At 47.2% G+C, this 127,589-nt stretch overlaps 2 protein-coding genes across 3 annotated transcripts; both read left to right on the top strand.

Moving 5' to 3' along the window:
* The first annotated feature begins 17,337 nt into the window (after nucleotides 1-17,337).
* On the top strand, nucleotides 17,338-83,382 carry LOC144128775 (cytochrome P450 3A4-like). Of its 2 annotated transcripts, XM_077662450.1 has the most exons (14): nucleotides 17,338-17,496; nucleotides 32,847-32,943; nucleotides 33,098-33,150; nucleotides 34,073-34,169; nucleotides 39,427-39,552; nucleotides 41,640-41,877; nucleotides 45,184-45,314; nucleotides 45,913-46,000; nucleotides 52,232-52,301; nucleotides 72,579-72,687; nucleotides 73,073-73,164; nucleotides 79,342-79,482; nucleotides 80,044-80,206; nucleotides 83,259-83,382. In XM_077662450.1, exons 1-14 carry the CDS (start codon nucleotides 17,438-17,440, stop codon nucleotides 83,334-83,336), a joined length of 1,542 nt encoding a protein of 513 aa, XP_077518576.1. In that variant the 5' UTR covers nucleotides 17,338-17,437; the 3' UTR covers nucleotides 83,337-83,382. The 2 variants fall into 2 exon arrangements, with proteins under 2 accessions (XP_077518576.1, XP_077518577.1); XM_077662451.1 differs by lacking the exons at nucleotides 72,579-72,687; nucleotides 73,073-73,164.
* A 15,102-nt stretch (nucleotides 83,383-98,484) lies between these two features.
* On the top strand, nucleotides 98,485-124,866 carry LOC144130476 (cytochrome P450 3A14-like). The gene is made up of 14 exons (XM_077664398.1): nucleotides 98,485-98,543; nucleotides 103,734-103,830; nucleotides 105,813-105,865; nucleotides 106,014-106,110; nucleotides 106,865-106,990; nucleotides 108,461-108,698; nucleotides 111,762-111,892; nucleotides 114,105-114,192; nucleotides 116,531-116,600; nucleotides 117,214-117,322; nucleotides 118,638-118,729; nucleotides 120,824-120,964; nucleotides 122,218-122,380; nucleotides 123,826-124,866. The coding sequence occupies exons 1-14, from the start codon at nucleotides 98,485-98,487 to the stop codon at nucleotides 123,913-123,915; spliced, it is 1,554 nt and encodes a 517-aa protein (XP_077520524.1). The 3' UTR covers nucleotides 123,916-124,866.
* Nucleotides 124,867-127,589: the final 2,723 nt, after the last annotated feature.

The raw sequence follows: 127,589 nt of genomic DNA, 5'->3' as shown, positions 1-127,589 counted from the left end.
AAGATTTTGATAGGTTGCTGGTGGAAGTGATCGTTTGAACGCCGCCATGGCTTCACTGCGATACTAAAGTTTTAATGAAACCGGCTGCGCCTACAATGCAGCTTAAATAAGTCGAAGCTTAAAGAAATCGGTGGACGAGGATTCGTTTAAAACGTTTGCAATAAAAATTTCAAAAACCACTGAAAAATTTCTTAAGCTTGTAATTCATATTTCCAGCTGTATTAATTTCGGCGATTTCGGCGGCGCATCGAAGTATCGATGACACAGTGTCCAGCACCTGTATCGGAAATCAATTTTGGTTAGGTATCTTGTATTGGTATCGGAAATAAATTTTTTGAGGATATTGGGTATCGGTATCCCAGATACTTTTTTCAGGTATCGTGCCCAACCCTGGAACGCAAGAGGATCGTTGTCTTTTGCTAGGTATGACCCAGGGGTTATAGGATTATTCGGATATTTGTGCCACGTGTGCGCCTCGCATTGGGCGGATACATGCTGTCGACACGCGGCTGTCACTGCCGCTGTACCCCTGCCCCACTTATGCCGAGGTAACACACACCGTGGCTTGCAATCCTGCTGTGGAGGCGTTGAAAGAGGGGCGGCAAAGCCAGAAAAAAGTTGCGTCATCGAAGGGAGAGATGGCGCCACTTCTTCAGCCACTGCGAAGGTTTCATGCGAATGTAAGACGGAGCTACCAGAGCACAACATGCCTCTAACAAGTGACATGTCTTCAGTACAACACCCCCCCCCCCCCCTCCTTTTCCGGCGAATGTAAATGCCAATGTAGGTGGGCTGACTTTCGCAATAACCCCCCCCCCCCCCTCCCCTGTAGCGGCGACCCTGTCTAACTAAAATTTCAGTTGTCTGCTGATTGAAAACTCTGCTCCACCATTCTTTGGTTTAATATGCTTTATTTGTCCATTAACTATATGTATCTTCGAATAAAGCGCATTTCTCGGTGGCCTATGCCAGGCTCCTAACGGAAGCTTTATTTCCCCGCTTTAGCGCCCAGGACATGAGTTGAACTACAGAATGAAAAGACTTGTAAGGATAAGGAGCACAGTTGCGTGACTTGAGCAGTATATATTTTTGTAGTAGGACGTCATGGCCCCATCACCTTTTTGCATGTCGAGACTTCAGGGCTCCGTCAAAGTGATGACAAACGCGCGCTAGGTGCATTACCATAGAACCAACCAGCAATGTCAACAATATTAAGGCACTCACTGTTAGTCCGCCCTTGTGCATGTGACAGGCCTGCAGGCCTTTTCGCTGGCGACACGTTCGCATGGTTTCTAACGTTCAAGACTATGGTCTTTGATACCTTAGAGACATAGAACTCAATGGGGAACCAAGAAACTCATAACTTTCATGAGCAATGCTGAACATGTTTTGCTATTGCCATGTGGAACGAAAATTTGCGTCTTGCACCGTGCAGCGTTGACTTATTGTGACGGAAGTGAAAAACTATCGAGGACTTAAAGATTACATACCGATCAGCTTACCGCCCATTGTTTACAAGGCATTTATTAAGATAACCACTCATAGGATTAGAACAATCGTAGACTTCAACTAAAGGATCAGGCTGGACCAGGACCCTAAACAAGCCACCCCAGAGACAGTATAGAGTGCTGTCGCCACTCTGCCGCCGCCGCCACCACTGCCGTCGTCGTTGCGAGATGCCGGAGGCCACCGGACATGTGATGATGGTGTTGGTGGTGCAAGTGTCATCCTCGGCGAGCACACATGGCTCCTGCGCAGCAACTCCTGGGTGAGAAGAGGGCCTGTACCGGTCAGTTGTGGATCTTGATAGCCGTCTCAAGGTAGTAGCAGCAAGACCGCTTCGGTGCCTTGCTGACATGATCGATGCCCAGCCTGTGATGCGCTGTGAGGTAGCGATGACAGTCGTGCAATGCAGGATCCAGCGCTTAAATCATTACTTATGTATATGCGGGATCAGTCCCACAACCTTTGAGCGGCTTGTGGAGAAGTTAAGACATTGGAGCATTTCCTACTCTCTTGCCGGATGTTTGCACATCAGAGGAGGACGCACCTAGAAATTCCTATTACAAAGTTGCGACTCACTTTGTCGGTCCTGCTTCTCCTCTTTTCGGTGCGAGCTCCAGAGGTTTTGCATTGCATAAAGTTTGCGAATACCTCCACAATTACATAACAGCTACTGGCAGATTCCCTTGCTAACTGTATCCAAAATTTCTGCATTTAAAAGGTTTTTAGGAATTTTTATATATTCAATAATTCTCTGATCTTCTCTCCAGTTATTTAGTTTTTCTTTTCTCTTTGGTTATGTTGATATATCACCCAAGGCACCACCATTAGCTTGGCACCAGTTTACCCCCTTTTGGTTCTCCTCACTGAACGCTGGCGTATACCCGTCATGGGTATGTGCCATGTCACTAAGACAACAACAACCACAACAGGCTGGCAGTATAACATGTGAGGCGGAAGACTGCGCCGATGGCCCCTTTCTGCACGTAACCGCGTGTAATAACACCCAGACCACCCCATTGCAGGAATTTATGCGTGCTGACCCACATTCTGAGGTCGTACCAACACGCTGTGCGTGAAAGTTTCATAGAGGAGTCAAAATGGCCCTTCCATCTGGAGTGCCCGATGAATCTGGGGCAACTACGACAAGCGGCAGTGTAAGCAACGAGCGCATGTTTGCACAGAGTGTATTCCGTGCGAACATCCTGCTGGATAGTTCAGAGCACGTTCCGAGAGAGTGTCATAGAGTTTTTAACTTCTAACTAGTAAAGTTGAAAGTTGCGCTTCTCTCCTGTCGTTTCTCCTTTTTCCCGTGAGCGCGCTCCGTTAAAATGTAGAAGGAGAGAGACTTAGTCCCCTACAAATTAACGGAGCACGACGCGGACGAAGCGAACAAGCCGGGAACCAGGGATCAAATGCATTTATTCTACTCCGTACGTGGCCCCACGTAGCCAGCGCGAGCGCATGTCACGAGCCGGAGCGGCACAGCGCTGCTGATGGTGAGTGCCATTACAGTCAGTTTCGCGCACAGCATTTATAAAATATCGTATACCAACCAGCCCATCAGAAAGTCTTACTTGGGCATAATAGTGCCTTTCAGCATAGCGTGCATCGATATCGTATCGCCTGGCGTCCCGCTCACGCGCTGATTGGTCAAGATGCGTCAGGCCCGTTTCATATGCATGCGATTTTCTCCTGCGACGCTGCGAATTCAGTTGGTCTGCGACTGGGGAGGGCAGTCGGTCTAGTCGCAGACGGCTTGCGATCGAGTTCCGTCCGGTTGGTATTCAGTCGCAGCTTCGGTGTGTTCGCTGTGCGACTGACTAATGGGGAGCGCCGAGACGGCGTGCGACGTGTGGTGGCGTGGGAAAGGTTGCCGCGGTGGTAGCAAAACTGTTTATTTTAATCAAAACATGCGAAATATTGCCTTTGCATATGAAAGCAGTGACTGAAAATGACACTGCGGCCTCACCGACTACACCGAATATTTTAAAGCGAAAGCTTTACTGACCGCGAACTTGCAATTTCGCCATGGTGGTACTCCGAGGAGGCACATGACGTCACAACGCGCGCCTGGCCGCGGGTATTTTTTTCTCTCTCTCTTGGTTCCTAGTCACTACTGCGCATGCACCACTAGTAGCACCGAGCCACAGGTGTTCCGCTGCTGCGCAGCGCTGCGCCTTTCCTCAAAATAATAATAATTAATAATTGGTTTTTGGGGAAGGAAATGGCGCAGTATCTGTCTCATATATCGTTGGACACCTGAACCGCGCCGTAAGGGAAGGAATAAGGGAGGGAGTGAAAGAAGAAAGGAAGAAAGAGGTGCCGTAGTGGAGGGCTCCGGAATAATTTCGACCACCCGGGGATCTTTAACGTTCACTGACAATGCACAGCACACGGGCGCCTTAGCGTTTTTCCGCCATAAAAACGCAGCCGCCGTGGTCGGATTCAAAAACGCAGCCGCCGCGGCGGGTTTCCTCAAAATCCAACTTTAAATTTTCAGTTTTCTCTTTCTTCTTTTCCTCCCTACTTTATCCCTTCCTTAAGGGCGCGGTTCTGGTGTCCACTGAGATATGTGAGACGGCTACTGGGCCATTTCCTTTCCTCAAAAACCAAACAAAACAAGTGAGCCGACGGTGTTCATACAGTTATTGGCGTTGACAACTTTGCAAAGGCCGTTCATTTTCACGAAAGGAAAGGCGCACAACCTGCTCCGTGGGTCAGTGGAAACCTCAATCTCGCTTTCATGTAGTACGTGGCGCTGGTGTCCAACTGAAAAAGCCTGCTTTTATTGCGTTCCGCACACTGGATACGCAGCGCGCCCTCCCTGGCACCCAGGGAGGTGGCATGCAGTTAATGGTTGATCGCGAGAGACTGATCCCCAAATGAACGCTGCGGCATATATCTATTGCTGCATTGCCGCATGTCAGTGACAACGCTGTCAGCGCTAATGCATTCAGGCCACATATCTCTCTCTCTCACCACCGCCACATGCATCAAAGCACGAATGAGATGTCCGCATATCCAGGGAGCCAGTTATGCGCCCTTCCTTTGCTCAAAGCCATTGCCGTCTAGAACATTGTCAACGCCAACGCCAACGAACACAGTGAACGCCGACATATTTTGCTTTGTATATCCTGGATTAGATTAGCTAATCCACATTAATTTTTCGCGTCGTCGCGGGTTGGAATCCCACTCAAGGCCAGAGATATGATAAGATTTATTTTTTTATTTTTCGGAGGTTTGTTACCGAGAGGTGGCAGCAGCCAGGTCTTCCGTCACACAAACGTTTTAATGCTCACGCATTAATAATAAATAATACACAATGCGTTATTCAGCATCGGAAAATGGCTGCCGCTCAATCTCGTTTGCACAGTGAAAACCATCTCTTGAGAATTGTGACAGAAGAAAAACTATTAGATAAGCACTTTTTTTATCTTTTGAAGTGGAAGTATCGCTCTTTTCGTTTTCATAGCTATAGCGGTCTCTCATGCGAGTAGCACTGTGAGCATACATTTTTACAAGTTTAATTCCGCGATATTCACCAAACTAGGCTGACACAAAACTGGGCTCAAAGGCATACTAAAGGAACTCCTCAAAGGAAAAACACAATTCGCAAAAATACACTTCTCTTATATTATGTGTTTTTTTTATTTCGCACACTTGCAACAAAGGTAAGATTTGGGTTCGCTGTATACTACAGAAAATCATCTAAGGTATTTTCCTGCAGGAACCGGAGAAGGCTGCTGCTCTTAATGTTGTCGGTGAGCCACTTGGAGAAATCCTCCTCCCTTGTCGCCGTTCGTCCCACTTCCTGTAAAATTCGTGTTCTTGAAGCCGTTCTCCCTGCACAAGTCGGTCCATATCAGGTGGCGAACATCCACCTCAATGGCTCAATTATTAAACGAGCCCTAACTGGTAACCATTCTGATGCTCAAGCAGCGTATTGGTATAGGCCACAGAAGTAAATCCACGAGTGGAGGGTATTGGCAAGCTTACTATATATTTAAAATGAATCGTGCTTCATGACCGAAGTACGAAATGTGTATTCATGGTGACATGTGCGCATTGCACTGCCAGTTTCAAATTTGCATATTTCATCCAGCAGAGCGATATACAGCTTTTTTACTATTAAATATCTCTGTTAAGGTGGTGGTGTAAACTTTATAACATACAGGGGAGTTTAGGACGCACAGGTCCTTGAGCGCCCACAAGGCCCCGCTGCACTCAAACGTTCATGTCCCGGAGGCTCATGACGCTGGCAGGCCGGCCTGTGGCGATGGCTTGCTTGGCCGGGTCCTCGGAGCGCAGTAGGGTCTCCCAAGCCTCCCAAGTGGTAAGGTGCTCCAGGCCCCGCGGGAGAGGATCCACCGGGCAGAGGAAAAGGATATGATCGAGAGTGGCTTTGGGGTGGTGGAAGAGGGTACAGGAGGGGTTTGTGTGGACTTCGTGATAGCGCGAGCATGTATAAGGGGAAGGTAAGGTGCGTGTTTGGAGCCGCCTCCAAAGTGTTTGATGATAATTGTCGAGGGAGGGATGGGGTGGGGGGGTACAGCCGACGCTCGGCTTTGCAGGCCTGCGTCAGTTCACTGAAGCATGCGCTCCCGGGAGAACCCCAGATCGGAGGCCGCCGGTGCCCGGTTGAGAGAACCTCGGGCTAAAGCTTTGGCAGCCTCGTTTTCGAGATTCTCGGAGTGGGCAGGCACCCATATGAGCTCCATGTGGCGGTGCGGGTGTGCGGCGAGGGAGTTCAATATGCGAAATGCAGGGACGTGAACTCTCCCGCGGGCGAAATTTAGTATGACAGTTTTAGAGTCCGAAATATATACCGGGCCTCCGTGCGCGTGATGGCTAGGGCAATAGCGGCCTCTTCAGCCTCCTCCGAAGTGGCAGTGGGGGATATGTGAAGGGTAGCAATCGGTTGTAGGAAGGGGTTCGTGATGGCTACAACCGCGTCCTCGCCTGTGCATGCGGCATCCACCCAAACGGCATCAGGTTCCGTGCCATAGTTTTTGTGGAGCGCCCGTGCGCGAGCTCTGGGGCGGGATTCGTGGTAGGTGGGGCGCATGTTTTTAGGGAGAGGTTTAATAAGTAGTTCGCGGTGAATGTGGTGGGGGACCGGAAGCTGTGTGGGATCTGTGGCTGGTATCCTGGTGCCGAGGGTGTGTAGGATGTGTCGGCCGGTGGTGGCTCTCGCGAGACGTATGTATTGTGCCTGTCGGTGGGACTCGATAAGCTCACCTATCGTGTTGTGTAGGCCTAGATGGAGGAGTTTTTCGGTTGAGGTATTTAGGGGTAGGTGTAGTGCTGTCTTAAATGCTGTTCGGATCATGGCATCCAGGGTGGAGATTTCTGTGGCCTGTAGTTTCAGGTAGGGCAGCGTGAAGAGAAAGCGGCTGAGGACGAAGGCATGAATGAGACGACATAGGTCATGCTCCTTCATGCCCCGGTGGTGTCCAGAAACTCGGCGAATTAGGTGGGATATCGACATCGCCGTCTGCTTGAGTTTCTGGATGGTGAGAGTGTTTTTCCTGTTGCTCTGGATGTGGAGGCCCAATACCCGGAGAGTGTGTAGCTCCGGGATGTACCAGTTTTCCAGTTTCACGGTTATGGGGGCACCCGCCGCGGTGGCTCAGTGGTTAGGGCGCTCGACTACGGATCCGGAGTTCCCGGGTCCGATCCCGACCGCGGCGGCTGCGTCTTTATGGAGGAAAAACGCTAAGGCGCCCGTGTGCTGTGCGATGTCAGTGCACGTTAAAGGTCCCCAGGTGGTCGGAATTATTCCGGAGCCCTCCACTACGGCACCTATTTCTCTCTTTCTTCTTTCACTCCCTCCTTTATCTCTTCTCTTACGGCGCGGTTCAGGTGTCCAACGATATATGAGACAGATACTGCGCCATTTCCTTTCCACCAAAAATAAATTATTATTATTATTATGGGGGCTGTGGGGCAGTTTCGGGTTGTGGGGTGGGGTATGAGGAGCTCCGACTTCTCCGGAGAGCATGAGAGTCCGATACTCCGCGCATGTGTTTGGTTGAGGGTAGCTGCCGACTGCAGAGTATTCTCTATGTCTCCATCACTGCCATGGGTGGTCCACAGAGTGATATCGTCAGCATAGAGTGTATGCCGAAGGTGAGGGATAGTTTGTAGTTTGCGGTCAAGGGGATGAGAGTGACATTGAAGAGAAAAGGGGACAGGAGAGATCCCTGGGGGGTGCCAAACCCACTAAGGGCGTATGGATGGGATGTGTTGGGACCGAAGTGAATTTCGGCCGTGCGGTTAGTAAGGAATGCTTAAATATAGGTGTACATACGTTCACCTATGTTCAAGGGGGAGAGCGCCGCCATGATCACTTTATGGTCTAGGCGATCAAACGCCTTGGAGAGATCCAAGGCGAGGACAGCTTTTGTGTGGCCTGGTATGAGGGGGTCAAATATATCCTGTGTGAGCTGGAGCATGGCGTCCTGGGCCGTCAGGTGGGGACGGAAGCCCACCATGCTGTGCGGATAGAGGTCTTGCTCCGTCATGTGTTGGGTGAGTCGGGCGAGTGCGACCTGCTCCAAAAGCTTGCCCAGACATGATGTTAGTCAGATGGGACGAAGATTTGCGGGTGTAAGGGGTTTGTGGGGCTTGGGTATGAATAAGATTTTGGTGTGACGACAGGATTGCGGAAGGGTGCTTTCCTGCCAGCATGTGTTGAAGTACCCCGTGAGCTGGGCAATCGACTGATCGTCCAAACTGCGGAGCATGCTATATGAGATACGGTCAACTCCTGGAGTGGAGTTAGAGCGGAGAGTCAGGAGGGCCGCTCTGTCGTCTGCTTCCGTAATCTCCGCGTCGAGATTGTCATTCGGGGTGCCGGCATAGGGGGGCAGGGGGTTTGAGGTACCGGGAGGTACGTATGTGTGTTCGTAAGTATGTCGATGAGTGCGTCGGGAGAAAGGTCGGTCCTGTGTATAAGGCGTGTGACGTGGTGTTGTGTGGCTGTTTTGGATTGCGTGGGGTCAATTAAGTGACGGAGGAGTTGCCAACTGCGTTTGGAGGAGAGATTGCCAGCCATACTGACGCAAATCTGTCCTCAGTTAGATCGGCAGAGCTCCTCAGAGTGCTCAGTAATTTGTGTTTGCAGTGCGGCTAGCCGCTTTTTAAGGGTCCGATTGAGCTTTTGCCCTTTCCAGTGCTCTAGGATGCTATGGTGGGCCTCCCACAGGTGGGCCAGGAGAGTGTCGAGGGTGCCGTTTCTTATGAATTCCGATTAAGCGCCTAAGTCGCCTCTTTCTTTTGCATGAATAAAATGAGTTATGAGGAATAAGAAATTTAAAAGGCTGCAAGAGCATATATGTAAATTAATTTTAATAACCACGCTTACGATGTGGGACATCTTGCAGTAAAACACCCAGCACGTTGCTATGGTACAAAATGCAGCAGCGTCGACTAATGTCAAGTTGGCGACCGTAACCTGAAAACCTCGTATTCCGTGCTCGGGTCAATTGAATTGAACTTTATATGCCTTTGGCACGAAGTACATGATGCGAATGAAAATCAGAGATTTCTGAGAACAGCCAAAACGTCGCAAAGCGCTGCACGCTTAATATGTACATTAATTTTCTTGACCACACATACGATGTAGAACATCTTGCAGTACGGTTACAAAACACTAAGACGTTGCTATGGCGTAGAACGGAGCAGCGCTGTCCAATCATCGTGTAGTTGGCGAGTCTAGCATCAAAACCTTGCTGTGTCCGCACGGGGTAGGTTCATTATCAGGCGTTAAAGCCGAGGATAAGGCCAAATCAGTAGGCATGTCAAGGTCACATGACCAGTTTGCGTTGAGCGACTTCCTTCGATTTTTATTTGAAGTTGATGTGACACCAAAATTTATTAGGCGAATCTGGAACGCTTGATTGATGTACCTGCCATATTTTAATCAGCGCTTGATAATTATTTTTTGTTTATTTAGACTAAATAAAGCCAGTAACGATCGTTATCCGCAGCGTTATAGCCGACCAGGCTGCTCGGGCCTCATTGTTCTTTAACTGCATGTTTAACGCAGAAGGTGATAATCACGTCATCTCCTTCATAACTGCAATTGCTTAATTAATTGCATAAGCACATGTCACAAAATTCGGCGCATATTCGAAAAAAAACGGCGCAGCGCGGAATCAATCACGTTTGCGCGCGTCGTAGAGAAAACTATAGAACAGCGAAGGAACCCCGGACAGTGCCTAGCCTTGTTTGTTCTGCTCCCCTTTCCACTTCGCTCGCCGGCGTGGCGCCAAAGGGAACATGGCCGCGAGAGCCGTCGATTGTTCGAGTACGCCTAGTTTCTACTCAATGTCGACGGAGAGGGCGTAACCTTGACCGCACTAAGTGATACCCTCTCCACTTCACTCTCGCGCCGGCGGCGGCGCATCACGATAAGGCCATGGAATATTGCACAGTATGACCAGATTATGTTATCGGGCCTTCACAGCATTTGGAGGAGTAGAATGGCTTTTAGACATTGTGACTTGGATGCACGATCGGTATGTGATTATTTTGTCGAACATATGTATAAATTAGGGGAAGTCCTGAAGCAGCAGGACTATGCGAAGGATGTATTGAGTCTGATGGACCAACTTGTTGTAATGAAAGTCCATTAGACACGGTTGTCTGCCAAGGGGAATGGCAACTGCGATATTTTATTGATCTGTATATTCATGCAATGAAGAAAAAAAAAGACAAGGCCCTGGAATATTCACGAAACCGGTTTCCGCGTTTGACCAAAGTGACCTCGCGCTTGGCGGGAGAAGAAGGAAATTGTAATGTTGATACTGTGTGTATGTGCACGCCTGCCTTGGCGCGAAGAACAGACGCGGAGCGCACCTATAAATAAGAAGCGCTGACCGCTGACTGTCAGTCCGAGCCGCCGTCAAATCTTGAGAGAAGCGCGTCCGCTCGACTCCCGGGACAACAGCACTTGCCAAGCCACGGACCAGCGAGGCAGTGTGCGCCAACCTACAGGAAGGCTCCATTGTGTTCCTCAGGTCGTCGGAGTTGGCTAGTCTCTTGTATTACTGCCCTTTAGGTGCAAAGCTTTTGTTGTATTATAATCTCTCTCGAGTGTTACTAGTTACATTGTGTTGTAGATCACTTGGTATGTGCTCGTACGAGTGATTGTGAAATCTTCTGTATCGTCTCTTTGCTGTATAAAATTTGTTTTGTTTTGTGAACCTTAGTCTCTGACCCATTCTCTGGCTTACGACCGGCGAAAGCTGGGCAACAAACGACCACCCCATTGTCACTTCGTAGATAGTCTCCGGCTGAGGTTGCACGCTGAGTCGAGGGCATTTCCTTTGTGACCGAGACCGCTGCCCCCACACACTCTAGGGGTGTCTGGGAGTGGACGGAAATGTCCGCGAAAAGGGTGACAACACGGCAGTCGCGTGCAATGTGCTAATGGGCGCCCTGTATCTACCGGAAAGATCAAATGCAGGTCGGCTTTTCCCGTTGACAGCTAGTTAAAAACCTTCTGGACTGGTGACTAAAATACAGGACTTTATAACCGTATAAAGGCGAATATATTTGGCGGAGCTGTATGCGATTAAAATATAGCTCTGCCTCTCCCTCTACGACTGCATCATACAGCCTTTGCTAGCTGATAGGTGCTTTGTACGCGAAATGCCTAAGTAAGAACAATGAATAATGTAATAATCAAAGCTGCTGCGCTACAGTTTAGGTGCTCGAACTCGTAGAATCGCTCATTATTATTTCCAAAGCCCTCTCCTTATTTCACATGAATCCAAGAAGTTTAAAAAAGAAATATGTGGAGATCGATGCAGTTATCTCAGCTGGAGTGCCACTTTAACATATTCGCATTGTATCCATGCAGTTTGGATGTTCACTCATTTGAAGAATGCAGTCAGTTTCTCTATACCGAGAAGATGAGATAGGTGGTGGTGTAACTGTGTATATACGTCTGAATAACGTCCACAAAAGTTTATTACAGTTTACTGGCATATGTGATGATTTTGAATTTGTGGCCGTTCTGCGCAAGAATTGTCTTGTTGTTGCTTTTTATCGTCTTCCTCATGGTACACTCAGCGCTTGTATCAAATATATTGATTTATTAGTATGGTTAGCGAACTCTCGCAAAATGGAATGAAGTAATAATTGGCGATTTCAAAGTAGACCTCCTTTCTGCCACACAGCCTAAACTGCAACTCGTAGAAACTATGCTAACAAATGGTTGTGAAAACGTTATCAGAGAGCCCACTTGAGTAACAACAAGCACAGAAACTTTAATCGATTTGTGCTTTACAAACTTCCTACTTGCGTCTGCCTTCTCAGGAGTCCTTAGTTCAGGAATTAGTGACCATCTTGCAATATCTGCGATTTTATACCACTATATGTTTGCTGTCAATCCTAAACTCACACTTAAAGACCAATAAATAATGAAACAATCTCAATATTCAGGCCCAATATTGCAAACTCGAATTGGGCCGAGGTTTACGCAGAAAGAAATCCTTGGAAATCATACGCCACCTTGTTTTAGAACCTTGCAACCTAGCTTCGAAACCGCATTTCCACGAACTGTAATTGTTAAATATAAGAAGGCGCGCAAAGAATGGATAACCTGTGAGCTTTATCAGCTTATAAAGAAAAATAAAGTGTCGTTCAACCCTCTTTAAAAACACGCGATGGATTAGTTCTGCATAATTTTAGCGTTTTAGGAATAAATTAAATTCAGATTTGAAGCAAGCGAAATAGCCTTTCATAGATGAAAATTTGAAGCCGTAGTCAATAACAGCCGCAAGATTTGGAAAATCCTAGCATAAATAATGTACCTCCTCAGTTACAAATTGATAGCCTGCGTTATAATAACTTAACACTGGTCAACTTATTTAATGACCATTTCATAACTGTTGGTACAGCCGAATCCGTACCGTGTCCTCCCTTTCAAGGAGACTATACAACTTATATTAGCAATCGTGTTACTGACTCTTTGTTTCTTACACCTACGTGTGAGGATGAGATCCTTGCATTGCTAGTCTCGCTCGACAATAGATCAGCTGCTGGCTATGATGATATCAAGCCTTTACACATTAAAAAGGTCGCACACGAAACCACGGGTCCTGGAACACATATATAGGTAACAAAATGTTGGTAAGAGTAATATTGGAAAGAGTCCGGTAGTTTTCCTGAGGCGTTGAAAATTGCCCGCGTATCAGTCATACAAAAAGGTGGCCAGTATGATACCCTAAATAATTACCGACCAATATCGGTGCTGCCACTTTTTTTCGAAAATAACAGAGAGTGCACTGCATGCAAGGTTCATCAGCTTTTTTTCAGCTAGACACACAATTGCTGAAGATAATAATATGGATTTCAAAAAGAGAAAGACATTGAGGCAGCCCTTTACATGGGAAACAAATAATGCTACAAAATACTCAACAGCGTCTTCTTACACATGGCATATATCTTGACTTCAGAAAAGCTTTTTATTGCATAGAACACAACATACTGTTGGAAAAACTATCATTATCCGGTATCAGGGGTCTAGCAAATAATCTTAATCGTAGTTACCTTGAATATCGCTCTCAGTATGCGTCTTTAAATGGGTTCACTCTACCAAATGTATCATGAAGTACGGTGTCCCACAGGAATCAAATCTAGGCCCGTTACTATTTTTCGTTTATATAGATGACATTAGAAACATTCCCAAGAAAGCTAAGGCTATATTATATGCGGATGATGCAAATGCCTTATTTTCTGGTAGCAGCCTACAAGAACTGGAAGGTGCTGCTAACGCCTGGTTGCATAAACGAAATCAATGTGTGTTTGAACCAGCTTGAACTTCATGCCAAAAAGAGTAAAGTTCATGCTTCTTCACGCAAGGAATAAGAAACAGATTACAACATAAACCTGTTTTACGGTGGCTTTCCATTGCCAATTTGTAGGCAATCACTCCCTTCTTGGCGTTTCCTTTCAGTATAGCTTGCGCTGGTAACCTCATATACAAAACGTACGAGTAAAAATAGCTAAATCTATTGGTGTGTTGCATTGAGTGCAACTTTTTTTAACTTTGGGGCTAAGAAAAAAAAATTACTTTTCAATGTGTCACTCTCACCTGAGTTGTTGTGTATTAGTATGGGGAACCAGTAACTGCACTGACACTGGCAGGCTTTATAGGTTGCAAAGGAGGGTAGTTGGAACACTTCAGTCTCCGAAGGAATGCATGACTGCCACGGCATTCATGCATAGATATAATATTCCAATATTCAGCAATGTCTACAAGCTTGAACTGGCTGTGCACATATTTCAGAAGGTTAAAACCGAATACAATGCATTCATGGTTAAACATTGGAGCATAAATACGGGTTACTGCTTACGTGCTATTTCCATCATTACTGACATTCCACGGACTAATGACGGCAAACAAAAGACTGATCATCAGATCATGCTCCTATGCAACGAATATCCAAGCATAATTGAAGCAGCAAAAACTGCTTTCACAGCTCAAAACTTCAAATATTAAATGCGGGCTTTCTATTCCTCGCTGCACGTTAACAGTGCACGTGATTAGATTGAAATCAATGCCGTTTTTTTGGCACAATAATTTATCTATTCTGCAGTGTGTGCAAACAAGTTCCTTTCAGAGACTACTCTGAACGAGCCAAAATTATTTGTGTTCTTGTTGCGGTCTGTCTTGGGGCATTTCGAAGTGTCGGGCCGGTGTACACGTCTGCACACACTGCCGGCCCTGCATGCACAGAAGTCAATTCCCTCCGTTGGGCTAAAAACCATCACTGTGGCTATATAATAATAATAGTCATGTTTATTTTCGCCACAGAAATACAGAGGAGCGAAAATAGGTGGCTGGAGAAAAGGCTGCTCTATCGGCAGCTTGACGGCGCTCCAGCCATCTCTACATCAGGAGCAATGGCGAGGCATACAGTGCACATCTGAAACACCATTGTTATTTTTTACTTTTTTTCAAAGGTCTATCTTGCAGTACAACTGCACTTGCAAAACGAAATGGAAAACGAAAATAAGGGATTCATTTTCATACATGTGCACAACACAGAGATGATTAAATAACACTGAAAGGCAAACAGAAGGGGAAAACGGACATGAAAAACAACATCAACATGGTTCACCCGACAAAGAGGTTGGCGATGTGTCTACGCCGGATTGAAATGATATCCACGCTCTGGAAGTCGAAATCATTTAAAATGGATGGTAATGAATGTCTAATTCTTTCGGTGCCGTAGCCCTATCCCTTCGAACGGCGAACGTCGGACGCCACACTGCACTGCCGCAGTGCGCGGAACCGCCGTCCGAACGGCCCGAGGAGTAGTTTGAGGACGTCCGGTAATCTATAAAACAAGCGCCCTAAGGTGCGTTTGAAACTGAGGGGCGCATACGCCTACGATCCTTTCCGGGACCTGCCAGCACGGCAGGACGCGCTATGCTGGTTGTAGCGTAGCGGGAACACACAGGAGCGCCGACGCTATGCAGAGGCGCTGGAGATAAGTCGCGGTGTTGGGAAGAAAGGAAATGGACTGCTGAAGAAGTCGCTGCGATTAGGGCAGCGGTGAAGGTATGCCCAAGGGTAGTCTACCTCGAAAGCGGCTCAGCGAAACTGAAGCTGCGCGGGGACGTTGGGACCCCGCGAGAGCGGGATTCATGGCTGACGTGAACAGGAATGGAGGCAAAGGTGGCACATGTCGTCGTCTGCCTGCCGGCAGGAAGCCGACGGGCCGGCTGGGAGAAATGCCGGCCGCCATGGTTTGCGCCTCACGATAGTTCGATCGGTACCTTGCAACAATTCACTCTCGTAAACATGTTTCCGAATAGAGCACAACTTCCATCGGCTCTCACAAAGTATTACTTGTCTTATAAGAAAATCACTTAATTAGTGCATCCCGAATAGCGAAGTTGCTGCCAGGTTCGCAAGCAATTCGCGTACAGTGGTTGCTATGGAGCGTACTAAACCTAGTCTCTTGCACTCATATACTGCGCTTCACATAAGGACTCGACTCCACCAGTTTCATTATAATCTCCGCACATCAAACACCGCATTTAACATCACCACAGCTCGAAGCACACTCAAAAACTTCGATCAAAATTAAGAATTCATTTCGGTAATGCAGACTTGGCGACAAACCAGACAAAATCAGCTGTTAGAAAACAAAAATAAGTATAAGTGAAAGGGAAAGCACTCGGACAAAAGAGAGCAAAATAATTTAGGGCAGTTTTCGTTCCGTCCTTGTACCCTTTTCCCGAGCATCCAGACGAAATTGAAGTAATACTTCCACTATTAAACAAGCTGGTTGTCTCAGCCATACACTAATCAGCCTCCAGTAGTTCTTGACGACATGGCGAGCGACGTACTGGGGATTACACTCACACTGACTTGTCGATACGTGTCCGCAGATTTTAGTTACAGTTTGTTGCGGTTTACAGTTAAGGCTTATTTTCTTTTCTTTTTTTTTCTCACAATCCTGCCACTTAAAGGGGAACTAAGATCCCAAGGTGGTCGAAATCATTCCGGAGACCTCTACTACGGCACCTCTTTCTTCCGTACTTCCTTCACTCCCTCCTCTATCCCTTACCTTACGGCGAGGTTCGGGTGTCCACCGAGAGATGTGAGAGGGTTGCTGCTTCACTTCCTTTCCTCAAAAACCAATTTTCAATTTTTCACCTAAGGTCAAATGGAAGTTCCCTTGGATCCACTGCATACGAAATCCTAACGACAAAGAGATTATCCTCGCCGAGAACAGAGCTCTTAAAAGCTATAAAAGACTTCAGAAGCCGAAAAACAGGTGTTCCCCATCAGCGGCCCATTTCGCCAATAAACTCTGTGCGTCGACACCGAATTTTTATAGATGATACTAGAGGCTAAGCTACAACGCAATGCACTTGAAAACGGCGGCAACCAGTCCTTCTCAGTGTGTACGCCCCGCCTTTGAACCGAGTGGCGGATAAAATTTTTAAATTCAAATTTTTCAACTTGAAGTGGTCTTTTCGCTGCCGGACAAATGTTAACATCTTGGCGTCATAACTGCAGCGAAGAAACGTTCGCATAGAAAAGAAACACAAAACACACGGACGAACGCTGCTGTTTTTTTCGTTTCTTGTCTATGTGAACGTGTTTTCTTCGCTGCAGTTGCGATACAAAATTGCGACCAACTAGCCGAAAAGGCCGTTTTACACTCGTAATAAATTTTTGCTCAGAGCAATAATGGGATGCAGCTGTCATCAGCATCTTTTTTTTTTTGTAAATGGAAGCAATGTCTGCGCGGTATGAACATCGTGGCCTGCTTTCATGACAAAATGCAGATGTCGTAAAATCTGCGTGTGCGTTAGAAATTAAAGGTGGCGTCAGACAGAGTGCCATAAGCAGATTCACGATTCATTCAGCGTTTTTTTTCCGTATCAGCGCCACACAAGCTTGCTTTAAACACGGTTGCAACTTACGCTCTATATATAGCCTTCCAGAAAGTGAGAAAATCTGGCTGTATATGAGAAGGTGCGATTTATTTTAAGACGGGAGTTGTAAAACACACAAAAATAAAATTCGTGTCAACAGCACTACGCTAATTGTGATGGGTCAACAGCACTCCTCTGACTGGTCTTTAACGGCGGCTAGCCGCTGCTTGCTCTTCTCTAGTCGAATCATCCTGAAATCATTTGCCCGCTACGCGCACAAGGGCGCAAACACGGGAAATATAATACCAGCGGAGAATGTTATTGTTCTTTATCTGCCAGCTGATTTTTTTTTGGTCGGCCACTCGAGTGAGTGCCGCAAGATAACTCGCCGCCGGCATTGAATGGCCAGTCGGCGCATCACGTATCTGCTCTCCTCGCATCGCATACAACCCTCTCTACACGGGCGGCTCGCAAAGAAGTACCGCTCCAGGCGCCCATCTGCGGACACAGCAGCGTCGACATGCTGGCGGCAACGGTGCTACTCGGCTTGGGCGTGTGCCTCGTGACAGCTCTCATCGTGTGAGTAAAGCTAAACGGCTGATCTCGCTGTTGGTTACGAGCAAAGGTATGCCATACTGAGTGTGGTTCTCGAATTCAATGATCAGGGGGATGAGCTCCGACACGGGACAACGTGATATGGCATGGAAACGCAGCCGCCCGTCTTAGCTACCTGCACGCCTTTTTTGCAACAAATATTTCCTCGTCTCGCAATGCATGATTATTGAGTATCAACATTGATCGACGTCGGCAGAGCCCCGTTCATTCACTGCTTCAAGCCTCGCTAGTATAAATTCAACGCGGGGTTGTGGTATCTGCATTTCACGATTTGTAACTGTGTTTTTAGAAGCACAGCTGGACTTGTGAGGGAGACTGTCTTCATAGTGCGTTTTGAGTACCTTCTTCATTTAAAGAGACAGTCATGAGAAGGAAGTCCAAGTGGTTGTAAGACGTATTTTTTGCCGAGATATGTATTGTTTTGAAACAGGAATTCCTTTTCTTGCCCTGGATTCCAACTCAAGACGTTGATGATGACGTTAAAATTCGTCAGTTATGTAATCATGGTCGCTCGCTGGAGGTGAATGGCAACGTTATTTGGCCTACGACATTCGGAAACGCAAAGTACCGGGCGTTTAAGCGGCCTCTAGTGGCGATGATTGCGGTAAATGTTGTGGTATTCTCTGGATTATATTTAGAAAACTTCATTTTTAAAGTAAACATCCTGCTTGTCCTACGATTTATTTGAGAACTTCACACCCGTGCTCATGCCATTTGTCCAATTCTTACAGTTTCAACAGTACGGCTCTTATACGCGTAGAAGGGGTTACGAATCAAGGTGCCCATGATACGAACAATCGTAGTTGTCAGGACCACGTTGCCAAAGCTGCATTCAAAGCAAATGATAGATTAATGTTCTTATCTCGAAATATTTCTTTATATCATCCAGTTACGAAGAATTTACTATATATCTCATACGTGAGACCAATGGTTGAATGCGCGTGAGTGACATGGGGTTCCTATGAGGGAAACTTGGAATACAGCTTAGAGAGCGCGCAGAAACGATCAGCGCGCTTTGTTACGGGAAATTGTCGCAGACATATCAGTAAGCGAAATGAAAAGGATTTTGAGTTTTCCCACGGTAAAATTTTTTCTCAATATTTTTTACAATGCCAGCATTCACAGATGAGAGTGCCCCTTGAATACATGATGTAGCGGAAATAAATATATTTACATAAAAGGATTGCGGATATATACAGCAGGAGAGAGCGAACGAGCCATACAATAAGCGCCAGCGCTCGAACACACTTCGTCCTCCTCGTGGACCTCACACAAGCACCACATTTCATCATCTTCTTTGTCCAAGCCTACGGTAATGACAATATCGTTTATCGTATCAGCTTTTAAACCGGTTAAAAGAAGGCAAATGAGCTTGAGAACTATCCTCTATTGACATTTTTTCCCAAGAAGACTTGTTAATTCGGATGCACTGATGAGGACACTGTGTCTGAAACATCTAACGCTACGTTTCACTATCAACTGCATGACATGCGAAATATGCTTGTGTGTCCAGTTGTGATCGCGCGTATTCGGTGTTTGTTTTGTTTTCTCACCTTTCTTTTGAATGAGGTACCACAGTACTGTGCATTATCCCGAACTAAATGTAAGAATACTGCATCATAAATTACAATTTTAAACGATAATCTGAAATATAGGTGCGTCGCTGCCATGCTTTGGGCGGCTAAGCAGGCTTTAATGCGTACTGCGAGTGGTTTTTTTCCCCTGCGATTCCTTTTTCGCCTTCTTCGAGGGTAAGAGATAATTAATCACTTTATAATTCCCCAAAATTAGCAGTCGAGTTAGTCTTCCCTCCTCCGCACCAGGTATAGTTTTTGAGGCAGTTTAGCTGTCCCAGCCAGGTCAGTTTCGGGGGGGGGGGGGGGGGGGGGGTTAGGAAAATAGGGGGAGCGTAGGGAAGAGGAGATTTGGAAGAGGTAGTGTTGTAAGTTGCCATAGGTGGTTGGTGTTTGGAGGGCAGTAAGACAAGAGGGGTCGGTGCGTGTCCGAAGGAGGAAGTGTCGAACTGTAGAGGGGAGGGTGTTGAGCCAGATCTTTTAGGGCAGACATGTGTATGTGATGTGGAGTATCATGAGGAAAAACAATAGAGTGGGCGGCAAAATACAGAACAAATGTCCGCCAGTCCAGTTGCCACAACTAAACTTTCTGAGGGTTTGCGCACTCGCCTGCCGTCGCGACAGAACTATCTTTGCTGTGGCAATACGGAACTGCTGAACGCTACAGAAGGTTTTAGTCTGAAAACAAGAATTTCCTCTGTTACGACAAAAATTCACTCTGTGCGACAAGAAGTTTTGGTGATATTACATGGTCAGGTCCTCTATCCTAAGAATTACTGATGCAACCACAGAAAATATTCTGTCGTTTTTTTTTTTTTTGGACAAGGGGAAGACATGTCTGGAGGCAGTTACGCGCGCGAGAGCAAGTTGCATGATGGTCGTTGCCTTGACGAGAGGATCCGATCGAGAATTACTAAATGGCTTAAAATGAATATCCTCCACGCAGGCATTTGTCTGAAGGTAAACAAACTTGGAAACCCGAGAATTTCATTGTCACTACAGTAGATGGTTGCAATTTTCTTGCAAATACCTCGCTTTATGTTCCGTGAAAAACGTGTCTCTGCCTATTGTCTTGCCGAAAACTGTAATATAAGTACATAATATGTCATTGCACTATGGCGGCTGCATTTTTGATGTCATGCTTGACAGTCTAAGCGGTACTCTTTCCCTCAGTGGCACCGAGCGCACATCCCTCTACAGAAACGTCAAGAGGCGCGATGCGTTCGGCTTCGGCGTCGGGGAGATCATTTGCTCGGCTGGCGCAAACCGACAGGTTGAGCATGTCAGTTGCGAAACACTGCTTCGATATCAGTGCATTCCATCAAAAGAATTTTGAAGGAGAAAACTAGCTAAGCTAGGAAACGGCTTAGAGCATACAGCGAGAGGCGCCATGTCCCTCCATTTTCTCCTCTAGTCTTTTCTTTCTCGTTCCTCTTGCTGCTTCCATTTTTCGTTCTCTACGTCTCCTTCATTATTCTACGAGTACTGCTACTCTTCGTTTTTTCCCTCATTTTCACTTTTTTTTTGTTCCTGCCCCCCCCCCCCCCCCCCCTCCATTCCAACGACCACCTTTAATTTTCTCCGCTTTCTTCTTCCCATCTTTCTTGATCCCTGTTGTTATTTCTGCTTATTCTCTTCATCGTTTTTTCTTCTACTTCTTCGTTCTTCTGTTCTTCTCTCTCTTGGCATCCTTTGGATCTTTGACTGGCTTGCCTAAGCTTGGTTTCGATCCCCTTGAATGCGAAGCCAAATAAAGCTAAGGGAAGCCAAAGAAGAACATGAACAACTAAAACAGGCTCAAATTACAATTTTTAAAACAACTAGAGGGACGCAGCACGATATACTAAGGCCACACAAAGCCCTTTGTCTCTCTGTCCGTCTCCTTTGGGCTGTTTCAAAAAAGCGTGAACAACCAACTATAGCTAACACTTCTACCCTTGTAAGCTTCAGTTATACGGCGACTCAAGTTGGGCTCGCATAAAAGGCTTTCGCCAGTAAATAATTCCGAAAAAAAGAAGTGTTGCGCTGGCCTTCGCCGGGACTAAAGTCCCTAGATCAGCTTTGCTTTTTTAGGAAACCTCATGAAGGGACTTTAGCCGGAAACAGGAGCTCTCGAAATTTCGAAAAACATAAAAAAATTATGAAAAAAGCAAAGTACTCGGGGAACCCGAGAGAAGGAAAGCACTCGACATGGGAAGGTCGGTATGCAGCAGCTGGAAATCTGAAAGGGAAGAGAAAATATCGGTAAAGGAAACAAACAACAGCTGCGCCACCTATGAGCAGGCCAACCAGCTATCGGTGGCTCCCTACTACTTTTATTTCCCTCCTATAGTTGTGTTTTGAGCAGCGCTGAGAAATTCACCTGAATGCTGTAGATGGAGTGATAGTACTCTAATTCCTCGGTTTTGGACACACTGAGCACCTGATATTGATATATACGCTGTATATGAAGTCTAGAAAGCGGTATAATCAAAGTGCTCTGGCGCAAACCATCCCCGCTTTGGCAGCAAGCGAGTACTCCTCTCTGTTTCTCTGTTAGCGGCGTTTTCTGCGTTCCTGGCGAACTTTTTACACCTTTATAGTGCTCAGACAAGCCTACTCACCTTTATTTAACTTCTACCTGGATACTCGCGCCAGCACATTTAGTCGTAGAATTTATGAGCGTGAACACGGGAACGTGAGTCGGGGATGTTTGTATATTATTGCCGTCCCCTTTGAATCAGAACACTTGCCTTGTACAATAAAAAGGCTGCATCAGTTCCCTGGCTTTTAATTCCCTAAATATTTAGTTCTATTTTGATTCTTTGCAGACGCACTGTACAGCCAGCGAAGCCTATAGCGAGCGCTGCGAGTGACATGCGGTATTCAAGTGGCTAAGACTGTTCAACGAGTGGATACACTCTCATCTAACATGTGCCACTGGCTACACGTGCTGTCAACAACGCACGGCGATGACTGATAACAAATGTGTGCACATTGATAGGCTTGACATACAAACCGAGAGCGATAATTTGATGCTGTTGCCGAGCCGTCAAGACAGCACGTTTTTCTGCCTTACAAGAGTTGGGGCTGCGACTGGAGCGAGGAATAGAAAAAAGAAAAACAGGACTGGCTTTCCAAGACTGTCAACCTTCATCGCCGCTCAGATGTACTGCTCACTGGCATACGGGATTATTTATTCTAGATCTATGAAGCTAAGCAGGACGCCCCGAGTTTGGCAAAAGTCGCGATCTCCCCGAGCTCTGGCAGCGCCCTCAGATGAATGAATGGTATCAAGGCATAAAATTCATCCCACAGCATGCTTTCAGTTTCATTGGGTAATTTAGAGCCACTCTGGGTTTACCACCGCTTCGGCGTCACCTCATGTGCTTCGCGGTCGGTTGATGACGTGATTTTCACGTGGTCACACTATTGGTGCCTTCATTCATTTGGTTAGAGAAAGAGAGAGAGAGAGATATCCTTTAATAAAAAAAGCAGAGAATTTAGCTGGAGTTTAAAAACCACTGGCATGCTACTCTGCGTGGGGAAGAGAATTTGGGAGCGAATTTGGAATTTGGAAGGATAGCGGTACCGGAAAGGTGAAATGAAAAAAAAAGGGGTCAGAACATAAAATGCGGCCATTAAAAGCCTACTGAGGAGCATCGGCGAGAAATGATGTAACACATGAAATGATGGAGTGCGCAGTCTGATAAATAGGCTAACAAAGTTCACTGCGAAAATGCATGAGCCCAACATGCAAGGTGAAATTAGAGCTTGTAAAGATGTCCAATGTCCTTTAAATACGTAAACAAAAAGTTCATTGCATTTCTCTGTTGCCTAGGTCAGGCTAAGGGACCTAAAACACTATCCATTTTTAGAGGCGCTGGGGAGAGATTTTCCATGCACTGCTCATAGTACGTACGCTCGTCGCAGGGCACTCAAGCAGGATATGTTCCACAGATTTGATCGAGGCGCAGTTGTCACAAAGCGGACTGTTCATTTGACCGAAAGTGTATCGCAAGCCATTTGTAAATGCAGCGTTCAGGCGAAATCGGTGATCAAGTGTTTCCAGATGGGGAGGAATTCTGGGTGGGAGTCTTGATCTGAGATGTGGGTCGACTGCGTACAGAAATTAGTGGTGTTGTTTTGGCAAGCTCCAGAGTCGATACATCTCTTCTGAAGCAAATCTTTTAGCCATTTGGGACACATCAGATTTCGTGAAGAAGGTCCGAATGTATCGCCGATGTTGGTGGCCTTTACAGGCCGCTTCATCTGCTTTTTCATTGACCAGAATGCCACAGTGTGCTGGTATCTACTGAAATGTTATGCAGTGGCCTGCGGCAATAGCCAAATAATGTAGATAATCGATGTGACGGAAAACGACCTGATGATTGCTTTTCTTCAGCAGGTCGGACAGGATGTGCAGAGATGCTTTGGAGTCGGTAAAGGTAACTAAATGGTCGGGGGTTTAGCGCAAGATATAGGAAACAGCTTCTTTAATTCCGTGAAGCTCAGCGGTCGCAGACGATGACTTCCGCTACAGATGGTAAGAAAGGATATGGCTTGTTGAGGGCATATGAATGCCACAGGAAGAAGTTTCTTGAGCAGTTGAACTGCCGGTGAGGACATGGGTATACTGCGTGTATTTCTCGGCTAAGTATAGGATAGATTAGCTTGAACTAGCGCTGCCTGTGGCATGCGGTATTCCCGTGGCTAAGATTGTTCAACGAGTGGATACACTCTCAGCTAACATGTACCACTGGCTACACGTGCTGTCAACAACGCACGGCGATGACTGATAAAAAATGTGTGCACAATGACAGGCTTGACATACAAACCGAGAGCGATAATCTGATGCTGTTGCTGAGCCGTCAAGATAGCACGTTTTTCTGCCATACAAGAGTTGGGGCTGCGACTGGAGCGAGGAATAGAAAAAAGAAAAACAGGACTGGCTTTCCAAGGCTGCCAACCTTCATCTTCGCTCACTGGCATACGGGATTATTTATTCTAGATCTGGGGAGCTACGCAGGATTCCCGGGTTTGGCAAAAGCTGCGATTTCCCCGAGCACTGGCAGCGCCCTCAGATGAATGAACCAATGGTATCAAGACATAAAATGCATCCCACAGCATGCTTCCAGTTTCATTGGGCAATTTAGAGCCTCTGGGTTTACCACCACTTTGGCGTCACCTCATGTTCTTTGCGGGTGGTTGATGACGTAATACTCACGTGCTCACAGTATTGGTGTCTGCATTCAATTGATTATATATATATATATATATATATATATATATATATATATATATATATATATATATATATATATATATATATATATATATATATATATATATATATATATATATATATATATATATATATATATATAAATCCAATGGAAAGCAGCAGATTGGACAGCCGTCGCCGTAGCTCAGTTGGTAAGAGCACCGGACGCGATATTCGGAGGTCGTGGGTTCGGATCCCACCGGCTGCATGGCTGTTCTTTCTGCTGCTTTATTAATAATTTTCTTTAAAGGCAATTGATTGGCACTAGAAATTGAAAAAATAGAAAAAAATTCCCTATGTACCTGGGTTTTCGGTGACTGTTGGTGACTGTTGTATCTATATATATATATATATAGATATAGATAGATAGATAGATGGAGATATAGATAGATAGATATAGATAGATAGATATAGAGATAGATAGAGATAGATAGATAGATACCCTTTAACGAAAAACCAGAGAATTAAGCTAGCGTTTAAAAAACCGCTGTCATGCTACTCTGCGTGGGGAAGGGAACCTTGGAGATAAAGACGGAAGGATAGCGGTACCGGAAAGGTGAAATGAATGAAAAAGGGAGGGGAGAACATAAAATGCGGCAATTAAATGCCTACTGAGGTGCACCGAGTGCGAAATAACTATATGAATGAAAAATTGACCATCTAGCATCTTGAAGCAGACATGCGTGCATTAATTTCATCATTCCAATTCCAAATGTCAAAATACGTCCGTTAGCCTGTGATAATCCCTCTTAATATCTTTCGCAGGTTCTCTGAAGCTCTGGCATATGATCGTGAGCTTAGGTCTCATGCATTTGAATAGCTTTTAGACTACGTTAAGAGAAATACGGTTACTGAAGGTTAATTACAGATTGGCTAGAGTAAATTTTGTAATATGGAATTGGCGGTAGTTACGGCTGATGGTTAGCTCACTTCTGAACATTTTTAACACATTTCAGCTGTAATCCTGACCTTTGTTTCAACATTACGCAAAACAACGACAAGTTGGATGACAGGAGATCTGAGCAATATAGCTCAAGTGAAATCGTCTCACACTCTGATCCTAGCTGTTTTCCAGGTGCAGCCTTTTCTTAGGCCGCAAATTTGTTTCACTAAACAACTATACGTGAGCATACACTTTAATCACAAAATAAAATACTTGGAGAGCAAAGGGCGAATCATTTAATGTTTGAATAGAAAGTATAGAAGGGCTGCCGTGGTGAATTAATGGAAGTTGGTAGTGCCATTAGTCGCAAAAATCAAAGGTTGTCTTTGGAGTCCTATCGCCGGCGAGCCGTGTTCTCCGGCGGAGCCCCTGATGAAGCATTTCAAGCGAGGAAGCCTGTTTGGTGAATAGAAAATTTGACCCACACTGGACGCGAGGTGAATTTTAAAGCTCATGCTGATTAAGTAGCGAGGAATAAATGAGTTACACAGGAGGCTAGCAGCCAAAGGTGGGCCACTTAGATCCTTGTGGCGTCATCACAACCTGCCCACCGGATTGTGAGAAAATTGACCACCGTTGTAGTTGCAGGTAGTAGTTAAATTATTGATTGGCCTCAAGGGGTTTCTCGGAAAGAGCAATTTGGGCCGCAAAGTCTCCCACCGGTGGCAGCACCTGCCATCGCCGGGCAGTGGCCCATTGCTTAACCGCTGCACCACAGCTGTAGGAGTGGTATGGGGACTCCCAGGGATTTATGAATGTAAAGCCGAGGATGACCAACTTTGCATATATGCGCATTAACCCATTAAAGCTATCGCGTCATACTCTTAAGGCGGAGCTTAAGTGCCCCCTACAATTTTCTTGTTTTTAAGCGAATACGCTTTTGTCTGTGACATCGCTGCAAAGAAAGGCAGCAGCAGTAACACTCGCGAAACTTTAGAGCGCCATCTGAGCGAACGAATGATTAGGCTACTACTACTCGTTTCTTTCGTTCACCCAACGCTAAATGAACTCAACCTAAAACTGTATTTTTGCGCTGACGTGGCGCACACTGTGAGGATCCAAGTTTCTGCATGCGGTCAGCAGATAGCTGTCACCCTCACTCGGAGTTTAGGGGCTCTCGCCCAGGGCGCAAAAGTCATCGTGCTTTTCTTGAATAATTTGTTTCGTATGTTGTGCTAAACTTGATAGCATTTTGAGAACAATGCAATCTCTGCACTACTGTTGTTTTCGAAGGGGCTGCACGCGAGAAGAGCTATATATACATGTTAACTGCCGAGCGGCTTATAGTATGAGTGAGCTGTTATCGTTATCGGTCTTTGGCAGTGGCTGACAGCTGTGATCCTCCAATGGAATAACCCCGAAATAGAATCCTTGACCTGCTTTTTCTGGGACTCGGTGCGTACAGTGAATACCAATGGGACTGGAGCATGCATTTGTTCTCCGCATGGCGGCTGATATTTTTGTAGCAATAGCTACATTACGGTAGCATTTCGAGCATTCAACGTGGCGGCGGAACGTGATGGTGGCGGCGCAGCCACGGCGTGGTTGGTCACGTGGCCAGCCCCGTGGTGTGGAGCAGCTGCTGCTGCCGGCGGCGCGGTGGTGGTGGTGAAAAGCATTTATATAGCTCTATATACAGAGAGCTGCTCGTGGAGAGGGCCCTAGTGGGTCTCGCCCCTTACAATACAAGGCGAAGTCCCTCATTCCGGGACTCCGTTGGTCCTGACCGCTGCGCAGGTCCGCCGAGCCAGGCCCTGTGGGCCGAAAGTTCCTGGCAGCAGAGCCGCCTCCCAGTCCTCTCGGGTAGAGGAAGGGATAATGGGGGGAAAGAAGGATTTTGCCTGCATGTCCAAACCATGTGAAAGGTGTCGGCCACCTTCCCACAGAATGAGCAGCGGCCGTCAAAAGATTAATCAATGTGCTTGAGAACTGCCGGGAACAGTAGGGTGTTTGTAAAGAGCCTAAGGAGAGTTCGTTCGCCAGCTTTACCCAGTCCCTTCATAGGAACCGGGTAGCGCCGGTGTTCGGCACGATAGTGCTCAGTAAATTCTTTAACAGAAAAAGAGGGCTGTGATCTGAGTTAAGGTCCTCCAAAGAAACGCTTGGTGTCCGGTATGTGAGTGCACGGGCTGCATCATGGGCGGCTTCGTTACCTGGCATGCCTTGGTGGCCGGGGACCCGTATGATTGGGCCATGAGTTGGATCCCATTCGCGAATACTGTGGCGAAGAATTTGTTGAGCAAGTGTAGTCATCCAACCGAACTCAAGTTACGATAGGTTCCGCGAGAGTCTGTGAGGATGAATTTAGATTGGGGATGGGAGGCCCCGAGGGCGATCGCTACCTCCTCCGCACGAGTTGAGCTGGGCGCTCTGAACGAGAGGCCGTCCACCTGTTTTTCCTCGTGTATGACTGCAGCCGTGTACCATTCCCCCCTGGAGTGGTAGGGCCTGCAATGTCGACGTAGAGGACGTGCTTCTTTGAGCCATAGTGGCGGTGCAGGGCATCCAGCCGCACCTGGCGCCTGCCATTATGGCCCTCCTTGCTGATCTTAGTTGGAAGGGGTCGAACGTAGAGGGCGCGTCTCCACGGTTCGGGCACTCGAACCCGTTCCATCGTTTGGTGGTCATGTTTGGTATGCAACCAGTCCAAGAGGCGGCGACCGGACACGGTCTGGGTGAGTCTCGTGTACTGGTTAACGAGATGCGCGTGGTGCGCCGGCGAAACCGAGCTGCAAGAGCTGTGCGCATGCGCCGTGTCAAGTGGGACGAAGATGAATAAGGAACGCCCAGAGAAACGGAGCGGCGAAAGACTGACTTTGCAATTAGACTGAGGAAGTTCCACTCGGCCAGCTGTAGCTATCGCGTCACTCCAGGTTTACCAGAGCTAAACCACCGCCATTTTTTTTGCCGACCACTCGAGTGTTCTACCTGCGTCAGACCGGAAGATGATGTATTGCCAGCAAGCGAGATGACTTGCCGGCGGAGGTTAAATCCCGGTCGGCGCATCGTGTATATCTACGCTCTCCCGCACTCCTCACACGCGTCCCCAGGAGAGCTTGCGCTGCACCCCCTCACTTCAAGCGGACGCGACATGCTGGCGACAGCGGTGCTACTCGGCCTGGGCGTGTGGCTTGTGAGAGTGCTCTTCATGTGAGTAAAGAAAAAAGGTTGGGCTCGGAGTTGATCATTAGCAACGCTAATAAGTCCATAGTGTTAATTGAAAACTCACTGACAGCAAGGATGAGCGTCGAAAAAAGGGTGGGACACCATCACATGCCATGGAAAGGCAGCTGCCGGCGTGAACTAATTTCATGCATCTTTGCCAGGAATATTCTGTCTCGCACTTAATTACTAATCCGAAGCAGCATTGACCCATGTCAACAGAGCCTTGTTAAATATCTTTTTCTAGCTTGTTTAGTAAAAACACCCCGCTGGCCGGCGTTAGTTTTTTAGTTCTCGACTGCGCTTTTGCGAACTCTGTTGCATTTCCCAGCGAAGCTTTTTTTCAAGTGCGTGTTTCGACGAGACTGTTCCTTTGAAAGGACACTTACAGAAACCCTGTCAAAGTTTTCTGAGAAAAAGTTGGATGAGTGCTTGGCAGATCTGTTGACGTTCTGATGGCGACAAACTCATTGCCTATTACCGAGAAATTCAGATTTGAAATTGGGGATTTGGATGGTGGCATAAAGAGCATTATGGACTCATTTCTCTCTGGAAGTGGGTGGCAGAGCGGTCGAGCGCCCGACGTTAGCAAACGACCAATATTTGACGTCAAAGTCAAAGTCAAAAAGTTTATTCAGACATCGTATGGCACAGTTGCCTAGGGCGCAGACCAAAAGGCAGACGGATGCCTGACAAAGAGTCTGCGCCCTTCTTGCTCCCAGTCGAGAGCACATGACATTCACCGTCATAAGAGTTCGCCTGTGAAAAATGGCCTGCAGTGGTAATTACGGCAGCTTATTTTGCGGCCATCTGTGGAGTTCACTGTAAAGCGTTAATTTTTTTTCCTGGAAAAAAAGCCATTGTGGTCGTTAGTAAGCCGCAATCAATTATTAACGCTAACGCCAGCTTGTCCTGAATTTGTCGTGCTTTGTTTTTACTGAAACCGGTACTCTCCGCCAGTTAAGCTTTCATGCAAATCCTCTGTGAACCTTCGTATATCTTGCGGACGACGTCCCAGGGTTCTGCGCCCTCGTGAGCACGCAGACGATAACCGTATCTTCGAGTTGGTGGCCCTCACTCTCCTTTCTTCTTGCTTTATTCGTCATAGATCGCATGTTTCCGTTTTCATAAATAGCACGCGGTCACGACAGCATGTAAGCATTGCATGACACTGATATTGTTTTCTGAATGTAACGTTATCAAATATTGTGTTCATTAGCTAATCTTATAATAAACTGACATTGAAAACGAGCTTTTGCGTTGGTTATTTAGTTTAATTAGCAGCTGTAGAGATGGTTTGTGTCGTTCTGCACTGGAGACTGGTGCGTGAACGGCCGTTTCGGCTACACGCTCTTGTTCTGGAAACGCAATCGTTAAATGAACTCAAGCGAAAACAAGCTTTGCGGGCTGATGTGCTGCGCGCTGTAAGGATACAAGCTGTCCGCCGTCGCTATATAGGAACTCGTGCGCAGGCCACATAGGCCTTCGTGCACTCTTGAAAAAAAAAATCCACACACCGGGCAAGAACCAATGCCCTCTCTCTTGGTATGTTTTGAGAAAAATGTGACCGTTTATATTATTGTTTTAATGCGAACATATTAATATACCCATTACGAGAAAAGCCGGCTGCGCGCGCGTGTGTGTATTCCCATATGGTATAAAAAATCCCACCGATGGCAAAAAAATAGGGTGACGTCATCAAGCGGCCGTATGACGCACATAGCAAGCCGAGCACCGCCACTTCAGGCAGTCCTATACATGTCATTCGTCTGTACTATATACCCGTCACTGGCCGACCTCAGTGGCCGACCATTCAAGTGGTGACATTCGTACCAAATTTTTGACGCAACCGTTTGTCGTACAGACTTGAAAAATCGTACGATTTTTCGTGGCATATAGCTTACATGTTCTAATGAAGTTGGAGGCTAGCTTGCGGCAGGGATTCGAATCGACAGGGAAATGGGACTTTTTTCTCCTTCTGATGGAACGGATTAAAATGGAGTTTGTTCAGCCATAACTGCCTTCCAGACACATGCAGGCATATAGGTAAGACCTTCGAATATCGAGGTGACAAGGGACTTTCACGAAACTATTAATAGTGCATGGTGGCCAGTTTGTACCAATTCTCTTTGTTTTGCGGGGACAATTGTTTCCTAGAACAACGACGTTGTCACGTGCGCCGCTTAAGGGTGCCGAAAGGCGGAGCAGTTCAGGGCTTCCCGAAGTGAATCTGTGCAGCTGCCGGGGTGAAGCAAGAGTGGACATCCCCTTTCGAGGACGAATTTGGGGTCTGAATTTCGTGACATAACTCATGAATGCTTCGCGCAGATGTGCCGGCGGGATAATATTGGCTAAACCTGGGAGACATCCTTATCAGAACGTTATTTAATCAGTGGATTGGTATCCGCATTTAGACCATTACTCACCCTGTGGAGCTGGCTCCTGAACCTCTACAGTCGCTCTTGTAGTATTTCCTCTTAAACGACCACATCATGCCAACCACAATGTAAATGGCTGTACGCAAACCACCTTTCTTGTTCATCTGAATGATCGCCCTTCATCGTTTCGTCTTCCTCGTCACCATGTCGTGAATTGCGTCGCCCCGAACCCCGATTGTAACAGGAGATTTAGTAAAGCGTATGCAGGCATAAGCATATATCAATTGCGTACGCTAAAAAATTATGTGCTTCGAAGTGCGCATGCGCCAAAGGCTAAGCTGCGGCATTCGCTCGTGTTGTGTGTGCAGTTTTACAAATTTAGCCTACGTGGCTCCTGCCTACGCAAGGGGGTAGCGTTGCCAACATGGCGCGTGATTTTAAGCAGGGCCCCTTGCTCCGCGCTCTGTCTTGTCGTCCTCCTTGTTCTTGTGCTCTGTCTATTCTTGTACACTGGTTCCAGTAGGCATGGAAGACAACTAGCCTAACAGCAAGTGTTGCCCTGGCTCAGTGTGGCTTCATCATTGTTGTTGCGTTTGTTAATACGCTTATTAGTATAAGTAGGGCATGAAACTCTCGCTTCATCTGATCTAACGCATAACAGAATGAATGAGCGATAAATTCGCATTCTTTTTTCGTTAGTTTGACAATTATGCCGTTCATAGGCCTGCCGAGAAGCACTGGCATTTTTATAGAAATAAGTTGACGTTACAAAAACCAGACGGCGTTACTCGGGCTAGAGTTACCTTTGCGTCTGCGTCTTCGCAGATTGAATTGAAAGTGTGAATGTGAGAGAGAGTAACATCCAGCAAAATGCTCGTGTTCAGCGAACATAGGCATGCTACTAAGGTCGATCAACAGGTAGCGAAAGCACCTGTTGGCAGAGCGAGGCACGAGTTTCATGGCGCTGCCTGGGAGAGGTGCTATCTTCGAGTAAAAAAAAAAAAAACGCGTAATATCATAATGACGTATATACAAAGCGAATTCAAAATATTTTTTCTAGATTACAAAATACAGTCAATGACTACAAAGACAGACTAAATTCACTCGGACACTTTCGTTTCAAAAATGAGAAAGCACACAAAACATGCATGAAGAATGGAGCACGTATTTCAGTCGCTCAGTTCTTACAGAAAGACGCACTACCTCCATTTACCATGACACATAATGATGTCATTAGCAGCCGTTGGCTTCTGCTCATAATTTATGTTTGGCTTAGTTCAAACCGACGCACATAAATTTATGAACGGGGATGCTGGTGCTGCAATCTGGTTCCAAATTTTTGATGGTATTACATCCTGGAATTCGATCTTCTTGGTATTACTAATGATGACATTTGTTTACACGCAAGTAAAGCGCAGTACTGCGACAGGTAGTGCGAAAATTTCATCTAAAAATTACCTCTTGTCTTCATTAAAGCAACGAATTCACACACGAAGGACGTCAGTTCTGCCTCTGCAAAATGCAATTTCTTTGTTTCCTGAGACCTCCACTACTGTGTCCCTTATAGCCTGATTCGAATTACGACGTTAAACCCCATAAATCAACCAAATTTTGTTTCGGGTTCTCGGCTCCCCAGTAAAAGATCTGCGGTTCGATTCCCTGCTAGGCTGCAGTTCTTATTTTTTAAACTTTTGCAATAATCGGAATATATCCACTCCTCCACATGGGCAGGCTCTACAATATTTCTAGGAAGAGTGATGTGATTCTCAAAAAACGAGTGACATTAAGGCAGAAGCGTTTACTTCATAGAAGTAAGTTCCTAGCGTGCCTTCACTTCTGAGAACGCTCAGTCGCTTTATCAGTCTCCTAGAGAAAACTGACGCAGATGGCTTGAAGAGATTCTCAAGGCAACTAAGTTAAAATAACCTCTTTTACGTCTAATCAAAGCAACAGTTTTCTGTACGCATCCTTAGCACCCCTTGTTCAAATTTCAGATGGCGGCGCAATCATTTCAATTACTTCAAGAAGATCGGCATACCCGGCCCAGAACCAAACTTGATATGGGGAAACCTACGGGAATATCACTCCATGGTAAGGTGGAACGAAATAGCAAGTTTATTTCTCTTTCTCACATTGCAGTATAGTACGGCAAAACTAAGGCTTCTAGAGAAGAAAGGACGAAAGAGACTAGAATGATAGTTAATGCATAGTTCTTAAACTATATTGATTTTTTGTTTCCCTGCAGGAACATTACAAGGTCATCGGGAAATGGATTGAGAAATATGGCAGCGTTTTCGGGTAAATTGCCTTTGACAACTCATATCGTATTCTAAGTACTTGGCTTTGTTCACAGTGCAAGGGATATATTTTTGCTCGCAACATGTTTTTCTTTCTTATTGCATGATCAACACGAATAACGAATGATGTCACAGCTCACATCAGGTCGGCGTTTTATCGAAAAATACAAACCTCACAAAACGCGCGAATGTAACAAAAGGTTTTTGGAAGACAAGTTAAGCAAGCTTCGCAAGGAAAAAAAAAAAGCCGTGGAAGAAAGTTTGTATGAAATGTTAAACAATGCTGTTTTCAGTTCAGTAAGTTTAAGGGCGCTATCCTGTAGACTAACGATGAAGAAACTATTCAACTGGTGTTTGAGTTATTTGTGAAATGTCTTTCAAAACGGGGCAAAGCGGTAATGTATTCCGGTGAAAGTGACCTAGCCTAATGCCTGGTGCAGCGCTTAGCAATAATATGGAGGTAACCGATGCCGACGGAAGATAAGCATACGGCTTCTTACCATTGTTTTAATTATGGAAGAATATACGAAATCCACATGCAACTGTTTTACTTGTCTTTCGCGCTGTGCACTCCACACAGATATTCTGACGTATACCAAGCAAGCTAAAAAATCGCCCAAGGTTATAGCGTCAGCGCCAGCGATAACATTTCCGGCATCGAACCATTTCACAGGCTGGGACATGCAAACACTACCTCACCCACTAAAGTTTTCTGTGACTTTAGGTGTGCGCATTGTCGTTGCGCATCATTATAAGCATCGTCTTTCCTCAGTGACCCGTCCTGATACCCCAATTCTAGTTTACCTAGGCCCCTGCAGGGGAAATATTTCCTTTATCAACGCCCCCCCCCCCCCCCGCGCCACACTTCCCCTTCTCTTAGCAGACACAAGAACTTGACAGTTTCGCATGCTTTCTCCCCGCAGGTTCTTCAATGGCGATGCGCCATTTGTCGTTCTCAGTGACATCGACTTCATAGAATATGTGTTCGTGAGGAATTTTCAAAACTTCATCGACCGTGGTGTAAGTGCATAAGTGCATCATCATTGCCTTCTAACTAACGCGCGACCTTCGCGGAACAAAGGTGGTCATGTCTATCGCGCTTGGATGGCACACGTGCAGAACATATGGCAGCCTGAAGTGGTTGAAGTTGCCTTTTCTTTCGTACTTGTCAAAAAGGAAACAGAAACCTTTCCGTGGTCTGTAATCTTGAGCTTTGACCTTATCTTGACCTCCGCTGTTCGGAGCATAATTCATGTAAGACTTCTTTGTTTTTTCCCAACGTGTGTTTTAAAACAGTCAATAAAACCTTTAACTCTTTTTTTATTTGATTTTTAAAGCAGCAAGTATATTTAGAATACGTTGTAGCATACGGGACACTCCTATTTTGAAAAACAAAAATTGATTGTTGTCGTGATGATAGGACGCAACTCGCTATGAATACAACAACGCAATGAGAGTAAGCGGCGCAATTCTTTTACAAGCGTGAGGTACGACGTGAACCACAGTATGTGGCACAAGCTGCAAGACACTCGGCACTCGTCTTGCATTAAGTGGTTCGCAAAGAAGGCACCGGCCTCCGCAGCAGTTGGTTGTTCTGTGACAAGACGACGCCTGACTTCTCGCATCTTTTCGAGCCTCGGCTCGCGTACCTCGGCGGTTTCGCGAGCGCGCCGTTGTGCGGCTACACGCTGTTAGGAGTGGGGCTTCTGTCCCGTAGCAGGCCACCGGTGTTGGGGGATTGCGCTTCGATCCCACCGCTGCCACCAGTTGTTAGAGGTGGGGCTCCAACCCCTTAGCAGGCCACCGGTGTTGGGGGATTGCGCTTCGATCCCACCACTGCCACCAGTTGTTAGGTGTGGGGCTTCTGTCCCGTAGCAGGCCACTGGTGTTGGGGGATTGCGCTTCGATCCCACCGCTGCCACCAGTTGTTAGAGGTGGGGCTCCAACCCCTTAGCAGGCCACCGGTGTTGGGGGATTGCGCTTCGATCCCACCACTGCCACCAGTTGTTAGGTGTGGGGCTTCTGTCCCGTAGCAGGCCACTGGTGTTGGGGGATTGCGCTTCGATCCCACCACTGCCACCAGTTGTTAGAGGTGGGGCTCCAACCCCTTAGCAGGCCACCGGTGTTGGGGGATTGCGCTTCGATCCCACCACTGCCACCAGTTGTTAGGTGTGGGGCTTCTGTCCCGTAGCAGGCCACCGGAGTTGGGGGATTGCGCTTCGATCCCACCGCTGCCACCAGTTGTTAGAGGTGGGGCTCCAACCCCTTAGCAGGCCACCGGTGTTGGGGGATTGCGCTTCGATCCCACCACTGCCACCAGTTGTTAGGTGTGGGGCTTCTGTCCCGTAGCAGGCCACTGGTGTTGGGGGATTGCGCTTCGATCCCACCGCTGCCACCTGTTGTTAGATGCGGGCCCCTGGTTCGACTGTGCCGTCTCTCGCCAAGGTTGGTGTCACCGGGTTCCGGATCGGGAGACTGCTGTTGTGGGGGTGATGAAGAGATGAGAGGGTCTTCGAGGTGAAGGAGAGACAAAGGGTTTATTTACATTTTTACATAGGTTGAAAGAGTGAATCGGGAGCTGGCGATCACATGCTAGATCGCTGCTTAAATAGGGTCCCCTGTCCCCAGGTCCTTAGTTGCGGAATTTAGTTCATTAAAAATGCGTCCAACCACTGTGACGTCGATCACGTGTCCAGTCTTTAGGGTCCGCCTTCCAGGACGGCCCCAGCAACACACTCTTGCCACTTCTGGCAAGTTATGGTCCGCGCTGTCCAGGCAGCAATGATGAATAGCCCGAAGGGAGTCCCATGGCAGCGTCGGAGGTCAGTCACCTGCACTTCACAGCGGTAGCGTGGGAACTAAAGGTTGCCACTGCAGCTTGCAGAAGGTTCCACGTATAAGGAAAAGCACTTAGTCTAAGACGAGGTTGTTTTCGAAGCAGGAGGATTCCAGCGACGTTGGCTTAGTCAAACACGGCCGCATTTGCCACGGCTCATTTGCAACCCCGCCGCTCGCCGGCTCCCCCGACGTCCCCTCCGGGAGAAAGATGTCCCGGGTGGGTCCGGCGTTTAGAACAAACGACAGGTTCACCAAAGCCGTTCTGAGGCAGCGGACGGCCGTTTCACCCCGTAAACAGCAGGGAGGGGGGGGGGGGGGGGAAGGTCCCTTGTAGACGCCACCACCTGCACTCGTGGCGCTGCAACCACGTCGACGGCCCTTTGAAGCCTCTGTCGATTGATGCTGCTCAGTGGCTTGAACATTCTTGTCATGTTGGCGTCTCCAAACGTAACAAAGCATTTGTTGTATGGGCGCCGTCGCTTCCCAAGCTTCGCTGCTCCTCGGCAATGGTCGACTTTCCGCGTCTGTTGGAAGGAAATAAGGCCTCAGACGTTGCTGGCACATACCCACTACGGGGGAGTGGCCAAGACACAGGCGGTTAATTGCTGGATACAGGAAAGTTTTGACGGGAAAAGGAGTGGTAATAGTATGTAGCCTGATAGATTGGAAGACGGAAGGACAGGGGTCCTGTTAACGTGGAGATCGAGGACGGGACAATGGCTTAATGTGCATAATAGTAGTTGTAGCCGCTGCACGTCAACGTTTTCTTTCAAGGAGCTCGTTTTCTGTTGATTGTGGTTGCCAGAGCAGTATACAATGTGGCAAAAGTTAGGCTTTACGGATTTCAAAAGATAACAACAAAAGCTGCACACAGTAGTAATTTTTTTAAATTGAACTATTGGCCAGGCGATCAAAAACAGCGAGAGGAATTATCGTAACCTGATTAGTTAAGAAGAAGTGCATTAAGCTTATAATGTTTGCAGTTAGCGTGAATGTTTATATTTCAAACTTACATGCAGTAGCATTTAAAGTAGTAGTGGTTTTATTAAAATAATAATAAAAAGGAAGGAAAAAATTTTTCTAGCCCCGGAATCTGTCATCGATACTGAAGCGCCTGAGCTGGGGCAGCGGAAATAAAGGATAGCGGGCAGAATGGAGAAATGAAATGAAAGAGGTGAGGGGACAGGAAGAGAGGATAGGGGGAGAAGTAATGTATACAAACTATTCACACAATGAGAAATGTGTCCAGGTTGTGCGCGCGATTAGTTCATGATGAAGCATAGCATTTAAAGACTGTTCTGTTTTACGCAATTTTAGTACTGTGCTAGTGCCTTCAGATGTATGCGTCTAAAATTTCAACTTAAACCACGTAATAACGCATGCAAGACCGCGGCAATCATCACGAGGCTCCTGCCTAGTGTGACGCAGCTGTTGCGTACGGTTCTCCGCCCGACCAGAATGGGGAGTTGCAGGAGGCTCTTGGCGACCACCGTGGTATCGCTGCGACTGACCGCACGCGAAGTCTAAAGCGATGCCATGTCTTATCGCCCTCTCTAGAAGCAAACGTTTAGAGAAACAGCGCTTGCCCCTTGCCGCCGACACTGATTCTTCGGTTTCGCTTTTTTCGGTATTTTTTTTTGTGCTGAGTCGACTGTTCGCGTATTCTTATCTATTATGCCTACTGACTCTTTATATTTCCTTTAGTTACTCTAAGCTTCGTTTACATGAAGCTGAAATTTCTTATCTGTGAAATCTCTGTAAACACTCTCCTCACGCTCAAATCTCAAATCTATGCAAAAGCTCACATTTCGTGCTTGACTGTGCGCAGGGTGACTTCGAATTTACCTTTCGTTAAACATACAACGCTTTCGAGAAACTAGACCAGCTAGACTTCGACTCAGCTTTTCTCTTATACTGGTGATCTAAAACCCGCGTAATGAGTGCAAGAAAGAACTGCCTGCTTTGAAGCGTTTTCTTGCTTTCGGAGTCAATTAACTATCACAATTGGTTAGCTCACAATGCTGCATGCAGCCACTATCCTCTTGTGCTGCGCGATGAACAAGTGGGTGGTTTCGGCGTGGATTGAAATGTCAAAGAAGAACATATGCAATTTTTTTTTCGCTCGTTGAGCGCGTCAGATCATTATGCGCCGGCTGCATGCGCAGCAAATGCGGATGTCATGTGAGCATACTATTGAAATGAGGAACGTAAGCTAGAACAGTTAAAAAAATAAAAAGCTACAAACTTAACGTGTGACAGAAATTATATAGTGCTATTTGCCTCTGACAAATTGCGGTTACGCGATGACAAGTGAAGAGAGGACAGCATCATCGAATTAATGCTTTTAGAAAAATCTATTCAGTGGTTCTTTCTGGTTATGGTGATGATTTGTCAGAAGAAAAAAAAGAACTTAGTCATGAGAAAATGTGATATAAGAATTTTCCTGCCACTCGACTCAGTCACGTGACGATTAACCTGAAGCAGGCTCCGTGATTATCTTCTGAAGTTAGTGACTGTGAGGCCTAGCCTCTGGGATCTGTGCACAAAAATTGTGTCTGTGCACCGCTGTGTGCTTTTGAAGCTGAGTGATGGTGGCGACAACTGTATCGTATTAGTGCGGTGATCTATTGAAACGTGGCCAATGTCAATTAGTACTCAACGTCCCTTTATTTTAACGTTTCACACACTTGAAAAAATTCTTACATATACCTCTTCGATGTGTACTTACCCCATCCAATATCCGTATTTTTGTTATTTTTGTTCTTTTATTTATCTTTTTTCTCGACACTAGAATTATTGCCGCTCCTTTCCATATCCAATCCCAAACATACGACCGCTTTTAACCCACCGGCTGATACACCTGTTCTCCATTAAAGAGCCTGCCTTTGCGTCTCTTATATGAATTTCACTTTAGCTTTACTGGCCCCGGCCCACAAACATAGGGCATGACGAACGCATGTGAAAACATATAACCTGGTGGCATATAAAACACACAACAAGTTATATATACAAGATATCACAACGCAGATACAAGACATCGCATCATTAGCAAGGAAGAGGTAATGTTTGATCATCGACAGCAAACATAAAAAGCGATTTGTGACTGCAATAACATATCAGAAATAATTATGTTGAAGTACACTCTATGTCTACAGTGGCAGGAGAATGCACTACTGCTCAGATTATCTTGAAGCCCAAAAGAATAACAGCGAAGATATGAGATAAAAAGCACAATACAAGGATAGAAAAAAGTCTAAAATAAATGTGGTTCACGTTGCAAAATAAGGCGAACGCGAGTGAAATTCATTCTAGAGACGAATACTCATCTCATTCCGTCTTTTACATGTAGCCTATGTTGAGTATGGTTTAGCCACCAGGTTGTAGTGCATCATTAAATGGTCTATCTTGTGTTTTACTAATGTGACGGTCGGCTTTACAGTTTATCATGATGACAGACCAGATGCACCCTGTCATCGGAAAGTCCTTGATGCACATTGGAGGCTCTCAATGGAAAAGCCTACGAGGTGCAGTGGCTTACAGCATGAGCAACGCCAAATTAAAAATGGTAAGCCTTTGCGCGCTGGTTTGTGAGAGTTTTTTGTTGTTGCAAAGTTATGATACCATGAGAGCAAGAATGTATACGCATATACTTTGAACATGTAAAGCTAATCTTGCGGAACCATACCTAAATCCTGATTTATGTGTTGCAGGGTTCATTTCTTGCTGCATTTTTGCGGAGTTCATGAAGATTTAAAGGCGATGTACAGAATTGTGAACGCTTAAAGGGAACAGCTAGTCAATATTGACGCCCGGCGTACAGCTTATATTTGCCACGAAAATCGGAATATTATTTTTTGTTTTACAGGTGTCTGCAGTAGATATTACCAAGTGCGGTGCATTACTTGAGGGATGGGCGTGCTATACTCGGGGACAGCTTTCTGTGGCTGTGCAGAGGAAGCTACGAGTGCGTCCCGTCAGCTTAAACGGCTATCTCTCTCCTTCGCAAGCGCGTGACAAGAGCGCGCTTGTAAAAGCCTTGCGCCTCGCCCTCGTAGCTTCCTCTGTATAGCTACAAAAAGCAGTCCCCGGGTATAGTATGCACGGCGATAAGCTCGATGAGATTCTTGGAAACAATAGGGCAGGTTCATTCCAATCTTGGAGTGCGCTCACAAAAAATGCTGGCGGCTTAGCACTGCCAAGCCGCAAAATATTATAATAATAATAATTGGTTTTTGGGGGAAAGGAAATGGCGCAGTATCTGCGATATGAGACAGATACTGCGCCATTTCCTTTCCCCCAAAAACCAATTATTATTATTATAATATTTTGCGAAAGCAGTTTTTTTTGGTGGACAATACCGCCACGTACCTGAAAGCATGATTGAGTGTCCACTGACACAGGGAGCCAGTTCTGCGCCTTTCTTTTTCTCAAAATAAAGGAAAGTCTACAAAGTTGTTAACACTAACGCCAATGAACGCCAGCGGCCTACTGCTGCAGTGCCACGCTTCTGCCAAAAAGTTAAAGCTAACACAAGCAGCGCACACCTCTCTGCCACCACCGCCACGTAGCTCATAGCATAGCACTGACCCAGAAAGCCAGTTATGTGCGTTTCCTTTCCTTTCGTGACTTTTGCACAAAGAGGGAAGTTAAGAATAATAATAATTGGTTTTTTTGGGGAAAGGAAATGGCGCAGTATCTGTCTCATATATCGTTGGACACCTGAACCGCGCCGTAAGGGGAGGGATAAGAGAGGGAGTGAAAGAAGAAATGAAGAATTAGGTGCCGTAGTGGAGGGCTCCGGAATAATTTCGACCACCTGGGGATCTTTACCGTGCACTGACATCGCACAGCACACGGGCGCCATAGCGTTTTTCCTCCATAAAAACGCAGCCGCCGCGGTCGGGTTCGAACCCGGGAACTCCAGATCAGTAGTCGAGCACCTTAACCACTGAGCCACCGCGGCGGGTGGAAGTTAAGACGACGATGTCCATTTCACAGCGCGATAGTGTGGCAGTTTAACACAAAGTGAATGGCCACCTGATTCTTGGCCGATCTCCGAGTGTGGGTATGTGCCATCTTTTGATAGGCGAACAACTACAACCACAACACAAGGCGTGATCGGCTGCGGCAATAGCATACTTCTCGTACAGTGGCCAGCGAAGCTGATATGTTCGCGCCGCCGCGTGTTCGGAACCCAGTCGCGACAATATTAACTTGATTTCTACAGGCACCTGAGAGGCTTTAGACAGATTTCGCGTTTTTGGGGGTTGCTAGTGAAGTTCTGCTTTTGCACGAAAATGATTGGCTCTTACGCTGCTGAAGTTTAATTTTTTCATCGACTTGAATAAGAACTTTGTGTCTCTCCTAACTGCAAACCCTGTATAGATCTTTGACTTCAACGTGCCATCGTTGGCAGCGTTTTGGCTCCTGCTCGGTAGCACCCGAATACGCAGCAATACATCACATAAAGCATGCGCTACGGTGCAACCGACGATTCACTGGTTTTAACAGGGTCCAGTTTTAACACAAATGACATCTACGTCATAAAGAAGCTTCATAAAATCATAAGGAAGTCCCAATGAGGCCTTTTCGCTGCTTAGTGATGCCTGGCTTAAGACATTGGCCATCATTGTTGTTTTCTTCTCGACACAGATGGTGCCCTGCCTCGAAGAGGACGCCGACTTTTTCCTGAAGTCCCTGGAGAAGTACGCCGACACGGGCGAGGAAGTGGACATGGTGCCCTTGTACGAGCAGCTGGCGTTGGACTACACGGCTCGGGGGGCCTTTGGCATCAATGAGCGCTTTCAGGGAAAGCCCGACCACCCTCTTCTTCATACTGCCAGAGAAACCTTCAGGGGTACCATGAAGGGACCCTTCCACATGATCGCACGTACGTCACGCATCAAGCTGCTATACGCCAGGACGCACCTACAGATTGCCGAATAAAACTGTCTTTTAGCAAGCCATAGAAAAGTTTGCGAGGATAAGGTGGCGGTGACTGGCACAGAGCATGGTTAATCGCAGAGATATGAGAGGGGTCTTTGCACTGCCGTAAGCACAGCCAGGATGACGACGACGATGATGGTGATGATTATGATGGTGATGATTATAATGAAAAATGACTAGACAGGACTATTTGTTATCACTTAGATAAAGGTTAACAACGAACGAGTGAAAAGGACGCACATAAAAATAACATAGGTTAAGCGTTGCGATTAACTACACTCCACAGCAACATTTATAGTGGATTCTTCGTTTCGTGCACGTTTTATGTAAATTCATGTCTTTTAGGAGGGTGCATGTTAAGCGTCTTCATTAGTTATTTTTGTGTTTTTAGCCCGGTTAATAATAATAATAATAATAATAATAATAATAATAATAATAATAATAATAATAATAATAATAATAATAATAATAATAATAATAATAATAATAATAATAATAATAATGATAATAATAATAATAATAATAATAATAATAATAATAATAATAATAATTGGTTTTGGGGGGGGAAGGAAATGGCGCAGTATCTGTCTCATATATCGTTGGACACCTGAACCGCGCCGTAAGAGAAGGGATAAAGGAGGGAGTGAAAGAAGAAAGGAAGAAGAGGTGCCGTAGTGGAGGGCTCCGGAGTAATTTCGACCACCTGGGGATCTTTAACGTGCACTGACATCGCACAGCACACGGGCGCCTTAGCGTTTTTCCCCCATAAAAACGCAGCCGCCGCGGTCGGGTTCAAACACGGGAACTACGGATCAGTAGTCGAGCGCCCTAACCACTGAGCCACCGCGGCGGAGCTTAGCCCAGTTCCGAAGAGTTGCATCGAGGATACCAATGATACACAGGGCTAACTCTAGGCATCGCTGCAGTCGCCTAGTGTTTTGATCATATGCCGGGTTACCGGGATGTGAGGGGTTGGATTCCCAGTGCCGCCGGGTATTCATCGGTTTTCAAATAGGCACAAGGTTTGCCCTTGACTGGCGCACTTGTTCTCCGCTTTTTAAATGCTTGAAAAACGGGGGTTTGACCCCATATCGCGTAGGCAAAACACTTTTCACCTTGGCGCTTTTTTGGGCAAGCTGACCTTACATCACTATAAATTATCACTAAATCTTGTAGGCAAATGTGTCACCGTATCGCAGTTGCTCTAAAGGTACTTGAACGCTGAACGCACTAATACTCTGTCGTAGGCTTAGACAGTGTGAATCATTAAGAGACGTTTAAGCATTTCGTAGAGTGGCAGAGGCGTCCAAAAAAAGCCCCTTAAATGGTGAATACAACTGAGGCTGGTTGGCACCGAGACCCGACGTGGTGTATCGGTATCAACCTAGCTGCGTATATGAGTCACGTTGAGCTTATAGGCCCGAAGGCTAGAAAACATGGCCAAATTTAATTGAATAAAAAACGCAGCAGCTTTCCACATAGAGCACAAAAAATTCTCTACGTTGGGAGTAGCGACAGTCCACTGCACTGTCGACACGTGCCGGAATGCACGATGAACAGCGTTGACAGTCGGTTGTTGCTCGAAGCAGCGAGAACTAATGGCTGGAGTGAGCCTCGCTCTAGCGCGCGCGCGTGGCGAATGGATAATGTCTCGTTGCAGACAAGAACGTGTTGCCGGAACAATGGAGCCTTTGTATCGCACTAGGGAAATGCCAGGGGTACGTAGAGTGAAGATAACCGCTGTCCTCACTTTCTAAGGCTCTACAGCTGCAGAAGCCACGCAGCACTCCACAGTTAGCTCCGGTTTTGAGAGCTGGAGGAAAGGTGCACGTAAAGGTTGTGTTGCTGTCACTTGCCTATGTTAATGGCACGGAGTAAAGGCGCGTTTATACTACGACGTCCTCGGGCGAGCGACGGCGGTGGTCAGTCACGTGAGGATGGCGACGCCAAGTCAGGCGCGAATTCGGCCCTCCTACAGTCCAATCACTTCGACGCGGTTCAGCGGCTGCGCCAGGTGAAGCGCATGCGCAGACGATGCGCAGTGTTCGACGCGCTATGTCGTATATTAGCGAAGCAGCGCCGCCCCGATGAGGTGCGGAACCGGTCTGGTCGGGTAGGCGGAGGATGACGCTCTTGGCGCGAATTATACGCATGCTCCAAGTTGCCGCCGGTGTGGTCGGGGTGCGCCGAAGGCGCCGAACGCGTCTGCGTTCAAGCGCCGTTGGAGTTAAGAGGGTCTCGCTTTGGGCAACGTGACGTCGCCGCACCGCGCGCGCGTTACGACGGAGTATAAACGCGCCTTTACGCCTTGTCCACATACAGAGAGTGTTCAGCAGCGGCGATAGGAGGAAACGTGCGCTGTAGTCATGGATTCCATTCCGCCAACTCGCCCATCAACTTACCTTGTCGTGATGGAATCTCGTCCGTGATGGCTGCATGCCACTGGAAGGAGAGTAAAAATGAAAATTGGTTGTTGGGGAAAAGAAATGGAGCACTATCTGTATCATCTCGACGGACATCTGAACCGCGCCGTAAGGGAAGGAATAAAGGAAGGACTGAGAGAAGGAAGGAAGAAAGAGGTGCCGAAGTGGAGGGCTCCGGAAGCATTTCGACCACCTGGGGATCTTTAACGTGCACTGACATCGCACAGCACACGGGCGTCTTTATGTTTCGCCTCCATTGAAACGCGACCGCCGCGGTCGAGTTCGAACCCGGGTACTCCGGATCAGTAGCCGAGCGCCCTAACCAGAGCCACCGCGGTGGGTTGGAAGCAGAGTGCAAAAACGACTGCGTGCCGTGTGATGTCAATGCATGTTTAAGTACCCTAGCTGGTTGAATTCAATCCTGAGCCCTCCACTACGCACTGTTTTACTCCTTTCAGACCTTCCATAATTCCTTCTCTTATGGTTTGGTTTGGTTTATGGGGGTTTAACGTCCCGAAGCGACTCAGGCTATGAGGGACACCATAGTGAAGATCTCCGGAAATTTCGACCACCTGGGGTTCTTTAACGTGCACTGACATCGCACAGTACCCGGACCGCTAGAATTTCGCCTTCATCGAAATTCGGCCGCCGCGCCCGAGATCGAACCCGCGTCTTTTGGGCCGGCAGCCGAACGCTATAACCACTCAGCCACCGCGGCGGCTAATTAGTTCTCCTGTAGTGTGGTTCCAGCGTGCACCGTGAGTGAGGGGTTTACCTCGCCTCTCGTTTTCTAATGAATGTTAATATTATTAAACTTTGCTTTGCAGAGAGTACAACGAGGCTGTTAGTATGGATGAAGCCGTTCTACTGGTTCATTTCTCTAGTGGGAAAGTTCTCATTTGGTGATCTAGGCAAAGAGACGGCCAAGGTTATTGAGATGAGAAAAAAAGACCCATCGGTAAGTTGCGCATTAGTTTCTCATTATTTTTTTCTGAATATATTGTTTCTAGCCTCTTTAATTGTGCAAGAAATCCCTTTACAAAAGTTACCGCATTCGTTAAGTTTCGCAACTGATATCTGGGAATGAACATATCCTTCTTACGCAAGTTGACACAAACCTGCGGTGAGGGCCATGTGTTCTAGCTAGTGGCGCAGACACGCGCTGTGAACTAAAACGCAACTTACTGCTGGGGTACATTTCGAAGTTAACAAGAAATCATCTTAGCAGAGAAAATTAGGACGAAAAAGCGCGCGTCTAGTTTCCATTCTTTGTGTCTCTCGTCTCTATAAGTGATAATATGGTTGAAAACGTCTTTCATTCCGCACTGAAAAACATCGCGTAGAGGAAGGTGCACATGAAGATTAAGATACTACAGGAGTATCATTCTGAGCAGATATGAATTGTTAGCGAGAGCAAATACCTGGTTGTTAGTAGTATATATGCACGCTTAGAATAGACAGGAAACAAGCTTTATTACAGTTAACCTGCAGAATATCGAAGCAGGAGTGTAAGTTGCATTGTTTTTATTTCTTTTATATATTTTCTATGCCCGTAGCTGAGAAAGCCCGACCTACTCCAAAATCTCATCGACGCGGAGTACGTGAAAAATTCTGAACCGACGAATGGCGCCCAACGGACGAACGGTAATCACAGCATACACATTCTTTATAACACTATTTACTTATTTTAATTAGATCCCCCCACTAAGGAATGTTTATCGTCATTACTGCAAAACAATCCTTGACGAAAGCTGCTGTTTGGTGTCAACCATATCGTCACGATAATCGTCAGCCTGACTACACCCACTGCAGGGCAAAGTCCTCTCCCATGTCTCTCCAATTAACCTTGTTCCTTGCCAGCTGCGTCCACCCTATGCCTGCAAACTTCCTGATCTCATCCACCCCCCTAACCTTCTGCCGCCCTTGCTACGCTTGCCTTCTCTTGGAATCCACTCCGTCACCTTTAAGGGCCACCGGCTATCTTGCCTTCGCATTACATGCCCTGCCCAAGCCCATTTTCTTCCTATAGTAAACCATATAATAAACCTAAAACACGTAAAGGTTTGAAACAGAATGAAAATTATTTCATCTATCGTAACCTAGCAGGACCGAAAATAAGTTATAATTAGGCGAAGTGTGAAGTTGTGGAATGCTCATCAGGGTTTTATTTGACACATTCCATGTTGAGGGAACCGAAGCGTCATTTTGAATGAGCCAAAAGGTCAGATTAAGCGGGTCTGCGAGAACGATATCCACTGCTTACAAGGTTGATGCGGGTCCGTTGGCTAATGACACGGTTATACTCCAGCTCACTCGAGTGATTTGTTGCCTTGAATGCGTCAGGGCAGCGTGCTTTGTCTGAAGGCATTTAAATGTTGTCGTTGTTGTTGTTGCCTAAAAAGCGATGGCATGTACCTACGGTGGGAATTGGCCAGAGTTTAGTGCAGATGAAATGCCATTATTGGTCTTTGCCGTTTTCTGCCTTAAAGGATAAAAACCACGTAAGAGTAGGTAATGATCACAAAAAGGAAGCGTAAAGGGCGTAGCAGAAAGGCTGGCCGAGCATTAAGAGTCTTGTGCGGAAGCATGACATGAGAGTTCGGAAGCTCAACATTGTGTGCGTATTCTTTTTGCGTTCATTCGTGTTCTGCTTAGGTGCCGTTCGCCCACAACTCAGGATCAAGTCGCCCACCAGATGGTGCTATCAAAAATTCTACGCGTGCATTTTGCGCCCTTTCCGTGTTTACTCGGCGTCATACGTTTTCCGAGTATGAAAATTGCCGAAAAAAGAGTGAAGAGGAAAAAAAACAGTAACGCAAGTGGCCCCTGAAAATTTTATGCTGTGTGGCAGGGTCACGAGGTAATTTCGCTTTTTCCTGCGTATCACTCTCGTTAAGCTTTCATGTCCCACCAGCTACACTCCATCTCACAAGAGGCTCGTAGCTGGAACTACACTGCGAACCTCTTACGTGAGATGAAGTGTAGCTAACCTCTCCGGACACAGGTGCCATTTTATTTTGCGGAGATACACTACGCAGGCCACGAAAAACCTCGAATTATTTTCGGCGCGAAGCACTATACCATCTTTCTCCCCAAGCATACATAAATCTTCAAATTCTGAAAAGCGCGAAACAAAGACTGGAAAAGAAAGCGCACAACGACTTGAACATTGGCTCCCACTTATTCATTTGTTGCTTATGCCTGGTACAACATTGACACGCACAAAGTGCCAGCACGAAAGCAAAGAAAAATAAGGGGATTGAAGCGCAGTGATGCCTGACAGTTCTGTGTTATCGCCGACAGTCTAAAACATTAGGTCTGGTCTTGATTGTGCGAGCGATGCCAGGTTCGCATACCTGTTTCCTGCCCGTGCAGTCTTAATCAACCGCTATGGTCGCCTTAACCAGCTGATTTTTGTGACGGGCGATAATTTCAATTTGCTTAAATGCAGACACGCATTGCCTAGAACGAATCCGTCGCCTATATTGAGTTCCGCATTTTTGGCAGTGCAGGCTAAGGTGTCCCTTATTGCAGTCATTAACAAGGTAATCACCTCTCCTTAACCGGCTGTTTATGCATCAGCCTGTCTATGTAATATAATGGTGTCCACACGACAACGGCACGCGGTAAATAACACCACCATCACAAGTGAGAAATCGCTTCTGAAGGTCGATTCTGCTTGCTTTTTTTCATGGTCTGGGCACGGGTTTGTCCGTTTGCAAAAAATCGTCAATTTTAGTGGTGCCGAAAGCACTACTTCAACGCCTACTCGCTTCCCAGTCTTCTTGACGTTGTGGGAGGTCTAAGACACTATTCTACAAGCTGTTCATTTGTCATTGTCCATTTCGCGTCCATTCTGTCCTGTACGTGTCAGTGGTCACGCAGATATACCCGCGGCTTTTAACCGTTTATGGCAACAGACCCAGCCACTGGGTGGTCGGCGACTGGCAGCATTGGCTGAAATTGGATGCAATATGCAGCCAATGATGAGGTTCACAGCAGCGCTCTGTAAACAGTAGACGACCGAACCTGACCACTGGCTGCCATTGGCTGTGTTATGCAGCCGATGCTGTGGTCCGGTCGCCAACCACCCAATGGCCGGCCTTCTTGTAGAAGACACTTGAATGCAGCGATTATATCTGAATGACCACAGACAGAGGACCGAATGGACGCGAAATGGACAACGGAAAATGAACAGCTTATAAAATACGGCCCCTGGTGAATGTAATGACTCGCAGTTATTTGTCATTATGCTGTGTCCTTCTATGTTTTTTTCATCTTTCATGCTGGACTGCCGTACCTTTTCAATTTTTTTCAAACATGTCTTCTCCCAAAGAAACCACTAGCGGCTCAGGGCACCTGGCCTCAGACAGTGGTCTAACCTGTTGTGCTAAGAATTCTTGAATATTGTTCTTGCATGAATGTTTTAGCGCAACTGTCACAGTACATGACAATGCTTTGCTTTACCAGCTTGGAATACGTTGATACAGCAGGCAGCAGTGTTTTCTTCAGGCTTGGCTCATAACCCAAACAAATATAATTAATAAAGAACTTTTATATTAGCTCTTGAAACTGATCAGGGAGATGATGCATCAAAATAATTGGGTTAAAGGCTGCCTGAATTAATCAAGCAAATTTCCACCGTCCTGACAAGAATCAGCATTGACGTTGTCAATGATAGAAGAATCGTCTACTAATCTAAAGATATTAGGTGCGTTTATTTCTTTTAGACTTTTTTTCAGGTTCCTATCCTAGCAACGAAGAGGTCGCTAAGAGCATTGGGAATATATTATACAATGCGAATTCCGCTTTACCTGCGACAAGGATATTTACCTGCAATAACGCGGAATTTGCCTTGGACAGTATATTTCTCATAACCTTATCGACCTTTTCGATGCAAAGCTCGATAACAATACAGAAATAAGTATAAGGGGCTCCAACAAAAAAAAATTTAGATCTGCAGAGGATGTTTAAAAATAATTATTGACAATGCCAGGAATTCACTACCAGAAACGATTTGTCTCTTGAAATGAGGGTGTTGTTTATCGCGTGCCCTAGTGGTGTGGACACTAGTATATTATGTATATTATGGATACAGGCTGATGAGCGAACCGTAGGCTGAATAAACGTGATAATAACGTTAATGGGAGCAACCAGGACAACTAGAGTGTACTGCCGTCAATGCGGGGCTCAGTCTAATCGACGGGTTGGTTCTAGACCATGTATGGCTACGTTTGAGCAAAGAGAGAACATCACCCGTCAGAAACATCAGCGATTCAGGGAGATCATCGAGACAGTGAAGATTGCACGTGCAGGAAACAGGTGTGTGAGCATGGATTCACTGGCACTATGAACGGAGGCCACGTTTTTAGATGGTTTGCGATCAACACAAAACTGAATGGTGCCGCTGTTTGTCAGTCATCCTGATCTTTCTTTTGCTTATCTGCTGAAGCTTCGTGGTTGTAAACGCGTCTGGCACAACCAAGGAACAAACAGTTGTAATGCAGCGCTCGAGTCTTCTTGCGCACTTTCTAGTCCCATGTTGGCTTCACTGCGTTTAGTAGTTATGAACAACCTACACGTACAACAAGGTTCAATTGTGAATATATGTTCAAAATGAACAGAAATACTCTACCCTAATATAACGATTTCTCAGATCAGGATTGCAGAGATTTGGTGGCCACATTTTATTTTTCTGAAGATGAACACGATGCTACGAAGCCAGAATTAATACAGTGCTATCAATACTCCGCCGACAACTTTTCTGCTTAGTACCGGGGTCCTTCTATTTGGAAGCAGGTAGTGTAGAACCATGGGATAGCAATAAAACATTTCTGATTTACAATTCTTGTTTCTGAATTATGGCGACAAAAATGCAGCTGTACGATTGACGCACTGTCAAACTCCATGCGTAGTGCATACCTCGTAAAAATTGGTGCGTGCGTTGAATACGAACGCCATTAGAGGCGTTGCTCGGTCGAGATGGTATTCATACAATTATCTAGATACAGAGAGAATTATACTCGTCGCACAACAGGTTACCACAGATAAATGAAGCGCAAATAGGGGAACAAAAATCGCAGCGCAATAACTATACTTTGGTTGACACCACTCTCGGTGGTGAGGACTGCTTCTCTCTCGCTCTCAGGAGAAAGCGATAATGATGCTATTTTGGACGCAAAAAGTGAAATATTCAAAACATTTTGGTCCTTTTTTAACTACTGCCTTCATAGTGTTTCACTTGCTCTAGGCAGAAATTCATCCCGAGGAGGGGTTGTTAAGAACCTGACAGGGAAGATAGGTGCGAGTCTTGACACAAGACCTGCTGTTTTGTGTACGCCTTTGTTCGCAGTGCTATTTTGTTGCGTATTAGTAAACACGGGAAAAGCATAATACTTGGGAGTTCAGTCATGCCCCATCACCAAGAAGGTGGACAACTGTGTCGTCCAATCATTGCTCGAAAAAAATAAGAGTATAATAACATACGCTGCCCCTTAGGCGACGCATCTGTCATGATAGTTGCTGTTGTTGCCTTCGTGACATGACACATACATGATAGTTTTCTGTATCATAATGCTTAGATGAAGTTGAAGCAATTTTGATTTTTGTAAACTCTATGGTTTGGGTAGTTGCAGCATTAAAAAGTAGGTGCAGTCTATGTCAGCAGCCTTAACTCCGCCATTTCTTTTTTTTTAGGTGGGGGAAAGGAAATGGCGCAGTATCTGTCTCATATATCATTGGACACCTGAACTGCGCCATAACGGAAGGGATAAGGAAGGGAGTGAAAGAAGAAATGAAGAAGGAGGTGCCGTAGTGGAGGGCTCCGGAATAATTTCGACCACTTGGGGATCTTTAACGTGCACTGACATCGCACAGCACACGGGCGCCTTAGCGTTTTTCCTCCATAAATACGCAGCCGCCGCGGTCGGGTTCGAACCCGGGAACTCCGGATCAGTAGTCGAGCGCCCTAACCACTGAGCCACCGCGGCGGGGCGAACTCCGCCATTTCATAATCTATTCTTTCCTGTTTTTCTTGCATTTTGAAAAAAAGAAAATTGGTTTTTGGGGGAAGGAAACGCCACAGTATTTGTCTCACATATCAGCGGACACCTGAACCGCGCAGTAAGGGAAGGAATAAAGAAGGGAGTGAAAAAAAGAAAGGAAGAAAGAGGTGCCGTAGTGGAAGGCTCCGGAATAATTTCGGCCACCTGGGGATCTGTAACGTGCACTGACATCGCACAGCACACGGGCGCCTTAGCGTTTCGCCTCCATCGAAAGGTAGCCGCCATGGTTGGGTTCGAACCCTGGAACTCCGGTTCAGTAGCCGAGCGCCCTAACCACTGAGCCACCGCGGCGGCTAAGCAGTTTAATCAGTGTTTTCCTTATTTGACAGTTTTCTTTTTTGTCGATTCCCTTACGGCGCGGTTCAGGTACAGATACTGTGCCATTTCCTTTCCCCAAAAAACCATTTTTCATTTTTTGTCTGCTTCGTCTTCTAATTTCATATAATGTTCCACTTGAAGCCTGCAAACTATTCGGAATAAATATAGGAACAATTATGAAATAACACAGACAGCGGCTGGGAAGAGGACAGAAAAGTGCCTGTCTGTATTTCTGTTTTAAACCATTTTTTGACAACTACCGCACACCACTGTGATTGGATTGCATTAGATTAGACATACAATACAAGCAAAATTTTAGGCTACGACGTGAAAGAATTAAACCAAAATAATAATAAGCCAATGGTTTCTTTCAATTGGCGCTTCGCGTGGAATGACATTACCTCAAATATTATGACAGGACTTGTGCCGCATGTAAGCTGTATCAGTTGTTCTCAACCTGATTACTGTGCCGGATGTCTCCTTTCCTGAGCAGGATTGATAAGGTCAAGGGCACTGACGACGGCTGAAATAACCTCCAGTTCGGCCGTGGTGTTCGTCGGCGGGTAAGAGTTCAAAAAATATATGCCTTGATATATGTAGTGTTTAAAGAAAGGCAAAAAAGAAATATTCAGTTATTCCTATGTTGATGGTTGCTAGCAAGCTCCCTCACAAAGTATCCTATCGGAGCATTGTAGTTTATTTCACTTAAAAATGAATCTGTGGCTTTGAATGCTATTAATGCGGGCAGGCATAACACAGTCTCACTTTTGTCCTCTGTTAGCCCCAAACCGACCATCAGTCAATGAAAGCAATGAAAAATGAATATGGATTAGCTCAGCTAATCCAGGATATAAAAAGCGAAGGCTTCCGGCGTTCGTTGTGTTATTGGCGTTGGCGTTGACAACGTTCTGAATGCCGATTATTTTGAGAAAAGGAAGGGTGCATAACTGGCTCTCTGGGTATGTGGACGCTTGGTGGTGGTGGTAGTGGTTTTATTAAAAATAATAGTAAAAAGGAAGGAAAAGATTTTTGCTAGCCCCGGCATCTGCCATCGATACTGAAGCACCTGAGCTGGGGCAGCGGAAATAAAGGACAGCAGGCAGAATGGAGAAATGAAATGAAAGGGGTGAAGGGACAGGAATAGAGGACAGGGGGAGAAGTAATATGTACAAACTATTTACACAATAAGTAATGTGTCCAGGTTGTGCGCGTGATTAGTTCATTTTAGAGGAATTAAATCACACACGCGCACAGCACTGTGTAGGTTACAACTGGAGTGGGGCGTCCAGTTATTAATCGTTCAAGGTAGAACTCGCGGAGCGTTCGGTCACTGCGTGTAACTACCTGACGGAGAACAGCGTGTAACTACCTGACGGAGAACAGACGGGACGTCAAGCCCGTGTGTTCGAGGAATGCACAGAGGCTCACCAAAGTTCGCTCACGAGTGCGCGCACTGCCCTGCGGCCACAATAGCGTCTTGATGCTTCAATCGCAGTTTTGAGGTGTGGCGGCGGTGAGAGAGACGTGGACTGCATGCATTAGCGCAGACAACCTTGTGCCAGACACGTGGCACTGCAGCAATAGGCTGCAGTGTTCATTGGGTCACCAACCTCTCGCGATCAACCATGAACTGCCACATGCCAGGGTGGCAGGCTGGGCACGCTGCCTATCTAGTGTGCCGCAAGCAATGAAATTAGGTTTGTGCTGTTGGACACCAACGCCACTTACATGAAAAGGATATTAAGGTGTCCACTGACTCAGGGAGCCAGTTGTGCGTCTTTAATTCGTGAAAATGAACGTCCTCTAATGTTGTCAATGCCAATAAAACTAATAAACGCCGGCGGCTCACTTGTTTTGTTTGGTTTTTGAGGAAATGAAATGGCGCAGTCACTGTATAACAAATCTCGGTGGACACTCGAACCTCGCCGTAAGTGAAGGGATAAAGGAGGGAGGGAAAGAAGAAAGGAAGAAAGGAAATGGATAATTATTAATAATAATAATAATTGGTTTTTTGGGGGAAAGGAAATGGCGCAGTATCTGTCTCATATATCGTTGGACACCTGAACCGCGCCGTAAGAGAAGGGATAAAGGAGGGAGTGAAAGAAGAAAGGAAGAGAGAGGTGCCGTAGTGGAGGGCTCCGGAATAATTTAGACCACCTGGGGATCTTTAACGTGCACTGACATCGCACAGCACACGGGCGTCTTACCGTTTTTCCTCCATAAAAACGCAGCCGCCGCGGTCGGGTTCGAACCCGGGAACTTCGGATCAGTAGTCGAGCGCCCTAACCACTGAGCCACCGCAGCGGGGTTGAAAATTTAGATTTTGAGGAAAGGCGAGGCGCAGCGTCGGAACTCCTGTGGGTCGAACTAGTGAACTAGTGAACTGACTAGCCTTGTATAACTCTCGCTACAAAAGCATCCCAGGCTTCTTGCCTGTCTTCGGGTTCCAAAAATTAGCTGCAGTACAACTACTACTAAAACTGGTCGGAGAGCGAAAGCTTTGGTGTATCGGGCAATTATACTCGGCTTGGCGTCTGTAACGTTGAGTGCGTTCCGCACACTGGATAGGCAGTGCGCCCACCCTGACATCATGGCAGGTGGCCGTTAATGGTTGATCGCGAGTGGTTGGTTACCCAATGAACGCCGTCGCCCATTGCGGCAGTGCCGCGTGTCTGCCACAACGTTGTCAGCGCTAATGTATGCAGCCCACATTTCTCTCAACAGCTACATACCTCAAAGCGCGATTGAGACGTCCATTGTCCCAGGGAGCCAGCTATGCGCCTTCTTTTCCTCAAAGTCATAGGAGTCTAGATTGTTGCCAACGCCTACGGAAATTAACAGAATGACCGGCGACGGTCTATAGCTTGGTTTTTGGCGAAAGAAAATGGCGCAGTATCTGTCTCACATCTCGTCCGACCCCTGAATCGCTCCGTAAGGGAAGGAATGAAGGAGGAACGAAGAGAAGAAATGAAGAAAGAGGTGCCGTAGTAGAGGGCTCCGGAATAATTTCGACATCGCACAGCACACGGGCGCATTTGCGTTTCGCCTCCATCAAAACGCAGCCGCCGCCGACGGGTTCAGACCCGGGTACAGCGGATCAGTGTATGAGCGGCCTAACCACTGAGCAATCGCGGCGAGCCAAGGTCTATAGCTTCAGTGTGGCGTTTCTGCTACAACGTTGGATGGATGGATGAGAACTTTATTAGACGAAAAAAGAAATTTTCCAGGGTGGTCTCCTACTGGTCGAGGAGCCCACGGGCTTGAGCTTGACATTAAGCCCGATCCACCAGCCATTTCTGGCCGGCGGGCTGAGCGGTCCGTAAAGCAGCCTCCCAGGAAGAATGAGGGATTGGGGATGGTGGGGACTGCCTGTGGGGAATGACATTCCCGCAGATAGTTAAAAGTTGTGGTGAATGCCAACGCATGCATCGCACATCTGTTGTAACTCGTTACGGATACCTGATACCGTTACGGATACCTGATACCGGACTTAATATCTGCAGCGGGTCCTTGGACCTGACATTAAACTTATCTTTGGAATATGGCGGAGTGCTTGGCATGAAGCACTGTGGCACGGTCGGCCTGGTATTGAATGCACTGCCTCCGGGATCGGCCCGTTGTGTATTAGCGCGGCGCGTCTTTTCTTTTACTCTTTGTTCTCCTGTCCTTTACGCCTCCTACTTTCAGCACGCGGCAGCGACCGTGGCTCGGCTTGAGCCAGTAGGCGGGCCCGTGCTCGTTCCTTTTCCTTCTTCCTCTCAGCAACATCAGTCAGTCAGTCAGTCAGTCTTCGCACATCTGTCACTACCACCACGTAGGTTAAAGCGCGACTGTTTTCACTGTCCCAGGGGGCAAATTATGGGCATTTCCTTTGCGAAGAGAATTAAATAAAATTAAAATTGGTTTTTAGGGAAAGGAAATGGCACAGTATCTGTCTCACGTATCGGTCGACAACTGAACCGTGCCGTAAGGGATAAAGGACGGAGTGAAAGAAGAAAGGAAGAAAGAGGTGCCGTAGTAGAGGGCTCCGGGATAATTTCGACCACCTGGGAATCATTAACGTGCACTGACATAGAACAGCACACGGACGCCTTAGGGTTTCACATCCATCGAAACACGGCCACCGCGGTCGGGTTCGAACTCCGGAAACCCGGATCAGTAGTCGAGCGCCCTAACTACTGAGCCACAGCGGCGGGTACCGGGTACGGCCGAGATTGGGGTTTTGAAAATTGGTTTTGAGGAGAGGAAACGGCGCAGCCACTGTCTTACATATATCGCTTGACAGCCGAACCGCGCTCGGTCACGGCGACGGAACACCCGTGGCTCAGCTGAGGGTCGCCTCAAGGTGAAACTCCGGCGTACGCGAAACGCCACAGCTAGCCCAGTGAAGCTTTCGCTTCAAAAGTAGCATAGTTCTAACGCCTCCCCACTCTATTTTCGCTTTGCCCATAGTGTTGGGTAGCCACAACTCCCCTGGATTCCGGAACCCGGCTGGCTACATTCCATCAGTGCCCATTCTTCCGCCTGCGCGCAAAGGTTCATTTTGGTCAGCAGGCGAAGGTGGGCTTAGATTTTTAACACGACAGCGTTAAGGGCTCCGTGTCGCAGAAAAGCCGGTGTCGTCAGCGTCGGCGGTGTTGGCCGTGAGCGAAAAATCCCAGAAGCGTGCACGTAGCGTCATCTGGCAGCGCCCACTAAAACCACTACCTCCTCCTCTTCCTCCTCCTAGTAATGTACCCCACTGCCCCAACAGATAGCGCGCGACGGCAGCGATTCCTATGATGCCTCAATGCCAGCGCCGGGGTGGAGACAACTTCAGCGGCGCCGCAATATTGAGTCACACGGGATCAGCGGCGCTAGCGTTTGTAACGGCGCCGTTCATGTTCTCGGCGTGCTTCAAAGTGATTTAACTTGAACGACCTTTTGCAGCGAGAGCTACACTGGGCTACCAGTCGAGCATTTCGCTGTACATGGGAGCGGCCAGTTGTGATTCAATATGGCGTCGTCGCTTAAGTTGTCTCCATCCTGAACGGAGGCGCTGGCATTGAGGTACCCTAGCGACTCCCGCTCGTCTCGTACGGGCGCAGTGCGGGGACGCAGGAATCGCACGGTGAGCGGCGAACAACGCAGGTGCGTTCACCACGAAGCTTGTGGCTTGCTGCCCGTTCGTTCGGCGCGGAAGCTATGCTGGCGTTCGCGGCATCGGGTTTTTCGAGAACGATGTGCCGACGAACTACGAGTGCAACTTGAGTCCCGCGCGTTTCGGCAAGGCGCCTGGCAGCGCTTCTACGTGGTTTGCCACTCCGCGCGTCCGTACGTCACCGTATACGTAGCAGAGTGATTTGTCTAACGGGCAAGGCGCCGCGCTGAACGGGCGATGGCGTTCCATGGACTCCCTGGCAGTGCTGCAACACGCCGCCCCGTTCCACTCTTAAAGGCGAAGCTTAAGCGTCCTCCAATTTCTTTTGTTACGCCATTTACGCCGGCAATGGCGACGCGATTTGCATTAGATTACTATCATCAGTAACTGATGTCACTCCTCTGAAGAAAAGCCTTTTAAAACGATCTATCATTATTCCTGTTTTTTTGGGAGTCGAGGCAGAAGTCGCCTTCCCAGCCGTCGCTTAAAGGGGCTGCGAAACACATCTTGAACGGATGCCGGTTACGCTTCAGATGGATTCTTTATGTCACACAGAAGCTGACTCAAAAAGAATTACGAGAATCGATGCATAGGAACGGGAGTTATTCAATGAAGAAATTTCAAAATACAAGCAAACAAAATGCTGCCCTCAACTCTATTTGCGCGCAGCTTCCCATTACCATTTCACTCTCCCAATGAGGACACTCAGGGCGACCAATCAAAACAGTCTATCTTAGCACGTGATGGAAGTTTGCACTGCATTGTTGCCTGTTCTCTGTAACTCGTTCATGCCAAGGCTGGCAGCACCGTTTGCATGGTTACAACTACCATGTGAACGCCCAGCTGACCCAGCGATGCTCCACCGTCAAGTCAACGGCGCAGAAGAAAACACTGATCATTGACATTCCCTTACTTAAGGATCCGAACTCTAGCGCGAGATACTGCGACGGTGTGACAGTCTGCGCAAGATATTAGACACATTTAGCGTAGCGCGTACCGCTACTGCTTACCTCCAACCATTGCCCGTAGCTCCTAGCGCGCTGGTTGGCCACGGCGAGCAAGGAGCGCGCGCTGTTGACGGGAACGTGGCGCCTTCTGGCGCCACCTCCCGGTTATTCTCCACAAGCTGACGATACGCACTGCCTGCTAAGTGTGAAACGAACGCATCCTTCCTTGGGACCGAAACAAACGCGTATAGAGTGCAATGGCTCGATCGGATCGATTCCGCAAAGCCGCTATCAGATATATTGTTACGGTGTGGGATGCCACGGGGTGGCCACGGGCCCGCCCAGAGAAATATAGCAGCAGTACGGAGGAGAGCCGGCGAAGCACGACCGGCGGCGGCCAAGCTTTCTCGTTCTATCTCCCTCGTGCTAGAGCCGCGCGCTCGCCGCTCGCGCTCGCTCTCCGCCTCTTCTTTTATTCCCGTATCACCTTTCCACCGGGGGGGGGGGGGGGGGGGGGGGGGGGCGGGGAAGTCAGGCCGTGCTTTGATGCAGGGTTTCCTGGGGCGATGCAATGTGGGCTCGCAGATAGAAAACGGTCACACTCTTCGTTGAATTCGAAGTGTGTGAGCTGGGCGAAGGTGTCTGCAGTCGCCGAAGAAGGTCCCACACCGGTTAGGCTAACTTCAGGGAGTTTTATGCATATTGAGCGGCGATCCGTTTATGGGACTGCATTGCGTGGGGAAGGCATGGAGCCAGCAGGCGACGACGGCACTGATGAGGACCTGGTAGCTAAGTCGGAGTCACCGCAGGCGCCGTAGACATATCGCTTCATGTTTGAAACATGCTCTGGGAAAATGTGGTGCACACCGCATGGTCGATGCTCTGGCAGGTCTTCGAGGCGGTATGTCACGGGGCCGAGTCGGGCAACGACACGGTAAGGGCCGCGGTATCGGGGCAAGAGCTTTGCGGCACGGCCAGTCGCACGGATGGTGCGGCGAACGAGGACCAAGTCACCGGGCCGGAAGGGGGGATGTGGTGGTGCTGCCGCGTTGGCCGCTTGCACACGCGCGTGAGCCGTGAGGAGGTTGCGCTGGGCGTCGAGGCGGGCGGAATGAATTCGTTGAGCAGATTCAGTTGGTGACGCAGTAGGATGGGGAAGGCCCAACTGCGCGTCGAGAGGGATGGAGGGCGTTCTGCCATAGACGACTGAGAACGGCGTCACATGCGTTGTTTCTTGCGCTGCAGTGTTGACTGCAAAAGCTGCAGCAGAAACAAAACGATCCCAGTTTGTGTGGGACGGAGCGACGTAGGATGCGAGTATATCCGTGAGGGTACGGTTAACACGCTCCACGAGGCCATTGCACTGCGGATGATTGACGGATGTAGTGGAATGCGCAATGCCGAAGGAGCGGAGGGCTCGCTCGAATTCATGGGACATAAAGCAGCTCCCACGGTCCGTGATGAGGCGCCGGGGAACACCGTGCCAAAGAACGAGATGCTGTTCCACAAACGCGACGGCATGAGCGGACGACGTGTCTGGAACGGGCAGTGCTTCGACCCACTTGGAGAAGTAGTCGATCGCAACCAGAACATAGCGGTTGCCGGCACGCGTCTTCGGAAACGGGCCCAAATGATCCAGTCCAACCAGCTCGAAAGGTGAACTTGGTGGCGAGAAAGCCTGCGGGGGTGGCTTGGTTACACCTGTGGACGGTTTTCTGTACTGGCATGTCTGGCAGGACGCCACGTGTTCCTTGACATCTCTGGACATATTAGGCCACCAAAACCGCTCCGACACTCGTGCGTAGGTCTTGCCGCGACCAAGGTGACCAGCCGTGGGAGCGTCGTGTAAACCGCGCAAGATTTGCGACCGCAGTGTTGCCGGCACCACTGGCAACCAGACGGGTGGTCGACCACGGAGCCGCTTCACATGACACAAGAGGTCGTCCTTCATTCGATAGACCCGGCGTAGTTGGCGGAGGCCTGCGCCGGCGGCGGTGCCAAGGGAGTGGATTATGGCAGCAATGGCGGGATCTTGCGTTTGTGCAGTCCTCAGGTCCGTCAAAGCCGTCACGGAACAAGGGTGGCGAGAAAGGAAATCGGCATCTTGATGGGCAGAGCCGCGCCGATGCACTATTGTGAAATTGTACTCTTGAAGTTGCAGGGACCAGCGTGCAATCTTGGCATTCAAATGTTTGGCGGACTGCAGCCAAGTGAGAGCGCTATTGTCCGTGACTATGGTGAAGTGACGGCCGTACAGGTAGGGACGGAACTTCTCGACGGCCCAGACAACGGCGAGGCACTCGAGTTCTGAAGAGTGGCGGCGGCGCTCAACGTCGGAAAGCTGGCGGCTGGCATAAGCTAGGACTTTGTGGTCACCAGACTCGTCTTCTTGCAGGAGGACAGCGCCGAGCCCATCTTGGCTGGCATCCGTGTGGAGGACGATGGGGGCCGATACGTCGTAATGGGCCAATGTAGGAGGCTCGAGGAGGGCGTGCTTGACGTCAAGAAACGCGAGCTGTTGGGCCTGCGTCCAACTCCACGGTGCATTCTTCTTCAGCAGGGCGGTCAATGGAGCGCTGCGCTTGGCAAAGTCCGGAATGAAACGACGAAAATACGAAGCAAATCCAAGGAAACTTTTGAGCTCCTTGGCGGTGGTGGGAGCTTCGTAAGCTGTAAGCGCTTGTAGCTTTTCAGGGTCGGGACGGATGCCATGCCGGCTCACAACGTGACCCAAGTACGTCACCTCCGCGAAACCGAAGAAACATTTTTTTGGTTTTAAGCGAAGCCCAGCAGAGGTAAGGGCTTCGAGGACGAGTTTGAGGCGTCTCTGGTGTTCTTCAAATGTAGCCGCGTAGACAATTACGTCATCCAGGTAGACCAACGCCATAGTCCACTTCAAATGGCCTAAGACTCGGCCCATGAGACGCTGGAAGGTGGCTGGAGCGTTCGAGAGACCGAAGGGCATACGGTTGAACTGGTAAAGGCCGTCGGGAGTCACGAAAGCCGTCTTTTCCGCATCATCGGGGTGAACAGGCACCTGCCAGTAGCCCGAGAGCAGATCTAGCGTGGAAAAATAACGGGCCCCCTTCAGGCGGTCAAGCCCATCGTCGAGGCGAGGCAGCGGGTACACGTCGCAATTAGTAATAGCATTTAGCTTCCGATAGTCAACGCAGAAGCGGAGTGTTCCATCCTTCTTGCGCACAAGGACGACAGGGGAGGACCAAGGGCTACAAGAAGGGGCAATGATTCCCTGGTCAAGCATGTCGCACACGTGCTGCTGGATGACTCTCCGTTCGGCTGGCGCTACACGGCGAGGTTGGTGATGAACGGGCCCGCGGTTTTCGGTGTTGATCCGGTGTTAAGCCCAGGAAGTGCACCCGAGTTCACCGGCGCTGAGAGCAAGGCAACTGCGATGCTCGAGCAGCAAGGTCTTCAGAGAGGCGAGCTCCGCGCAGGTCAGGCTGGGTCCAAAGTTAAATTCTTCCCATGATAGGATCGCCGGCGCTGGAGGGTGGCGAGGCGGGGCTTCAGGTTGCAGAGACGCCACTGGTGACCCGGGGTCCAAAACTGAGGCTGTACCCATGTACCCAATTGCGTGCCGGGAGTCAGCGCGATAGGTACGCTGCTGATGTTGAGTATAAATACGTGGGCCTCTCCTTTGAGCACAGGCAGAAGGCTTCGAGGGGAGGTCATCTGACGGGCTGGAGCTGAACACCGGATGGGTTCGAACAGCACGTCTGCTGTGACCGGACTGTCAAGCTTGGCATACACCCACGTTGCCGCACCCGGTGGCAGGGTCACGGCGGACGCCACAGTCACGGAAGTGACGTCGAACGGCTTGACTCGACACGGCCACTTCGTCGCGAAGTCACGCAGAGATGCTGAGGCACGCTTGGTCGCCGACACCAGGGACTGCCACAGGGCGACACCGAGGCTGGAAACCCGGCTAAGCCAGCCCGGCCCACAGAGAGTTCGGCTCGCCCGTGGTTTGGTTCTAGTAAAATTAAGGACGACTCCGGCTTGCTGGCACCACCCGCACCCGAGGACCACTGGCCAAATAGGGCTGTCTGCGACAACAAACTCGGTGGAGATGGTATTTCCGAGTGCTGTCAGGTTGACGACGACACGTCCGACTTGCTCCATAGGGGTGCCGTTAAAAGCTAAGAGCCGGGTTTTGGCGGCTGGCAGAAGCAGGTGGGGCGCGTTAGCAACAAACGATTTGTGCAGTACATTGACAGCCGCTCCAGTGTCAACCAAGGCCTTTACGTGCCGGTCAAGCAGGGCGACGTCGACGAGCACGTAAGGAGCATCAGTGGTAATCGGAGCCGACGAAAGGAGGGGACGCGGAGAACGAAGGAGTGTGGGGACGGAACGGTGCCCCCGGAGTTCCGCCAAATCGTTTGCCGACGTTGGAGGGCCGGCACAGTCCCTCGCGTAGTGTCCCCGCAGGCCGCAGCGGAAGCAGGTCATGCGGACGTCGTTACGCAGGGGTCGGATAGAGGCAGCAGTTGGGGCTGCGGACCGAGGAGCCTGCACCCGGACGCTGCGCTCGGCAGACGGTGGCGACCCCCGCGTGGCCAGCAATGTCAATTCCGCCTCGATGGCGAGCGCCACGGCGGCGCGGACGGAATCAGGACGGCCAGAGCGGACCAAGCGCTGCACCTCGGGGAGTCGGATGGCGTCGACAAACGCCTCGGTGCCGACCAGGGCCACGGCGTTCTGAGGCGCTCCCGGCAGCGACTGCAGAGCCAGGCGCTCAATGGCGGCGGCGAGGTCCTGGTACGTCTCCCCGGGCTCTTGACGGCGGGCTCGCAGGCGGTGGTACTGCACACGGGGTTGACCTGAGGCACCATAGTGGTCGGCGAGGAGGCCCGCCAGAACAGTGTAAGAGCCCAGCTGGTCGGGCGGCACGTTCTGCAGCAGCTCGGTGGCGCGGCCCCTCAGTTTTGCAACGAGCATCCATGCCTTCATTTGCTCGTCCCAGCCTCTCGCCGACGCAATACCGTCCAGCTGGATGCGGTAAGCATCCCACGAGATGGTGCCGTCAAATGTGGGCAATTCCACAACGTCCAACGAACACTGCGGCGAGGACGCACCCGCGCCGAGCACGCCAGTGGCGGCCACGACCGCAGGCCCAGCGACGGCAGAGCCGTAAACAGCGGCGGCGGGGACGCCCAAAGGCACCTGACCTGTGCTCGGCTCGGCTGGCACCAGGCGACGGAGTTCGCGCCGGAGAGCTTCCATCTCCCCAGCCTGGGCAGTCAGACGGGCCTCCCATGCGTCCATCCGTTGGGTGACTGTATCCAGGAGGCGCTCAACACCGGCGTCCGGCTGCTGCGAAGAGCCGAGCCCCTCCGAGCGCCTAGGTCTAGCGGCGCCGGCCGCCACGTCGTCGGCGCTATCGGCTGGTGGTGGACTCCTGTCGTCTGGCACGTCGGGTGCTTGACTCTGGGAGCGGGTGAGCGGCATGATCCCACCGCTGCCACCAAAATGTTACGGTGTGGGATGCCACGGGGTGGCCACGGGCCCGCCCAGAGAAATATAGCAGCAGTACGGAGGAGAGCCGGCGAAGCACGACCGGCGGCGGCCAAGCTTTCTCGTTCTATCTCCCTCGTGCTAGAGCCGCGCGCTCGCCGCTCGCGCTCGCTCTCCGCCTCTTCTTTTATTCCCGTATCAATATAGAGAGTAACCACAAGTGTTTAGTGCTACGTCGTAGGATGTTTACAGAGAGGCGCAAAGTCCTTCGATGCAAAAAGTAGTCAGTGCCTCTAGTGGCGTGTTTTTGTTTTACTCGATTTACAGTGATTTTATCTAGAGCAAACAAGTTAGTTTTGTTAATGTAATATAAAACACAAAAACTTGACAAAACGTATCTCTAGTTATTAACACAATTTGCAGGATATTTACTGTTTGTCCCATCGTCAAGCTCTCACTAAGTGATGTCATATCCGCTGCTAAAAACCGCCACTGTATGGTGACACCGTCAGCGCCACGAGTTTGTTTTTGCGAGCTAATTAAAATATTAAAAACCACAGTATACGCGGTACAACCGACGCTAATAGCATCACTATAACTCATTCTATGCAACCAACAGGCAAAACAATGCACTGAAAATGTGTTTCGGGGCCCCTTTAAGACCTACTCAGATTGTTGGTTTTCATTAAAAGCGCTACGTCATAACTGTACCAAATGAAATATAACTGCAAGAGAAGAGAAACATCATCGCACCGCAGGTTAGCAAACGCATGAACATTGCGTGTCGTGTGCGTACACTGTGGCAGAGGCAAAGTCCTGGAGCTGATTATCATAGTGTCGCGGGTAGTTGAAATTGAGAGAGGAAAAACTCAAGGTGCTCTGCGTCGACAGATTACTGCCCTTACCTGACAAAGATGCAACTCTATTCTGGGCGTTGCGATTCCAAGCAGAGTCACCGTAAAAGTGTTCCATTGTTGAAATCAATCTTAAAAGCAATAAACGAGTCTTTCGCTGCCTGACAAACTTTAACATTTTTGCTAGGAGGAATTATTGAATGCCGTTTTTCTCAGACTGCAGTACGTAGATTGGGTCACAGCTAATTTCAAATCAAGAGATGTACTGCTGCCTTTTTTCATATGGCCTTGAACCGAGCAGTGTAAGGGGTGGCAGTGTACCCGTCTGCATTCACCAAATTTTGAGCAACCGTTCGTCGCACAGCATTCTGAGTAGTTTCATAGCATTTCTCTTTGCATATAGCTTACATATGTTAGTCAAGTTAGAAACTAGCTTGAGACAAAGGTTCGGACCAATGACATATGCATCCTCCATTGCATGCTTTCTGAGACTTACAACATGGGTTCGGACCGTTGACATATACACCTTCAGTTGCATGTTTTAAGGCGCGGTTGAGGTGTCCACCGAGATGTCGAGATCTGAGAGCTACTCCGCCATTTTCTTTCCTCAAATACATGCTTTCGCATTCTTTCAATCGAGAGTATCCGGGTTCGAACCCTACCGTGGCGGCAGATGGATGAATGAAAAACTATTGGCAAGCGAGTTTGGCAATAGTTTTTCATTCATTCATCTGCCGTTTTGACCCGCCGCGGTGGCTCAGTGGATAGGGCGCTCGGCTACTGATCCGGAGTTCCCGGGTTCGAACCCGACCGCGGCGGCTGCGTTTTTATGGAGGCAAAACGCTAATGCGCCCGTGTGCTGTGCGAAGTCAGTGCAGGTTAGAGATCCCCAGGAGGTTGAAATTGTCCCGTCTGTTCTCCGTCAGGTAGTTACACGCAGTGACCGAACGCTCCGCGAGTTCTACCTTGAACGATTAATAACTGGACGCCCCACTCCCTGTGCGCGTGTGTAATTTAATTCCTCTAAAATGAACTAACCACGCGCACAACCTGGACACATTTCTTATTGTGTAAATAGTTTGTACATATTACTTCTCCCCCTGTCCTCTATTCCTGTCCCCTCACCTCTTTCATTTCATTTCTCCATTCTGCCTGCTGTCTTTTATTTCCGCTGCCCCAGCTCAGGTGCTTCAGTATCGATGGCAGATGCCGGGGCTAGCAAAAATCTTTTCCTTCCTTTTTACTATTATTTTTAATAAAACCACTACCACCACCTATTCCGGAGCCCTCCACTACGGCGCCTCTTTCTTCCTTTTTCTTTCACTCCCTCCTTTATTCTTTCCTTTACGGCGCGGTTCAGGTGTTCAACGATATATGAGACAGATAGTGCGCCATTTACTTTCCCCCAAAACCAATTATTATTATTATTAATTATTAAACGAGTTCGGACCACCGCACAGCCCTCACATTACGCGCATGTGTCCAGGCCACGTAGAGCCATGACATTGGCACCCCGGTTCACACAGCCAAGTTGGGTGTCCAGGTCCTACGACGCAAGGAGGGCCTCCCATTCCTCCCATGTGCCAATGGTGGGCTGTCTCTGCGGGTGAGGATTGGCAGGGCAGCCGAAGAGAAGTGGTCCAGGGTGGCGTGCAATTTTCCGTAGAGAGTGCACTCTGGGGAAACAGGAAGGAAGTAGGATAGAAGCTGAGGGATTGGAAGAATTCAGGCCTGGAGTCGCCTCCATAGGATTTTTTGGGAGTGGGAAAGGCGGGGGTGGGGAAGGGGGTAGAGTCGACGGGCGAGGCGTGCTTGTTGTGCGAGTTCTCAGAACGTGTGTGCCCGCACTCCCGAGAAATCCCGGCTGGGGTCGCCCTTTTCCCGGAAAATAAGTACTCAAGCTATGTTATCGGCGGCCGCATTTCCGGGATTGCCAGAGTGAGCCGGCACCCACACGAGCTAAATACACCTATCGAATTTAGAGTGCCCAATCTCAATATCTGCCACGCGACGGGATGGACGCTTCCGCGGGCGAAAATTTTCTTTAAACCAAAATTTATTGCCCCACTTTATCAATGATGATTGAAGGTGTGATGAATGATGTAGTAGAGATTAAATGAATGGAAAAAAGTTAGCTAATTTTATGAAGTCGAGTAGAGAACGATGGTACGGTCCTTGCGTCCAGGCAATGTATGAAGCAGGGTTGCTTGGTGAAAGACCTGCTACCATCAGGTGCCGGATCCTTGTAGGCTTGAGAGCTGGGCAGTCCCACAGTAAGTGATGAATGTCGGCTTCAATGTCCTCGTGTTTACATATCGGACACCCCGGCCGAGGAAATAAATCTCGGTACTGAGGCCACTTCCGAGTGACGGCTGGTGTGAGGGCAACCCCGACCCAAATCCTCCTAAGCGCAATCTCCTCTGCACGGGTAAGACCGTGGGGGAGGGTTACCGCACCCGGAGGGATGAGCGCACGTGTGCGGAGCTGGAGGAGCTCCTCTCTTGATGAAAGGAGGGTAAAATTTTCCAAATGAAGGAGCCGAGGCGGTGATGAGTTTGTATTCGCAAGGTGGGTCGCTAAATCTGCCTGGCTTTGATAGGTCAGCAGATCCCGTGGGACCCACTCAACACGTACTGGCTGCGGGATGCGTGCCACGAGCCGATGGATGTCCTGACATATCGTTGGACAGCGGCTAACACGTCGTAGCAACCGGTCAACTTGAAGGGCGTCAGTGCGGATGACAACGCGGGCCGCAGGAAACATAGTTATGTCGGCCACGGAGCAGAGTGCTCCTTGAACTGCAACGAGCTCAGCACAAAAGGACGATGGGGGTTCCGTAAGCTGAAACCAAGAGGTTTGATTCAGGGCAGGTCTGCACGGGCAGTAGATAGCTGCTGTTGCTTTGCAGTATTGTATGCTTGCGTATACGTAGACAACAATGGATCCTTAAGGCAGGCAAGCATCTTGTTCCTCAAATTTCTGGCGATGCAACGATGCCGAATTAGCAGATGTTAGCCGGCGGTTATCTGTTGGCTTGTTGTCGCTGAGCTGTACAAACTTCCATGGGGGAAGACCTGGCTTTGGCGGCTAAAGAATTGAGTGTGACGTTGCATAAGTCCTCAGTGCATGCGTGGAGTGCGAAAGACTGGCCTTAAGGCTGCGCGCTTCACGGCGCTGCTGCACCAGCTCATCAATGGTATTGAGCTGCGCATTCTCTTGTGAAGCTATGACCGGTGTGATGCGTGGAAGGCACGTAATGGTCCTCATGGCCTCTCGGTTCACGGCTTCAAGGCGATCCCATTGGGCTCTTGTAAGATGTCGAAACTGGGCTTGATAAACAATACGTGGCTGCAGAACCACCCTCACCAATTGCCGTGCAACGAACGAGCCTGCGCCACCAGTTTTAGGAGCAAGTCTTCTAATCAAACCCAAAGTCTGAATAGCTTGCCTTTTGCCTGAGAAAGCCATGCAGTCGCTGATCCTGATTGGTGAATCATTAAGCCAAGGATTTTTACACTCTGACTTTCCTGTAGTGGGGCGCCTGAGAGGCAAAAACGGATTGGACTTGCAGCAAGTTTACGGCGTCCCCAGCGGTTGGCGACTGACGTGTATGTTGTTTTATGCACGGATAGCTGAAGTCCGATGGATGATGCGTAATTACAGGTAACATCCAAGGCAGATTGAAGGGCAGCCTCCTGAGTACGGAGATTTTGGTGAGTACTCCACACCGTGATGTCATCAGTGTACTGAAGAAATTTTATGTCACGGATGTCATATAAGCGCCAAGCCAGCGAGATGAAGGCAATATAAAATAACATCGGCGACAATACTGATCCCTGGAGCACGCCGCAGAGAGGAAAAAATGATACGACCGCTTCACCGCTGAGGCGTATTGCAAATGTTCTATCTTCCAAAAATGATTCGACAAAGCTACGCACTCTCAGAGGGAGATGAAGCATGTCAATGGAGTTCAGAATGGCTGCATGCCTGATGTCATATGCCTTTTCAACGTCCATTGCTAAAACAGTACGCACATTGCGGCAGCGGGTAGGTGACAAAACTGCAGATGCTAAGACAGCCAACCCGTCCTCTGTACCAATATATGGACGAAAGCCGATTTGTGCTAAGTGATAAAAACCGTGCTGCTCTAGCCACCATGACAATCGTGTGGCTAGCATTTTCTCCGCCAGCTTGCACAGCGTAGGAGTTAAGGAGATAGGTCGCAAGTTGGCAAAGTCCGTCGGAGGCTTTCCTGGTTTCGGGACAGGAATCACGACAGCGGATTTCCAGCTCTCGGGCACTACGCCATCCAACCATGCTATGTTTATGGTGTCTAGTAGTTGAGGGAGTGCAGCGCTACTCAGGTTCTTGTACACCTCGTGCTGAATATTGTCCGGGCCGGGCGCTGTTTTTCGTTTCGCATCATCCATTGCAGCCAGCAACTCAGGCACAGAGAATGGACACGCAATTCCATCTACGTCGACATCAGACGGCATTTGATATACATGCGCTGAGATGCCTGCCTTATTTAAACTAGCGGCTGAAGAAGGCACAGCATCGTATTTTGGGAAAAACTTTCGCGCTGCTTCTGAGGCGAAATCATCTGGCGACAAGTTAGCCGCGAAGCATGCGGTTGCTGCTGCGTCAGTCGAATGGCGACCGCGTTACATTGTACGGAATGTTCGCCAGAGAGACGCACTCGAGGATTTTGCAGAAAATTGTTCGCACCACGCATGCCACTGCCGTCGAAAGAGGTCGCATTCATATTTGCGTGCCTTAGCTGTAAGATAGTGCAATCGCGTACGTGCCTGCGACGAAGAAGGGTCTCGCTAGCAGCCAGCTTGGCTTGACGGCGTGCCGCCCACAAGTTTAGAAGGCCGAGGTCTGGTGCCGGTTGACCAATATCAGTCCAGGTGGTAGTTGTAGCACTGTTGAGCGCCGTTTGTATGCTCTCAACAAGGATTGGCGAAGATTCTGAGGAGAGATTGTCCATACAGGAGCGAAAACTGTCCCAGTTGATCATGGAACATTTGTAGCGTAAAGGTCGGAAATGTGAGGTGTGAAGGCCGATGATGATAGGGTGATGATCACTTCCCCAGCAGTCTGGCTCCATGTGCCAGGAGGGCGCACCCGGACCCGACCACCACGTCAAGTTTGGAGCATAGGAAGCACTGCGAGTTTGACGCACTGGCCGTGTTGTTGTCCCAGGATGGTTGAGCAGCACAAATTGGGGATCTGTGGAGGCGTCCCGCACACGCCTGCCACGAGGGCTCGAAGTGGGGTACCCCCAATCCTGGTGAGGGGCGGTAAAGTCACCTCCGACTAAAATAGGACACCCGGGATACTGCCGACGGACACTTGTTAACCAGTCATGATTAATACGGGAGGAAGCACCACCGGCTGGTCTAACGTAAAATGAAACGACCACAACGGTTCTCTTCTTAAATTTCGTAGCCACTGCCACTACCTCTTGATACGGCGTGCACCAGTTTTCGAGAGAGAGGCGTACATGCGGAAAACGTGAGTCCACCTACACCGCCGCCTTTCCCGTGGGAGCAGCATTTTTTGCACGACGGTCTATCATTGAAGGAGACATGTAGGCAGTGAAGCCTGGAATCGATGGCAAGGCGTTTGTTTCCTGTAGCAGCATGGCCCATACCTGGAGCTTGTGAAGCGGGCAAAGTTAAGAAGGGGTGTTTAAGAATCGCATTGCTTTGGGCAATGGCTAATGCTATAGCAGCTTCCTCTGCTTCTCCCGGGGTACAGAAGGGGTCTATGAAGTGGGTGAGTGGGCGGGCTGCTTGATGGTAAGCCACAGCTACTGAACGGTCTGGACCGCACACGGCGTCCACCTAGCGGCAGTGTTTCGATGCAGGCGAAACACTAAGGCACCCGTGTGCTGTGCGATGTCAGTGCACGTTAAAGATCCCCAGGTGGCCGAAATTACCCCGAAGCCCTCGACTACGGCACCTCTTTCTTCCTATCTTTTTTTACTCCCTCCTTTATTCCTTCCCTCACAGCGCGGTTCAGGTGGCCGCCAGTATGTGGGACAGATACTGCGCCATTTCCGTTCCCCAAAACCAATATTCAATTTATTTCCTCCACGTAAGCAGACTTAAGTGCCCTCCGAATTTTTACCGCCTAATTTTCCTTATTTCGATGCCGTACTCTTCGGCAACTGGTTTTTATGGAAAAGAAATGGCGCAGTATGTCTCATATATCGGCGGACACCTGAACCGCGCCGTAAGGGAAGGGATAAAGGAGGGAGTGAAAGAAGAAAGGAAGAAAGAGGTGCCGTGTGGAGAGCTCTGGAATAATTTCAACCACCTGGGTATCTGTAACGAGCACCCGCGGCGGGTGTTTCCTTTCCTTAAATTTTCCAACGGGCAAGGCGTAGCGCCGAACAGACGATGGCGTTCCATGGACCCATGACAATGCTGCAACACGCTGTCGCGTCCCTCTCTTAAACACGAATCATAAAGGAGTCTTAATGCAAACAACAAAAGTTTTAAAAAATATATGAAAAAAAATAAAATAACAAATACAGCTAACAAACTTAAAAAAACAGCTCCGTCTTTAAGAGCGGGACGCGTCAGCGTGTTGCAGCGTTGTCTAGGGGTCCACGGAACGCCATTGTCGGTTAAGCTCGCCGAACTCCTCTTCCCTTTAATAAAGTTTGTCCTCGTTTCCTCGGCGTGAAACAAAATTGAAGATTGGTTTTTAGGGAATGGAAATGGCGCAGTATGTCCATATATCGCCGGACACCCGAACCGCGCCGTAAGGGAAGGGATAAAGGAGGGAGTGAAAGAAGAAAGGAAGAAAGAGGTGCCGTAGAGGCACCTCTTTCGAATTTCGACCACCTTGGGATATTTAACGTGCACTGACATCGAGTTCTCGGGTTCGAACCTGACCGCGGCGGCTGCGTTTTTATGGAGGAAAAACGCTAAGGCGCCCGTGTTTGGCTTACGCTTTATGGGGGTTCAACGTTTCAAAGCGACTCAGGCTATGAAAGACGCCGTAGTGAAGAGCTCCAGAAATTTCGACCACCTGGGGTTCTTAACGTGCACTGACATCGCTAAGGACCCGCCGCGGTGGCTCAGTGGTTAGGGCGCTCGACTACTGATCCGGAGTTCCTGGGTTCGAACCCGACCGCGGCGGCTGCGTTTTTATGGAGGAAAAACGCTAATGCGCCCGTGTGCTGTGCGATGTCAGTGCACGTTAAAGATCCCCAGGTGGTCGAAATTATTCCGGAGCCCTAAACTACGGCACCTCATTCTTCCTTTCTTCTTTCACTCCCTCCCTTATCCCTTCCCTTACGGCGCGGTTCAGGTGTCCAACGATATATGAGACAGATACTGCGCCATTTCCTTTCCCCCAAAAACCAATTATTATTATTATTATTATTCATCGCTAAGGCGCCCGTGTGCTCTGCGATGTCAGTGCACGTTAAAGATCCCCAGGTGGTAGAAGTTATTCCGGAGCCCTCTACTACGGCACCTCTTTCTTCCTTTCTTCTTTCACTCTCTCTTTATCCTTTCTCTTACGGCGCGGTTCAGGTGTCCAACGATATAAGAGACAAACTGCGCCATATGCTTTCCCCCAAAACCAATTAGTTTTATCATCACACAGCACACGAGCGCCTATGCGTTTCGCCTCCATCGAAACGCTGCCACCGCGGTTGGGTTCGAACCCGGAAACTCCGGATCAGTAGCCGAGCGCCTAGCTGCCTAACCATCGCGGCATGAAGCCAGGCCCGTAGGACAATTTAAGGAAAGGAAATGACGCCTGTCGCACATATCGTGGTGGACACCCAAGCCGCACCGTAAGGGAAGGAAAATAAAATGAAAATTGGTTTTAAGGAAACGAAGTGATGCCTGACACATATCTCAGTGGACACCCAAACCGTGCCATAAGGAAAGAATATTTCCGAGCCGCGGTGCCGACGATTACAACTATGTGTTCCGGTAGACTTTAGGTTGGCAGCTGCTTCGAAAGGGGTTGACGTCATTTCGAAGCCCTCGTGTGAAATGCTAACCGCATAGTGTATGATAACTGCACCTAAAACAATGCGAAGCACGTTCCTTCTCCCTGCGTGTTTTCCGGTAAAGATTACGGTTTCGTTTTCGTGTCCTTGTCGTAAGCAAAAAACGCCAGGTTAAAAATTGATCGCAAAACAGCATAGCTTCGCTGTCCAACCACCTCCACAGCGTGGATTGGAGCCACAATTTTTTTATTTATTCGGCGTCATTGTGACGACCATTTCCCACTAGATCACTATCCTGAGCAAGTCCTCGATTTCACCTATGTTAGCAGCATACGTGAAGGCGCAGCTTATGGGGTCACTCAGTTCAGCGTACTTCCTTTTATTTCCCATTGTTTTATCTTCGGTTTACACTTCTTTTGCGTGTGATCCCGTTACTGCAGCTTTGAGACAACTTCCACTTCACTGAGCTACATCACGTACGTTCTTGCAAAGTATCCTGATGTTCAAGAAAGGGTTCGGGAAGAAGTTCTGGAAGCACTGTCAGATTCGGTGAGTGGAGGCTATATTAGAGCATTGTATAGAAAAAGCCACATAAACTGCTATGAGCCTGAAAGGCGTTCAATGATTACAATGTTTTGCAACAGAAACTTCAAGTAGACGTTAATATAACAGTGAAACACCTATTTAGCTCTAAATTTTTGTTGATAATAGGCGAAAGTTAATGCTAGTCACTTTAGATGTGAAAATTCGTCAAATTAGTCATCAAGACGTATATTGCTGGATTGTGAATGAGAGAAAGCGCCATATGAACGGATTTTTGCTGGCATGAGAACAACAAACAGTTTGTCTCCGCAACGTATAATGAAACACCGCTTCATCCCGACCTACGTGGTCAATAGAAATTGCTACTTGATACTGTTCTATTCTTTTCCAGAGTTCGCTTGATTATGAAACCATTACGCGGAAGTTGAAATACCTCGGTCAAGTTGTGGACGAGACCCTGCGACTATATTCTCCGGGATTGCTGTACGTAAGCACTGTGTGGAAATTGTATATTTTTTCATATTCATGCTATGCTACACTAACGCGCAAACTGCGTAATATGCGTGCGCTCAATGGAGGTATCAAGCTCTTACTTCAAGCGAAAATGACAGAAGTCAACAGTCACCGAAACCAAGGAGCGTAGGGGATGACTTTCTTTGGTAGTTTTTATCAATTGGACATTAAAAAAAAGGTTAAGAAAAAAACCCACATGCCGCCTGTGGGATCCAAAGCCACTACCTCGGAATTTGGCGTTCGGAGAGCTCCGGACGCGAAAATCGAAGATCACGGGTTCGGATCCCACCGGCAGCAAGTGGCTTTTTTTCGTCAGCCTTTATTAATGTCTATTGATAGAAACTACAACTACAAAAATATGCATCCTCTATGCACCTTGGTTTCGGTTACTGTTGGCTTTCGTCATTTATGCAATAACAAGCACCTCTTTCCATTCCCTTGTCTTCTGAATACCTCAAGCGAAGTTTTGTGTGTGTGCATGCGTGGGATGGCTCAAAGAACCCCACTAGGTCATTGAGTCGCTGTGAGAGGCAAGCATGGCCGCCATGGTTCCTAATGCACGTTGGTTTTTTTCGACTGCTGGCTTCCATTGCAACTAGTATGGTATGCTTAGTGCGTATACTCGCTCTTGCAGCCGCCATATTGACGGGCTTTTTGGGAAAACATAGATCACCAACACAACGACTGGAGATGCAGAGTTGGAAAGGTGCACAGCTAGTGCAAGATTTGCCAAGTGTCAAAACACCTTATCCAGAGAGAGAGGGAGAGAGAGAAATTCTTTATTGAGAAGCAGAGATTTTAGCCGGCATGAAAAATTCGCTGACATTCTACTGTGCGTGGGGAAGGGAATTGGGGATAGAAATGAGAAGCTATTCTCGATAGGGCTTCACTTCATCTTTTGTTTCACATCTGCCACATAATATTGAGTGGATTATAACTTTACGCTGTGCGTGAACTACAGAAGCGACAGCTTATCTTTGCACGAAAATTTATATGGGAGAGCCGGCTCGTCAACTGAACTTAACGGTGACGTAACAGGAAATTATTCAAAGCATGTTGTGTGTTACATCGCAGCGCCGGCTAAGCGAAACACTTCTATGATCAATGCCAGTTCATGAATTTTTTACACTTTCTGACCTGAGAATTCCCGAATCTCCAAGATCAAACGTGCATATCCAAACAAAACTATGGAAAATTCCGCTTCCCATTATGTTGCCCAACGGCCTTTACAAGCGGTACCAAATGGAACTAATGAGGTAGGTATCAAGAACTGCCAGAAGTATTATTTTATGTGCGGAGCTTTTCAGAGGCTGATTAGAGAGAGAGAAAGATTAAAAAATTGATTGCGCAGTTTTTGCGTTACCCGCTGTGTTGACCGCGGGCTTGGATTACAAATCTGAGTTGGTCTTGCAGCTGATGCTAGGCAAGCCAAGCACAGCCCGAAGGAGGGGGTGTTCTGCGTACTTTAGACACACTGGTGTGGTCCGCTGACAGTAGATATGCCCAAGCCGGTGTATAGACCATTTACAGCCCGCAGTTCTTCTGTTTGGGACCAGATGGCGCCTCAGGCGCCCTCGGCGTGAACGCAGCAACGCAGTATCAAAAATACCGTGAGTGCCTGCCGAATGTGTTATTTCTACGAAGATGCGGAAATGCAGAGAAAATATATGCTGTATTGTTGATTTGCGAGAATTGCGACGGAGAGTTAAAGATATGGTATGAGATCGTTCGCGAGCTTCACGGTCCCCAACTGTACAAGGAGGCACTGCCCCTGTTAGCGCTCGGTCACAATGGACCCTTTCTGAACGAGCCAATGCAACAAACACGTCCGCCAATGCTAGAGAGCTAATCAAGAAAGAAAGGTTTCGATGTTAAAAAGTGTACGACGCATGAACAAGCTGTTCCGCCGCCGAAAATGTAACGGCGTGCTGCCCGTTGCTGGCGCTTCGTCTGCGTGTGCAGTGAGACTGCATTGCTCATAGGTTCCTTACAAGGCTGAATAAAGAACGGAAAAGAACGACGACTTGCGCTCCTGCATACAGTCCATTCGAGACAGTCGCTCAAATTGACCTTGCAGGCCGATGTTCGCAGTGAAGCTGATTATTTACCACTAACGAGACCTTCAGCATTTTCATGTCCGCATATCCAGCTTGCAGCGTGCCACAATTGTGTCAGAATGACGTAATTGTGAACTTTGTGTAGCATAAAAGCGTTGCCACGCGTGCTTTATTACATTTATATAGCGGAATCCTTCGAAACAATAGGAATCCAGCTAACGAAGGCTACTTGATGCACGACGGTGCTACCATGATGGTAGCACGACGGTGCTACCATGATGGTTAATAATTGTGTACATATATATTTTTGTCGCCTTTCTGTGTTTAACAAATCAGCAGAAAATATTTTACGTTGCCGAAGCACCGTTAACAGGTTGTAAACTAATGCGTACGTTGTACATGTGAACGTTTTAGAGCGATGTCTGCATGCATGCACCCAATACGACAACGACCTGCACTGCCGCAGAAGCGTTAAATCCTGCTGTTCTAGACAATAAAAATAAAAAGCATTAAGCAAAGCCTTCAGCAGAAGCAAAGCCAAGCATTCAGGCGATCCGTTCGATTGTTCGAAGAGGCGGAGTGCTCAACGGCTCTCCGCGACTAGAAGCCTGGTCACGTTTTCACGCCTCAAGTAATCAAATTAGAGTTCTCGCATGTCCTTCGAAGCTCGTCTGCCCACTCCTTTGCCACAGTATCAGCGGAAACACTGGCTGTTGGATCCAGACCACCAAACGCGGCAGCCATCGCGACGAGGCAGGCGCAAAGTATTCAGGAGGCGTGCAATGGCAGCGTGATCACGTGACCAAATATGGCAGCGCCCATGATTAGGCGCTGTAAATCGTCCATAGAAGAAGTTAAGCTGAATTTTGCATGTACTATAGAAGAGGAATGGACAATGTGCAGAGTTCGGAGCGAAGGCAGGACACGGCCGGCTTATTTGCATGAAGATAATCGTAGAAAAGTGCTTCAATGCCTTCTTGCTGGTCATGAAGCTCCATGGAAGTTTGATATGGGGACTAAAGCTGCCGCTAGGAGTGCAGCGATAAGTCGGAAGGAAACGAAGCGGCGCCGGCGCTGCAGAGCTATGGCACGAGATATTTGCGCAAAAGGCGCATTTATGGAATTCTGACTATTTCTTAGACATCTATCAGTTGAACATCAGTAAGCCACGTGTACAGAACGAATATTTCATTCTTCTTTCCGCAAACAAAAAAATACAGGAAGCGAATTCGCACTCAAGCACTGCTGGGAGTCACGGCATTACAGAATGCGGGTCAGAAATGCAGCGGTCACTACTTTCCACCCTTTTCGTCATTAGACAGTGTTTTTGAAAGGTAATTAGTTCATCGGAACCTGGCTGAACCGCCGCACGGAATGTAAAATTTTACCACCGATCTTTGAGGTCCAACATCACGCGAGAAAATTTACCGCATCATTGCACGACCGGTCGAAGGGGGATGTGGGCAGCAGACATAAGCAAGCGAGTTTATATGCAGTTTCAAATATTTATTTATTCCCACAGCACATAGACCTTGGAATAATACTGTCAAGTTATAAAACAAACAAGCGTGCATGCACTAAATGCCAATAAATCCTTGTCGCCCGACAGCGTATTTTAGTACCCGCAAAAGTATTAAAAAAAAAACTACCACGTTAGTTATCCTTCCCACATGGCTTGAAAGAGACAAATATTGGCATGCAGTTTCCCTGAATTTGCTTTCTCGCACTGTTATTCTTGAAAACAAGACTACGCTTTTCAGATGCGATGTCGCTGTTTACACAGTAGAGCTGCATTAACCCTTTACGCAGTGCCGAGGCGTAGCATACAGCCGCTTCCATTTCGCTCGCCACGGCATCTTTTTTTTTTGTTCATACCTGTGCATTACCGCGACAATAAAAAGTCAAGCTCAAAGACAAGAAGCTCGTGTGGGCAGAGCGTGATCCTAATTAAGCGAACAGGTTACGAAGCGTGCAGCTGCTACCGCCCTTTTACGTACTGGAAACGTGCAATTGAAACGAATACGAGGTAGGCACAATTTTCCGCTATGTGGTGGTCAGGTGACAAATCTAGACGATATCCTTAGCGTTGCTGACGAGACGCAAGATGAGATATCAATTCTGACTTCCACAAACACATCGCGCGGCCTCCGATCACGAACCCCAGCAGCCAGAGCAGAGTCCGCACGTCCTTGTTCTTAGTGGGAGCAGCGGGTAGAAATTCACTGCTACATACGACAGCCTTGAGGACACGAATGATGTCACTCGTATCAAAGTTACTTCTGCAGGCGCGGACGTTCGGAGAATTGATAGAAACAGCACCCGTTTCTTGACATGGCGTCGTCCATTACAGCACTGCGCATCGGTCGCGTTCACTTGATGGGGCGGACAATGACGCGCATTCGAGCGTTCTCCCGCAGCCTAAGTGGCAGTGCGGCGCATAGCAACCCTTCGGCATCCGTTGTCATGGTAGAACGCAGCATTTCACACGCACTACGCAGAATGAAATAAAGGCTTAGCTTGGTTTATAGGTTTTAACGTCCCGAAGCGACTCGGGCTATGAGGGACTCCGTAGTAGAGGACTCCGGAAATTTGAATCCCCTGGGGTTCCTTAACGTGCACTGACGTCGCACAGTACACAGCCTGTTAGCATTCCGCCTCAATCGAAATGCGTCTGCCGCGGCCGGGATCTAACTATAACCACTTAGCTACCGCGGCGACTGAACTGAATGAATTTGGTGTCAGTGGCGATGCCAGCGGAACACACCACTACCGTTCCCACTCGGCCCCACGCGACCACTAGCGCCGTGGAGCGGCCACCTCTCGCAGTGCACAAAGCTCTCCTGTAGCGTTACACGGAAGCATCAAGGCCAGGGAAAGGTATTGAAGGACTCTGGTCGCAGTGTTTGCTTACGTCCTTCCGACAGTGAAGGGTCTCCAGTTCTGAGGACGGGTATGACCACAAGAGCAAGCACCACAGGTGCTTGGAGTAAAGTTTCGCAGGCGAGCTGATCTGTCCCGGCATGACTTGGAGCCCATCTGACATACAGTGGGGTGGGCAAGAGTACAGATACTGCGTCGATCAACTTTTTGCGGAGGTGAGATGGAAGGTAACCTGTTTGAATGGCTGGCATAGCATATTGAGAACTGGAATACTCGGCGTCTCCGTGGTTTGGGAGCTACTCGTATCTTGGCGCCATGCTGCAGACAGGATGCTGTGGGGAATATTCTAGAAAAGGAGTCACAGGGAGGCGGATGAGAACGGTAGCGAAATCTGTGGGACAATGAATTGGGAGAGGGCAATGATTGTGCATACTGGTGCACCCGCGGATGTGCGAGCAGCATCCGAGTAATTGCGAATATGGTCAATAGGGGATGGTTTTGATGACAGGTTGTGAAGTTTCACTACAGGAGAATGTTGATAGTGTCCAGCCGTGGCCTAGTTGGTTGGGTGCCCGTCTCGGTTGCGGGAGGTGGTTGGCTCGAAACCCACCGCCTGACACCCACCGGTAAAAATGGGTACAAGCGGCCCCCGGCCTGGCGCTCGGCTTCCTTTAGGGGTATTCGCTTGGGAGAAGCTCCGTAAACCCCGCTGCGGGCCGAGTGCTCCACCAGCTGCGAACGGTGGTACCCCTTCGGCCAATGAATGAAGGAATCGAAGTACCATGTCACACACCCGAAACAGCAGCTTTCAAAGTGAATAATAAGTAATAAGTAAGGATGGCTTTTTACATGCACTACATCTTGAGCGCATTTTGTCTTCTTTCACATTGACTTGAGTGAAAGCAGCGCTGCGGCACAAAATCATGGAGTTCAAGTTTACTGGCGTGTGCTATGTTGTGTTTCAAGGAAATGTAACGGTAAAGCTGATGATGTTTTTTCCAAAAAGGAGACGTGTCGTTTGTTCACAACCACGTAATTAAGTTACCTTACGCGGTGGGAGATTTTTGCAGCAGCTATCCGTGACCATTTTCACGTCACGCCTTTGAACATCGCCCTTTTCACATGTGCGCACAGGTCTAGCGTGGGCCCGCAATGCAATATGTTTGATATTATTAAGCATAGTAGCCTCGTCATGCTTCAATTAATGCAGGTTTGTGACTAGACAAGCCAAGGAGGACTTCGAGTACAACGGCATAAGATTTAAAGCCGGGACCGCCTTTATGGTGTCGCAGTACCACATTCAAAGAGACCCACGTTACTGGCCCGACGCCGAAGAGTTCATTCCGGAAAGGTGCGTCGGCAAGGAAAATCCCTGCTTACTCGTCGCGTTCCTTTCGTAACAAGTGTGCATCGGCTTCTGCAAGTCAATGCTCGATTTGTGTATTTATTTAAGTTTGTTTCAAACTGCCAAATGACATTAATTTCAGCTGTGGAAGAACTTTGGCAACGTAACCGATGCAAAAACTAAACGCCTGGTGGTGTTAGACCTTAAAGAAAAATCAATTAACTTGTGGGCTTTGCAGTTGCCCTGAAAATTGGCGGTCATTTCACTGAATTTAGAAACGCATTGTATTGCTATCATTGTCATAACATTTGAAACGCTAAAAATTTCAAGAAGTCGTCATCTCTGCCGTTCCCCGACTGCTCTTTCCAATCTATATAAAATTTATCTGCTCACATTCGTTGTTCATTTACACGGCTGCTAAGGAAGTTGCTCCATTTATATACATATACTAAAATAAAGAACTGCATCACAGGTGACGAATACATAAAATAGCGGGAGGCAAAATATCATTTTATCGCCTTGTTCGGGAAATGGTTGCAGTTGCGAAAATCGATTCTACGGCTGCAGGTTCGCACCAGAAAATGAAGCTTCGCTGAAGAAGACTGCCTATACATCGTTCGGACTAGGACCTCGAAACTGCGTCGGAATGAGGCTGGGCCTGTTGAACCTGAAGTACACGGTCGCCAGATTAGTACAGAAGTACCGCCTAGAGCTCGGAAAGTCTCAGAAGGTGAGTGTGGTGATAGCAGATACTGAGGGAAAGAATGCGTGAAGCCGGTGTTAGGTTTGATAACGTAATTAAAATTAAAGGGAGACTTATTCAGTAAAGTGTAGGCTACAACTAATAGCTGTTGCTATAGGTAGCGTGAATCACTAGAAGAGAGAGAGAAGAAAAAATGACGGAGCTGTTATCCATGGTTACGTCCAGGCTTCTACTTTATGCAAGGAGATCGGGATAAAAAGAGTAAGACAGAGCGGAAAAAAAAACTTAGGATGCCTATAACTGACTCTTGGTACCTGTTGCCTTCAAATGCTGGAAAAAAAATCAATTTTCTTGGTCAACCACACGTCAAGTTTGTGACCTAACACCTTGGTTTTCACGTATGCTCAATCAGGTGCGTTGAATATTACAGCAGAAGAGCTCGGCTCGCGTCTCCTGCCCACTTGTTTACGCTTTGTGCGACAGGGTACTGTACATGAGACCCTGGTGCTGAGCTGTACTAACTGCAGCAATGCGCGACGGCTGTCCACGAACTTGGCAAGCAGTATTTATGCAGAAATGCATTTACCGGCCATATTTTCACTTATCTTTTCGTCCGCAAATTTTTCTCCGTCCGTCCGTCCGTCCGTCCGTCCACATTACAAGAAAACGACTGCCACTAACTACCCCACTATCACAGCCTCCTGAAGGCTGACGGAAGTTGATAGAAATAGATGCAAAAAAATAGGCGAATCGCAGGAACCACGTTCACCTAAGCAATCGCTGCTGTAAGAGGCACGGCTAATACCTGCCAGTAATTTGGCAGTCAGACAATACTGGCATACTCGAGTGTGAAAGTTTTGTGGGCCTGGTCGCTCTTCACGTGCATAAATTGTCTAAATATATACGTTGCAATGCTAGCAGCCTCTTTCCTTCCATCCGCCAGACCGACCTCACCTGGAAAACGAGATACCATTGGATAGTAACTGAAATTAAAAAAAAAACATACTAGCGGCGAGGCGCCAATGACAGGCGACGATTCTGCCCAGACCTGTTGTACACGCTATGTCATCGCTGGGTGCTTAAAAAGACGCAACGACGCACGCATATATCCCTGCATATAGCACGCATACAGCCCGCATACAATCCTGCAGTGGAGTATCTAGGCTTAGCATGGATTAGACAGAGCACATTCGCATTGCGCTTTTCAGTAATTCCTTTTTTTTTAATATGCTTTCTAACAAAATGCCCCTAATAAACGTTTTAAGTAAACAGTTTTGTACTAGTGCTAAAGGTGAACATTTCCAAGTAGCCCTGAACTAGAAAGCAGATGAAAACTGTGCCAGGTTTTGAGAATGTGCATTTGAACAGAACAACACAGTGTGGAAAAAGGGTTGTTCGTAAACCGAATTCATTCTCTTAAGGGTGCATATAAATCTCGCCGGAAGTATAGGGCCTCCATACATAAGAAGAAAACCTTCGACTCTTTATTCTGTAGTATCGCGAATAAGTTTGAGCGATGAATACGCATTTTTTCTCTCTGCTAGCGCCTTGCTACAACCTCTTGTTGATGTAGTCGCACGTCATGCACGTTTTCAAGAAAGTAAAGATAGGCAGTTATCCTAATTTTTCCGCATTCAAGATAAACACCTGTTTCATTCCTTCTACACACCACACCCAAACGTAAGCTCTGGGGCATACACGGTGGATGCCATTATTAGCCTGGTGGGGAAAATGCTCAATGGACTTCAGAGATTTCTTTGCCTTTGATGCCGCTTCGCTTATCTTCTTGTTGATACACGAGTGTTCAGTGAGAGGTATAAACTTGGTTCTACTCATCTAGAGTAATGTTTCATTCCAACAGAACAGAAACAATAGAGGGAAACGTCGCAGGGTTGGCCGATACGGCGCATCGGTCGACTGCCCCTGGAAGGTCAGAATTCGACCGCCGCAGCCGGGATCGAACTAGCGTCTTTCGGGTCAGCAGCCGAGTGCCTCAGCCACTGAACCACTGCGGCGGCAGGCACCCCATGTGGGCATGCTCTTGGTTTCGAGCGACTATACTTTCGAAACGAAAAAAAAAAAAATCCGCCACCGCCTGGAAGATATAGAAGTTACGAGCGTTAGCGGAGCGATCGACGCTTAGCGCGATCTATCAGAGAAATTACGACGCACGTCTACAGGTTGTCGAGTTACACCCCCTCAAGATACGTCCCAAGCGGAATTTGCTTCGTTTGGGGGGTCAAGGTGGGCCTAGAATTTGGCTTACGGTGGGATATGGCAACGCTTCAATTAGTAATTACATTTATACAATATTTATTTTTAATTGTGATTTTATTTCTATATCACAGCCCATACGGTTTTATTTGCCTACCAAATTCGGTACACAACTGTCACCGGATGGGTGCACCTTGTCAGAGTATATACACAGGAACGAATGTACCCATATGTGGCGGTCCCGTAACGGGACAGTTTTCCTATCCGTTATAGTAAATTTTTCTAGGTGGGTGAGGAGACAAAGAGATGGGAGGGCGCAACCAATTTTAATGGCCACCATCTTGGATTCGAGGAACCGAAACTATGCCGTCAGTTCGTCCCCTGACATCATACTCACATAGTTCCACCTCTATCCAACATACTGGACCGTGACGTCATTATTGACACGTTGGCAGGTGGTTGTTTCCTACAATGCTATTGTAGATGGCGCTAGAACTCTCAATGTGAGATGTGCTGTTTTTTAGTTTCTGCCTCAGATGGCGCTATGATTGCAGGGTGGTAGCAGACCCCATGAAATTTCTAAACGTGATGAGCAGTTGCTGCCACAGATGGCGCTGTGATCTTAGGGTGGTAGCGGACACCACGAAATCTCGAAACGTGATAAGTAAGAGCTAACGCTGTTAAAAGTGAGCAGCACGTCAATGCATCCGGAATGCTTCTGCAAAGAAAGCGATCAGAGCAAACGACATGTAGAAAACAGTAAAATTACACTATAAATGGAATTAAGAGTCCCGTTGTATTAGGCTTTTCTTATATCTGTATACGTTATTTTTTTACTCAAGGCGAACTAATGCTTTTCTTGCAGGGATCCATGGAAATCAGCGCGTATGGCGTGGTTTCGGCTCCAGGCAGAGGGTCCTGGGTGACACTCCACCGAATTTGAAAAACCGTGTAGTAAAGACAAAGAAAGAATAAAAAAAGTTCTGAGAGGTGCTGTCTATTCGAAATTCAGATACCTGTCAAACAACAGTAGGCTAAAGATACGTTCACGGAAAGTCAGCTGCACAATTTTTTCGCTCACTTCGATTATTTGCTGATGGACTTCACCACACCTGGCGAAATTGCGCCATGGAACTTTGGTTTATGACCACTGTAGCTCGCTGTTTTGGCGCAAAAAAATGAAAAGAAAAAAACTCGAATTTTCTGCTATCTCCCGGGTCGGCCAAGAAGCAGTCATAACGCTACATGCTTAGCTTCTCGCTCCCACTAAAAGGGCTCATCCTTATGATGTTGGCTACTTAACTACTTAACTACTTATGCTACTTCACTCTAGTTATTGACCAGCATGTAAAAGAGGCAGTGCTCCATTCTCATCGCTCAGCCTTCATCCTGGAGTGGTGACCTCTTTGAGTTTACAACTATGGGGTGATACTGCTGCTAATATTATTAACACTAGAAGTAGAGCCGGATGCACCTATGAGCTGTGGAATGTCATCTTGAATTTTCACTTACGCAACGCGCTTCGATGCTGTAACAAACGCTTATGATTTGATTTGTATATGACAATAGCCGCGCTGTAAACTTCACAAACTTACATAAGACTGTACACAAAATTAAAAAATGCCTGTGATTTAGCTCTGGTTAAACCTGGTAGGTAGCGACAGATTCCTTCAGGGATGCCGAACTTGACGCATTGTCCTCGACCGTCGTGGATTCGCTATCGGAAGCTAAGCGGGCCCGTCTAGGAGACGTTCAGAACACTCCTCTCCGGTCTCTTCGGCTCACTGCCTCCTCCTTGTTTCATTACGTCTCCTAAGTCTGGCTTCCTTCAGAGGCGCAGAACTCTACGCATCGTCCTCGACCCTCGTAGATTCGCTGTCGGAAGTTAAGCGGCCTCGTCTAGCCGCCTCGTTGTTACGACGTTTCTCGAGCCGTTCAGCCCATTCCTCTTCGACTTTTTCGGCTCGCCGCCTCCTCCTTGTTTCATTCCGACGACGAAGCCTGGCTTCCTTCAGCTTAGACGACTGCTCGCTCTCCATATCTCAGCAGCCGACGGCGGCTCCGCTAGACCGTATATTTATACACCTCCTCTCCTTCTACGGCGCATGCACACAGCTGCTGCTACTCGGTCCCAGCGCGCGAGGCGAGAGGCTCAGCTATGACGTCATGCGCATGCGCATAACTGGTGAGACGAGCGGCGCGGCGCCCAGCGCCGTCGTCTGGCGGTTGCTAGGCAACAGCTCAAGATCAAGGCGACCACGCGCAGTGCGACTACGGCGGAAAGTGTGATCACGCGAAGAGGCGAAGCGGCTGGCGTACTGTAGCTCTCGCTACAAAACACTGAATCGTGCGCGGGAGACTGTAAATCAGCTCGCTGCTTTGTACGAGTCTGCGGGAGAGGAACGGTTGATCTTGATACCATGAATGGCCAAACGCTCATTGCACTTTCAGAATCCGGAGTCTCATAATCGCCAATATCCTCTCAAGATCCGATATCAACATATCCGTGAGTGCCTTATCAGCAATACTCTTACTCACTCGAGGTTGCGTGCTTTGCGCATTACCTGCTTACAACTTAGGGGTGAAGAAAAAAGCCTCACACAACTCTTTTTGCCATGGGCTACCTCCCCCCACTCTTTTCTAAGGTTGACTATTTTGGTCATCTGGGGCAAATGTCAGTGAAGCGCGGCAAGGCGAAGAGGCTCCTCCAGCTAGAGCTTAACACGCATAGACAGCTTTTCTTGCACTTCGAGTTTGAGTTGAGTTGAGTTGAGTGGTTGTAAACTACCGGTGGGATTAGCCTTGGAGTTGCTGCCGGCAATTGCTCCACCGTAGCGACACTTAAATAAAAATCACAGAAACACTGTCCGCAAAAACCCAAATAGACACTCCTGAGGTCACCATGTGGAGGCCAAATCCGTGTCCTGCAAGTAAAGTAGAAGAAGGCGAGAAGCATCCCTTCTACTCGACTGGCTCCCGCGCGGGAAAACAATGTCCTGAAGAGAACTGTGAGGAACTCCTGCCTTCTTGAGGGATCTGAATAACACAGCCAGTTCCGCGTTGTACAAAATACAGCGCAAGAGGTAATGTTATATGTCACCACACACACCACACGTTGAACACAATGGTGACAACGCTAGGCCAGTCTTATACATCCACGCCGGCGTACGAGCAGAATCCGTGCGAACGCGGTGCAGCAAAGTGGCTTGGTACCTTTTGAGACCCTTGGTCACACATGGCTGATGAGGAGAGCTCCACAAAGAACTGAAGTGGCACAACACATCTCTGAACATTTGCTTGACTTCATGAGGGACTCCATGTACTGGAATCCCGGAGAGAGCTTTATGGGCGAGGTTGTCTGCTATCTCGTTGCCTAGACACCTATGTGCGAGGGCACCCATTGAAAGCGTATAGAGAAGCCTTTGCTATGTAGATTCTGCACCAAACGTAGGGATCTAAGACTCAGGGCATCAGTGGGGAACCCGTACTATAACCTTTGAAGGGCAGATTTTGAATCCGTAATTATGACAGTAGGTTGAGGCGTACAACACCGTAGCTTCTTTAGAGCTGCCTCAATGCACGTGGCTAGTTGCGTAGCTGGCTAGAAGCTGGAAGATGGAACCATGCCGTAAAGCCACCGGCGTCTGGGGCCCTGAAATTTTATAACGAATAAAGCTGTCGCGATCATGAGCCGCAGAAATCCTCATAGATGGGTACAATACGCTTACTCAACTTCTCTAAGTGGCGTTCCGCTAGGTTAATTACAGGATGTATTTTATTTAATTTTCACGAGCCACTATGTTGGCAGAGTTGGTGGCGGATCGGATGCTGAGCCTGTTTTCGGTTCGATCCCCTCTGCGGCGGCTGCATTTTATGAATCCGAATCAATCAATCAGTCAATCAATCAATAAATCAATCAATAATAGATAAATAAATAGATAAATCGATCAATAAACCTATCAATCAATCAATCAATCAATCAATCAAAAGTTTGTAAAGCACATGGACATACTGTAGCCTTGTTTACATGAGCCCAATAGCGGCGGGTAGAGTAGGGGCGCTCCAGATGGGCTGACCAGCTCGACGCGACTGCGTTTATAATAATAATTGGTTTTTTGGGGAAAGGAAATTGCGCAGTATCTGTCTCATATATCGGCGGACACCTGAACCACGCCGTAAGGGAAGGGATAAAAGAGAGAGTGAAAGAGGAAAGGAAGAAAGAGGTGCCGTAGTGGAGGGCTCCGGAATAGTTTCGACCACCTGGGGATCTTTAACGTCTGACATCGCACAACACACGGGGGCCTTAGCATTTTGCCTCCATAAAAACGCAGCCGCCGTGGTCAGGTTCGAACCTGGGAGGAGGAGGAGGAGGTAAACTTTATTAAAGAGGAGGTCTTAGGCGCTGGTTGGGGTGACGTTCCCCTTCCCGCGGTAGGCTCCTCTTCTAGGCCGGACGCCAGGTGGCCGACCGACGATGTCGCTCGGCGACCTCTAAGGCCCGCTCCGTGACTCGGAGTTGATCCCCCGGGTCCGAGTTGAGCAGCGCGGCCTCCCACTGCGATTGGGTAGACAGCTGCAGGCTGTTCGATGGCTTGTCTTGATTACACGAGTATAGGATGTGCGGTGCCTTATGGTGTCCACAGAGGGAACAGACGGGGCTAAACTGCTCTGGAAACCATATAGAGTAAATCTACGGATTAAATAAAGTGTCTGTTTGGAGCTTCCGCCATCTGACTTGTGTTTTATAGAGAACTCCGGTTTATATGAACCGTTTATATGAACCGGTTTTCTGTCGGGCAGTGATCGTCGCTACTTCCAGTGTTGAGCAAGCAAACCACGCGCGGATGCCAGAAGAAGAGGAGGAACGCCCAGGCTTGCGCAGCGCCGCCAGACCAGAGATGAGGCAGGAGAGGAGGCGATAAGCCGACGCGGCAGCGTCTACATGCTCCTTCCAACCGGGCCGGGCCGAGTCAACCCACCCCGTGCATTCGGGCTGGCCCAGCTCGACTCGACGATCACATAACTCGACCCCGTAGCGTATACATGAGCCCGACAACCGGTTTTCTGCCCGACAGCTTACTTAACCCGACTTTTGTCGGGCTCATGTTAACCCCCAGTGTCACAAAGAAGGTATGCAAGCAGGTTAGCTAGAGCACTGCAGACCTGTCTGGCTTTCGTGCCTCGCCATGGTTCCGCAATGGTTTCAGTGCTCCATTCGACCACCTTTCGGTGGAGGCGAAGCACAAAAAGGCACTCGCTTGCTCTGTATTGTCAGTGCACGCTACAGGTCCTCGTGTGGTCGAACTTTATCCGGAGCCTTCCACTGTGATGACCTGATATGCAGCGTGTCGGCTGTGGACGTTAGATCTCTTATTCCAACAGTACCTTTGGTTTGCGCGGCTTCACGTGTTCTTGCAGTCATCATCATCATCGTCAGCCAATTACGTTTAGCCTCCAAATAACCCTGTCGTTTGTCCGTTGTATGCCCTATGCTCATTTCTGTGCTGCAAGCCGTCAAGCGCAGCAACTGATACTGCTTTCAGTCTTTCATGTAATTAAGCCTCTTCTTTCTGTCTCACACAGGCAATGTGGCGCACTGAAAACTGTATTGTTTTCTTTCCTTTTGTTCAAAATAAGTGACCTTAATTCAAAGTGTTTCGCATATCTCCTTGCCTAGCAGATGGAAAACAATAAATTGAGGCCATGTCCGTCCGGCATAGGATATACGCCATTATTCGGCTTAAAAGTACAGGTACGAAACTATAACCACGCTAAAAAACAAAAAAAGAAAAAACATTTTGAGGTCCACAAAAATGTTTGCAATTAGGGTCGCACAGCGCACGCGTCATGTGCTCTTCAGAGTTGGCTTCAAAAATGTATATAATGAGCATGTGCCGGCATGAGTTTGTCGAAATAGCCGGAATGAGAAGAGAAGAAGAGAAAGGGAATTTTCGTCAGCTTAATAGGGAATCTTGCTGTTTTCTGAATTTGAACAAGGGAAGTATGTTCAGGCGCTATGTAATGTACCGACCAGTATTTTTTACTTGTTTGATTAATTATTAGGCGACATTTTTAACAAACACATATGGGTAGACCCTCAGGCAAGCGCTCCTTGACTATGGTGACCTCAATCCTTAGCTGATGAAAACCCTCATTTGCGCCTTCTGTGCCGCCAAGAATGGGCTTCGAGAGTGCGTTGGCTCAGTGGCGTTCGGCAGCGACTGCTGGTGGAGCACGTTGTCCGCCGGCCGATGCTATCACGGAACCAACACAAAAAAAAAGCCTAGCCCTGGGCAACAGGCTCTTTTCATTAGTGGCAAGCGAGGGCGCTGTAATACAGGCGCCCTCGCATGCGGCGAGCCTTCTGTCACCAATTTTCTATATATCTCTAGGGTTTTCTTTTTTCACGAAAGAATTACAGTTGGAAACACCTTAGTCGGAAATTTTCCACAGCGCTTGCGAAATTTTCAGATGACGCCGTAAAGTTTAAGGCAATGTTTTAAAAAAATGTTAAATTGGTACACCTAAAAAAGGGAATAGCTGCCGGTACGGCACATAATGCTTAAACCATTCACTTGGTTACGTTTCAGAAGAGCGCTTTGCTTTTTTAAAATTCCTGGTCCAGTTTGGCTGGGACACCCTGTATAGGCTTTATGTATGCATGGGGCGGTCTTAAACCTGCCCGTTGGCATGTGGACACGTTCGCGGAATCCTTGTGCTGCTCTACTTCGGAGTTCCCTGCACGCTCTCGAAAAACCCTGCGCTAATGACGTCCGACGGAGAGGCAGTCCTGTCACATTAAATCTGCTGAGAACCCGAGTTGTGCCTGTTTTCTTAAGAAGCAGCAGATACCAAATCAAAGTCTTAATCACTAAAACTAATGAAATATAGCCGTCCCTAGTGCCGCCTTCGTAGCGGTTTGAGCGAGGACGTAGCAAAAGTGATCTATTACAAAGTAAAAGAGGTCAGAAATGTTTTCCTGAATTAAAGTTCTCATGTCTTATTCCCTTGAGGGCAACTAATTGAGTTAAATTTAGTTTCTGGCATAATTCAGGCACAAAACAACAAAAACACTTTTTCTAACACATTCTAGTTACATTAAGATCGAGAGAGAAGAGAGAAGAAAGGGAATTTTAATGAAAGAAAGGCGGAGAGGTCGGCCGGTGGTAACAGGGCCCTGGCCTGCTACTCCACACAGGGGAAAGGGAAGAGGAGGAAAAGGAAAGTGTGAATGAAGGCTGATGATGGCATAATACAATGAGTTTCACGGGTGATGTCTATGCACACGCACACACACACACACACAACACTGGCTGGCGCTCGCATCGCGGTTACCGGACACACATAAAACTCAAAACTGGTGTCTGCAACACAACACCGACACATGTCATTAACCATGTAGGTTGTGCACAGGCGGTCACAAACGAGTATCCAGGCCTGTTTCACACAAAAAGGTGAGCAGGGCTTTTGTCACACGCCACCAATCAGAACGTCTCGTCCTTGCGCCCAGAAGAGTTTCCTCAGAGAGAGGGCGAGAGTCCAGGTTCTTCACGGTCGCCTCCAATGTTGTTCTTTCAGAAGTATACTTCGGGCACGCGCAAAGAAGGTGTCCAATAGTCTCTGGTGTGTTGCACTGTGCGCAATTTGGGTTACTTTCGATGCCGATCTTGTGAAGATAGTGTTTGGTGTAGGCAACGCCAAGCCGTAGCCTGTGGAGTAAAGTCCCATGACGTCGCACCACCACAGATGGGAAATGTAATCGTGAGCCAGCGTCAAGCTTACACACGCGGTCCTGTTGATGACTCGGATCATGCCAGTGCGACTGCATTGCCGCCTGCATTAAATGCGCCAACAAGGCTCCAATGTCTGATCTTGAAAAGGCGATCTCAATGAAAGCACCATCACTATGTGGCATCCGAGCCTCGGCGTCAGCACGCTCGTTTCCCGCTATGCCGCAATGGCTCGGTATCCATTGAAACTTTATGATATGGCCGCGGTGGAAAGCCTCGGCTAACAAAAGCACAATCTGTTGAACCAGCTGCTCGCATGCTCTTGGTTTTAGATAAGTTTGTACGACCTGTAATGCCGATCTCGAGTCGCAGAATATAGTCCATTGCTGCGCTGGCTGGTGACCAATATAAAGGACGGCTTCTCGTATGGCTGCCAATTCGGTTGCCGTTGAGGACGTTTTGTGCATGAGCCTGAAACGGTGACATGAGGCATTTCCTGGCACTATCACCGCTGCAGCTGAAGAAGTGGTCGTAACGGATCCGTCCACGAAAACATGCTGGGTGTTAGTATACATAGATGTAATGTATGACAGCGCCAGCTGTTTCAGTCCGACTGTTGGAATGTGCGTTTTCTTTGTTATCCCTGGGATTGTTGTCCGTATAGATGGTTTTGGTACTGCCCAAAGTGGCACCTCCGCAATCTGGTGTGGCGCGTAGTTCGAAGGCAGCGCATTGCGCTGCATCCAAAGGGCTCTGGAAAAGGCTGCATCTGGACGCACCGCACTAATGTTAGTCAGGGGGTGATGACGATGCCTGGTCAGATGCCGCAAATGCACACGAAGTGGCTCCTGTTGAAAATAAATTCGTGCTGGGCAGGCGCGGGCCTCATAAAATGTGCCCCATGTAGAAGTTTTACATGGCAAACCCAAGCATACTCTTAAAGCACGAGCCTGCGCGCTTTCAAGCACACGCAGGCCTGATAGTCTGACCCCCGAGAGAACGGGTGCACTGTATCTGAGAAGGCCGACTACCAGCGCCTGGTACACGTGTAGTAAAGATCGCTCAGAGGGACCCCAACATTTTCCTGCCATACACCGCACAATGCTTGCAAAGCTGTCGAGCTTTTTCTTGAGCACAGAAATGTGCTTCGTCCAGGACAGGTCACGGTCTATCGTAACACCTAAGAATTTGTGATGTGTTACGTATGGAACAATTTGCCCGTCGATTGTGACCGGATACCACGCCATTATCTTGCGTGTGAAAGCCAATGTTACGCTTTTAGTTGGCGAAAGTTCAAGCCCCTGACGGCGCAAGTACGCAGACGTAATGGACACCGAACGCTGCAATCTTGCTTGCACTTGGGGACGCGTGACACTTGATGTCCAGATGCAAATATCGTCTGCGTAGGCGGATATTGAAACAGTCTTCGGTAGTTGTTTGAAAAGGCCAATGAGCACGAGATTGAACAACGTTGGACTGAGCACTCCTCCCTGAGGAACACCACAAGCAACATGATGATCTGCTGTGTCACCTTCAAGAGTCTCCATGTAGACTGTCCGGTTTGTCAAATAGCTTGCAATCCAATTGTGTAGACGTCCGCCTATACCACATTCTTCGAGTGCATTTAGTACTGCATCATGCTGAACATTATCGAATGCGCCCTTTATGTCGAGGAAAAGAGCAGCAGTCAACCTGTGACGGCGTTTTTCATGTTCTACCGTTGACACGAGATCAATTACACTGTCGATGGCAGACCGGCCTTTGCGGAAACCCGTCATTGTGGAAGGGTATAGCCCATGTTTTTCAAGGAACCATTCTAGACGGGTTAGCACCATACGCTCCATCGTCTTGCCAATACAACTTGCCAGAGCTACTGGTCTGTAGGATGTTAATGTGAGTGGCGATTTCCCTGGTTTGAGCAAGGCCACAATGCGGCTTCTTTTCCACTGCTGTGGTACAGTGGCAGAGGCCCAAGAGTGGTTGAACAATGTTAAGAGGGCTTCCATTACCTGTGGGCCTAGATGACGAAGCGCATTGTATGTTATTCCATCAGGTCCTGGGGATGAAGGATGCGTGCAAGCAGAAAGAGCTGCTTTCAGTTCTTGAATTGTGAAGGGGATGTCCAGTCGATCGTCCATCGTGGGGGGAGCACATCGATGCTGCCGAGGTAAAGAAGCGCTTCCGGCAATTCTCGAGCAGAAATCCTCCGCCACCTCTAGTTCTTGCCGTCTATCATGAAGTTCCAATGCACGGAAAGGGTGTTTCTGCTGGGGAAATGTCGGCAGTGCTCGAACAACGTGCCAGATTGTGGAGAGTGGTTTGCGGGGATCCAATCTGCTGCAAAATGACCGCCACCGTTGTTTGCCTAGGTTCTCCAAATAGCGCTGTATTTGCTTCTGGGCACGTCGAGAGGCCCGGAGATCCGAGACATCCTTTGTCCTCCGGTATTTTCTTTCTGCGCGCCGACGAATCGCCCGAAGCTGCGCGTAGATCACATCCACTGGTGCTGTGGAATTTGGCGCTGAGATATTGCGTGTTGCATCGTGCATGGCCAAAATAATACGCTGTTCCACATCTGTTGGATCAGCGAGTTTCCCACAGGTTTTTTCTAGAACAATGCGGAAAGCACTCCAGTCGGTGCAACGTATTTTGGCATTTGGAAGACGGTGAAACCACCGTAGCTGCACATACGTCGGTATGTGGTCACTTCCATAACTTTCAATATCAGCACACCACGTTGCGAACGATGACAGGCGCCTGGATACAAATGCAAGGTCCAGGCAGCTGCTGTAGGTAGTCCCGCGTAGAAATGTCGGCGTACCATCATTGAGCAAAACGAGACCTGCATTGTTCATGAACGTGGCGATATCCCGTCCTCGAACGTTCGTAACGGCGCTTCCCCAGCCGTGGTGATGCGCATTGAAATCTCCTACTATTATATGGGGTTCCGAAACGCTGTCAAGTAGCGATTGTAGTCGTAGGGCATCAAAACGACCCCTTGGTGGTATGTAGCCACCTATAATAGAGATTGTGCGCCCATTCAAAGTCACAGTGATTGCTACATACTCGTTGCTACTGCCCCCAGGAATTTGATGCCGAACGTAAGTGAGGTCACGACGGACGCATAGTAGTACCTTGCTCAAATGCCCAGCCGCTTCAGAGAGGAAACTTTCATAACCGGACAGTCGAAAAGGAGATGTGATATTAGGCTCACATATTACAAGCACCGGAAATCGGTATTTGAAGATCCTCTGCCTGAGATCTGCTAGGCGGCCTCGCAGACCTCGAGCATTCCATTGTAATACTGCCGATCGAGAGATTCTCTCCTGCAGTGAGGGTGCTGACGACGGTAGAGCCATAATTTTGACTGCTATTAAAGGGTGGCAAGCACCGGTTCAATAGCGTCTAAAATTTGGACAGCAGCCTTAGCAATTGGCGTGTCCACTCCAGCAATTATCAGCCGTAAGGTGCCTATCAGCTGTTTCAGCATCGCCCTGATGTGATCATCTGTTGTCGACACAGCCGGCGGACGCACAGGCGGACGTGTCACAGAGCTTACAGTACGCGATGGTAGAAGTGGCCACTCTGCGGGGTCCTCCTGGGGTGTTGTCAGTCTTGGCTCTTGCGGAGCTGGAGGCAGTGGCTGTTGCGCGGCAGAGCGGTCGCGGTCCTCCTGATGTGTTGACACGTCATTTACTGAGCTCAATTTCTTCTGCCGACTTCGTGTCCTCCTCCTGGAGCGACGTACTGCGATTGCTGCTTCTCGGTGAGTAGAATGGTCTCTCACCATTTTCTTCAAGATCTTCATCTCTGTTTTCACCTTCGGACATTCCCTAGATGTTGCCTCATGAGGACCTTTGCAGTTGGCACAAACTGGAGACTCAATCGTACATGTAGGTCCATCGTGCACGCCACCACAACGCGGACATGTTGTCGTGCTCGTACACGCAGCACTTACATGTCCAATCTTCTGGCATTTTCGGCACTGCACCGGTCGGGGCACATAAGGACGCACTGGGTGCCTCACAAAACCCACTTTCACATGCGATGGTAAAGTAGTACCCTCAAACACTAGTTTGACACACCGTGATTTGCCGAAACGATGGATGTCAGTTATGCGAACAGAACTTGATAGCAGTTGCACCAAGTCCATATCCGTGATCGCTATGTCCACGTCAGAAATCACACCAGCAGTAGTGTTAAGTCCATGAGCGAAGAACGAGCGGACTCGTATGTTGCCAAGGACAGACACGGTCTTCAACTTATCCAGGGTTGCCCGGCTAGAGACATCAACAGAGAGGATATTCCTTCTTGCGTTAATACGCACTTCTTTGACTTGGCCCGGAACCAGTCGTTCAAGAAGAAGAGTCAAAGTCTGCCTGTTGATGGAGTTGAGATTCTCTTCCTCAACAGGCATGTATGAAATTGTGTAAGTGAGAGATTGCTCACTTACATTGGCCTCGTTGGTTGTTTTCTTGCTCACACTGGATTGGTGAGGCATCTTCGCTGGCACAATGGACTTGTTAGCCCGCTTCGTACACACACTGGGCCCACACTCAGTCGGGGTTTTGGAAAGCTTCCTCTTCAGGCGCCGACTCACAATCTCGGTGTAGCCTCCGTCGAACTCCATGTCATCCGAGTCAGAGAAACTGGACGATCCCGGGAGCTCTGAGGGGAGATCCATACTGCATCCAGGCTGATCTGTGCAGTTCACACTGCTAGCCACAGAAGGCAGCAGAGGCGGCGGGTCATCCGCCATCGCCTGGGACGGCGAGGTTGCCTTGAAGGCTACAGAAGCACAAAGTATTTCAAAAAAACAGGAGCTCGATCAAGAGATGCTGCCGTTCGCAGCGCTCTTCTTCTTCTCCATTAAGATCGAATCTTGCGCTAAGCCGCCGTGGTGGCTCAGTGGCTATGGCACTCGGCTGCTGGCCCGAAAGACGCGGGTTCGATCCCGGCCGCGGCGGTCGAATTTCAATGGAGGCGAAATTCTAGAGGCCCGTGTACTGTGCGATGTCGGTGCACGTTAAAGAACCCCAGGAGGTCGAAATTTCTGGAGCCCTTCACTACGGCGTCCCTCATAGCCTGAGTCGCTTTGGGACGTTAAACTCCCATAAACCAGAATATTGCACTAACCACAGCTTATCACTTCACAGGATTTTAGTATTAGCGACAATCGAAGGGCATCATGCAGAAAAGCGCGCCGCATGGTCCCTGCTCGTTTATAGACGGGACATCATCTTTCAGCCGCATAATAGCGTGCGCACTCTAATCACCTTTCATATGCGGCCTTCACTGCGGCCCTATATGCGGCCCTTCAATGACCTGATCGGCAGCAGTGGCTTACTTGCGCGTGGCTCATACTTGCAGAAAACTTACTCGTCACGATGTAAAAGTTTGATATTCCTTCAACAGAAACTCAGCCTGTTACACATTGACGATCCTTTCCTAGCAAAGAACTTTGACGCTGTCCTGGACTATCTCAAATGCTCAGCACATACTTAACTGAGGGCCTTCTCAGTAGACATTAAGGACCTTTTCTATTCACTGCCTCAGTCGAGTTTGCTTTCTTGCGTGCAGGACTGTACTGGCAGGTTTGCCACTGTAATTTTTATGAATGAGACAGGAACGTCAAACAGTGGCTTTTGAGAACTTCTTAGTTTTTACCCCCGATAAACGTTACATTATCTCCTCCGGTTATCTTCAGAAGGAGAAGAATTTTTATTGGCTCATGCATCGTCTCTAGTTCTCAGTGACTTACTTTTAGCAGAAATTGACAGAGGCCTCTGTGCCCGCTAGACAGATTTTAAAATAACCCAGATTTTTAGGTATGTGGACTATTTCCTAATATTCCTTGGTTGCAGTTCTGACCCTTTTGAATTATTGGTAACTAACACACTAGCCTTTACCTTTGTACGTGCTGGCTTACCGTCGCTAGATATTACCCATGAGGGGCCTTCGGAAGATAGCATTAGATTTCTTGACATCAAACTTTTACGTCGTGAGGACAGGTTTTTTGTCAATATGAGCCACGTGCAAGTAAGCCACTGCTGCCGGTCAGGTCATGCTGTAGGAAAACACCGCAAAAAACATAGGACTAAGAAAGACAGACAGGATGTCTCACCAAGTTTCCCAACAATACATTTTTTGTTCAGGTCATCCAATTCTAAACTTGTAAGGAGAGGTATTGCAGGATTATGGCTGAGAAACGCTCTAAACAAGTCTTGTCCCGAGTTTATGGCTGCCAGCTTCAGTGAACAAATTCTGCGTCTCAAAGCCGCGGGGTTTCCTACACATATCCTGGTCAGTGTCACAGAAGTCCTTCTCAACCGCATCTGTTCAAAAGACACCATCACCTCACAACGTTCCCCTGAACAGCAGATTGCTGTGATCCCGTATATGCACAGCTTCTTCCACCGACTAAAAAAGATCGGACAACGGGCGGATCTAAAAGTTGTTTTTCTGCCCCTGCCAAGCTGCAAAATTTGTGCAGATTGACTAAACACGGTGGCGCAAATAACAAAGAGTGCAAATAGAAGCACTGAACCAAGTTCGTTGAATGTGCCAACTAGATCGGGTACAGCATTTCATTGTCGGGTGGGAAAAGCTACGTTGGCCAAAGTGGAGAACTACCGCCTCTAGGAACATTGTAACAACGTGTCTGAAAAGAGAGGTGGGTTTCTTGACGCGCACTGCAGGAAATGCAAACCTGATGACAACAGTGCCGATGAAGGTGGGGAATCAGATCAGGTTTGACGTGTCAGGCCCTCTACCAAGACTGCACTGCTATTTCCAAAAACAGATGTAAACTGACTTGCGAAATTATTGAACCCGAAATGATAGATAGCTTAGGTGGCTCTTGCGTATTGAAGCCATCGGTCGCCCTTACCCGTAAGGAACTTTCGTACCAACATCAGCGCCTGAATGTTCCTCTTGTCGCGCATTCGTGATGTTAGCCATGTTTCACCTATATATTCTGGGGCGGGGTTCGAAATAAATTGTTGTAAGTCGGCGCTCTTGTCTCGTAGTTTCTCCCCTTGTGTCCTCGTCCTGTGTGCGCTGTTAAATTCTCCTATGCAATACCAACATGCCCAAACTGTTGCGTTAGTGAACTTCGATTTCTTTACATGCGGCAAAGAACTTTGCGGCACATAGCCTGTATTTCAAGTCCGCATATAGGCCGATAAGTATGCGGCACCAAGAAGACTACCACTTGTCGCTTGGGAGTTACCCAGGATATGACTAAGAGTTGCAGGACAGGCAGCGATTATGATCTTGAAGGACATGAAGGAAGCCAAAATGCAAGCAAAGCTCATATGGCACCAGCGCATGAGACCGTAGAGGGGAACGAAGGCGCCCACGCCGCAGCCCGAGCACTGATACCCCGGGCACCCCAACTCCGGGCGCCCCAGCACACGGACGAGCACAACTACTGAAATACGTTGAGCACAAACTCCGAAATCCTACAACACTATAGGCTAGACAGAAGGGAACACGCGCTGCAGGACGAAGACTTAGGCAAGAAACAGCAAACAGCCTTGAGAAGAATAAAAATACATCTGCGAGACCAAAAGATTGCACGCAATCTACCCAGAAGGCTATGAACCACAGTGTGCACTGTGGCATAGAGAGAGACCTATACCACTTGGTTTGGCATGGGCCTGCCAAAACAACTCAGGAATGGAAAAAAGAAAAGAACAGACTATTGAGGGGTGGGAGAAAACGCTGTCCAGCTCATGCTCGAAAGTTTAGCAGGAGCTGACCGAAAGGGTTAGAGCGGCTGCAAGATGCAATGGACTCCCGGAATTGGGCAACCGGCCACCAGTTTTAGTTACAATTAAAAGGTTTTCATCATAATCACGAGAGGCCGCCGCGGTGGCTGAGTGGTTATGGCGCTCGGCTGCTGGCCCGAAAGACGGGGGCTCGATCCCGGCCGCGGCGGTCGAATTTCGATGGAGGCGAAATTTTAGAGGCCCGTGTACAGTGCGATATCAGTTCACGTTAAAGAACCCCAGGTGGTAGAAATTCCCGGAGCCCTTAACTACGGCGTCTCTCATAGCCTGAGTCGCTTTGGGACTTTAAACCCTTATAAACCATAAACCATCATAATCACGAGCAGGCAAACCTTCGCCTTCGCTCAGTATTGGAGCAGCTGCGCAGAACTGAGTTGAACGCCCCTTGGTAGAGAATGAATAGACAGGGACGTCCAACGTCCTACCTGACATCCGTGGAAGCGCTTGACGCATTTACTTTTAGTTCGTTCACCTGAAATGCAACCGCAAACCAGCTGTCATGAGTAAGTACAACTATCTATCCGGACTGCATCGTCTTCCCAGTCTGGCACACTACGCTGAGGCAATCATGTCGGCCACAGCGGTTTTGCTGCTTCTCATCGTTCTGCTCCTGGCGGTGTTGTTCACGTAAGCATCCATTCTCAACGGTATTAAAATTGAATTTTTTGTGTGTCTGGGAGCACGACATCTTTAACTTCTTCTCTAGCGTTCCGCCATGATTAAAAGAAATGAATATGAGTGCGTGCTAGCTTCGGGAATCCCCAGAGTCAACATTGAATGAGCAGTATGTATCACAGGCCCGATAATGGAAAGAGCAACAGAAGACCGTGACAAGCAGAAGTGCACACATGCGCTTTCCGTAAGAAAAAAATTATCCCCGTAATTGGAGAAGGAAAGTGGTTAAACAGACAGCGGGTTTCTATTCAGTTCGTTTTATTGGCATGATAAGGACGTGGTAAGGCACAGCTAAGAAGGGAAAAATGAGAAACTAGAAAATCATAAGGAGGTAATACATATATTGATGAGGCAAACGACAGAGTGGTAAATTAATAAAAACTGAGCTGGTACGAACGTTTCTGCGATACTTCAACAGATGTTGCCTTATGCGCCACAAAATGACTGGGAGTTTGCGCGTTGCAATCCTAAGTTAGGATATCACTCGCTGAATGTCGCCTTTAATACCAATTTTTGCTAACTGTCCTGCCCGAAAGACATTATTAGTTTCCAACGACATTCTAACATTCGCTGAATAGCAACATGAAATTATGACCAGCCATACAAAGAAAGCATCATTCTAAAAGCATATGCACATAAAACAAAAACAAATTAGACAAATAAGCTGCAAAAGAAATTAACAAATGCGGTTGGAAAGCGCAGAGTTCATAAATGTTTTATTCAGCCTTTGATGTTAAAAAAAATATTTGAGCATTTAAATACGCCGTCAGCACGTTAGAACTTATTCATTGCGTTGTTTTGTTTGAGTTCGTAAAAGAGCTTGGCTTATATACAGAGATTGTTTCCAAGCGAAGGCATTTGCTTGCATCTAAAGAAATTCAAGATCGTGGAGATTTCAAATTAAAATTCAATTTTATTTCGCTGCATACAGTCAGAAAAACTCACACGTGAATCAACTGGGCCCTCAGCCTTCTCGGCTAGATTTAGGCTCATGCAATAGGCACAGAAAAGAAAGTAGCGAGACAAAGTTATAAAAACACTTTTTCCAAGAGCAATTATACAGATGTTACGCATACAATGAAAAAAAAAAGATGAGCAGGAAATGCACATAGGGCAACATTGCTTCATAATGGCTTCTCGTACTGGTCACGCCGGTAGAATGTTTTAGTTCGACGGTAGAAATGCGACCTGTTTATAAGTTTGCTAGAAACTTGTTCCAAGCTTTGAGAGCAGCATATATAAAGATTATTTTATCGTAAACGTTATTAATAATCGGCAGGTTAAAGTGGCAGTTAAATTGATTCGTTGTGTAACAGGATGGATGCATAAGCACAGGAGGTTATGATTTAGCATGCCTGACTACCGCAAAGGATAGTTTAAAATCTCAGGCAGCAAAAGACGCCATAATATTTAAATTACGGAAGAATGGAGTCACTGTGCTAAACCTGTCACTAAGTGTGATATGTTCTCCTGCATTTTATAACTTGCTGAAATTTTCAGTTAGAATTCTTGTCAAACGATAACATGTTTCACATACACTCTTAAGTCCTAGTCTAGAATAACTGAAGGACAGGGTTGCATTAACGGGTTGCTATGTATGGTTGAAGACTTGCTGAGAGAAACAGAGCAAAGCAGGAAGTACCTATAACTCATCTCCAGTAGGGTTGAATACATTTGTGACTGAGGATGCGAAATCCAAAGATAAAAGGGAAACTATTTCCCTGTGTTTCAAAATAATTTCCTTTTATTTAACTGAGAAACAACCTTGCTGAGGTTCGAATGCATTCCTGTGACGTCAGACGCAGTCCCTAGCAGCCCCTTGCGGTAGCTCTGGCACGGCTAGGCAGACGGTCCTGACACTTCTTCCATGGCTGATGAGGCAAGCGTTGTTGTTGTTGTTGTTGTGACTGAAGGAAGATTGCAAAGGAAATTGCACGGGCCTGCCCATTGGATCGAGCTGAGCCACAGTCGCTGCCACGTGCAGACAGAGGAGAATTGGAAGAGACGTGAGAGGAAAGACTGAAAGAAGAGACGCGCGTCGCAAATCCCCTTCCGCCGAAGCGACGACGCTGGTTTTAAGAATCTCGATTGCATTAACGACTGGTGTGAAACGTGACTAATGACTTTAAACATTTATAAATGTAAGATAATTTCTTTCAGTAGAAAACCAGTCAATTCACATTTTTCCTACCACATTAATAACAATACATTGGCTCACACAACGCACTATAAGTATCTAGGCGTCCATCTTTCACCAAACCTTTATTGGGCTGAACACATAAACACCATTTTAGCTAATGCTTCCCGGTCACTAGGATTCCTTCGCCGCAACACGCAAAGTACTACACCTCACGTGCGTAAACAAGCCTACATGACTTTTGTCAGACCGCAGCTGGAGTACGCTTCATCCATCCGGTCACCTCTACAGAAGTACGTACCTAATTGAGAAGTTGGAAGCTGTCCAGAATAGAGCTTGTCGTTTCATTTTGCAAAATTACAGTTACCAGTCCAGTGTAACCCAACTAAAGATCGAACTTTCGTTCCATTCGTTGAAAATTCGTCGTGATATTGCCGTTTTATCTCTCTTTCATAAATACGTAGATGCGACTGATTCACCGCCAGTAGATCTACAACTCCTTCCTACTTATCACATATATTACATTATAACTACAGCTATGCCCGCATTTATGGCAGCACACACGCTTCCGACTTCTCGTCACTCCCGCGCGCCATCCGCCTCCGGAACGATCTTCCGGATTGCATCGCCCTGCAGCGTAATCATGACACCGTTCGCGAACATCTACTTGAACACTTCGTTGATAACGCTTAGCACATCATTTATATACTCATGCTTCACATAATATGTTTTCAGCTACTTGAGACTATTGCCTCATAGATTCTGTTAATGCGCAGCTATCCTCATGTATGCCTGAAATGTTTTCTTTTGCTTTTTTTATAACTATTTATGCAGTTCCCCTACTTTTGTTTCATGACGCATAGTTGTCTTGTACCTTTGTCATTTTTTTGTGAATTTCGATATCTTATTATCTGAACTAACTTGTTTTTGCCTGTTTTGCTGTACTTTTACATTGCTCGTGATTTCTAACCTATTTTACAGAAACTTCTGTATTTGACCCCCCCCCCCCCCCACCCCGCCTTACACAATGCCTCTTTGAGGCCTGTAAGGTATGTGTAAATAAATAAATAAATAAATAAATAAATAAATAAACAAGATGCCTCGGGGGTATCTGCTCCCGGCTACGTGGTGTTTATATACGCGACATAAATGGACGTCACGTCACGTGACCTGGCTCTGGCGCCACCTTGACGAAACTCATTTAAGGTGAAGTGTGAAATGTTAAGGTCAAAGTCCAAGGGTTAAAGGGCAAGCCACCACGGTGTGCCTTTGCCATACATGGTAACCCATAGGATTCTAACTTGGCTACACTTAATATAGTGGAAAACATTCCCAAATCGTCCAAGGTCAAATTTCGGTAGTATTATTAGAAATGACCCGGACCGATTTTTGAGGTCGCCATCGTGTCGGGCACGGTCAATTATGGTTGGACATCTTTTGTTTAACTTAAGGCTTCTGCTAAGTGGCTCATCAAGCACAGTCAATGTCAAGGATCGCACCGACACGGAGATAGAATTTTGCATCCAGTAGAGCTATTGTATAAAAGAATGAGTAAGAATTTTGCATCCAGTAGAGCTATTGTATAAAAGAATGAGTATGCTCGTGAGCGTATAGACACCAGAACGGGCCTGTGAGACGCCCAACCGGGCAGTCACCTGTTGATCGTGAAAATGGGCCTGCCACTCGAGACCTGCCCATCAGCTTTCGCTGATTACTGCACTAAGCTGATAAGCTCAGATGTGAAATGTTTTTTCTTGAATGTAGAATATGGTCTCGTGTTTGTCTTGGCCCAAGCGGCTGACGGCAGCAGTTTTTAGGTGCGCGTTGGAACAATTGGTCGCCTGGCCTCTGCAGGTTGCTTATAATAGTGATTCGCCGCTTCACGGAGTTGCAAGTCCTGGCCATAGCAAGAGTGCGACGCTGCTCCAGGCAGTTACAAATAGCAAAAATAATAAAATATATTAGAATTCTGAACAATGTGTGCACCAACGCTGATCAATCAGGTAAGAAAAATACCGCATACATCCCATATGTAATCACAATCTGAAGAAGATTGTCGACAAAGCTGGCACGAGATTCCTTTTCTCCGTCAGGAACAAACTAAGAGGGATGTGCAAATGATTCAACCACGAAAAAAGGATGAAAGCCTGTGAAAAAAAAGCACCAGAAAAAGGTTGTTAACTGCTGCTGCGACGCTGTTTGCAAGATACCTTTGCCATGTGGCCGGTGCGACAGGCCGCTGTATTAATGGCCGTCTACGCGAGCACGCGAAAGATACAGAAAACCAGTCACGCAAAAACAACACGGTTATACATTGTACGGACTGCGAAGAGTGCGAAGCATTTCTTAACAAGACCATCGTCATCGGCAAATATAAGTACCAGACCTCATGAGCTCATCTGCGAGGCACGAAGCATGCATAACTACGGTGACACATGTATTAGCCAGCTGTCGTTGGCGTTGATTCCGCAAGAGCTTGCCTATCTTAGTCAGTGACAGCTTTTGATAGTACCGGATTGTGGACTTTCCCCGACATGTTGGATGCTTTGTGTTTTGCTTGCCATGGTTTCTTTATATTGCTGACTTCCCTGTCACAAGGAATATTTTGGTTGCTAGTCAGCGCTTGTGTCCGAGTTCTGCGTCCTGTCGTTAGCGCTGTTCAGTCGGTTACCATCAACATGCACCAACCATCCCAACTAAGCCCTCTTCTGGAGCAGAATTGTACATCACCCTTTATTATCTTGGTCTGGGTGAATCAAAATTTCCGCAGCTTGCACTTAGCTGCACAGCGTAATGCCCCTCCTGCGATTTGCAGCGTGGAATCTTTCTGATATTGGCAACAGGCACCCAGTGCAGCCGATAAGAAGAGTACGACTACAACGTCGCATCTACAAAAGTCTGTTCAAGTTAAAGGCCCTAGAGAGCTCTTCAAGTTTTATTGAGCCACTGCCTAGTGAGCTTTACCAGAGCGTCCACCCCCCCCCCCCCCCCTCATTGTGTTACAGATGGCGCTGGCGACATTTTTCATACTTCAAGAGGCTCGGCATTCCTGGCCCGAAGCCGAACCTGATATGGGGGAACCTCATGGAGTACCATTCCTCGGTCAGAGCACAAACGAGATCTGTTGTAACCCGTCTCTTATTTATTTAGCCTTCTTTTCCATCTCAAACTAAACAGTCAGAAAGCAAAACTGCAGGCTCATCAACCCGGAGACCGAAAAACGCATTGCGTAGTAAATGAGTTATTAATGGGAAAGCATTGCTAGTCCCATTACGAGAATTGCCGGCGCCGTGTGTATGCGCGTGTGTGTGTGCACTCGCAGATTGTACAAAAATTTCAGCGGTGGTAAGAAAAATACAGCGAAGTCATCAAGCGGCCGTATGACGCACATAACAAGCCAGTTACCGCCACTTCAGACAACCTTATGTATGCCATTCGTCTACACGTATATACCCGCACACTGCCCTACCTTATGTGGCTCCAGTTTTCCCGACATTCGTGCCAAACCTGTGGCGCAACCGTTTGTCGTGCGGCGAGGTGGAGGGTGGGATGGAGCGCATCTGGCACTTACTTTCGGATCATGAATGGCAGCTGACCAATATCCCTCAAGAGAGAAGTCTACAACAGCTGTATCTTACCGGTACTCACCTACGGGGCAGAAACGTTGAGGCTAACGAAAAGGGTTCAGCTTAAGTTAAGGACAACGCAGCGAGCCATTTAAAGGAAAATGATAGGTGCAACGTGAAGAAACCGGAAGCGGGCAGGGTGCGTGAGGGTTAATGAGAGCCCAGTCGAAATCAAGAGGAAGATATGGGCTCGGGCAGGGCATGTAATGCAAAGGCAAGATAACCGCTGGTCCTTAAAATTATTTGAAGGCACTTAGATATCTCTTAACTGCGGGAAGGCGAAAGCCGTTTGCGACTCATTGCACCGACTTGAATTTGCCGCGCTTGAATTCCTTTCACGACAGAGGAGAGCAGCTGGCGCGAGCGTGGCAGAGAGATCACGTGACACCACAAGGTCACGCGGACCTAGGTCACGTGACATAACAACGCACTGCGCTGTCATGTCATGTAACCTTGTGATGTCACGTGATCATAAGGTCACGTGGCCTAAAATGTAACGAATGGACACGAGTATGAGCCATTAAAGGCTATCGCCTTAAATGTAACGGACTGGATTCCAAGAGAAGGCAAGCGTAGCAGGGGCTGCAGAAAGTTAGGAGGGCAAATGAGATTAAGAAGTTTGCGGGGATACGGTAGCCGCAACTGGCAAAAGACCGGGTTAATTGGAGAGACATGGGAGAGGCCTTTGCCCTGCAATGGGCCTAGTCAGGCCGTTGATGATCTACGGGTGGTGTCATAGGATTTCTCGTTGGATATAGCTGACATGTGCTAGTCAAACTGGAGGCCAGCTTGCGAAAGCGGTTCGAACCGACGACATATCTAGCTTCAAATGTATGCCTTTCGAGACTTTTTTTTTTATCAGAACTGGGATGAAACCGTTCGTTGTGCAGCGTTCCGGGTGGTGTCATACGCGAAACAACATAAACTCGCGGAAAACTTTAGTGGACGTACAAACATTACACGTAAACAATGCACCAAGGACAGCAATGCTTTCGCATTCCCACACACAAGCATTTCAAAAAACACTTCTGTTGGGCCTAGTTGGTGCACGGTGATAATACAGATGATCGATGTGCGCAAAGCATTAAGCGAACCTCGTACACGGGTTGCACCAGTCCTTGTGTTTCTCGCACGTACGTGGTTCGTCTAATGCTTTGCGTGCATCCATCATCTGTATTATCACACGCAAGCAGTCTTAAATGTTCCTACCGAATTTTTGTTTTCACGTATTTGAGCAAAGCATTTGGTTTCAGATACGAATAATAGCAAGCAGGAATTTAGAATAAATTAATGATTCTAGAAACACAAGGAGAATTTCAATATCCACAGAGCAAGAATAAACCCTAGTAACCTGGTCAAAAAATCATGCGGCTATGTTTTTATGCAACTAAGCGCACCCTTTCTTCCGGCACCATTATCCCAAAGGGTATGCTTTAACACTTATTCTGTTTTCTACAGCACCTGTACGAGGCGATCGGCGGGTGGATAAAAAAGTATGGCGACATTTTTGGGTGAGTTTTGGGGGCGTCTCTAAATCCTTTGCTCTAGCGGTACAAAGATCAGTCTAGCAAAACAAATGGAAGACATACGTTTGCCGAGCTTGCTTAAAATATTCTGTGTTTCAGGTTGCTGCTGACCGTGCTTTCTGTTTGTGCGCAGTTTCTTCAATGGAGATGTTCCGTTCGTCGTAACCCAAGAATTGGGGCTGATAGAGCTCGTTTACGTGCGAAAATTTCAGAACTTCATGAACCGTGGCGTAAGTATTACCGTTATAAAAGATATAATAACGCGATCTGCGGCCGTATTGCTTAAAATTTATTCTGCCGAATGGCTGCCATTTTGCCACTTGTGAGTGCTGGCTGTTATGCGCTGGCAAGGAAAGTCCGGCCTCTGATGCCACTGGCTGTAATACCTGAAAATAAGCCACCAGTAACAATGAAGCAAAAAGGAAGAATACAAAAAGAGTTAGCTGCGAAATAAGCTAGCTTTTCCTGACAATACTATAATGGCGAAAACAAACGTTAGAGAATATTGCTTCATAACTGCCGTCCGATGAGAATGGAAGGTGGGAAGGAGACACAAAGAGGAGCACCGGAACTTGTAGAAATGTAATCTTTTCCGCTGGATTTACGAGGCTAGTGTCTTGATGGCAGTAACCAGGAAGGAAAAATAATTAGCGACATTAAACCATGCTGTTCAGTGCTAATAGGTTTTCTGCTCAAAACAATTTTTTAGTTAATTGGTTCGCTGAACTTAGCTGATCAAAACGAACCATTTGAGAATTAGTTTAGGCAAACAAACCTGGGATTTGATTACACAGCGGTTTGAACGCAGCTAATAGTTTTCGTCGCCACCCCTCTCATGCAAGATGGGCAAAGTTGCATAACTTCGAACCTATTTATTGTCCGTCGTATATAAGTGTATCATCAGTTGTGAACATTGCTGATAACACACAAATGGCAGCATGTTTCTTTTCTCTTTAAGTAACGAGAAATTTATCCTATTTTCAGCTAACGATGATGACTGATCAGATGCATCCATATCTCGGCAAGTCTATCATACACGCGAGAGGCTCGGTGTGGAAAAGCATTCGAAACTCTGTCGCCTATGGTTTTAGTGCAACAAAACTGAAACAGGTGAGAAACTTTTACGGTTAAACTCTGTAGGGAAGGGGGTGATGCAAGCTTCCGCTTACAAAGATGTTTCAATGGATTTGAGGAAAGTGCTATACCAACCCGCTCACGACGATGAATGTGGCCCTCGAAGCATCTGATGATTTGCTGCAGATGAGAAATGCATTCATCATCCCAACCGAGAGATGAATGAACCAAAATCAGGAAGGAGCAGCTTTGTCTTTAAAACGGGATTGGTGGGTTGAAGTCCGCTCTCCTTTAAACGACCTTTCCGTGCACATTGCTCAAGGCATCTGTGCGGACGTATGGGACCACCGTTGTGAGTGCGGCCGATGCGGATGCAGATGTGGACGCCGACTGCAATAAAGCATATTTCTCGGGCCCTCTGCAAAAATTCTGCGAGGTCAGCGCCCCCATCCGTCACGTCTAATGATGGCTGTACGCAAGCTAGTTGGAGTAACATTTGAAGCTTGAAGGCCTCGAGCAGCACTGCAAACAGTGCGCACGCTGCGCAGAGACATGAACGGAACAAGGACACAAAGGCTTGCGAGCACTAGCGGCTGTAATCTCTATACGGTGGAAAATTAATACTTGTTTACGATGTAAGCTCCTTGAAAATGCTATATTATTGGCCTCAGTTGATACATGGCGCTGAAAAAAAAAACAAATCTAGCAATAAAGACAAAGAACTCATCAGTAGACAAGTATTAATTACCTGATGTTTAGTGATACCATTTGACAGTGAGTGCTCTGAAGCACTGCTGTCTACTAGTTGTGTTCGTGCAACTACTCCATTTAGTGTTGCGCCGGCTTTTCAAGCTTAACGTGAAGTATAATTTAAAATGCAAGTAACTGAATGTGATCTTTAACGAGCGTGGCTAAACGAATTCATATGCATCTAGCTTGAGCAAAAAAAATGGTTGATTTGCGTAGTTAGGCAAAATGCGAATTAAGTCCGCTAGCAGTTCGGTTTTCCATTCGGTTCTGGTGTTCAGATCCAGTGTTCACGGATGGCAGTTGTTCGAATTGCGATAATGGGTCAATGTCCATAGATGGGGAACTGGTCATTCTCTCCATTCATAGGTCCCATGGAGTCTTCCTACCGCTCCTGGCGCAGTGGTGCAGCGGTCAAGCGATGCGCCACTGCCCTTCTATAGAAGGTGCTACCATCGGTGGTACATGGGTTGCTTGGGCTCGGTTGCGACTCAGGTTGCACTTCCAGAGCAGATTCTCACCATTAAACCACCTTCCACCTGACACGGTGGACAGGTTGCTAGGTGTATACTATATGTACCTGGGCAGGTTGCCCACCCCCTGGTGGGCAGGTGAGCAGCCCGCCACAAAACCGGCTTCAGACAAACAGACAAACCTACAAGGGCTAAATGCGGGGAATGGCCACTATAAGTGCAAGCGCACTAAAAATGAAGTGGGTGGCGACTTTAATGTCCTATATTGCCGATTGTGGATGCTTAGATGATGCCGTATTTCGAAGAGGACGTCAACTTCCTGATGAAATCTCTAGAGAAGTGCGCCGACACCGGTGAGGAAGTTCAGATGATGCGCAAATACGAGCAGCTCTCCATGGACTTCGTAGCACGCGGCTGCTTCGGCATCGACGAGCGCTTCCAGGGGCAACCCGAACATCCGCTCTTTGACATGACCCGGACAACCTGTTGCAAACTGATGACCGGGCCTTTTCACATGATCGCACGTAAGCAAGACTTTTGTGTTGGCATATAATAGCAATAATCAGGACGGCAACAAATGCCTTAGCCGGTTTTTACGGGCCGCGTTGGGTATAGTGAAAATATGCCGTCCAGCAGCAAGCGTGTCGAGAACGTACAGCTCAACAAATGTTAGGTGTACAAATTTATTAAGTGGCCACTATTTAGTTGTTTTGCACACGTAATGTACAGTATTGCGCGGAAAAAGTGGCGGTTAATAAACTATTCATAACGTGGCGCACTCTAAAAGGTCACTTCGCAGCTAGAAACGCCAGCTGATTCGTAATTGAATACGATCGATCATCTTCCCTGAACTCAGGGAAATGTTGTGCCAAATCAGTACGCATAAAAGACAGACAAAATAAAGGTTGGATTGAGTAGTGGGTTAAAAGAAAACTTCCTTTTTGATTTCCCTTGGCTTTTCAGTCGACGTACTGGTGATAATAGTAACAACAAAAACTGGAGGGGACAGTTAAGCTCCGCCTTAAGGGTATGAAGCGATAGCGTAAGGGGGTTAATGCCCATATATGCAGACTTGATCATTCTCTACTTTACATTCATAGATCGCTGGTAGTCCTCATCAGTCCTAGCGCAGTCGTGCAGCGGTTTAGGGATGCACCACTACCCTAGGAGGTTGGGTTTGGTCCCAAAACGAATCAGGATGTGAGGGACGCCGCAGTGAAGAGCGCCGGAAATTTCGACCACCAGGGCTTCTTAAACGTGCACTGACATCGCACTGTACAAGGGCATCTAGAATTTCGCCTCCGTCGAAATTCGAGCGTCGCGGCCGGCATCGAAGCCGCGTCTTTCGGGTCGCCCTGGAGGTGATTGTTTCAAGCACAACCACCGGTTAGGCATGTGGGTCCCAGGTTGCTGTTCCCGAGCAACCCCTCGTGAACAATCACTGCTTGCGGCCAATGTTGCGACTTGCCACGGCGCGCAGGTTGTGATGACGTCCCAAGGTCCCTTGATTTGAGTGGCAGATGGGCCACCTGCTTCTCTGGGGATTTATCACTCACTCTGCCCCTGCCGCCGAAATCGACACTGGCTTTTCCGCATAACGGGACCCTTAACAATATCAAGTTAAAAGAATATATAAATAAGAATAAATAGTTAGATTAATTATTCATACAATACACAAAACCCTTAAAAGTGCTTGCGGATGAGATAGGCGTAACGCATCGACTTATCAATTACTGCCTGCTTAAAGTTAGCATACTGTAGCATACCGTAGCTACCGAGAAAGTTAGCATACTGAGATGCAGTACACAGGGATAAATTGCTTAGCAATCTCTGGCAAAAAAATAATACCAGTACAGTGCATACGAGCAAACGAAAGCACGCCGCAAATTAGCTATGCAAACTAAGAGGAGATTTTAGATATGCGGCCGAACCCAGCGAATGTTGACAGCGAGCAAGGCCATGAGCTGGCAGCCAGGCAGAGAAATTTCGATTCTTTTGCAACAAGCTTACGCAAAATGTTCGCAGAGTTTGACATGAGGAACCCATGCTTGCTCAATACTCATAACATACTTGTTTTTGCGCAGCCTTTTAGTAAGTACAAGCGATGCTCTGCAGAGGCTCAAAGCTTCTTTCTGCAGCTGTTGGACCAACGCGACAGGATTCTGACTGTGTTTGCAAGATGTACGCAAATTGCCAGGCTTGTGGTTTAAAACGTCAATAAAAACGTCAGCGTCCGCACACGGTAAAATCGCGAAATGTGTTTCCTGTCGCTCTTCAAACAGCGCTGTCAAAAGTGAACAAAAACTTGTTCGTGAATCGCATCACCAATGTCCTGCTCGGTGCGTTTTTATGGAGGCAAAACGCTAAGCCGCCCGTGTGCTGTGCGATGTCAGTGCACGTTAAAGATCCCCAGGCGGTCGAAATGATTCCGAAGCCCTCCATTATGGCACCTCTTTCTTCCTTTCTTCTTTCACTCCCTCCTTTATCCCTTCCCTTACTGCGTGGTTCAGGTGTCCAACGATATATGAGACAGATACTGCGCCATTTTCTTTCCCCAAGAACCAATTATTATTATTATTATTATTATTATTATTATTATTATTATTATTATTATTATTATTATTATTATTATTATTATTATTATTATTATTATTATTATTATTATTATTATTATTATTATTATATCAGGGTAAATTGGTGTTTGAAAAGTGGTTTTATAAATGGCGCAGTATTTGTCTCACATACTGCTGAAAACAGTGCTGTCAAAAGTGAACAAAAACTTCTTCGTGAATCGCATCACCAATGTCCGGCTCTGTGCGTTTTCAAACATTTCCGCGCCCTTTACTGCAGTGGATGGCTCAGAGTACTGATAAAATGGCCGTAATTATTTTCATACGAGGAGTAAAAAATATTTCTGAGCTAGAAAAAGCAGGTTAATGGGCGAGTGGGTTGAACTAGAGGTCACAATGGTTGTTGACGGCTTCATTGTACCACGTGGGTTGCTGTGAGCAAGCACTATAAAAAATCGTGGCATTTCGAGAGCTGTCGCGTCAGAGTAAATTGGTGTTAGAAAACTGGTATTGTAAATGGCGCAGTAATTGTCTCACACATACTGCTGGACACCCAGACCTCGACGGAAGGAAAGACAGGAAGGTGGGAGTGAACGAAGAAAGAGAGAATGAGGCGCCGTAGTGGAGGGCGCTGGAGTAATTTCGACCACCTGGTGATCATTAACGTGAACTGACATCGCACAGCACACGTGCGCCTTTGCGTTTCGCCTTCATCGAAACGCGGCCGCCGCGACCGGGTTCACACCTGGGATCTCGTCTCAGTAGCCGAGCGCCCCAACCACTCAGCCACCACGGCGGGTCTGGGAATGAAGTTAGCGAATCATGGGAAGAAATGCAACCTGCGAAAGCTTAGATGCCCGGCACCTGTACTTAGTGTGCTTCCCTCGTCGGGAAGCTGCAATTAGCAGGGCGATGTATACTGAAAACAATCACACTGACAAGTGGTCAGTTTTTTGTTTTTGTTTTAATAACAAGCATCGCCCTAAATCTATTCGTGTTTGTATTATTTGTCTATAGAGAGCACCACAAGCTTGGGTCCAATCATGAAGCTTGTCTGCCGTCTTTCACTCCTTGTCGGAGACTTCGTCTTTGACACAGTGACAGCGCAAACAGCAAAAATAATTGAAATCAGGAAAAAGGACCCTTCGGTAAGCGCTCATATTTTCATCTCAGCCTTCATTAAGCTGGCAGAAAGCCAAACTAAAGATGAAGCATATCTGATACGGTGAACACTACTTTGAACCCAGGATTCCGTGTGTGTGTGTGTGTGTGCCTTTCTTAGGCATAGGTCAGGCATAAACTGTTCAGAATAGTGGCTTCTTGGGCGAATTGGCTAGCACGGTTTAAAACAAGCGCTACTAGATACACACAAATAGGACGAAACAGACTGGCCCGAACTGACAACTGAATTTTATTCATGAAGCCTTTCATGTAATGACCGGACGCACTGCTCAAGGATAGGAAAAACTTAAAACAATAACGGGGTGCGAACCTCGTCGTCAATTTCCAGGCCTGAAAGTGTGAGCCTTTTCATCAAAGAACCACGATAATCGGCTGAAACTGGATTCAAATGACGCGGGAAGTGATCGAAGCTAAGAAAATAATTGATTGTAAACAAACATGCGTGAACAGCACGTTCCTATTCCTTCTAGCTAAGAATAGGGCATGTTTGGAATAGAGAGGTTGAAGAAAAGGGACATTTAAATTCAGATTTAAATTCACCTAATGCTTGGGAAGGCTAACTGGATAGGCGTAGCAGGCGGAAAAGCCGTGAATGCGGACAGGGAAAGGAAAACAAGGACACACACACCGAACTATACGAGCTTGTAAGCTCAACTTAACTTAAAAACCAAGGTGAGGCGGCGTCACAATTTGAAAGAAAGCAACACATCCACAGGAAAATTGCAAACTAAAGCCTAACAGAAAGCGGCCGAAAAAGAGAACCTCCCCCTTTTTCACTCTTTCCCCCTTTTCTGTGTTGTATGTTTATCAATGTGTTTTTTTCTTAACAGCAAAGGGAGGGTAATAAAAAGCCTCCCATCGTATCCATCTCGGATTTTTTCCCCATATTTTTTCTTATTGCGGCCAATTTTTTGTGCACAAAGAACATTAAAAAACTCTAAAGCACCAGTCACGAGGACCACTCAGGGCAAAGTATCAATAGTAAAAGCACCGTCCTAAATGTGCATTCTGCGTGCGGAGTTCACCTCATAAGAACGCCTGAGCGTCTGTCGTCATTTTTTTATTGTGTTTCACGGTGCACTGCTGCGATATACATATAGAGAATGGAGTCTGGAAGCAGTTTGACCACCTAGTAATGTTTGGCTACACTCTCTGTACTGCATCATTAACCTGACTGTCTCGCTGCATTGAAGACAGCCTAACAGACTCCAATGGCGCGCTTTTTCGGCAACGAAGCGCCTAGAACGCGTACAGAAACCTTAGATGCATGTAGAACTTCTAAATTCAGAATTGTCGCCGTGCACCGACTGCGAAGAATGTGAGAAATTATTCGTACCGCTGTTTATTGAATTCTAAAGTTTTACATCTCATTTTTAACTCTACATTATAACTTTTTTTCGGCGAAGTGGAAAGTGCGAGCCCGAAGCGAAGTCTTCTACAACTGTGCCGTTCTCACCCGCTCATGAACCACTCACATTGACCTTAATGGTGCACTAAAGAGGAATCTGAACTCGTCTTTTTACCGCAGGAACACTATCTACACGTTCCGGACATTCTTAGAAACTTCGAATTATTGTCCTGTGGGGCCGACTGTCCTAATTAAATCGAATTGAATGTCCCGGCTCCCACCTTTTTTTTTTTAACTCGACGCGGTTGGTAGGAGGAGTCAACCAACGCGTCAGCCAGTACCGCGGCGGCTTGCCGCTCTGCCATCGGCGGAGTGATACGTAAATAAAAGAGTCCAGGTGTATTTGTCTTTCCGTGAGTCTAATTTGAGGCTATATTGTCTGTGACTGAAACTGTTTATTCACTGAAACCTAAAAAACAAATTAAAAGCGAATGCGGAGTCGCTACTGAACTGGTTGAAGGCACACCACGCGTTGGTTGACTCTGCCTATCTACCACGTTCAGTTCAAAAAAAGGCGGAAGGTGAGACGTTTAATCCGCTTTAAATTACGTAAATTGACCGCACAGGCAATAATTCGAAGTTTCTAAGAATGCCCGGAACGTGCAGATAGAGTTCCTGCGGTAAAAAGACGAATTCAGATTTCTCTTTAATACACCTTTAAAGAGTTTCCTCGCGCGCGTAGTTTCCGCTGCACCGCAGAAACTTCTGAGATTGAATTTAGTGTTGTGTGTTCAAAATTTTTACATGACATTTTTTGTTGCAATCCGTAGCTTCGGAGACCTGATATTCTGCAAAACCTGCTGGACGCCGAATACATCGACAGCGAAATAGAGGCTTCGGCAGCGAAAGGAGAAAACGGTGCGCATGAGTCCTGTCACTATATGTAGGAATAACCTCGCAGTAAGATTAAATGCCAAAACTTACGAAACATTATAATTTTAAAGTAAAATATGCATGCTTGCAGATATAACAAATAATTAGGGCAGCTCTTGCTCACATAGTCGTTAACTAAAAATGAGTTAATGAGGCCAACTAAATGCGTGCATATTTTCATACCTAGGGATAGAAACTTATTCCAATATATTCGACAACGGAATCGCAGCTGCGGCAGCCATGTAAGAAGGTTTATCACAATAAAAATCTCGTTCTCAGCTTCTTTTTTACAAGCCGTGCTGTGCTGTTTATTCAGTATCGTCAGAGCGATATCGTTTTCCTCCACTTCATCAGCTCTCGAAAAGGTGGGTGGGAGTGCGTGCACGCTTCAAGATGGCGGTATGATTACAGTACGACCCTGTGATTGTCTCGGATGTGGTCGTTGCAATTTCTACGTCCATGAATTGCTTCCTGTGGGCTAAAGATGTAAACAACCAAGGTTAGTTCAGCACAACTATAGGACAAGGAATGTACGGAAAATCTCGACGAACACACTTCAGCTCGTTGAACATACTTCTCGAGGAAGTGCGTGTACAGTTAATACCAGTTTAGCCGCATATTGCACATGCATGGTACAGAGAACGAGCACTTGAAGGAATCGCATTAAAATTTGGCTTTTGGTGCCTGACGCTCACGTACGCACGCATAATGACACGCGCTGGGAAGTGTTTTTCTTTATTGAATGATATGAGAGGGGATTGGGCTTGCATGCTGTACTTCTCAGATGCATTCAGCATTTAATAAAACATATCTTCTTTTCCACAGCGCAGAAAACGTAGAAGACCGGGATCTCGCATCGCGCTTCACACGCTGACAACGTGTACACGTGCTCGTGTCTGCATGAGCGCTTAATATAAATAAAAGGCATTTTGCAATTTGAGAACGACCGCCGTCTACACAAAGTAACCGATTCGACGGCTAAATTGAGAACAAAATCACTTCACCGGCACCCTAGCAAGCACAGTAGAGTGCGAATGCCGTTGAGAGCTTGCGGTTCCCAATTTTCTACACACAACGCGTCCACATGGAGCCCGAGTGCACAATGCGAGGTGAAAGTTTCTGCGCTTGTTTTCCAGTCTATATATAGCCTTTCTCTCTCTCGCCTGTTGTGTGCTGTATTAATCATTCGACTCTTGGAATTTCTGGCTACGCTCACCGCGTACCTTTCCTCATATTTCAACGGTAATTGCCCATTGACGGCGAAATACCATTACGGAAAAATGCGCAGTCACAGCCACAGTTGTACGAATCCACGAGTTGTGGCGCCACGCGTACTTAAGTTTCAGGAACATTTCTAGCTCTTCAAAGCTTCTTTTTTGTAAAAATGACGCATTTGTAATCACGTGACGCTAACCTTCCGGTCTAGCCTGAGTCAGTATTTCTCTTCTGTGTCCCTTTAAGCACTTATTAGCATTCGGTACAGTGCAATCATCGCGGCAGCGATGACCGCTTTCGATGGAGGTTAAAAGGAAGACCCCCTTGCACACTCCTATGTCAAGGCACGTTAACGAACCCAAGGTGGTCGAAATAAATCTGGATCTGTCCATTGCGGCATCCCTCACGACCAATGTGTCGCTTTGGGAATAACATACCATGTACCATAAAAAAAACACATAAGTACGCCTTCGAGGGAAAAGCTCTAACTTTCGTTGTAGTTTAAGTACTTTATTATCTTGTCTACATAGAGAATTTCATGGCCAACAATTCTGGACCAAGCCATTTTTGAACGACAAAAGGTTTATGAACGCAATTTTTTTCATATATTGTAATATATCGCCATAATAATCAAAGTATTCGTACATCTGCCCTCGGCAGTATTGAATTTTTTGCTATTAACGATTTTGATATCGTAAAAAGTGTTCCCCATTGGTTTGCTATGGCAGTCTTAGCCGCTCGATGCGATTGATAGAAACGCTAGAAAAGGAAGATTTTGCAAAACATCGGAAGAAAGGACCATTACCTTCAATATATCCATAACAGTACCTTACAGTGCTCAAATATTGAAAATTTTTGCCCAAGAATGCGGCACATGCCCATTCTACGCGCAGAATTGCGACACACACAAAAGTTATTTAAACCCCACTTTGTTACCCAAATGATCGTATCTTATGCATTTGGAAGGAAAACCTGGTAAAAAAATTTATACTCCAGGTCTGAGGAGGATATTCTTTATTGGCAGGAGCAAAACATCTTGGCTATTTTTGTGCGACCTCTTGATTTTCTGACGTCTTAGTATTGAACTTTTTTTCCTTTCTTATTGTAGGTACCGTGAGATCAAGAGCCCTTACCACTGAAGAAGTCATAACCAGTGCGGCTACACTGTTTATTGCTGGGTAAGGAAAGCAAAGACTAAATAGATTTGCACTTTACACATATACACTCAGAGAGTAAAATGAAATGCGCTTCTATTGTCCGCTATGTCACTTTGCATCTTAGTATAACAGAAAAGTTCAGTTACTCGCACTCTCTTCTTTCGAGAACGGTCAAGCCTTTACCGGTAACATGATATGTGTGCATGTATCAGCATCAATGCAGTACCAATGCATGCATTCAATGAGAATCATGCAGCATGAGTGTGGAAGGAGGAAGAGGGGGAGGAAAGGCGGGGAGGCTAACCGGAAGATGAAAGAAGTTTTCTCCCTCTCCTTTATATCCCCTCATTCCTTCCCCCCTGTTATGGGTAGCATGGGAGTGACAAAAAAACCGCAAGGTGAAAAGGCTTAAGCAAAGTCACAGTCTGCATGAGTGTGGAACATACTACACTTTTTGATTGGCAGATGTGAATGAAGAGCCAAAATTCACCATAAAAAGCATAGAACTATGGATTATGCTTGAGCACGGTGGCATGAGGATGTCTGAAACAAGGAATTCTTTCTTATTGTTAATAAATGCCAGCTGCAGAAAAGAAATTTGATGAGCAAGACGTTCGTTTTTATTTTAATGCAGGTATGAAACAGTAGCGACCTCACTCAGTTACCTATCCTTCACTCTTGCCAAGTACCCGGATGTCCAAGAAAAGGTGCGGCAAGAAATTGAGAATTGCGCCTCCAAAGATGTAAGTGAAGAGGCTGGGTTTTGCTTGTAAGCTTTTCGTAATATGAGGCGATGCTTACAGATGCATAATGTAAGCAGTATACATTACAGATGTTTAAAACTGTGTTCAATAATGTGCCTTTTTGTTTCTTGTACCACTGAAAGCTTGCGAAGGTGCTAAAAATTCGCGCAGAAAAATGCACTCACAATAAATAAATCAACACTGTGGGTCAGTTATAAATTCACAAGTTTGATAAGGACTTCACTCCATTTTAATTTAATGAAATATGTTGACGAGTGTCCCTGTGTGCACCCTTATCTAATGGCGCCGTAAAGACTTGTAAAAATGTTACTAGACAATCTTTAGTGTGTTTTTGGAATGTGTTAAAAGATTCTTGACAGGGTGAAGGAATGTTATTCGACTGAGTCTCGCCCTTGAAAATCTCTAGACGGCGTATGAACGGTACAATTTATACGGCCATTAGGCATCACCCGCTGCCCCTGATTCCTGAAGGTCTAAAACGTCAAACTTTGTTTGGTCGATGCCCTTCTGCGCTGCAAAGCCACAGGCAACCAAGGTGTGCAAGAATCTAACGCGCTTCAAAGGAGGTGTGCGACAGCTATAGCAAGACCGTTGCTTTCTAACCGTGATAAACTATTACAGCTGTTGTTTTGACCAAAGAAGACCTAGACATTGAGGCACAGCCGTGCCTACCCCAATTTTTCCGATTTGGAATACGAATAGGAAAATATTAAACGTACATAACGTTCTCCGTCTTGGAATGCTGAACGAAAATTGTGCTGTTTTTTGAAATAAGAATAACTAAGAGCAGAAAAGCAACTAATATATTCTTATATCACCTGAGGATTATCGGCTAATACATGCTCACACACAGCATCCGACGACATCTTTTTTTTCCCTTGCACTACCTGCAAAGTTGTGCTGCCGTTAGAGCAATGCTGGATGCCGTGCGAGCCGCGTGGTTGAAACCACTTAAGCAAATAAACTAGATAAAGACGCATGGTCACTTCTTTGAATATATTGAATTTATAGCCTACCTCAGTTTTCTTGCTTTAGACATACTTGGCCTTACTTGATACTCTAAAAGAACTTTTGAAAAGGTTGGGGCACTGCACAGTATTGCATGATGCAAGAATGAAGTTTTTGAGCAACACGTAATTGCCGTGCGCTTAAATGAATACTTATTTACACGTTGCTAAAATATAGATATCTGAAGAAAACAAGAGGTATTTTTCGCGTATATTTTTAGTAAATTGGAGAATGAAAGGTTTTAAACATTTTTGACGAGAATCTTCTTTCTTAACCTTTCGCCTAGGGAAAATTGGATTACGAGACGGTAGTAAAGAAGCTCAGTTACTTGGAGCAAGTCATGAACGAGACATATCGGCTTTACCCTCCTGGAATCACGTGAGTTTGGTTGAGCGATTCTACTCATAACAATAAAAGGCCGCCAAAAGAGGCATACAAGGTGGTATGATGGTCGCCCTATGGAAACTGCCCATACAGGATCCTTGGGGATGAATTTTACAATGAGGCAACTGCGGAATATTTTAATGTACTGTATTGGAAATATTGGCGATAATGATTCATTTTTTCGATGCTTAGCAAAATCATTCCTTTAATTGTTCATCGCTCACAAGACTGCAACAGAAAACGAATGAGGAATATTTTGACGACAGCAAAAACATTAATACAAAACATGAACGCCTTCCGAGGGGAGATCTATGGATAGACCACTTATTATAGCGGAAACTTACTGCATATGAAAAGATTGCGTTCATAAGCAACTTCCCTTTGAAAAATGCGCTGGTCCAGGATTTCTGGGTATGAGTTTCACCCCGACGTGAGGGGTGTGAAAACTGATTACTTGGCAAACAATACTTACAAGCGCTCGAAACGACGGTTCAAGGAAGGAGAGAACAGGGGAAGTATTTTAAACGCTCTTCATTTTCCCTTTTCATTTTGCGTCCGTTCTACTCTGTCGATTGTCACTAGGACGTACCTGCGGCTTTCAAGCGTCTCTGGCAAATGCTCTGGCCATTTTGTTCTGGCGACCAGAACTTACCATTGACTGAAACTGGATTCAATATGCAGCCAACGCCGAGGCGCATCGCAATGTTCTGTCAGCAGCAGGCGACCGGACCTGACAGCTGGCTTCCATTGGCTGCGACCACTGCCAGTGTCCTCTGTCAGTGGCCACTGACAGAGGTCTAAATGGACGCGAAATGGACAACGGATAATGCACAGCTTATAGCATACGGCTCCAGGACGGTTATTTTTGCGTCGCATTTCCCACGCCATAATCAGCCTTTCGAATGGCTAGTCCTCAACATTGCAATATGCAAATGATGTCTTTCGGCATCATCAGTTTCTTGCAAGAGAATAATTCAGAGTTGCACAACGCACTCCCATTGTAGCTATTAAGTTTTGTACTTAAGTCGATTTGTCCTTAAAAGGTAATCGTAAACTGTCAACAATCAGGTTGCTCTTTCTGAGCTGGTCGAGAATTGTGTAAGAGCAGGTGTAAAATTCGGTTGGTTAATACAGACTTGAGTAAGCGAGACGAGAGGAACCTACAGTTACTTCTGCTGTGCTAATTAAGCAGAACACTGCTAAGCTAGCAATAAACCACTAACTGCCTTACCACTGGATATTATTAAATAAGTCATCATATGTAGTAATACGGAGGTTTTGGTTGTTTGGCCGTTTAAATTAGCTGACTGTGAGTTTTCTAGTGCGCAATCACTAAGGACCCCCCCCCCCCTCACCATTTCGGCGTTTTTTCTCTGGCTAAATTTGACCTGAAATAAAATAAACTAAAATTAAACAGTTCAGTGCCCGCGAGTGGGTGTCGAACCTGCGGCGCAGCGAACAGGCCAGCTTCACCGGCCGCTGCCTCAAGCCAGTACGCCATAGCGACTTTTTTTTTCCAACAAGGTATTTGTAGACTACGCCATCGCCGCAGCCTAACATCTCGCGTGTTTACAAAAAGTTTCTCACGCTGTGCTTTGCATGTCGTCGTCTTCATCAATTTCCAACCATGCGCAATGATTTCGAGCATCGAAACCAAAGTGAAAACCGAAGTGCTAGCGCACCTAACTCGCATTTGTCTTAACAATGCTAAATCGTCAGTCTTTTGTTTATGCCGTATTTCGAGCTTCGCAAACGGACAGGGGACCGTCATATCAGATTATCTATTACTGAATCAAGGACTGCGTACACCGTGCAGATTACTACGAAGGCTTATATTTCTAAAACCACGGCTAGTTTCGCAGCAGCCTTTTTTAAACTAAAGCTAACGTGAGCAGTGTCGCGTAGACGCAGGCTCATGACCACAGATCGGCGCGACACAGCTGTTGCGGCAACATCCTGTAGATAGCTTTCCGAGCTTTTGCAGTGTGGCGGCTCCTTTTTTCTCCCCGAAGAGCACGTTATTTTCGTTGAGAGCTTTTTGAAGCTTTGCTTGAGTCCGAGCTTGGCTCATCTCTTGACGTGCCTTAGGTTCGTGACTCGACAAGCCAAGGAAGACTTCGAGTACAAAGGTCTGAAATTCGAGGCCGGAACATGCTTCATGGTGCCGCAGTTCCAGATCCAAAGAGACCCACGTTATTGGCCTAACCCCTTGGAGTTTAACCCCGACAGGTGAGCAACAGACGTTTAGAGCAATATCAGCATTAGGGCTTTATATTAGTTTGATGTAACCAACAATTGCAGTGTTCTGCTGCCTAAAGGCAATGTTGCTCAAGTGTGACTTAACCACAATAGATATGTGCACTGATGGGTCTCCAGAGCAGAGCTCTCAGAACACAACAGTTAAGAAACTCTCCATAGGGCACAATTATTGCAAACCAGCTGTCTAAAAGGGTCAGAACTCTGAGGTTAGCAGACTATCACGACGCCTATACACAGTAAAATGAACTGTTTACACTTCACGTACTCTGCGTGCGCTAATGGGAGATGAGATTAAGAGAGCCGGACGGAGTAACAAAAAATTAAGGAATGTTAATAACTGCAGAAGTTTTGGCACGGATCTGTGACCTAGCACAACTACACCGCCACGTACACAAACACCCACAATAGTAATCAATGCCTGCTGTCACCACTTCGAGCCACATCAGTGACCTGTTGCCCGGTTCAACAGTGAAACTTAGTCTTTCGAATGTGAGCTGGACAGCGCCTCTTCCCAATCCTCAGTTGCGTTATTGATTCTTGGTATATCTGTGTATAGCTTGGTATAGGTTTGCGTATTATTACCGGTCCTGCTGAGTCCACGTAAATTGCCTCTTCCATCCCGCCCCATGTTCTCCTGATGGCGTGCGCCCTAGCCTTTCTTCTTTTCTTATGAAATACAGGATGCATATTTCTCGGAATAGGCTGCACCTCGATCTTGATTCTAAGCTGGTCTTCTAAGTCCTCTCTGTCCTCCGTAGATAAAATGCATAGAGGCCCTAGTCTATCGAGCATGCACCTTCTTATCCTGCTTCCTGATAGCCGTATCTATTGCGATATCGAGAAGAAGCCATCAAAAATTTCGTCTACAGTATTGTGAACGTCAATGTGTAGCAGTCTTTCTATTCCTGCGTTGATTCGGTTACCAAGTGCTCTTTTATATACTTTGCGCATTATGACGAGACATAGCAAAAGAAGATGCACACCAGCGCTTCTGTGTGTCTTGTTCTGTGTCACGCCTGTAACGGCGTTAATTTTATGTAATGCACCAACTCACCCGGCTAATTCCAATTTTGGTTCTGAGCCATAAATGCGTATTTTGATGCCACACGAATGTTGATATACCTTGAAACAGCCAGGGAGTTGACTTTTACTGAGGACAAAAATTCGACAGAGCTGTCCTTAGTGTACTTTTAGGAATTCTGTAAAACCGGTTTATTTTGCAGATTCGCTCCCGAGAACGAAGCCAGCATAAAGAAGATGGCATTCGTGCCTTTCGGCGTTGGCCCACGAAACTGCGTCGGCCAAAGAATCGCAGTGCTCCAGGCGAAATACACAGTGGCGAGATTGCTGCAGAAATATCGCTTGGAGCTTGGTCCATCTCAACTGGTAAGTGCCAGTAGCCTGGGTTGCACACCGGGATGCCACTTCCATTAAAAAAAAAAAACGGATACACGGGCACGTCAGTGCGACCGATAGAGGTCATTTCGGGAAGCTCACGATAAGCCGCAGGTTAATAGCAGCTGTCTCTAGTGCCTTGCGCAAAAAAGAGCTTTCTTTAGAACGAACGCTCTACGTTTAAATTCGTGAGCAATTAAATGGGCTGTCAGCCCTTGGCTATAACTCAAACAAGGGGACCCTGATCCCTGCCTGCCAGGGAAGGCCACAAAAATATTTCACCATAAATTTGCTCCTTTGAACACCATCTACGCACTGTATTATAGCCCTCAAAACTGTTAGTGTAACTTGAAAGGCTGTGGACCCCTTCCTTCGTCTCTTAAACCAGTTAGCACGCTAATCTAACAACCAAGCAGACCTTTCTTGTATTCATTAAAGTCTCTCCTCATTCCAGTGGCATAAGCTTTGCTGATTGGCTTCACTATTTTGCATGCGACAGCCAAGAAACATGCCTGCATGCCAATCAATCGTGCCATAGTTCCTTACAAGACTGACATTTACCCTATGTCGCGCAATGCGCTAAACTCAGCAAAAATTTTCTTGCATATGCATGCTGTTTAGATTCTTGTGGCTTCGCATTACGTATTTTCACCACGTGACATTTGCTAGGAGAGCGTGCGTGGAGGCATGCGAGTACTTTTCTCTCAGCACCTGCCGTGCTTCCTTAACGCCGTTTACCGACGCGCAGCACTGTGGCAGGAATTGTTTCATAAACAGCTCTGACTGACAGATACTCTGGTAAGACCAGACATGGTTTGACATGCGCTGGCACTTTAGCGTAGCTTCTGCCTGGTCGCCGGCTGCCGAGAGTATCACCGTTGAGCCCGACCATAATGTTCATCAGATAATCCGGACGGCCCGGTTTAGCCTCCATGCTAACCTGAGAAGCAGAGCCATGGCAGAAAGTGTTCAAACACGCCTGCCTGCGAATGCGAAGCGAGGCGCGATTCCCCTCTATCTCCAGCGCGGCAACTGCGCCAGAGCAGCCTGGGGCGCCACATGTGGGACGAGCGCTCTCTCATTGGCTGTGCCGCCTGGCACGTCACATACGGCACGCGCTTCTGATTGGCGCCTCTTCGCCGCAGCTGTACTCCTCTTCCTCTCCCCCTTCGGCGTTCGCAAAGGTCGAAGGCCAAATCGGCTTCATGCAGCAGGTCTTGGCTGGAGTGGACGTCATAGCGCTAACGCAATAAAAAAAGGTTACACAGGCGACACAGGCTTCCTCGAAACATTGGAGGCTAAGCGGGCACGAATGCGTCATTTGGTCTGACTTCATCAGGGAAGGATGAATGTTCACTGCAGGAAGTTATATACACAGCGTGTTTTGTCGGTGTCGAAAAAAAATTGCTTCTTTAACTGTGTCCTTTTTTTTTCAGGGAGCAATGAAGATGGGCTCACGCGCTATGTTATCAGTGCCAGCGAGAGGACCATGGATAAAGATTCACCGGCACCAGAAATGTGCCTAATAGGGATGGTTCTGTCATTCATTGATATAAGTTTTCCACCGGTTTACAGACAACCAGACGAGAACATTTGGATGAAAAAAAAAAAGTTTTATTTAATCTGTGTTCAATCAACGTGTGACCCGCTAGAAGGAAGCTGATATCTAAGTTACAGACAGCAGCAGGTAAATATATCACAAGCATGTAAGAATGTGGGTGACGAATTGTAAACAAATATTTTGCTACATTCCACTCCTTTGAAAAATGGATTACACCACATGAGGAACACAACCTGTACCAGCAATCATCTGAGCATTCGGCTTTTGCTTTGTGCAGGAGTAGTGTTCAGGCAAGCCAACCGCCAGGAACTAAATCTTATTCTTCCTCATCTCCATCTCTTTCTGACTTGGCATTCTCAGGCGAAGCATTTGCAGCAGTGTTCTTTTCCTATTAATATCAGATTATCGACGAAATAGTGTATGATGATTTCAAACTATCCATAGTGTCAGTAGGCGAAGAGAATCGATTCTGCGTAAAGGAATGTCCCGAACATAACCCCGTTGTCGTCCAATTTGTTGCCGCTTTTGGCATTATGGGAAATTTTTTTGTAGCTCGGCACGTCACATGTTGTGAAAACTTCATATGGATCAAAAATATGCTCTTGCCGTACGCTCAAAGCAAAAGCTTGACATCTTAAATCATGGCAGGGACGAAGTATTCGAAACATAACAGTGAAAAAGACAGACTTGGTCATGTTGTGTCCGATTGCGAACGCACGTCAGAATTTGAAGCTAAATATTTATTAAATGGAGCTGCATTATTTCTTTCTCACAAAAGAGAAGCTCAGTATATTCATCAAGAATACCTTAGACATTTTATAGTCACAAATGCATTGTTCGAAAGCGTAAATTAGGAGATGGTGTAATAGCGGCTATAAAAGATTTGCTAGTGCCTGATTATAAACAATATGTGAGCAAAATATTTATTGAGTACCATAGGGATGGGATCAATAAAATATTGTTGAGGACTGATCCCGGCAGTGGCGGCCGCGTTCCCCCCTTCCGCCGCGGTGGGCCGCCGCGGTGGCTCAGTGGTTATGGCGCTCGGCCACTGGGCCACTGCAGGTGCTAACGTGCCCGTCGGGCTACAGACGAATTGGGTATACTACCTACATGAACTTTCTCGGATATAACGAACCTTAGTGTGTCAGCTCGGAAAGAACGCCTTTCTTTTTTTTAGCCTCGGATATTATGAACCTCAGTATTCCTTTTCGGATATCACGAGCTTTAGTTTGTTAACCTCGGATATATTAAACATTTGTGTGTGCGTTATCCCTGATATAATGAACATTGCTATTCCACCTTGGATAAAACATACTTTCGTGTCTAGACCTCGGATTTAACAAACTCAGTGTGTTGACCTCGGATATAATGAACCTAAATGTATGACCTCGAAAGCAACAAACTTTAAGTGTGTCAACGTCGGATATAAAGAACGTTTCTCTGCTAACACGATCAAAGAATCAGGCGAGGATCACCTAAGAGCTTTTATTCTTTTAGGTTTCTTCTTCTTCCTTCTTTTGCTGCCTTTCCCTCCCAAATCCACTCATTAAAAGTAGCATGCCAGCGCTTTTCACATGTCGGCTACGATCGCTGCTCTCCATTAAAGATATTCTCTTCCTCACTTATGTGAACAAAAAAAAACTTTAGCTTAATTTGCCCAGACTCAATTTGGTGATATCTTCTTCTTAATTGGACATCGCAACACACGTTCTAAAAGGTTTATTTTACCTACCAGGTGGTGCTGAAATCAGACACCAGTTTCGGTTTCGTTATTTGAGAGCTTCGTTCACAGTTTGATGTCGCATTTTCAACTTCCCTGTAGTTTTAAGCTCTAAAATCTCTGTCTTCAACCGTAAGAATGTTTTTCAATCTTTTACATTGCAAAAAAACTTTGAAAAGTGAAATATGGGCAACTGTGACTGAATAAAAAAAGCAGCCACTTTCGGTTTTGAAATCTGTAAGGGTTTTGTGGGCTAAGTTTGATAAAGCTACTCCAACTCTATATCGACGTTCCTTAGCAACTTATGCGTGCTTAGAATTTGGTGATATTTTTTTTAATTGGACATTGCAACACATGTTTTAAATGGTTTATTTTGACTACCAGGTAATGCTGAATTCAGACAACCAGTTTCGGTTTCGTTATTTGAGAGCTTTAATCAAAGTTTGATGTCGCATTTTCAACTTTTCTGTAGTTTTAAGCTCTAAAATCTCTCCCTTCAACCGCAGGAATGTTTTTCAATTCTTGACAATGCAACAAATCTTTGAAAAGCGAAGCATGGGCAACTGATACTGAATAAAAAACGCCGCCACTTTCGGTTTTGAAACCTGTAAGCGTTTTGTGGGCTCACTTTGATAAAGCTACACCAACTCTATATCGACATTCGTTCGCAACTTATGCGTGCTTAGAATTTGGTGATAATTTTTCTTGAATTGGACATCGCAACACACGTTTTAAAAGGTTTATTTTGCCTACCAGGTGGTGCTGAAATCAGACAACCAGTTTCGGTTTCGTTATTTGAGAGTTTCGTTCACTGTCTGATGTCGCATTTTCAAATTATCTGTAGTTTTAAGCTCCTAAATCTCTGTCTTCAACCGCAAGCATATTTCTCAATTCTTTGCAATGCAACAAAACCTTGAAAAGTGAAATATGGGCAACTGATACTGATTATATAAAGCCGCCACTTTCGCTGTTGAAATCTGTAAGCGTTTTTGGGCTCCGTTTGATAAAGCAACTTCAACTGTATATCGACATTAGTTCGCAACTTATGCGTGCTTAGAATTTGGTGATAATTTTTATTTAGTTGGACATCGCCACACACGTTTTAAAAGGTTTATTTTGCCTACCAGGTGGTGCTGAAATCAAACAACCACTTTCGGTTTCGTTATTTGAGAGTTTCGTTCACTGTCTGATGTCGCATTTTCAAATTATCTGTAGTTTTATGCTCCTAAATCTCTGTCTTCAACCGCAAGCATATTTCTCAATCCTTTGCAATGCAACAAAACCTTGAAAAGTGAAATATGGGCAACTGATACTGATTATATAAAGCCGCCACTTTCGCTTTTGAAATCTGTAAGCGTTTTGTGGGCTCCTTTTGATAAAGCAGCTTCAACTCTATATCAACATTAGTTCGCAACTTATGCGTCTTTAGAATTTGGTGATATTTTTTTTTAATTGGACATCGCAACACACGTTTTAAAAGGTTTATTTTACCTACCAAGTGGTGCTGACATCAAAGACCAGTTTCGGTTTCGTTATTTGAGAGCTTCGTTCACAGTTTGATGTCGAATTTTCCACTTACCTGTAGTTTTAAGCTCTAAGATCTCTGTCTTCAACCGTAAGAATGTTTTTCAATCCTTTACATTGCAACAAAACTTTGAAAAGTGAAATATGGGCATCTGATACTGAATAAAGCCGCCACTTTCGGTTTTGAAATCTGTAAGCGTTTTGTGGGCTCAGTTTGATAAAGCTACTCCAACTCTATATCGACATTCGTTCGCAGCTCATGCGTGCTTAGAATTTGGTGCTATCTTTTCTTTAATTGGACATCGCAACACACGTTTTAAAAGGTTTATTTTGCCTACCAAGTGGTGCTGAAATCAGACAACCAGTTCCGGTTTCGTTTTTTGAGAGCTTCG

The sequence above is a fragment of the Amblyomma americanum genome, chromosome 4 (assembly GCF_052857255.1).
Source record: "Amblyomma americanum isolate KBUSLIRL-KWMA chromosome 4, ASM5285725v1, whole genome shotgun sequence".
Lineage (NCBI taxonomy): Eukaryota > Metazoa > Arthropoda > Arachnida > Ixodida > Ixodidae > Amblyomma > Amblyomma americanum.
This window is presented reverse-complemented; position numbering and strand designations above follow the sequence as displayed.

Coding starts and splice junctions, on each gene's coding strand:
- LOC144128775 (XM_077662450.1), top strand. CDS start 17,438: ATGCTGGCGGCAACGGTGCTACTCGGCTTGGGCGTGTGCCTCGTGACA. Junction 52,302..72,578: donor GCCGTGGTGTTCGTCGGCGG/GTAAGAGTTCAA, acceptor CCGTTACTGCAG/CTTTGAGACAACTTCCACTT. Junction 72,688..73,072: donor TGGAAGCACTGTCAGATTCG/GTGAGTGGAGGC, acceptor ATTCTTTTCCAG/AGTTCGCTTGATTATGAAAC.
- LOC144130476 (XM_077664398.1), top strand. CDS start 98,485: ATGTCGGCCACAGCGGTTTTGCTGCTTCTCATCGTTCTGCTCCTGGCG. Junction 98,544..103,733: donor CTCCTGGCGGTGTTGTTCAC/GTAAGCATCCAT, acceptor ATTGTGTTACAG/ATGGCGCTGGCGACATTTTT. Junction 106,111..106,864: donor AGAACTTCATGAACCGTGGC/GTAAGTATTACC, acceptor TCCTATTTTCAG/CTAACGATGATGACTGATCA.